Source organism: Medicago truncatula, chromosome 3, assembly GCF_003473485.1.
Source record: "Medicago truncatula cultivar Jemalong A17 chromosome 3, MtrunA17r5.0-ANR, whole genome shotgun sequence".
Lineage (NCBI taxonomy): Eukaryota > Viridiplantae > Streptophyta > Magnoliopsida > Fabales > Fabaceae > Medicago > Medicago truncatula.
This window is the reverse complement of record NC_053044.1, coordinates 8,365,497-8,494,064: the sequence shown is the minus strand read 5'-3', so window position 1 is coordinate 8,494,064 and position 128,568 is coordinate 8,365,497. Positions and strand designations below refer to the sequence as shown.

At 33.0% G+C, this 128,568-nt stretch overlaps 10 protein-coding genes across 11 annotated transcripts; 4 read left to right on the top strand and 6 right to left on the bottom strand.

Moving 5' to 3' along the window:
* The first annotated feature begins 17,911 nt into the window (after positions 1-17,911).
* LOC11428327 (uncharacterized) lies at positions 17,912-28,240 on the top strand. The gene is made up of 3 exons (XM_024778518.2): positions 17,912-18,042; positions 18,135-18,238; positions 28,122-28,240. Exons 1-3 carry the CDS (start codon positions 17,958-17,960, stop codon positions 28,179-28,181), a joined length of 249 nt encoding a protein of 82 aa, XP_024634286.1. The 5' UTR covers positions 17,912-17,957; the 3' UTR covers positions 28,182-28,240.
* A 2,897-nt stretch (positions 28,241-31,137) lies between these two features.
* LOC11424662 (transcription factor TCP17) lies at positions 31,138-32,977 on the bottom strand. The gene is made up of 2 exons (XM_039831873.1): positions 32,809-32,977; positions 31,138-32,373 (listed from the first exon to the last, which is right to left on the bottom strand). Exon 2 carries the CDS (start codon positions 32,293-32,295, stop codon positions 31,138-31,140), a length of 1,158 nt encoding a protein of 385 aa, XP_039687807.1. The 5' UTR covers positions 32,296-32,373; positions 32,809-32,977.
* A 19,504-nt stretch (positions 32,978-52,481) lies between these two features.
* On the bottom strand, positions 52,482-54,405 carry LOC11445773 (uncharacterized). The gene is made up of 2 exons (XM_003598958.4): positions 54,158-54,405; positions 52,482-53,093 (listed from the first exon to the last, which is right to left on the bottom strand). The coding sequence occupies exons 1-2, from the start codon at positions 54,305-54,307 to the stop codon at positions 52,674-52,676; spliced, it is 570 nt and encodes a 189-aa protein (XP_003599006.2). The 5' UTR covers positions 54,308-54,405; the 3' UTR covers positions 52,482-52,673.
* A 3,504-nt stretch (positions 54,406-57,909) lies between these two features.
* On the bottom strand, positions 57,910-59,156 carry LOC112420056 (uncharacterized). Its single transcript, XM_024778663.1, has 2 exons — positions 58,769-59,156; positions 57,910-58,139 (listed from the first exon to the last, which is right to left on the bottom strand). The coding sequence occupies exons 1-2, from the start codon at positions 59,154-59,156 to the stop codon at positions 57,910-57,912; spliced, it is 618 nt and encodes a 205-aa protein (XP_024634431.1).
* A 10,168-nt stretch (positions 59,157-69,324) lies between these two features.
* On the top strand, positions 69,325-72,442 carry LOC11440732 (ninja-family protein AFP3). Of its 2 annotated transcripts, XM_003598955.4 has the most exons (4): positions 69,325-69,526; positions 69,884-69,946; positions 70,067-70,304; positions 71,873-72,442. In XM_003598955.4, the coding sequence occupies exons 2-4, from the start codon at positions 69,941-69,943 to the stop codon at positions 72,286-72,288; spliced, it is 660 nt and encodes a 219-aa protein (XP_003599003.2). In that variant the 5' UTR covers positions 69,325-69,526; positions 69,884-69,940; the 3' UTR covers positions 72,289-72,442. The 2 variants fall into 2 exon arrangements, with proteins under 2 accessions (XP_003599003.2, XP_039688354.1); XM_039832420.1 differs by lacking the exon at positions 69,884-69,946.
* A 547-nt stretch (positions 72,443-72,989) lies between these two features.
* LOC11418604 (uncharacterized) lies at positions 72,990-74,628 on the bottom strand. Its single transcript, XM_003598954.4, has 2 exons — positions 73,686-74,628; positions 72,990-73,434 (listed from the first exon to the last, which is right to left on the bottom strand). Exons 1-2 carry the CDS (start codon positions 74,312-74,314, stop codon positions 73,260-73,262), a joined length of 804 nt encoding a protein of 267 aa, XP_003599002.4. The 5' UTR covers positions 74,315-74,628; the 3' UTR covers positions 72,990-73,259.
* Positions 74,629-94,322: 19,694 nt separating this feature from the next.
* Positions 94,323-96,612, top strand: LOC11421909 (exocyst complex component EXO70E2). The gene has a single exon (XM_003598949.4). It carries the CDS (start codon positions 94,580-94,582, stop codon positions 96,440-96,442), a length of 1,863 nt encoding a protein of 620 aa, XP_003598997.1. The 5' UTR covers positions 94,323-94,579; the 3' UTR covers positions 96,443-96,612.
* A 6,054-nt stretch (positions 96,613-102,666) lies between these two features.
* On the top strand, positions 102,667-107,178 carry LOC11428326 (glycine-rich RNA-binding protein 3, mitochondrial). Its single transcript, XM_024779983.2, has 5 exons — positions 102,667-102,814; positions 103,729-103,885; positions 104,289-104,357; positions 104,487-104,593; positions 105,864-107,178. Exons 2-5 carry the CDS (start codon positions 103,738-103,740, stop codon positions 106,881-106,883), a joined length of 1,344 nt encoding a protein of 447 aa, XP_024635751.1. The 5' UTR covers positions 102,667-102,814; positions 103,729-103,737; the 3' UTR covers positions 106,884-107,178.
* A 756-nt stretch (positions 107,179-107,934) lies between these two features.
* LOC11443749 (uncharacterized) lies at positions 107,935-113,167 on the bottom strand. The gene is made up of 4 exons (XM_003598946.4): positions 113,011-113,167; positions 111,119-112,463; positions 109,509-109,930; positions 107,935-108,761 (listed from the first exon to the last, which is right to left on the bottom strand). The coding sequence occupies exons 2-4, from the start codon at positions 112,008-112,010 to the stop codon at positions 108,078-108,080; spliced, it is 1,998 nt and encodes a 665-aa protein (XP_003598994.1). The 5' UTR covers positions 112,011-112,463; positions 113,011-113,167; the 3' UTR covers positions 107,935-108,077.
* A 7,571-nt stretch (positions 113,168-120,738) lies between these two features.
* On the bottom strand, positions 120,739-127,181 carry LOC11444501 (phosphoserine phosphatase, chloroplastic). Its single transcript, XM_003598943.4, has 7 exons — positions 126,845-127,181; positions 125,673-125,805; positions 125,460-125,567; positions 123,810-123,903; positions 122,862-123,011; positions 122,733-122,786; positions 120,739-121,220 (listed from the first exon to the last, which is right to left on the bottom strand). The coding sequence occupies exons 1-7, from the start codon at positions 127,071-127,073 to the stop codon at positions 121,095-121,097; spliced, it is 894 nt and encodes a 297-aa protein (XP_003598991.1). The 5' UTR covers positions 127,074-127,181; the 3' UTR covers positions 120,739-121,094.
* Positions 127,182-128,568: the final 1,387 nt, after the last annotated feature.

The following is a 128,568-nucleotide window of genomic DNA, read 5'->3' as shown; positions in this document are numbered from 1 at the left end:
GATGACATAACATTGAGAGCGTGCGGAGGCACATGAATCTTATCAGCATAGATTTGACATTTGTGACATTTTCTGGCGTACTGGTAGCAATCATGCTCCATAGTCATCCAGTAGTAACCTGCCCGTAGCAACTTTCTTGACATAGTATGCCCTGTAGCATGGGTCCCGAAGGTACCGTCATGTACATCATGCATTAACTGCTCTGCTTCATGTTCATCAACACATCTTAACAATACCATGTCGTAGTTTCTCTTGTACAGAATATCTCCATCTAACAGGAATCTACTGGCCAATCTTCTCAAGGTCTTCTTGTCTTGTTTGGAAGCACCTGGCGGATACTCACGGCTCAGCAAGAACTGCTTGATGTCATAGTACCAGGGTCTATAGTCAACCACATTCTCACCAGCCTGATCGATCACATCCCCAATAGCAAACACATGCGAAGGTCTTTCAAGGCGTTGCACTTTGATTATTGGCACATCATTCCAATGGTTCACTCGAAACATGGAAGATAGAGTAGCAAGAGCATCAGCCATTTGGTTCTCATCACGAGGAATATGGTGCAGCTCAACCTTTGTAAAATATGTCAGCAAACGTCTCGCATAATCACGATAAGGAATCAAATTAGCATGGTGGGTCTCCCATTCACCCTTTATCTGATTGATGACGAGCGCAGAATCTCCATAGATGTCGAGGTGTTTGATTCTCATGTCAATTGCTTCCTCGATCCCGAAGATACATGCTTCATACTCAGCCATATTGTTGGTACATTCGAACAAGATTCTGGCGGTAAAAGGAATGTGATGCCCCTGCGGGGATACAATGACTGCCCCAATTCCCTTACCATAAGCATTGACAGCACCGTCAAAGACTAAACCCCACTTGCTATTGGGATCTGGACCTTCATCAATCAACGGTTCTTTGCAGTCTTTGGATTTCAAATACATGATCTCTTCATCAGGGAAATCGAATTCAATTGGTTGATAATCATCGAGAGGCTGGTAAGCCAGGTGATCGGCAAGAATGCTGCCTTTGATTGCCTTTTGAGTTTTGAACACAATATCATATTCAGACAAAAGCATCTGCCAGCGTGCGATCTTCCCAGTAACGGCCGCTTTCTCAAAGATATACTTTATTGGATCCATTCTGGATATCAACCAAGTTGTATGATTCACCAAATAATGGCGCAGGCGTTTAGCAGCCCAAGCTAGAGCACAACAAGTCTTCTCAAGCATTGTATACCGAGTTTCACAATCGGTGAACTTCTTGCTTAGATAGTAGATAGCATGCTCTTTCTTTCCGGTTTCATCTTGTTGACCAAGTACACATCCCATGGATTCGTCAAATACTGCCAAATACATAATCAAAGGCCTTCCTTCCACGGGAGGGACAAGGATAGGTGGTTCCAGCAGGTAATTCTTGATGCTATCAAAAGCTTCTTGGCATTCATCATTCCATACAACAGGCTGGTTCTTTCTAAGTAGCTTGAAGATCGGCCCGCAGGTTGCAGTCATATGAGATATGAATCGGGAGATGTAATTCAAACGTCCCAAGAAACCTCTGACTTGCTTCTCTGTCTGTGGAGCTGGCATTTCTCGGATGGCCCGGACTTTATCAGGATCGACTTCAATGCCCTTTTGGCTGACAACGAAGCCTAACAACTTGCCGGATCTGACGCCGAATGTACATTTGTTGGGATTCAATCGCAGCTTGTATTTTCTCAACCTTTCAAACATCTTTGTTAAATATTCAACATGCTGCTCCTCATCTGCTGACTTCACAATCATGTCATCCACATATACCTCGACTTCTTTGTGAATCATGTCATGAAACAGAGTGGTCATTCCCCTTTGGTAGGTAGCACCAGCATTGATTAGGCCGAACGGCATCACTTTGTAGCAGAAGGTACCCCATGGAGTGATAAAAGATGTCTTTTCTCTATCTTCAGGAGACATTTTGATTTGATTATAACCGGAAAAACCGTCCATGAAGGAGAACACCTTAGATTGAGCAGTATTATCAACAAGCACATCAATATGAGGTAATGGAAAGTTGTCTTTTGGACTGGCCTTGTTCAGGTCTCTGAAGTCAACACACATCCGGACTTTACCATCCTTCTTTGGCACAGGTACAATATTGGCAACCCATTCAGGGTACTCAACTGTCATGAGGAAACCCGCATCAATCTGCTTTTGAACCTCGCTCTTAATCTTGAGGGCCATGTCAGGATGAGTCCTTCTCAATTTCTGCCTGACGGGAGGACATTCCGGCTTGGTAGGGATCCGATGCTCCACGATCATAGGGTCTAAACCTGGCATATCTTCATAGGACCATGCAAAAATATCCGGATATTCCCGGAGGAGTTGGATGATCTTCTGTTTAACCCCTTCCTCTAGAGTAGCACCAATCTTGATTTCTCGCTTGTTTTCCTCGGTACCTATGTTGATAAGCTCAATTTCTTCCTGGTGAGGCTGAATGGCTTTCTTTTCTTGCTCAAGTAACCGAGTGATATCATATGGTACGTCATCACCTTCCTCATCTTCGGCTTCATACACAGGGAATTCAAAATTCGGAGGAACCGCAGGATTACTGTGTTCAACGGGTTTATTATGGTTCAACCTGCATATAATGATTGGATGATTTTAGAAAGAGTTTTTTTTTTCATGCAGATTTTTGAAATTAATAAGAAAATACAGACGTTTTGGTTTTTTCTGGCATTACCATTGTTTCCAAGGGAAAAAGCACTAAAAAAAGTAGTCGTGGAAGAAACGACAAAATTTTATTAATCAACGGCAATGCCGAAACAAACATGCCCTTACAGAAAACATCACTCTCGCTTTGGGCAGAGCGAGAGGATTGTTATTTTGAAAACAAAGCATTAAAGCAACAAGACACATTACTCAGAAACATGCATGATTGAAGGAATGTCAATGGCATCCCAATTTGTCGCAATGCCTCCTGGTGTAACAAATGCAGGCCTGAGACCAGATCCAGTGGCTTCTTCAGAGATAGCATTAACAAACCCTGCACTGTGGAAGACTCCCGAGGAAACCCTTGATGACGGGGAGAACCCGAGACCTTCTTTACGCTTGTTCTCACAGAGCTGTATCACCTTGCCCCAGCCGGCAGTCTGACCTTCTTGGATGGCTCTCTGAGCATCCTTCAATGAAGCCATAGCGGCCCCAGCTTCCTTAGACTCTGCACCTTCAATGGTCAAACCTTGGAACGCAGTCCCTTCAGCAGACCCTGCTTCAATACAAGAAAAAGAAGACAACTGGCTGACTAAGTACGCTTCTTCACCATGGATTGTAACGAGTTTTCCATTCTTCACAAATTTCAACTTCTGATGTAAGGTGGAAGTAACCGCACCTGCATCGTGTATCCACGGTCTTCCCAGCAGGCAACTGTAGGATGCGTTAATGTCCATCACCTGGAAAGTAACCAAGAAATTCTCAGGGCCAATGGTTATCGGCAAGTCTATCTCTCCCAGCACATTCTTTCGAGATCCATCAAAAGCTTTGACCAAGAAAGTACTTCTCCTCAACGGGGTCCCACGGTAGCTCAACTGATCTAGAGTCGTCTTGGGCATTACATTGAGAGAGGAACCGGTATCCACCAACACATTTGATATCATGTCTGATTTACAATTTACCGAGATGTGCAAAGCCAGATTGTGACTCTTTCCCGCTTCCGGCAACTCTTCTTCACTGAACCAGAGGTTGTTACAAGCAGTAATGTTTCCCACTATGCCACCGAAACGATCTACCGTAACTTCGTGGTCAACATAAGCCTGCTCCAGCACTTTCAACAAGGTATTCCTGTGAGCCTCAGAGCTCAAGAGTAATGACAAGACAGATATCTTCGAAGGAGTCTGCAGCAACTGATCAACGATCTTGTAGTCGCTCCTCTTTATTATTCTCAGAATCTCATCTAAATTCGAATCCTCTATAGATTTGCCAGGCTGGTTCACATCTGTAGCAATGGGTGAAACAACGGTTGGAGTTGCTTCTTCAACTGGTGGAATGGTCGGTGTAGCTACCTTTTTCTGAAATAACGGCGGACGAACCTTCCCGCTTCTTAGTGCTGCAGAAGTCCCTTCGGCAATATTGCTTACTGTGGCAAAGGAGGCTAGAGGCACCTCTACTCCATTTTCTATCATAGTAGCATTGTACTTGTATGGAACAGCCTTATCCGAAACATAAGGAATTGGTCCTGGCAACCTTATCACCAAAGGCTCAGCATTCTTCTTCAAAGTTACACTCTTGACAGGCGGATCGTGAAAAACCGGCACAATCACGCAAACATCACTGACAGTCAGAAGATTATCATTCATCAGGCTTTGGATGTCTTCTTGAACAGTATAACAACCCAAAGGATCACGGAGACATCCCAGACACTTGGCATGATCATGACTGAACAGAGAAGCTTTGCACAGCTTGATGTGCAGAGGCACCAGAGGAGTTGCGACATTGCGGACATCAAGCCTCGGAGCTTCTTCACACACTTCGATCATATTCACAGCGGCATGATTTGGTAGCGGATTGTCAAGGACATGTGGAACATTATTCTCAAAAGTCAGCTTCCCTTGATCGATGAGCTTCTTCACGATATATTTCAAAGCATAACACCCCTCGACATCATGACCTAGGGCACCTTGATGAAAGTCGCATTTGAGATCAGACCTGAACCTTGGAGGCAACGGATCAGGTGGGGGCTTACCCTGTCTAGTTGTACAATGCCCTCTCTGGAGTAAAGTTGGAAGCAACTCAGCATATAACATCGGTATCGGAGGGAAAGTAGGCCTAGCTTGCTGATTTTGTTGTTGTTGTTGAACCGGCATCTGTTGTTTCATCTGTTGAGCAATTGCATTGACGGGCACTTGAGGTTGACCCGGTGGCAGAGGGTACTGATGATAAAATGGCGGGAAGAAAGGATGCTGAGAATACGGCATATATGGGTATGGCGGAGGCATTTGAGCTGCATTGATGGGAGCAACAGTAGCCATTGATTGACCGGCTCCAGCTGACACCATCCCCACTTCCGTTTCTTTCTTCTTGTGGTGTCCATTACCATACCTCTTCGAGGCACTCGCAGAAGATTCAGCTTTCTCAAACACAATAATTCCATCCCTGACGGCTTCCTCAAGACGGGTTCCCATAGTGACCATCTCCGAAAAGTTGTTCGGGGCAGCGATGATCATCCTCTCAACATAATCTTTCTTCAAGGTCTTTAAGAATGTCTGGGTCATTTCTTCCTCATCTAAAGCAGGAGTGATACGGGCAGCCGCCCCTCTCCACCTTTGCGCATATTCACGGAAACTTTCCTCCTTCTTCTGAGATAGGGACCTGAGAAACTCCCTATTTGGCCTCAGTCGAGTGTTAAACCCATAATGGCTCTTGAAAGCGGTGGCTAACTCATCAAAGGTATGGATGTCATTCTTACTCAAACTAGTATACCACTCTGCGGCATCCTCCATCAGACTATCCTGAAAACAGTGGATCATAAGGGAATCATTGTCTTTGTAATTGCCCATCTTCCGGACGTATTTGATGATGTGATTTTGAGGGCAAGTTAGCCCGTTGTACCGGTCGAAGTCCGGAATCTTGAACTTTTTAGGGACATCCACTTTTGACACTAAGCAAAGGTCTTGAGTTTTGACAGAGTCGGTATTCCCTCGATTGGCCTGGATCTCGTGACGGAGTTCTTTAGCAAGTTCCTCCATCATCTCTTCCATAGTCTTGGTTACGGGGATGCTTCTGTGCTGTGTGTTGATGTTAATACCTTGAGGCAGAGTGTGTACCAGAGGCTCAGTGACAGCTGCTGTTGTTTGTGGCAAAGTAGCAATGATGGAGGCGGCATTTGTTGCAGGGATCAGAACATTGTTAGCAGTGCCCGAGGTGCTTGCTGTAGCAACGGGAGTGAAGAACGGTGGAAGCCCATACGGAAACCCCACTGGCATAGTAAAGCGATTGTCTGCAGAAGTGGTAGGGAGCACGCTTGTAGTTACTGGTGCAGCTGTGGTTGTAGGGATAGCTGTAGCTGATTGCTCTTGAGCAGCTAGTAGAGCAGTCATGACGTCATTAGCTTTAGCCAATTCCTCTTTTAGAGAGGCTAACTCGGTGCGAAGCTGAGCGTTCTCTTCTTCCATAGCCCTTTTCTTTCTTCTGTATTCTCTGGTTCGATCAGTTCTATCTGGTTCGTAAACTCTCTGAGCACGAGCCACTTTTCACACTGCGGCAGAGGAACCAGGAGATAGTGAGCACTTGGAAGCCTTTGTGACCAATGTATGATGCACATGATGCATGATATGCAAATGCGAATGCAAAAGACTTATTTTTTTCATCGAAGGATTTTAAAACAAATTAGAAATCTTGCAAATAATCAAAATTACACAACATTTTCAACAAAGTAAACAAATAAAGCTCTCAAGCATAGGAAGTAGTCGGAAGATCATCGGACTCGGAATCTGAATCACAGTATCTGTCAAAGAAATCTCGTCGTCCTCGAGCTCTCTTGGAATCCCTCATAAGCAGCTCGTCTTTCTCTTCCAATTCCCTCCGGGCCTTAGCTAGCTCTTTCTTCAACATTAGATTCTCATGAGTCTTCTGCTCATCTCTACCATCCAAAGTCATGATTAGATTCTCGGCTTGATTGTACCGAGCTTTCCACACTTGCTTCTCACGACTCTCCATAGCTAGATGCTCCTGATACATATCCTGAGTCGCGGGGAGTAGAGGTAGAGGCATAGATGGAGTAGACGAAGACACGTATCTCATAGCTGGATAAGGCATACCAATCTCCTCAGCTCGATCTATCACCCACTGGGTATAGGCCTCATGAGTGACACCGGATCTCACACCTAGATGCCTCACGCTTTTCCTTCGAACCTTGGACCAAGCATCCATGAAAGCTTTCCTTTGTCCGGTAGGAGCATTCGTGTAGAAGAAGAACTCTGGAGATGTGGCAAGATTGATGGGCTTCGACTTCATAGGGAAACCAAACTGTCTCATAGCAAGCTCGGGATTGTAGTTGATTCCTCCACGAGTACCAAGAAGAGGTACATTGAGAAAGTCTCCACAACCCATAATGATTTCCTTCACTTGAGCGGCAGGAGTGAGCCAGACGACCTCATTAGGAGTGAGAGCCATAATCCGCTGAGAGTAGGACCAATTTTCCGAGTTATCATGGAAGGAACTCGGAAGGTGCGAAATAAACCACCTATACAAAAGAGATGTGCAGCAAAGAATATACCCACGGCCCTTGAGAGTCCTGTCATGGATGGCGTGGTAGGTATCCGCTAGCAAAGTAGGAACCGGGTTCTTGGAATGAAAGATCTCGATAGCATTCATGTCCACGAAGTTGTCGAGGTTCGGGAAGAGAATGAGCCCGTAGATAAGCAAAGCAAGAATAGCCTCGAGTGTATCCTGACGAGTAGTACTGAGATTAGCCTGATCAAGAAGATACTTTGAAGTGAACCCCCGGATGTGAGACTTGGTAATAAGATGGTTGGAGACGTCGGAAGTCTTGAGGTGGAGATCCTTAGCAATAACCAGAGGAGTAAGAGGAGCCCCGGGACCGGTGAAAGGTGTCTTCTCGGCTATAGGCAGACCCACTAGATTGGAGTAAGCCTCGAGAGTAGGAACCAACTGGAAGTCCGGGAAAGTGAAGCAACGGAAGCTCGGATCATAAAATTGCACTAGAGTGTGCACTAGCTTCTCATCCACATCGGTTCGGAGCAAAGTAAGCAATCCCCCATACCGGAGTCGGAACCCTGTTTGACTCTTGACCTTGAGTGCCAACTCTCTCAAACCAACCAGATCCACTTCCTTGAACTTGTAGCACTTAGTCTTCTTCATACCTGTGATTATTTACAAAAAATTCTCATTTGTTTAAACCCTTCGATGAATGCATGAAAAATGTTTATGCATGAATGCATGTATGCATGATTGTTTTGTTTAGTTACAAAGAACAAGGTGGGTTGAGTTTCAAAGTAACAGGGCCATGGATGGACACGGCGTCCGGTGAACTAAGGCTTTGGATAGTAGTAACCAAGGTTCTAACACCGTTCCCAAACTGCAACCTCTCTCACATATATCATGGTGGTACAGGACGACACCCGTTCCCTGATTATTTGTGAGAAGGTCTAGTTTGAGTGTAGTATCGCGTGACGACTAAAGTTTGAGACAACACTCAATTTAGCCACCGCACTACGTCCTAAAAAAGGCTAGGATGGGTTTGGTAACTACGGTTCATAGCTTCGTCGAACAATTGAAAGTGAAGTGCCTAAGCATGACAACACACGCCGACAATATCACCTTCAAAATGCCTCAGCTATGTGAGATTGATCGCATAATCCAATACACGAGGCAACCCCCGGATCGAATTGTCGATTATATCTCTACCTAAACATAAGTTCACTCAGCCCGGGTTAGGACTTTTGATATTCTCACCCCACACGTTGAATGAAAGTAAACAAATATTCACATATGTAAGCAATAAAACAAGCGTAAATATAAACTAAAGAAAACTAGGCGCGACCCGCTAAAATGAGTCCCCAGTGAAGTCGCCATTTCTGTTATCATGGTTTTTGGGTGCCAAGCCATTAATTGGACTTGTACCTTTCGACCGTTGATATCTCTCTTTTTTCTTGGGAAGGGAAAAATTGAGAAAAACCCTTAGATTCTAAGTTCGGGGGTCGGTTTTACTACGGGAAGGTGTTAGGCACCCGGAGTAACTATAGTCCTCTATAGGAGCCGTTTTCCTAAGTCTATATTCACGCTTATTTTTACTTACTTTTGAAAATGGGAGGTTTATTTAGCTAAGAATGTGGGGAGAGAAGTTGTAGAATTTAATTTTATTTCGGCTTGGATGAGTTTTGACTCATTGCCTACGTACCCTTTTTAAGGGATCAAAACCGTTCGTAGTTCTTGCTAAAAAACTTGTTTTTGTTTTAATTGTTTGATTTTAAGTTTTGAAAATGGTTTTGAAGAAGGAGATTGGGAGGCTTCATGAGCATTAGATTTAGCAAAAAAGTGAGGTTTGATTAGTGATTAGAAAGAAAGTCTAAATGGTTAAGATGAATTGAATTTTCCTTAAGAAAAAGAAAAGAAAAAAAATGAAGTGTTGACTTCATATTTACTATGAAATTTTTTGAAGTGAAGTTCAATTGTTTTTTGGAAAAAGATGGATTTTCTCTAAGTGTTTAAAACCTAAACGCTTATTTAACCATACAATCCTATGCATACATCTAAGGTGAGTGTGTGCGTGTCGGTGCGTCATAGTGTCCATAGTCCATATTACAACAATTGCCTAAATACATTCTATGGCCCCTTTGCCAAGCTACAAACCAATGATAACAAATTACATCACCAAATGAGTTAAAACTTGCAAAGAGAATAAATGCTAAGCTAAAGAAAGTGGAGGAGATAGTGGGATGCTATGAAATGTATGTCACATGAGATGAAATGGTTAGTAATCATAAAGCATGAAATAGTACGAGATAAATAAAAAGAGATTGTATAAGAATAGCAAAAAGGAAGTAATAAAATGGTAAAAACCTATAAAAAATTTGATATGATACCTAAATGTGCTTGTGACCCATAATCATCACATCATGGCGATTTTGAAAGAGATTTAGTTTCAAGCCATGATGTGGAATTAATAGAGACACATGCAAGCAAAGTATCACACCAAACTCCTAGAGGAATTTGACACTTTATTCCTTAAAACACACACTTGTTGCTTGCAAAATAAGAAATTTACAAAATCATATCCAAAAACCAGCAAGAAAGCACATGACCAGGGGCGTATTCATCACAAGATTGGGTATCATTTGTTCATGTCACACATCAAAGTGTCAAGAACAAAAACATAACCAAAATAATACCCAAAAATGTAAACACACATGGAAATTAATTCATGCCATTTTACCATTTTTTTTAATGCAAAAACACCATAGAAATACCAAAAATATATCAAGAAACAACTAGGATTTTTTAGGAATTTTTTTGTAAAAAAGTGAGCAAGCAACAGGTGCTGATAGCAAAGACATATGGTGCAGATAGCAGGGAAATAACAAAAAAACGTAAAAAACCTAAGCCCAAACCAAAGCCCAATACACAAAACTCAGATTGCACAGGAGACGTTGGATTGATCTAGAGGCTGAGAAAGAAAAGGAAAAAACCGAAAATAAACCGGACCGGTTCAAAGCTCTATATATATGCTTCAAGTCCGGTTTTTTTTCATTTGTTACTCCTCTTTCTCTTTCTTCTCTCTTTTAGAGAGAGAAGCTCCTCCTTCTCTCTAACTTTCCGGTCATCTTCTCCGGCCAGCTCCTCCGTTCCGGCGCGGCGGATGGCGGCGGCGCCACCGTGCCGGAAAATCAAAATGCTCCGATTCGAGAAATTTTCACATTTTTAGATATCCTTTTTTATATACTTCTCGAATCCGAACTTAGATTTTTCGAAAAAAGCTTGAATCGGAGTAGATCTGAGTTTGAATCTTGATGAAATTTTTGTAAAAGAACGGTGGAAAAAGGAAGAGATGCGAACGAAGAGGATGCTTACCTCTTCTTGTTTTCTGTTACGGCTCTTGCTGCTTGTGCTTCGCGTGCTTGCTCGCTTGCCTGCTGGCTTGCGTGCGTGCTTGCTTGCGTGCGCGTTTTGCTTGCTTGCTTGCTGGCTTGCGCGTGTGCTTGCTTGCGTGCGCGTTTTGCTTGCTGTTTCTTTGATTCTGTCTTCTTCTCCTTCCTCTGTGCAGATTCGGTTTTCCCTCTTTTTCCCTACCGTGATCGGTGCTTGAGTTCTTCACTTCCGGTGAGGAATTCGCACCTTGTATTGCGGTGGAATCGATTCGATGATGAAGATTCGTACACGAATCTCTGAGAATTTGATGATGAATTTCGGTTAGGGTTCTGTTTTGTTCTTGAGAAATTTCTGTTTTTGATCTAACAGAAAAGAGAGAGAAAATGGGAATTTGTTTTTGGTGATGTGTATTGTAATGAATGGATCCCTGAAAAAATCTGACACTGTTCCCCTTTTATATGCTGCCATGTGTACCTGAACCAATAAAAAAGTGACATCTGGACTGGACTAAAATGTGCGAAAATTCTGGACAAAAATGCCCCTGGGACCTTTTCTGCAAAAAAAATAATAAAAAAGGACTGAAATGCAATTTTTAGAAACTTTTGGACTGAAATGCAATTTTGGGACCTTAATTGAGGGACCAAAATGCAATAAAAAATAAAATTTGAATAAAAAACGCAATTTGATCAAACGTAAAGTGAAACCAAAATAAAATTGACAAAACGGACTAAAACGAACCAATGGCCTAAATGAGGTACTTCAAAGTAACCTCCCCATGCCAAAATTTTATGTGAAATGACCAAAATGCCCCTAGGGCTAAAAATGACCTAAACAGAATCAAATTGACTCGACACTGACTCAGATGCAAGTTTGAAATGAATTTTAACAAGGTCTACTGATGAAATGTTTAAAAATAATCTGAAAAGACTCAGAGACAGTCACAAGGATGAAAATAGGTCCCACTACAGGAAATGACCAAAATACCCTTCTGTATGACTTTTTGCAAATTTTGAAATAAACTGTAGAAAAAGCAATGTAATGATTCAGAGACACTTTTGAATGACTCACAAGACAAGTAAAGACATTTTGAAAGGTTTTATGCAAGAAAAACATAGGTAAAATTGTGATTGAAAATACTGCGAGGCAGAGACAATTTGAACTGTGCAGTTGAAATTTGATAATCGACAAAGTTTGAAATGAAATTGGGCCCAGTATTTTTAGGTCCAAAAACAGGGTATAACAAGGACCACCAGCACATATGGTACTTTACCTAAGTTTTCTCCTTTTTTAAATAAAAAGTCACATTTCACACCGCTTTAATACTAATATAGATATTGAATTTGTTCATTTTTACACATATTTTTGTGCAAAACAAGTGTGATAAATACAAATATTACACTTACAAAACAGATACAATAAGTTATTTTTATACCAGATGAAAAACAGGCATCATATGTCAAACTTACAACACTTGCTGATATAACCCCGGTTGAAAACAGGTCTTAAAACTTTAAAAATCATGTCTTGTACCCCCTGATTTGCAGTAGTGGGAATTCCTCTTCATGTGTGGGAGGAAAGCTTCTTCATAAAGGTGGGATCTTTGTTCGGAGATTTTCTTGACTATGATGAGGAGACTGCATCAATGGAAAGGCTTGATAGGGCAAGAATTCAAATTTCCACTCATAGGTGGGAAGGATTGGTGTGATGGGTGCTAATTTTAAGGTGTGGGTTGTAGAGGAGCAGGATGAAGGTGAAGTTTTGATGCAGGAGAAGGATGGTTGTTTGGTGGAGGGCTCGTTGCTTGAGTGTGGTGGTGTACGATGGCTGGTGGAAGTGGAAGAGTCTGATGCATTCTCGGTGGAAAGTGGTTGTTCAAAATGTTCAAGGGATACTGATCACGAGGAGGCCCACATTGCATATGAACTGGCAAAGGTTGACTAGGGGGTGACTTGTGATGGGATTCAAAAGGTACTTTTGGGGGGTGCAGAGTCATTTTGGAACTTTTGAGGAATAAAATTCAAATCAAACATTACCAGGCTGCCACGCGGATGATAGTGGTCTAAAAAAATGTGTAATTGAGACAAGTGAGGATGAGGGATAGTATCTAGTTGGCACGTCTGAATAGGTGGGACAAGAGGATCACGTATCTTGTGATGGGAAGGGTGTTGATAATGTGGGAGCGAAGGAGGAAAATTGTTGTTCACACTTCTTAAAAGACTGAAAAAACACCAGTAAAAGACGTAAATGATACCACGGTAGTTAACTACCGAGGCAAAGAACTAGCGGTAGCTACCTACCAAGGTTCCATCGGTAGTTAACTACCGATGCTTTTTTATAAGAACAAAACATACACATAGGAATTTCTAAAACTCCCTTGTTGTGGTTTTGACTTCCATATGTGCGATTTTCACCAAGCTTAAACCATTCCAAGCCAATTACAAACACAAATTAACTAAGTGCTTTGAATCCTATTGCATTGGTTCACAGTCCTATTTGTAATCTCTAACCATATATCATTTTCATACCTAACCATGTAATCTCTAAACTTCACAATCCTATTTGTCATGTAAAATTTCAGTCACTCAACTTGTGAAATAATTGGTTTGTCCATATACTCTAAAATTGCACTGTTGAATTCATCACACATGTTGTTCACTTGAAAATCACAACATGTGTGAGTTCTATAACCTACCCTAGACCACATACCAGGCAGATACTTAGATAAATCCTCCCATCAATGTTCACTTATCTTCTTCAATTTGTCCATTGCCTTAGTGAACTCAGTCACGGTATTTGCCTTAGCTGCACACCAAAATGCTTCATTCAAGTCATCATCTGGGAACCTCTTTCTCAAGATTGTTACAAACTTTGTAGCAACCAATTTTGTCTTGCACTGTCTATTTTTTCCAATAGTATAACATTTATGTGCAACATTGTAACCCACCACTCACCAATAGTTTTCACTGAATACTTACTAGCCCTCAAATGGAAAGGACAATCTTTCATACACTTCACCACAATTCTTTTACTTTCATTCTTCTTGAAATGTAGATTTTTTCTGTAGTGCAAAGCATACTTCTTAACATCAGCCTTAAATAAATCAGTAGTGCTAAAATTTTGGCTGAACTTAAACCTAACACTAGTATCATCTAACTTAAACTTTGGGTAAATCTTCTTACCCCATTCCTCTTCACTTGAGACCTGGTTATCTAGATATGAAGAATCACCATCTTCAACTTCAAATTCAGATATTGTTGTGGGATTATGATTCTTTGAGCTTTGATGAGCATCCACAGTACCTTCAACTTCAGTAGTATTGTTAATATTCTCAACAATAGGATTCATAGTTTCATCAGGCAAAACAGTAGTCCAATGCCATTCCTCATCATAATCACCGTCATCAATTGAAACATTATCAGATGCAGCTTCTTCATCTATCCCTCCAACATGTCCTTCATCTCCAACCGGTCCTTCATCAATCCCTCCAGCAGATCCTTCATTAGAACATTCATAATCAACATCAAAGACAACTTCTTCATCTAACTCAACATCAACCTCACCATTCACTTCTAGATCTTCAATATGTATATGATAATCTGGTGATGTATTCTCTATGTATATATCATCATACTCTAATCTGTGAATTCGTTAATGAACCTAATGACATCCTTATTAGTCTTGAGAAACTTAAGACCATCCACCAACTCTTTCTCAGGAAATGTATACCAATGTTTATAGTTGTAACGCCCACTTTCGTTAATTGTTTATTTAATCGAGTATAGGCGGTTATATTATATTTATATAATATATGCATGATTTTGGTATGTTTTGAATGATTTACGACTATCTTGATGGTTTGGTTGATATTGTGATAAGTTATGAGTTTTGGAAGATTTGATAAGATTAAGGGATTTATTTTATTGTTAAATAAAATAAAGATTTGAAAAGAAAATAAAAATATTTAGTTGAGGGCTGTTTTGATATTTTAGATAGTTTTGGGGGAGGAAGTGAGATAAGATAAGTATTTAAGAGGAGATATAAAAGAGATAGACCTAATTGTTAGAAAAACTATTGTACGTGAAAACTTTTGGAAAAGGGAGAAAAAGCTTAGAAGAGAGAAGATCAAAGAGAGAGCTGCGATTTCTTCATAACCAGGTAAGGGTGAGACTAATAACTCAGTAATGTTAATTGATTGTAATTTTGATGATTAGTTAGCAAGAATTAGGATTGAATTGGAGAAAACGAAAACTAGGTCAAACCCCTAGAATTGATAATCTAACGGTAAGAATTGATTTAATTGGTGTAGAAAGTGTTCCTAGACCTTAGATAATGTTTAGGACGAACTTTGGAATCAATGATAGGCTTAGAACCATGAGAATCGTCGAATTTTTGTGAAAATAGAAAGTCCGGCCGTAGCGACATTCATCGCTCGCCATGGCGAGCTATGAGTCTCGCCTCGCGAGTGATGAACATTCATCGCTCGCCTCGCGAACCCTTTTCCCTCGCCTCGCGAGTTGTGCAATGCAGCTCGCCACAGCGAGCAACCTTACTCGCCATAGCGAGCTAAGGCAGAGAGCGTGTAAGATTTTACAATTTCGACTTTTTAGTTGGACCTTGAGTGCCTTTGAGTGCCTGAACATACTTAGTAATGATTAGGAAGGAATGTAAGACAAGATTGAACCTAGAACAACATTAGTTTGGGAGTTGGCTTGAACTCGCCATGGCGAGTAGGTACTCTCGCCTCGCGAGCATTTTCAGATTGGAGTGCATTGAGTGTTTGTGCGATCTGTGTCGCACGTTTTGATCAAGAGTGAACCCCTTATGGTAATGAGACCTAATGATGACGTTTAATGCAATCTGTAAGGCCGTTTAAAATATGTTGATATTAATTGAGCATGAATTAATGTATTATACATTATGTAAGATATGAATGAAATATTATGATGCTATTGAATTGCAATTGATATAATGATATCATCCTGTTGTTGTGTGACTTGACTATGCTGCTGCTGTTATTTAACTAAGTGCATAATGTCTATATATGATGAATAAGATGACGTTTAGCTCCAAATTATTGGGTGCATGTTGATATGATGATTACGGTGAATTGTTGATAAGAGTCCATGCATTAGCATTCATTGAGCTTAGTCCTCACCACGATTATTAGGAGCTTTGTCCTCCGCACGATTTATTAGGAGCTTTGTCCTCCGCACGTTTAAAGTATATTAATACTTTTGATGACGATTGGTACCACATGCATATAAGGAGTCTAAGAGCATTGTCGCATTGTCATGTCTAATATGCTATGTTGTTGATGACGTTTGAATATGTGATTACGTGATAAATGTTTACCTGATATGCAAAGTTATTTAAGACTGATTATGATGTTAATGTTAATTTATGATTCGAATTACATTGATTAATATTATTTTGTTATGAAATCTCACCCCTTCTGCTTGAAAATGTTGCCCTTCGTATGGGTAACTTGCAGGTGATCGTGCTTAGTGTGCAGTTTCCGTCGTGAGTGGTCTTACCTTCACTGAGTCGTCTAGGTCGCTCTGATACGTAACGGGATGGGGTTGTCTGTTATGCATGCTTCATTCTCTTACGTGAAACATTTATGTTATTTTTATGATGTTGATTAACTTCTGAAATATTTTGATGGGGCCTGCGTGCCAAAATGTTTTATGGATTATGATATAATTTCCGCTGCAATGTTTAAGTTATTTGGTTAAATTATTATTTAACTGTTTTGGATTATGTCATATGTGATATCCCGTTGTTTATGATGCTTACTCTGAGAAATGTTTTAAGAAATTTTTATATTGGGAAAACAGGGTGTTACAATAGTCAGTTGAGTACCCTAGTCTATATTAGACAAGTTTATCAAAATCAATTGGTGTAATCTCATATATGTCCCAACCATCTTCCAACTGATACACTTCACCTCTTTTATACTCAATTATAGGGTCACATGTGAAGTAACCTTTGTGGTGGAATCTAATTTGTAGCATTTGGTCCACAAATACCCTAAAAGACAAAGCAAAAAATAATAAAGAAATAACCCTAAACCATAAATACAACATTTAACAGTGCCAACGACTATATTTATTTCAAAACCCTAAAAACAACTTACTTTGAGACAAATTTTTCAGGCATCTTCACTGTACCCACGTTCTCTCCTTCATTTTGCCTTGTTCCATCACCCATTATGCTCTTCCCTCCATTACTTTCCTGCATCGCGTCACTCATCAACTTCTTCGAATCATAACTCTTCATGAGCTTCACCTTCGCATCCGCCTTCTTCTTTCCTGCATCTGTCTTCTTCGCAAGCCCCACCTTCGATTTTCCCTTTAGAGAACATTTCATCATTTTCAATTAGCTTTGGGTTCAACATCGATTGAGATGAGAGTGAGTTTTTGTGTAAGGTGTTAACCTTAATCCCAATTCGATTTGGGTTTCTATTCTCGAATGGAATGGGTCACGTGAGATAACACACCATTTATGTATTTTTCTTTTAATTTTAATTCCAATAATAAGTGATGGCAACATTTTAATTTTAATGATATCCACCGTGGCAAAAAAAAAAACGTCATGTCATCTTTGACCGAGTCAAAAATCAAAGGGGGCCATGGTTTGGCAAAGGGGCTGAAACTTGGGGGCCGAATGTGCTATTTTGAAAATAGGGGGCCTAAAATTGCAATTTTGTGAAACTTAGGTGGGCCAAAATTGCATTTAAGCCTAAATATTTTATGTGGTTACTTCTCACCGATTGCAATTGCCACCAAATTGACCATTGTTTACGGACATGTATATGTTTCAGTTATTATTTAGTGATGTCATTTTAACGAAAATAGATGAATGATTCATTTTCCATGTCCTGGTGGATCTATAAACTCAAATTGCACATTATGGAATAACACAATAAAAGGAAAGCTAGTATTAATTTTGATTATCAAAATAGATGAATGATTCATTTTCCATGTCTTTGTGGATCAATAAACACAATACTTTGATGCTAGAAATTGCACTTATCACATACCAACATAATATAATGTTGGTTTTCTTCTCACAATTATGAAAAAATAGATAAGAAATAAATATTAATAACGAAAGGTTGGTGAATAAAAATGAACTCTAATTATTTAAGAAAATTATTGTGTGAGGTATATTATAGGAGTTAAAGGGTCAAATATGACTCAATTGTATACTTTTGAGACATTTAATATTTTTTTTTTCTAATATTAAAGACAAGTTCCTTCCAACAACATATTTATTAAAAATTATACAATTGATGTAAACATAAATAGAGGGATTTTACTATATAATGTGATCAAACCATTTTATATATGTTTCATGAAAAGGTGAAAATAAATGGCTGAAACTTTCAAATTTGTTTATATTGTGATCCTTCTGGTTTCCCTATGTCTTGTTGTCGTTGACGGCATAAGGACTTATAGTTATGCCATCATTCTCATTTATTTTGTTTATTTTATATACAATCTTTTACCCTTTTTTCTAATATTTCTTTATTTTTATTTAACATTACAGGGGAATGTGAAAATGCTAGTGATTGTTATTCAATATATTGGCGTGCTCCTTATGGAACTATGAGGTGTGTTAAAGGTCATTGTAAACAAATCAAAGATGTTAAGGTAATGAAATTTCTCTATTGTGTATAAATCTTTTACTTTATTTACTCATACTAATGGTGTTACTCTTAGAATTTCTCTTACAAATTCATATATTTTTCTAAACTTTCAATTTCTTTGATAGCCTTAAATATTTTTCGAAGACATACATACATACGAATATCTATACTATATAGAAAGTAGGGGGTTTTTGGAAGATTTTGGGCTGACATTTTTGTTATTCCAATTATACCTTTAAACAAATTTTCATAAATAATATTATATTGTTGGTGTTATTAAAAAAGATAAACTTTGTTTCTTATACTTGTGATATTATTGTTGTCATTGAAAAATATAAATATGGTTTGTTTAGTTTGTTACATTTGAAAGTCACAAATATCTATGCTTATAATTTTTTATCTATATAAAAAAAATTATATCAAATATCGTTGATAATCTACAAGCGTTAGCGAAATAAAAAGAGTGGAAAGACTGACACAAAAAATAGCGCAATAGAGAGAGAGAGTTTACTACTCTAAAATATCTGATATTTTTCCTTCGGAACAGTTCTCATTCCAACGCTTTATTAATATTGCAAAATTCTCAAAGACACTGTCTTAACAAAAAATAAATTTTATAAATAAATTTTGACGATTCCTAATGTCCATTCAATTTTCATTTGCGTGCAAATCAATATTTGGTTCTATCGAAATCCCTAAATGCAAAGAATCAGACAAAATTTAAAATCATGTTGTAAGACTTTTCACATATCTCAAGACATCAAACATATTCAACTATATTTTTTTGTTAATAAAAAATTCATACAATTTTTTTTTAGGGAATACAAATATTCTCAATCACCTGAGAAATAAACTACATATATACATCAATATTAAACCCCACATAGTTAACTTGTTCAACAAGTTTCCTATTTAAAATAATGATTTTAAAATCAAAATAATTTTCTGACACAGAAATCTCATTTACGTAATTTGGAGAAATATAAAAGGGTCGTCTTTCTATTATAACAACATATAAAATTCTTGTTTAAATTTTTAAGACGCTCACATTCTGTTGAAAATTTAATAGAAAACTAGTTTTGAAATCCCGATAGTGCCATGACATTTCATAAAATCAATTGTCAACAAAGAAAACATGAAAACAAATGTGAACCCTATATTCAATCATAGCTAAATTACGAGTCTTACAACAATAGCATTCAAAACAAACTAAAACTTAGGGCTTAGCAGATTTCATATTAGTTAAATAGATAATTTATCAATTCGTCGATTAGTTAAATTATATACGTTTGAACTGTCACTATCATAAAAAAAAAAATTAACAACGAAAATTAGTGACGAAAAAAGTGAAATGGCCCTCAACAATTTTGTGCTCGCAAAATTTTGTGAGAAAATTAAGAGGAATTTTATGTCTGCACTCTCTAAATTTCACTACTATTTTTTAATTTTTAAGTTGTGTGTAACTGAATTGACTTGTAAAAATAAAAATTGTAATACAATTGAACCAATCAAATCATCACCAAATTCAACTACATTGAGCGGATATATTTCTTCATGAAAAATGCTAATAAATATCGGATAGACGCTTGCTAAAGAATCAAATATAATAATATTGTAGTCAATTCTTTAAAAATTTTAAAAAAGTAATTTTTAATCTAACTAAGTGATTGAGTTCAAGTAAACAATATGTGAATCTTTATATGTGAAACAACATCATCGGTGTTTGCAACTTTCACCAATTCCCATAAATCAAATTCAATTTCTTCTTCTTCCAAGAGATAGTCATATTATTCACTTTTTCATCACCATGTACATCCTCCGGTCACAAATATAAGCAAAAATTTATATTTTAGATTTATTCAATAAATGATATATGTTGTCTACAATAAAGACCACATGCATCATTTATTGAATGAACCTAAAATATGAATTTTTGCTTATATTTGTGACCAGAGAGTGTAGGTTGGAACTATATTTATTATAATAAGGAACCGTTAAATTTTTATCAATTAATTAAGCCTTCAATATTATATGCCTACTACTTTTCTAATCTTTTTATCAAAAACTAAAAGAGAAAAGAAGATAAAAAGTGGTCCCTTTTCTAATATGTAAAATATAAATAGGACCACAAAGCCAATAAATCTTTCTTTTGTAGGCCATGACGTAGCACGCCTACAAAGGGCATGCAACTCAACTATATGTAAAAGCTTTATTGTGATCGAATTTTTCATTCTTGGGTACAAACCGGTGGTTTTATTCGCTATATTCTTCTTGATTTGGTGCAATTATTTTAGGTTTTTATTTTATCAAGTTCAGAGTTCGAATCCTAACTCCTGAAAAGATATTATTATACAATATCCTTATAAAAAGTTAAGTTCAAACAAACATTATTTTCTCTATTCTATCGGACCATATTAATGTCCATAAGTACAACTGTTAGATATTAGGATTACTATTTATAGTGATCATACATTCATTTGTAATCAACTTCTTCATATTAAAAATTTCAAAATTTCTTGGACTTTGCTATGCTTTCTCAACAAAGATATATGAGCTACCATCCACCTTGAGCAGATAAATCATCTTCATTATATTCCTAGAAAATTCAGTTTTATGTGTTTGTTTGAAAAGATTTGAGAGTTTCTTGTTTTCTTTGGTACTTCCAAGCATTTGCATTTTCTTGTCAGGCAACACTGAATTGTTGCAGGAATGTGTCCATGTTGTGGAATTGGGTGGTATCTGTTCCACAAATAAAAGATGTTAATATAGATTTTCTACAGACTTATTTTTAGAAGGATGCATATGAGATATATTGGTAGGTACATGGCTTTCAATTTTGTACTATTATATAGGGGTGGCAATTGAATCAATTTATCCACTTAAAAATTCATCCACCACACACTAGATTTGTTAATGGATTGGATTTAATCCATCCATTTAATAACATGGATCAATCCAATTCATCCATTTTTTAAAATCCCATGGTTTTTTTATTTTTTTATTATCTTAGATGAAATCCAATGAATCACTTTATTCATATTTTTTAAAACTTTTATTAAATTAAAATAGATATAATTTTTTTAATAATAAAAAATGGAATAATGTAATATTTCTATTCGTTTTCATATTATTCTATGATAAAAATAAAAAAGATATATTTTTTATGTTAAAGACAATCTTTTTTTATTGAATTGCACAATTTATTTTACTAAAAAAATAGTATTATTTTTTAAAAAAGAGAGTTAAAAACACATTTATCTAGAAAAGAAAAATGTATAACAATTTCCTAAAATAGTATATAATTATTTAAAATAATTTGAAATATAACATAAAAAGGAAGCAAACACCATCGTTCGGGGATCTGCATGCCGCCTCTTATACCACAAGAACTCCATGGATCGTTGGAAAACCACAACTTTTTGCCTGAGAGTCGTTGTGCTCCGTTGTGGAGGTTATCGGAGCTCCTGCGTTGATCTGATGGTGACCTCCATGGCAGCCGCCACCACCTTTGAAATAATTAAAATATTTATTTATTAAACTATTCATATAAATTAAAAAAAAAAAAAGTATAGTGATTATGGGCTAAACCTTAAGGCCCATTTTCTAGAAAAAAAATCATAGGCTATCAAGTTTTTCTTTATCCAAAAAAATGAAAAATAGTACATAAATAATTATTTTAGTTTGAGAAATAATTCAATATTATAATTTTAATTATTAGTTATACTAATAAAAATAATATGTCAAAAAAGAGTTTCACAATAAAAATTTACAGATGCATCGGATGAATATCCACCCGTTGGAAATATGATAATGAATTTATGGTCTTTATGGTTGGTGGATGGTTTCGATTGGATTTTGTTAAAGAAATTTTTATTGGATTATTATTAGATTGATGGATTGTTTTTATCAATCAATCACAATCCAAATTTATCTATTTCGTCATCCCCTACTATTATTACGACCCTTTTCAATTGTTGTAACTAATGGTGAGAATAAGTTAAGCATTCAAAAGGGACCTATGATCTCACCTAATTCGGTCTAACATGTTTAAAAGAAAAGCAAAATTGGAGTTCTTTAATATTGAGATTGTATAATGGTTGTGTTACTGAGGCATATAAGAACGAACGGATCGTGAAACCTAAAACTACTTATACCAGTCATATGATTAGAGGCAGCAGAGTCAAGTACCCAAAGACCAAGGGATGACGATGTCGAGATAAAGGCTACATGATTACTAGATTGAGCAGATGATGGCTGATGGGCTGCTTTGAACTGAAGGAACTCATTGTAATCACCAGCCAAAATAGTAACATCTCCAACGGTAGTAGGTTGAGCAACGACAACAACTCTAGGATGTTGTTGTTGTTCTCTTGCTTTTGTATGACAATCAGCTTCAATATGGCCGTAGCGGTTGCAATAGTTGCAACGAACACTATTGCAACTACCGCGTCCACTCCATCTCCTAATGATTCACATGCTCTTGCCTCCCACTATAATGGTCGTGGTGGACGATTTTTGTTTTTTGTAACAAAAAAAAGAAGAGAAATGCTAACATCTAAGACACTTTTTGAGACCGTTAAATGGCAACTTTAAGGCGGCGATATTTACTCATTATTGACATTGTTGTATGTTTCTTCCCTATGATGGTTAAACATTATTATTTTCTTGGAACTTATACCCTATGGTGGTTAACAATTTTTTATTCTCTATATGGTTTTATCCTAATGTAGTTAACCATTTTTCATTTTCGGTAAACTTCTACCATGTGGCAGTTTAGCATTTTTTATTCTTTATAAGCTTCTATCATGAGTCAAGATCCTCTCTATTTCTTCTATTTTTTGTATTTATCTCTCTAAATGGATGAAGAAGAGTTTAAATGAAGAGGATCCTAACTTCCCTTCTATGTTATGTTTAGTCGCCCATTTCAAAGAGTCTGTTAATGGATACACAAACTAATCCTTTTTATTCGAATATCGCAAATGATAAGTTAACCATTAATGAAGATCAACTTAAAATACAAGATACCAAATGAGAGAAAACCAATTGAAGTAATCAAATTAAATTATAGAGAAAATCACTTAATTTGAAGATATTGATGATAAGCTAAAAATATATAATCACTTATTTGAAAAAGCACTTAACTTGTTAAAACTATTTTAAGCCGAAATGAAGTAATGAAAAGTAAATGAAAACAACACAAGATTGATTCAATTGGTTAACAAATATGATGGATTATAAGCTCGTTCTCGATGCTATGATTCTTAACAAACTAACAACACTCAATTAGATTTCTTTAGAATCAATCAAAATTAGTTTTTTTTTTTTCAAAACCACAACTGAATCAATACAAAAACAAAAATTTAAAGAGTTAAGTGATAAAGAGAAAGAACACGGAAATTTCTAAAGGTTCACTCACATTGTCCTCGATAATGGGCTAATCCTCTCACAAATGGGTAGCGCTTGGGTGACATAGAATTTGATGACATTGATGATATTGGCCAACCACAATGTCACAAATGACCTCTTTCTCTCTCTCTCTCTCTCTCTCTCTCTCTCTCACAAGGATTGTGATTGGTCAATGTCGCAAATTCTATGTCATCCAAGACGTAAGTCAATGAAGTTTTGTTGAATGTTGAATATCAATTGTTTATGAAATTGTTTAAATCAATATTGTTTCTTGAGACTTGAGATATTCCACGAACTCCGATCTCTCAATAATTCTTGTTGTACCCCCTTGAACCTTGACACCCAAGATTCAAACCCCAAATCTTCTCGATAACCACTCATGTGCAATCAATTCGATACGCCAATCAATCCGAGAATCTCCTCAGGCTTCACATGAGCTACTCCCAATATCCCTCTATGTCTCCTAATTAGATCTAGATCACTCAACCTTTGATTCTCCTTTGATTGTTGACAAGCCATCACTTAATCTTGGGATGTTTGATGATAAATACCCCCAATTTTCCAAATGGAGGGAAAAATCTTCTCTTTCCTTTAGAGTGTGTTTGGATGAGGTAATTGGGAAATTTTAAAGAATTTCGAATCCTAGGCAATTTAAATGATTCAATTCAATTACTTTCATTTCTCAATATTTTTGTTTGGATGGAGAAATAAAAAAATTTCATTGCCATCATTTTTGGGCAACTTTTATAAATTTTGATTTTTTTGGGCCAAATTTGAAAATTGAAATTAGGGATCAATTTGTAAATTTCAAAAATTTTGAGGGGCCAAATTATAATTTTTTAAAAATTTGAGGGGTCAATTTTCAATTTTTTAAAAATTTATTGTGGTCAAATTGAAAAATTTGGAAAATTTGAGGACCAAAATGCAAAATTTGAAAAAATATAACAATGAAGAATTTTGAAATTCTTAACTTTTAGGTGTCATTTGAAATTCTCTAAATTTAACTTGAACAAAATACTTCATAAATTTCCATCATTTTAAAAATTCTTTAAATTATTATCCAAACAATAGAATTCACCTCAATGTATTTAAATTCCTTCAAAACATTACATTCCTTCAAAACATTCTCTCATCTAAAACACACTCTTAGGATTTAATTTTCCCCAATTGCAAAACCTAGAATATCACATTATGACGTACAAAGAATTCCAATCTAATCTAAGTAAATCACAATTTCTCAACTACACAGTCAATATCTTAGAGTTTTCATAAAATGACACATGATAACATAACTATATTTTTCACATATTCATTTATACGGTCTACTTCAAGGCACTCATGAATGTTATATAACACAAGAACACATAACAAAATTGTACATCATAATATAGAAGTTAAAGACTTTATATACACATACATATAGTTAATTGGAGTTTTACCACAAAAAATGACTTTTCACCTTAATACTTGAATCTTTGCAAAGTACCACATGCAGACCCGCCCGACCCATAGCCTGTACAACTGGGTTACCACATAGGGCTCAAAATTTTGTCATGGTTAAAACGTTGCTAAATACAGTTCCCTTACTCATTAATTTCTCGTAGTTCAACTGTGGCTAAATTGGAACCCCTAGATCGGACCTCCAAAATGTTTAAGACGGCCTGAACATACGTATTATGATATTGACGAGGATGAACACTATAAGCTTGAGTTAAGGGTAGCATTTGAGTGACATAGAATTGGTGACATTGGTCAACCACAATGTTAGTCATCAAATTCCAAGCACTATATATATAATCATTGTTTCATATGATCTATTGTTAGAAGATAAATAGATCATACATTGTTGTCATCATCAAAATATGCATGGTCATTATTCGTAACTAATTTGCTTCCAACAACAACAGTACCAATAATGTATATGTGATTTTACGCAAGTTTTCTTCTAATAGATGAAACTAACCTAATAAAAAGGTTATACAAAATATATCAAATTAAAAGTTTTATGAGTGTTGTTTAGATTTATAAAATAAAATTATACAAATATCTAATTTAAAAAACTTTTATGAGTGTCGTTAAAATTATTCGAGACATGTCGGTTATTGGATGTAGATACCTCTCGCATTTAGGGTTTGAATCTTTTTTTTTTTTTGAAGAAGGTAAACTAACCCCCTCAAATTGGCACCAGAGAGAAACTAAGTTAAAACCTAAGACCTTGAGGAGGAGCACACTCCCAGATCCCAAGCCTATACCACTAGGCCAACCTAAATGGGTTTTTAGGGTTTGAATCTTGATTCATCATATTATAAAGATCTAACCTTTCCACTAGACCCAACATCAGTTGATTTGTTTCAGGTAAAATTTAATTGCATACTTCTAAATAAATAATTATATAGAAACATTGATTTGTTTTAGTTTAACAAAACTGTTACTCTATCAATTATTTTGTTTCTTCCATCTATTTTTTTTAAACTAAAGCTAGGCATTATATATTCTCTTGCTGTATAAAACATGTAGTATTTAATAAAGTAAAATCTTCTTAAGAATTAATTAAAAAAAACTTCAAGTTATTCATTATTTAAAAAAATGAATAAAATTAAAGTTCGTACTGCTGCATGGTATAAGAATCTGACCCTTATTGTACTTAGAACGATGTTACAAGGGATATGAGTATTTTCCAGTCAAAAGAAAGTGTGTACTCCATGATTCATGATTGAGTATACAAAATTTATAGTAACCACTACCGATTTATTCTCATGTGCACTATTTTTCTCACTTCACTACGTCAACACTCAAAGTAAATAATGATGATGATAGTGAACCGTTGGTCAAAATTTTCACCACTGCCACATCATAAATTCTTATGCATAATTTTCTGATTTTTCAGTTAGGTCAGTAACTACATTTCAGTTGAACTATAATTTATGCATGTTAATATAGCACACTCTATAACTAATGTACTATATAAGTGTCTTGTAAGTGCTTTATAGAAATTTTAAAAAAAAATTGAAGTTAAGAAACAATTTATTAAAAAGGTTATATATTTCAATTTTCAATAAATTAAATATAGTTTTAAAAACAACTTACTGTTTTATCAAGTGGATGGTACATATGTCGTCGTGAGCTTAGCTCAGTTGGTATGGATAATGCATAATATATGCAAGTCTTGTGTTCAAACTCCGGCCAAAAAAAATTGGATGGTACATATGGTATGATCATATCTTATATTGACTATGATTTGGGGTCCAATTATGAATTCTTTTGTTGATATATTAAACACCAACTGTACTAACTGTGATTGAATATAATTGATTTTACTTTATAGGTATAATTTAGAGTTTGTGTCTTTACAATAATTTCTGGACTTTATTTTTCAACAAACTTTCATATAATTTATTCAAACATAAATCATTTATATATTACCCACTTTTAACAAAAATCATTTTTACAAAACAATTATAAATCATTTTCTCAAAAAAAAAAAACAATTATAAATCAACTTTGATCACCTAACTAAAATAGTTACTAAACTATTTGAGGTTAATACTTTTGTTTACTATGGTTCTCATAGATTTTCTCCAGCTGATAATCAAATATTAGATCTAATACATTATACTAGATAAATCCAACCACTTACTAATTGATACATATTCTTTAACTTTGGCTGGATAGTCTAAAGTTTAATATTGAAAAGTCTCTATCTCTTATGCTCCTTATTTTCATTATGTTGGTGGTTGTATTTTGGATTCTTTATGCAATAATATGAATTAATCTAGTTTGAGTAAAAAACAAATTAATAATATGGTGAATGCTAACTAGTGTTTCAGGGGCATTAGTTAAACAATCAAAACAAATAAATTTTTATAAAAATAAAAAGTGCAATTATTACATCATCAACTTATATTTTTAAGGAAAATTTTCTAATTAATGATTCCTTTACTCGTAAGGAGATCGGTTAAGAAGACCCTAATAGTATTAGTGTAACTGCTGAAATAAAATGTGAATAGTTTTTTTTTTTTTTGAAGAAGCTAAATTAGTCCACCCAAATTGACATCAGAGAGAATCGAACCTAAAACCTTAAGAAGGAACACACTTCTAAATCCCAAGCGGGTATCACTAGACCAACTCAAGTGGATTTAAAATGTGAATAGCTTAAAAAACAAAACCACAGAATTTGTGATAGTTGGAGAGAATTAGTTGGGGACTTAGTTGGGACCACAAGAAAATGAAAGTTTTGATCATATTGAACATGCTGCCATCTCAAAAGGACAGTTTGAAAACCTATTTTGCTGCAACCCCTGAGTCTCCCTAATTTAATTTGATCTTGGATCTTGTGCTATATTATTGTGTACAGAGAATTCAGAGTACTGCTTTCAAATTCAGTCCTCTTCTTGTGAATTTATGTCTTCTCATTTTCATTGTCAGAATAACCGTAAGATTTTGGTAACATTTCTTCACTTTTTCACCTTTTTTTTGGATAGATGCTTCCCCTTCCACTTCTTCCCTTCACAAAGATGCTATCAAATAGGGTACAAAGTTGAAGATAAACTACACAATTGTTCTCTACTCTCTCTTTCACTGATTTTTTATTTTATTTTACACATATTTTCTATATAGAGACACATATCTTTAATTGAACTGTAGCAACTAAAACAACTTCAATTTTAAAAATTGGTTTTAAATAATTTGAAAGGGTTTTCATATGTACATGTTTATATACTAGTAAATTGATTTTATATAAGAGTTGTCCAACTTCGAGCCGAGTTGATCTAAGTTTGACGCTGCTCGACTTATTTCAGCCCTAATTGGTAGTAAAAATCGATTTTAATAAAAATAGCTTGGGAAAGACAAATCGCTGCAAGTGTTATTTTACAATCGTATACGAGTGATTTGAATTTCATTCGTTGAAGTTATAAGATAAAACTTCTACGTTGAACTAACATTTCAATAACTACATTTTTTTCTTGTATGTTCTTACTGGTTTTATGGTACAGCTAGGGTTGGAAATGAGTCTAGCTGAGTGAGAATTTGATTCAGCTCGGCTTAACTCGATAAAATTAAATTGATTCAGGTTCGTCGTGAACTGTCTTTTCAATTGGAAATCGGCTCGATTCAAAGTCGCAAACAATTCGGTTCGGTTCGATAGTTCGAATCAATGTTGATTATTAGTTGCATTACCAACTATTAATTTCCGTTATTCATTATCTTGAATTCCTATTTCCTAATAGGTCATGTGTAGAGCTTCACATGCAGAAGTATAGTAGTAGGTAGGCATGCAATACTGCTGCATGCATGAGAAAGACTAACTCAAAAAATTCATTAACAAAAGGCATCCCCATATTTTCCTTCAAAAAAAAAAAAAGGCATCCCCATATTTCTTGATCGTAAGTTTTTTTATATATCTCATGTTAATCAACTATATTCTAAACAAATTTTTAATGTTTTGTAATATGAATTTTAATATTCAGATTTTGCACATCTATAACCGGTCAAAAACACAATTTTAAATTGCGGTCTGCACTCAAAATTGCGTTTTCAATAGAATGGGTTTTGATATCACCGCAATTTCAACCTCATCGTTAAAATTTTCCTACAATTTACCGCAATATAAAGGATTGCAAAGTAACCTAAACTACTATTTAAAACCATGCATTTGAGTATGCCTGAAATATTTTTTTTTTTTACTGCATAGAATATAATTTAGAACTGTTTAATACCTTATCACCAACAAGGTACATCTTATGAAACAACAAAATTGAAAAGAATCTTGCATTTGAGTACTAAAACATGTCTATGAGAAAACATGCAACAAACCATAAGACACATGCATATGTAAAGTACTCATGTTAAATTGTCTTTCCATAACAGTTTTCCAAAGTAATGTCTTAGTAATCAAAATCGTAACTGGAGTTAGCTCTAGAAATGTGTCAGTGGTTACAGTTCTAGTCCAATAAAAATTATTAGGAAAAAAACTTTTGGCATGTGATTCTCTATTTAAAGCTGCATTATATAAAACTGAGAAACAATAATGAAATCGTACAACAGACAAACATACACACAAAGGTTAACATATATATAATTACTTCTGTATATAAATTTCCCTTACTTATCATTCTATTTATTCAGGTATAAATAGTACATTCCCTTGATCTACTCAAATATGTGACAAACAAGTTAAAGTAACAGTAACATAACACTTATAAAATCTTGTGCATGGTTCATGGTGAGCTTAGCAAGATCACAATGGCATCGTGGTTTTGTTGAAATTTCAAAGTGTAGTTTTTATCAGAATCACGATGATCCACTGTGATTTTGTTAATCTTACGGATGATAAATTTTATAAATATTCACATACGTAACAGTTGCATAGCTGCAACTTCTGCATCGGTGCAACTGTTGTGGAGAATTAAAATCTAATCATTAATAAAAGGGTAATTTCTAGGTCAAGTTTTTGTTTTCCTGGCATATCATGTTCAATTCAAAGTATTATTACAAACAATTAAGAAAAAAATTAATAAAAGATTATTATATAACTAAATGCTAGTAGGAAAAAAAAGCATAGTTTTTAGGGTGGACAATTATTTGTTAAACAATATTAATGACTATAAGAGCTGCACTTCTCCTAGCTATTAACCACTCAAGTTGAACAATATGACCATTCATTGACCTTATAGCTAGCATGTGCATTTATAGAAGTGTAATTAAGCTATTTGAATAATCAAAATTAAAACTCAAACAACTCTTCCAAGTTGTGTACGTTTTTTGAATTGTTGCTTTGACTAGCTTGGATAATGGAATTACGTACTATACATACCTTGCTATAGAGTATATACAGAATCAACAACATAATATTTTTTTGTGCAAGAAATTTAAATAATTTATGGCATAATTCATATATGACTACAATAAATAAAATGTGAAGGCAGTAAAAACTTATTCAAAGTTTTACAACAATGGTTTGTCATATCGAGGTACAAATATAAATAAAATCACAAAGATTTGTCTCCAATAGGTCAGATCGTTGAGTCGGGACACATGAAGGAGTCTCAGAAAGAGGTTTAGGGTTCAAACCCTGAATCTTTAACTACTTAAGATAACATACTATCGTTAACATTTGCGTATAAAAAATCACAACTATTCAAACACAAAATATAGCATTACCATACTTACTAATCATGTATCGTGTTCTAAATTGCAGTCTAACTGCATTTATGGTCGGAATGTAAATGATTTTGAAGGCACCGCAACAACAATTATGACCGCATCAGTCACATTTTGCCGTAATATTAAAAATCACAACGCGGCCATAACCACAATTTAGAACCATACATGAATGTACTCGCTCACCTTGGCTAGCAGAGTATAAAATACAATGAGCTTTGGCATATTGATATTTGATATGATAATTGCTATGCAGAATATATATCCTTGGACCTCTCCAAGTAGTTGTTGCTTGCTCACTTCACATCCTTTGTTGTATAGAATCAACAATGAGCTTCAAGAACGAGGAGCACTATTATCATCCAGTTGGTTACTATTGTTATTGTTATTAGAATCAAGAAGCTTGGAGCTAAATGGTATCGGAAAAGGTCTAACCGGAGGTGAATTGAATGAGTGATGAAAAGATGGAATGAGAGGATGAGGCATAGTTTGTGAAGAGCTTGAGTTTATGAACTGAAAATGGTTGAATTGTATTCTTGGATCATTTTCAACTGGATTGTTCATAAAAGGAGTACTACTCAAATGTGATGATGATGGTGTAGTAGAAGAAGAAGAAGGACCAAACAATAATTGTGAATTTGCAAAAGGAAATGGGAAGTGTAAACCATTTCCATTACTTTGATTTGGATCTACTTGTTGATGATGAGATTGGAACAATCCATTACTACTTCCAAATTGAGATAAAGACAAACTAGAAGCTTCTGAATGGTAGTTGTTATATGACATAGCATTGTTAAGAAAATTAGAATGAGTCTCCATAGGGAAAAGCTTTTGAGTTGAAACTTGATGAAAATTATTGTAACTAGCTTCTCCAACTTGATTTTCTTCCTCATTTGTTTTGATCCACTTATCCTTTTCACTAAAGTACTCTCTTTCAACTTCTTTACCTTTAGTCCTTGAATCTATGTCCCAAAATTTTGACCTTGCCATAAGATTTTGAATTCCAACAAATGTGGAATTAGGATCATATAAAGGACCAAGAGAAAGTTCATGAGAAGCAATATTACTTGATTGATCATGAAAAGGAAGTAGGGTTTGTGAATGAAGAGGATGAAATTGTGAAAAGCTTTGAGGAAATTGAAGTGGAGGGAGTTTATCAATGTCTAATTTTGTTGCTTCAAGTAACCAATCAATTACTTTACTTGGTTGTCCTAAACCAAGTTTATCTTGAAGATCATATAATTGAATTGCTGTTGGAACTGAAAGCCTTATCCTTCTATCTCTTAACCCTCTTATTGTACAAACTTTGCTATGCCTATCTTTGCCTCCAAATGTTCTTGATACTCTCACAATTCTTGGATTTCTTAAACTTGATGTTGACCATTGTCTTGATGTACTTGAAGGTGCCTTTGAAATTTTTTCAATATTTTCCATACTAGTATCACCTCCTTCTTGCTTTGCTTGATAATTTCCTTCTCTTGAACTTGCCATCATCTAGTTTTTATGAAATCCTTTTCACCTTCAATTATACTTTACATATAAATATTGTGCTAACTTCAAGCATATATATCCCTATGACAAACAATGAAAAAATTAATTGAATTATTTCTAGGTGTATAGAAATTTGTATTCATTGTGATCAACTAAAAATTAGTTAAAAAATTATTGCACCCTTGACTATGAATATTATTAATTCACATTTTTCATAGTTAATTTTTAATAAAAGAAAGATATTAAAAAGTTAGAGAGAAAAAAGTAAGGCTCTTATATCTTCATCAAATATAATATAATTATATTTTGTTGCTAAAACAAAACTGATCTCCAAGATATGGAAGTACTCTACACAGAAATCAGTGTTTTTTCCCTCCAAAGTTGAAATAAATATATAAAAATGATTTAAATTACTTGATATTTTCTGAAACCAAATTGAAGCAAATTAAAAGCAAGATTTGAGTGAAAACATGAGAAGATTGAGAAGCATGAGGATTAATTACAAGAGAAACTTACTTGTAAGAGAAAATTGAGGAAGCTATTTGGTTATTGTGTTCCAACAAAGCTTAGCTAGAAAGAGAAGAAATGAATATTGGAGCTGCAGCAAGTAGGAGAAGTAGAAATATATACCCTAAAATGAAAGTATTTCCCAAATGAGGACAAAAATGTTAATTATTTGAGAAGATGCTTTTTAAGTCTTAGATTTCAACCTATTCCTTTAATGGAATAATAAATTATTTAACACTAGATGAATTGAGACTTTTGGTAAAGAAGTGATGTGGAATTTTACAGTATGTAAATGTAAAATATAAATAAATTAATTTAAAAAATTGTATTTCTCGACAAAAAAAAAAAAAAAATTATATTGCTATCGTATCTTGTTTGCATCTTTGTAAAGTGACACATCAACTAAACTGCTAGTGGTATAAGTTACTTCCTCGATTTGTTCATTCTATATTTATGCTGAACAATCAGAAGCTTAATGATTAACTTTTATCAATTTTGTAATTATTCAACTGTGTTGAAAGGCACAGCAAGCTAGTTTCATTATATTGCTGGCTCAAATGGAGAAAGATAAAAAAAAAAAAATAGAGTAAAGTGAAGTGAAAATAGTTTACCTTGAGTCCATATGATACTTGATTTAAATTAATATTATAAATTAGATTTTTTTTTTTTTTAACAAGCATAAATTAGATTTTATTATGTATGGGTGTAATGTTTTTTATACAAATATGTAATCAGATATCAACATTTAGATATATATAATATGATTAAAAAAATATATATCATGATATTATAGCCTAAAAACTTGCTAAATTTAATAGTGAGATAGATTAAATGCCCCTTTCAAAATTATTTTACACCTTCAATTTATATAGTTTTTGACAAACTATCAGTTTATAAATAAAAATTGAATTACTGTATTTGACCAAAAACTAAATTAAGTTTTTTTCTTTAAAAAAATCTTAATATGATAACTATGATTAGCAGTGTTATTTTTTTTTTTTGAACAATTAGCAGTGTTATTATTACTAGGGATTTCATAACTATACACCGAAAATATATTATCATATTGTTTTTTAAAGTATCTATATAAATATATATATTAAGTTATAACTAGATATCTCTGTGTCCTCTCATCAAACCAAAGAATACATATATAGGAAAATCTTTCTGATGTGTTATATATATACTTTTAGAATTATACCCTCCATATATCAAGTACATATTTTTATTTTTTTTGAAAGGATATATCAAGTACGTATATTGATTATGTTTACAAATACAATACTAGTTAGATTTGTACCAAGTAACAAGGGACTAAAATGGTGATGTTGTGGAAGAAACTGGACTTGATCTTAAGTCATAATAATTTTCAAAATATGTGGTGTACGCTATTTGGGTGAGATCAGTTGGATTAACTAGATATGGTAGAGCATAGCTAGCTGCGCTGTAGATGAGGGACCAATTTACTTAGGTTCTTAAAAGCATCACTCAAATTATAGAAAATTTGGACCACATGCTGATGGCAGTAAGATTTTTGCACAGCACAAGTTGAACATTTTTGTCACAAATAACTTTGGTTAATTAATTAAATTAGTAATTACTTAATCAATGAAAACATGTTTCTCCACTAAGATGCATATGCTAATTGATCAAGGTGTTATAATAGGGGTGATGTTTATTTTGATGGGAGTTGTCTTTATGGGTGTGGATCGCAAAGGTGTCTTTGTTTGTGTTTGTTTTCGGGTGTTCCGTCTATATACGGCATCTTAATTGTACTTTCTGTAACACGGATCTCTGTTCGTATTGTGGAGACCTGATTTTTAATAAAATTTTGCTGATAAAATAAAAATCAAGGTGTTATAATGCTCCAATAATGTTGGCAAACTTGAATAGTTTGGTATATATTAACTAGTTTCATTCCTTTCTAAGTATATATTGTCTTGCATATAGGTATATAAATATATGTTTTTAGGGTACTTTGCCATGGAAAACAAGCAAAACCCTATTTATAGACAATTACGGCTAGTTTGTGTTCTTGAGGGTTATTTGGTCCAACAATTCTGACCAATCAAGTGGAACTCTCAACACCTTAATTTTTCTTAATATCTATATGAAACTTATTGATTTTCAACAATTATTACTAGACTAGACTAGATTTGGAGAGGTTCAAGATTATTTGTACTTCACAAATAATTAGCGTTTTTATTGAAAAAAAAACAATGCATTTTCCTTTAACATATTCCTTAAGGGTATGTTTGAACAGTAAGTATGTATTTGATTTTTTTTTTTAAACAGAGTGCATGATAAATGATTATATAATATTTTAATTATTTTTAATAATATTTTATATTATCTTAGCTCAATGACAATGTGAATATGAATTACTCCCTAAAAAACAATTTCAATATTATTAGGTTATACATCTTCAGTGATCGGTTTCGAACTTGAGACCCGTAACTATATGAAGTTTATATTGTCTTTAATTTTTATTATTTTAAAAAAGCAAGCACTCCCTTTCAGTCACCTTCATCCCTAGACTCACCATAGTTAACCTTGTTAATTTCAAGGTTATTAACTCTAAACATATATTAAAAAGCAAATTCAACAAAATTTAAATACCATCCAAAATAGGAAAATTTTAAAGGACAAGAAATTAACATTGGAAACGTTGGGTAGTAAAAGGGTAATAAGGAACTGCAAAGTTTCCCTTCAAAACTAAGCAATGGTAAGTAACTAGGAAAATAATTGAGAAAAGTTCATCAGTACACACTACAACTGCAGTTGTTCTGGTCAAAAGCTGAACCTACTTTATATGTTTTTTTGAATTTCTAAATGCAATGGATTAAAACCCTATGAAACCACACCTACCAGCAATAACCTGTCAAAAAAGTTAAACAATAAATAGCATCAAAATGAAAATCCATTAATTTCTGCAGCCACCTATATAAGAAATATATACAAATCATAGTTTTACTTTTAAGTAACTGATTAAGAAATATAAATTAATTTATCATTTAGACTAATAATAATTTGTAAAAAAAAAAAAAAAAAAAACACTAAACTTCAGTTTTTATCCTGCAGAAATATAAAGAACTGAAATTGTGTTTTAAAAAAGGTGGTCAAATAAAAATATTCACTTCACTTTAAAAGAACAAAATGATTATGAATTGGACGTGGGATTGTTTGTCTGTTGCTTATTTTTGTGTCTGCGAGTTGTTACTTAAAAAGTGATGAACTTAATCAGAAGGGAAGGTTTGGTTAGGTTTTGTTTTAGAGTTAGGAGGGAAGGGTAAGAGAGGGTAAATGGAAAATACAGAGGGAATGGAAAACCTTTAAAATTGTTCTAAAAGAGTTTTTTGTTTAGAGAATAATAAATTAATGTTTATGATTAATATATTTTTTATTTTTGGAATATTATAACGACATAGATTAAATTTTAAAAATTTATCTAAACCCTTGGAAACCACATAAACCTTACTTCAATATAATTTTTTAGCTCCTCCAAAAGAGAAAGATTTTGTATTATGAAGAAAATTGAAGCCCCCAGAAAGCTCTTCCCTCGCATGTCCTCCTCCAATTGCTTCTTCCGTTTTCTTATATTTGCTTCCAAACTCGTAAACAAAACTTTCATGGAATAAATAGAAATAAAAGAAGGGGTATTACTAACTCGTGCCTTCATAGCAAATGTTAAGGATCTCAAAAGTAGAAGTTTTGCATTCATAATACATTGTTTTGACATAAAAAATTGAATGCATGACTTTTAAAATGAATATTTATACGTTAAGTTTTTTAATATGGGTCCTTGGAGTAGTTACTAATAGCACTCAGAAAAACTATGAATATTTTCACTTTAAAGAAAGAGAAGAAAAATTATGAATTTGAATGTGTTCTGGATTGAGCTCAAGCCCAATCGAGATTAGAAACCTAACCCTAATCAAAAGTCAAAGCTTCTTAGAGAAGCAAGCAATGACTAGAAGAGACAAAGTGGTCAAAGTAAAGTTTGGGACAAGGGTGGATGTCAAGGCTACTTTACTACCTTATGATTTCAATCATTAAACGTTCATCTTCTCTAAGGCTCGTTATTCCCACTAAAACTCATACTTTTGCTTTGCGTACTTACTTGGACGACATAGTATTTTTAGGTACCAATCTCCATCAACTTACGCAAAGCATTGCTCGATCGTCTCTCAGAGACATCCTCTTAATCTGATAAAAACAAGCTTGAGTTTAAGAAAACACATAAAGATCAAAATAAGAACTTGTTCATTACAAAATTCCCGCCTTGGGTCCATAAAAAAGTGTCCAAAATAAAGCCAGGTATAGATAGGTTAGAAAACTTCCTCTTCCCCTTCTTATTCTTCTTCTTCTTCCTCAAAGCTATTAGAATATGTAATTATCTTTATTGAAAGAATATGAACAACGATATGAATGTCATTTAGATGAGTTGATCTCATACCCAAGGATACACCATCATAAATACACGACACGTCGGCCTTGTGAACCTTTATCTTCATTTATGTCGAGAAGAGAGCGTGTTAGAGACCAACAAACGTGAAGCTTCAACACCTTACTCATGGGAAGGGTGTCATCATCACACATGATCTCAGCATCCGACTACACTTCTTTCTCTTAAGTCTATGTATAAAAAGTTCCAGTACTTATTTATTTCTTTCTCTTTTCCAGAATTATGTTCTTGTATCCATCAAATTAGTAAGTTTCTCGGTGGCTAAAATAGTATTGACATGTAAGGTCGTTATGGATGATTCCCTTGCATCTCAAGACTTCTAAAGACACTTTTTTCAACCCATGTGAATAAAGTAAGATATGGTATATAGAAAATTCATATGCACTTGAGTGTTAAAAAGGGGTTGGAAAACATGTTGCATGTAATATTCAAACACGAGGTCCTTTCATGTCATGCCCGAGAAGTATCTCGGGTACCTCCACATATGGGGAATCATAATAGCCTTACCCATGCATATCCCCTCATCAAGATTATTATCCTATGATATCCCACTTCAACAAACAAATCTCGAGAACAGTTATTCTGATCAGTAATTTCAACCACAAGTTATAATTTTACAAACGATGCAATTCCTCGACAATCACGAAGGCGTACTCGAAGTATTTTGAGAAATCACATCCGTCAAAGGAATCATACTCACAAGATACCCTCTATGAGGACCATGTTCATAAGAACCATCGCTAAAACATAGGAATGGATGTGGTCCTCTCGAATCACGCGAGGTGTAATTCAAAAGGAAAACTAACAAGATTGTTATCACGCCCCATCAGACGATATGTTCAACGATCAACTCCTCATCAGCTGAAATCATATTCAGATTATCATCGACAACTAAACAAAGCCACCACTCCATTGCTCTATCGTTTCAAACCAACAACTAACTGAAGCATGCTTGCACGTCCTCGAGAAAGTAATAGACAAAATATTCTTCCCAAATAAAACCTTCCTTTGATTGTCCTCGCACTATTCAACAAAGTAGTGCAATAATATAAAATTTTGTAAGATAAAATCCTCCTCAGATTGTCTTCAAATTTTTCAACAAAATAGTGCAATGAAGCTAACTTCTTGACTAATATCCTCTTCAAGTTTAACCCAAATTACACAAAGTCATCACTCTTTCATCACAAACTATTGACTTGGAGGAGAATTGTTCTAGACTGGACCTAAGCCCAACCCAGGGCACATAACCCAGTTTAAGATCAAAGCTTCTTCACAAACTTATAATTATCTGATCAAGCCAACGTTACAACCATTATAATTTTTTACCATTAAACGCTCATCACCTCATAGGCTTCACAGTCCCACTATAAATACCTCTAGAAACGGAGAGAAATGTACACAACCTTTAGTCTAATTATACTTCTACTTCACTTACTTATTTTACTGTCGGAGTATTTGCAGATACCACCTCTCTCCGTTAACTTATATGAAACATGCTCAATATTCTCTCATAGCCATGCTCTTGATGTAGTTCGGATCCACTATATGTAGGGTTTTTCTTTTTTTAGGCACTATATGTAGGTAGGTAGTATTTATAACAATTAATATAATATTAGTGTATGCAGGTACTACGTACATAAGTAACTCCCACACTAGCCCCACCAAATATTTAAAGAACAAAAAAAACAATTTTAGATTTTTCCATATTTATGTACAACTCTAAGATAATTTTTTTTTTTGAGGGAAAGATATAACTTGTTAATATAAAAAATTTGTTGTATAAATACAGCACATGTATGTATATATGTCAAAAACTGGCAGCAACGTTGAGTCATAGTTGATAAAGAAAAAAATAAAGATACACACAATCACTCTCATAGCCTCCAAAGTAATGGTATGCTATATATAAATGTTTCAAGAGTGGAAAAAACGAGAGACAAATTCTGTTTGATGTACTACATTTTTGTTACTTTTTTCATGAACGATGCAAACTGAAAACGCCATTTCATGTATCATCATCACCACTGTCTTCTGAGTAGTGAGTAACTCTCTAATGAATGAATATATATTCTATCAACATCACTACTGTAAGATATCGACCATATTTCACAACATTATGACCCATTTAATAAATGTCTGTGCTGTCATGATCAGATAATTATAAGAGAGGTTGTATGTTGAGCAATTAACAAATTCAAATTGTCGGCTGGATATATATATATATATATATATATATATATTTTGACACACACTACTAGACACGTACTTTAAAACTATGAGCTTAATTCAGTTGGTAAGGACAATGTATAATATATGCAGGGTCCAGGATTCGAACTCCGGACACCACAAAAAAAAATCCGTAGTAAAAGGGTGCGGATGATAATCATGTTGGATTTTCAGTAACCACAAGTGAGTTGGATTTCAAGTCTTAAATAAAACAGAAGACATTAGATTTATGAGTTCTCTAATTTATATGTTGTTCAACTTTCACTTTTACAAACAATATGAAGAGGGAGCTAGAGAGGGGATCAGTAGAGGCTACGGTCCCCAAGTTTTTAATTTCTTTTATAGTAGTATGCTATATTTTTTAGTCTACATTTTTTTTTTTTAACTTTATAAGATGTATACTCAGCCTTTTTTATTCGATATATTGAGTCTTGAATACTTAATTTTCTACTATATTGTGAACAAAAGGAGACAAATTTTCAAAACAAATCAGAAACCTTTAGAAAAAGACAAACGAGCTTAATTTCCCAACATGGCCTATAATTCAATAACTAAAATAAATATATTAAAGGGAACATATTGATCAACTAAAACCATATTTAATAGGGTCAATCATTTAATTAAATTAACGACAAACATGTTGACAATGAAAGTCAGACGGCAGAGGATTTAATGCCTTAATATGAGATAACAAATGATAAAAAACACATAAAACATTTGCACCATCTTCAATCATTTAACGGGGAGAGAATCCCTTTGTACAATGACCTAACTAAATCCATATTATTTGTCTATCAAAAGATCATGGTAAATGTCCCACAAAAGCCTTTTAATTAAGCAAATATAAAATAAGTATGACGATTAATTTATTAGAAGAAAATGTTAGTTATTTTTATATTTGTTTGACAATATTAACTTTGGATATATCATATAATTTTTTAATTTATTCTATTAATTATGCATTTGAAAAATTATTTTTTCTTCTCTACACTTTTAAGTTTGGTCTCCTGATCTAAACTTAACATCTGACTCCATCCCTAAGTACTTCTGTCTCGCACTTACTACACAATAGTTTTCTTTTATATAATTAAATGTTATTTGTTATTGATTATTCATTATGATTTAGCTGAAGTGATTTTCTCCAAAGTTTGTATATGTTTTTTAAGTCTATATATTAATCGATTAAATGAGTAAATAATGGAGAAAAAACATATACTAATTTATTAGAGAGGTTTTTTTCTTTTTAAATTAATCCATTAGAAAGGTTAGTTAACCGATTATAAGGTTAGCTAAAAAAATGAACTAATGATGGTTAATCAATTAGGTTTGTTAGGTTATTTATAACGTTGAACAGATTATCAATTAGGTAAGGATATTTTGTTTGAGAGAGTGTATGGTATATTTTGTAAGGATTACTTTTCCCACCCTACTTGTTTCTCGTGCGTCCTATTTTTTTTTTCTTTCAAAAATGCCGCTGATCTGGATTATACAATTCGAACATCTTTTGGATTATATAATCCAAAAAATTTCGACCCTTTTGGAGTTTAAAGCACCCTGAATGATCTTGATGCTAAAGTGCATTGGATGGGTTCGCATTATATAATCTGGAATGGTTTTAGACAGTTTAGGATTATATAACCCGTAATGTGTCAAACACCCCATAAAAAGTCAACATTTGGGATGAAAAATGAGGTTTCAGAAGAGAAATTCTTGTATGCAAACGCACCTAACACATAAGGTTTTACAAACAACCACTAATAACTTGACACCTCATTTATTTATTTTAAAAAAATAAAATAAAAAAATTTGAAAATATTGAAGCTGTCGTGCAGCATTTCTCTCTCGTGTAGTGGCACTTCCAAACCATTTTTTTCTTCTTTTGTTTTCTCTTCTGTATAACTATTTCCATAATTTTTTCCTCCCTCATAGCACCTAAAAATGAATTGGGGTTCTTGCTCTCATCTTTAAAAGAATCCATTTCTCTGTTTCTTTCTTGTGGATACAAGACTTTGTTTTATTCTACAAATACTTTCAACAAAAAATATTCTTTTGATTACAACTTAGTATAAGACTAATCAATACAATATGGGAGTACAAGACTAAGACTCTTTTGATTACAATTTGGAATTTCTTCCATTAATTCAATACATTTGACTTGAATGCTTCCTCTTCATAATCAATGTTGTCCTTTTGTCATTGACCTGTATAGGACATAATATCAGTGTCGTGATTATTAACTAAGTAAGGCCTTCTTTGCATTTTGAATCCACTTGCTAATAATGTTTCTAAGTTGTTGTTCCACTAGTACATATATTTCCTTTGAGGAATATTGAGACAGTTGTCAGGACATAATCTTTGCAACATACAAGAAACAACTAATAATTCCTTTAAAAAAAAAACAACTAATTATAAAGTCTCGTTTGTTGACATGTAGAAAAAGTTCATAGAGAAAACAAAAGAAGAAGAAACGGTTTGGAAGTGCCACTACACGAGAGAGAAATGCTGCACGACAGCTTCAATATTTCCAAAATTTTTTTTTCTATTTTTTTAACAAAAATAAATGAGGTGTCAAGTTATTAGTAGTTGTTTGTAAAACCGTATGTGTTAGGTGCGTTTGCATGCACAGAGACATACATGATTGTTTTGGCTGAAACATGCATTTGTCGCATTAGATTGCTTCTAAACGACATAACCATGCATTGACCATACATTCAAACAAAAAATTTAATTCCAAACAACAATTAACAACGCAATGGAGAGAGAGAAAGTGAAAATGTAAAATGTAACTTTAGAGATGGGTGATTTTTCTTATATATATCGAAAATGTCAGGATTTTATAATCCGAACTAGCTTTCGTATTATTTCAGATTTCATAATCCGAAGGGCATTTTCATCTATTTTGCAGGACTCATGAGAAGACATAGGGTGGAAAAAATTTTGATCCTTGTAATATTGAATCGATCAAATTTTTATCCTTGTATAATAAAAAGTTTATATTTCATTATTGTAACATTAGATTCTCCACTTTTACTCTCTTATTTAACTTTGTCCACCTGAATGTGATGGCATGGCATGCTCGGTTGGACTATTTCATTGTTTTATATATTTTTTAATTTCGTCTACAATGTAATATTTTTTTTTTTTGGTATTAGATGAAGTGGTAATCCACTAAAAATAAACTTACACATAACTGTGAGGTCCCGGGTTCGAACCCGGATCACGGCATCCTGCTTTACAATTTTGACATTTGTCAGTTGAGGTAGGACTTCTAGACGCCTATAATGTAAATTTAACTAAATTAGCTTTACTAGTTAACAAATAAATTATAAAAAATAAAAAATAAAAAACTAATTAAAAAAAAAACCCCAAATTGATATACTCATAACACAATCATCTCAAGCATGAAATGTTGAAAGAACAAAAAAGAAGGAGAATTGGGATCAGAGCCAATTAGACATGATTCTATTCTACAAAAAGAATATTATCTTGTAAATTTAGAAAGAACAAAATGGGTGTGGTCCTATCTAATGGCATGCAATGCAATTGGAAAAAGAATAAGCAAAGCTAATGTACAGTATGGATGAAGTTATTTAACTTTATAGGCTCTCCACACTTTCGAATGACAATCAGTCAATCACATTTTTCATTCGTTCAATATGCTTCTTGAAAAGTATATGAATGTATAAAGCATATCCAACACCTATTATTAATTTTTTTTAAAGATCAAAATAAAATATATTACTATCAACAACAAATCAACCCAGCACAAGATGTACCCGGAGAAGATAGTCTAACAAATATAACAGTTCAACAATTTGAAGCATTAATTAGGCGATACCCACGCACACAAATGGGTTTTGGCACCAATTATAAAAACTATGATGAAAAACAACAAATTTAGTTGTAATCCATCGGAAAGAAAGAAGTTTAATATTCTCCACCAGCTGAAGGGGATACCTTTCTCTACCATTAAATAACATGCCATTTATTTCCTTCTAAATATTTCAAACACTAGCAAACCAGATCAGATGCATGAAAGAACACCATGATTTAGCATAACCTGAAGATATACCAAACTGATAAAAATGATCCAATATATTAGATGGATCCGGTGAGTAAACACAAAGCCAATTCGTAACAAGCTGCCAAATCTGACCATGAGACTACAAGTTAGAAATAAATGATTCCCTGATTCCTGTAAACCGCAACCACTAAAACACACTTGTGCTTCATGAGAAATAATCCCTCTCCGACATAGATTGGCTCTAGTGGGCAATCTATCTCGGAAAAGCCGCCAAGCAAACACCAAGACCTTCACAAGAATATCCTTCCACCATAAGAGAGTCGCGGGAACAACAACACTAGGGTGCAGCCTATCTGTGAGGATCAGATAAGCTCCTCTCACTGTATACCCTCCATCTGGATTCGGGACCCACCTCCACTTATCATCGATATCAACATGTAGCATGACAGTCAACAATAAATTCCTACACTCCTCTACCACCCCTAGCTCACACGCCCAATGTCTCCTTCTCCACTTCCAAGCCTCCCCTCCCTCACCCCATCCCTAACTGGTAATGTGAATATTATTAGGTTAGACTTCCTTATTTAAATTTGGCTAAAATATGATTTTGGTCCCTGCAAATATGCGTCGTTTTGGTTTTAGTCCCTGTAATTTTTTTTGTTGTTTTTGGTCCCTGCAAATATGTCTCGTTTTGGTTTTGGTCCCTGACCCCACTTTTGTGATGATTTGCACACGTGGCACATGATGACTGAACCAATTTATTAGAAAAATGGTTCTTGCAAAATCTTTTGATTTTTAAAAAGGTCCCTGCAAAATATTTTACTTTTGAAAATAATCCCTCCAGGGACTATTACAAAATATTTTGTAGGGACCAAAAACAATAAAAAAAATTTACAGGAATTAAAACCAAAATGAAGCATATTTACAAAGACCAAAACCATATTTTAGCTTTTAAATTTGAAATCTCATAGTCATGTGAGTAAGTTTCACTTGATTTACCACTTCATTTACGTATGCACACAAAAAATATACAAGTACCTCATATTTTTCCAAATGACAATATTTCATTACATTTCTTTGCATCTTTTTAGGGGAACATTTATTTGCATGTTGTTAATGCCCAATTTTTCCCATTTATTTAGATTTTATACATGTAATAGATAAATAAAAGTTTTGAAAACAATGATGAGAACTTCTTTCCTCACACCATATATTTATGAAAATCCACACGTGTTAGGAAGTATACATTCAAACGACATAAAAATTATGTTTTTTCTCGAAGTATACTCCCATCTGACTCTAAAGGTGGGAAAAGAAGCTTCCAACAATTATGTTTGCATTTTTTCGAAGTAATTATTGATTTCTGCTCTTCCCCCAACACATTTTGCTCCCACCCAGTAGCTTTGCCTAAACTACCCCTGCGCTAGTTAAGTCACGCAGCATGACTTAACTAGCGCACCTTATATGGTGTGCGTGAGTTAAGACACACACCACTGACATGTGCGCGAGTTAACTCATGCAGGTTGTTCGGGGGTCAAAATTGAAGAACACACGTTTTTTGGACGGTGTTCAATGCATTTTAATTGGTTTTGCACGTTTTTGTTAAGTTTTTCACGTTTTTTTACTATATTTATAGTAGATATAACCTATGTTTAGAGCTGTCAAAAACGGGGCGGCCCATTGGCCCAATTTTTTGGGTCGGGCCTCAAAAAGTAGGCCCAAAAGCACCACGGGCCTTTTTGGCCCAGCCCATTCAGCCCAATGTTAAAAATAGGTCGGGCCGGGCTTCAGGCCGGCCCATTTAAAATAAATAAAAATCAAATTGTAATTTATTTTTTTTGGGCTGAGTTATTTTTTTCTCTTTCTTTTTTTATAAAGCCCATTTCTAACTTGTAGGCCCACATACACAACCCAAGTACCCAAGTCCAACCCACTCCAACCAACAAAAACCCTAAATCTAATCTCAAATTTCTCCCAGCTCTCTGTCTTCTAACTAGCAACCAGCGGCGCGCTTCTTCTTCGGACAAACGAAGAACAACGACGGCAAATTCCGGCCAAAATCTTGCTCATCTACGGCGAGTTTCGTCATTGTACTGTTAATTCCGGCCAATCTTCGTTGCTTTAATAGATAATTTTACAGGTTTTACAGCCCATGCATCAACCGGGCTGGCCCAGCCCAGTTATATGCATTGGCTCATCGGGCCTGGGCCAGGCCGGCCCATTTGACACCTCTACCTATGTTACAATCTCCCCTTATAAATACACCTCTAAACTTCTCCATTTCCTCACACCATCTCACATTCTCACCCTCCTCACTCCCTCCCTCTATGAATCTCCATTTCAGCGTGAATTAGAATAAAAACTGTGTATTGAATAAATTCGAATAAAGTTACGGATTAAAAAAAATCGAAAAAGGGCCTAATTAAACTTAGCATGAATATGAATAAAGTTGCGTATTGAATAAATTCGAATAAAAGTTATGTTTTTTTTGAAGAAGCTCGAATAAAAGTTATATTATTTTACATAAACAACATGTATACCAACTATATATGTTATCACATCAAATTCCTTCATATAAGACGAGTCATCACATAATACATGTTTATAAATATGTCCTATCATTACATTACATTCCATTCGGGTTGCACCTTCAAACTGGCTAAAGACCAGGACTCCAACATTCGCCCGGAAGTACTATTGTTTTATTCAAAAGATTAAATTAGTGTTAGGCTTGGTTTAAATAATAGTATTCAAGTGTCAAAAGAATGAGGTACATTCCTTGACACTTCAATACCTTTATTTAAACCAGCGTAACATGAATTTAATATTTTGAATGGAACAATAGAACTTCCGGACCGAATGCTAGAAACCTGGCGTTTAACAAGTTTGAATTTCCATTTCAAGGTAATACAATTGTTGTAGTTGGAAGGTGCATTCCCTACCTGATCACGATCCCTACTTAATCACGATCTTCTGGCGAAATAAGACTGTTGATAAAATCTTTAGTTGATCTCATCAAAGTTACACGTATATCGATCAACTGGACATTTATACCGAACGTTTGTACAACAATTTTCTTACCCCTGAATAGGGTAAATTCAAACTTGCCAAACAGCAAGACTCCAACATTCGATCCGCGTTTCTATTGTTCCATTCAAAAGTTTAAATTCTTGTTAGGCTGAGATTAAATGATGGTATTCAAGTGTCAAAAGAATGAGGTGCATTCCTTGACACTTGATTACCATCATTTAAACCGGCCTAACAAGAATTTAATCTTTTGAAAGGAACAATAGAAATGTCGATCGAATGTTGGAGTCTTGCCGTTTGGCAAGTTTGAATTACCTCATTCAAAGGAAGACAATTGTTGTAGTTAGAAGGTGCATTCATTCCGTACCTAATGACGATCTTCTAGCGGAATCAGATTGTTGATAATATCTTCAGTTGATCTTAGCAACTTTACCCGCATATCGATCCACTGGAACATGTTGTGCTCCCAAAACATGCTCGTCACATTTTCGTCGTTTGTTAATTCCACCCAACTAAATGATACCCTCCCCCTCATCGAGTGTTGGACGTTTATGCCGAACGTATTCCACCCTCCTTGTGTCTCCGGGGTTGACTACCTAGTTGAATTCATTCAGTTCTTCCTTGAGACCTCTTAACGTTACACCAAGGCAACGGACCTTCAACCTCTGAGGTTCTCCGCCGTTGAATTGTGCATGAACGTCGATCCACCCGGCCATTGCTTCAAATCTACACCATAAGAAATTAAAAACAATCAATGAAAAACTCATTCAAACATTTCATCAAACACTTGGAGTAAACATTATACATAAACCCTAAAAGTCATAACAACAACATTAACATGCAAACATCCAAACACAATTAAGCAACATAAGTCATTTACATGTAACATTGTATCATTTCTTGCAAGCAAAATCAAAATTTAAACAAACCCTAAATCTAAAAAAATTCTCGAAAACTCAAAACTACAACATAAACATGCAAAAATCTAAACTTTTAAGCAACACAAGTCATTTTCATGAAAACATTGTATGATTTCTTGCCAAAAAAACCAAAATTTAAACAAACCCTAAATCTAAAAAATTTATAATTTAAGAGAAAAAAAACTAATGTATAAACATAAAAGGTTAATGGTGTTTGATTATGAAAACTTACTTGTTATTGGAGTGTTGTTTGATTTGAACTTGAACGAATTTTGGATTTGGGTGATTTGAGAGAGATTTTTTGAGATTTTAGATGAGAAATGAGGAAATGAGGTGTTCTGCCTTGTTTAAAACATGTAGTGTGAGTTAATTAACACAGTGTTAGTTAACTCACACAACGTTAGTTAATTAGTAGCGCAAAAATTAACACTTGTCCTAGTTAACTAGCGCATGGGCATTTTCGGAATGGCTGCACGGCGCGAGTGTTTTGTGCAAGAGCAAAAATCGTAATTATTTTATACATGGTGAGGCCCAATAAACAAAAATTGTGTAAATGGGCAAGTTAAGCCCAATAAAATTGGATCATATTATTGTCACATCCCACACTTCATTTTGCTACTTTCCACTTAAGTGCAAAAAGACTAAAACACTATTATTCCTTATAAACTCTTATCTCATCCCCTTCTCCAATCCATCTATCATGTCCCTTTTCCACACATCATTCCTTGCCCTACCTTAGCATCTTCAACCATCATTTATCACTTTATAAACATCAAGACTCTTATTAATTTTAGAATTTTTATATTTGTTGCATGAAGTCTTAATTAAGTGTTGCATCTTATGATCATTTAGTGGTCATGTTAGAAAGTTTGTTATCATTCCAAGAGTAGTTTTCAAAAATATTTTCTTCAAAGTAAAAATACACAATTGATTTTGCCCAGAGAATGTTATAATTTCTTCTAACATTTTATGGGCTACAAGCAATTTTAGGTTTTGGTCTTAGTAAAAACGGGTTGATTTTGTGATCTATTTGATATTTGATGATGCTTATGCCATAATAAAAGTGATCAATTAATAATTAGTTTTTGAACACCTAATATGATTTGTGTAAAAACATAGTGTATGCTCAAACATTAGGGTCCATGATGGGTGGTAGATACCTAGGGTTGTAAGTTTATAAACATAAATGCTAGGTCTCCTTTGCGATCACTCTAATAATTCTTCTTTTTAGTGGTTTTCCAGGACCAGAAGTCTGAAGCACGTGAAATGTAAAGGAAGACTCTTGTCCTAAATCTCGGTGAGTCTGGGTAATCATGAATATGGCTTATTCAAATACGTGTGTTTTAATTTCATATAATAACTCGATCTTGATGATTTAATTCTTACATGAGTTCTAGATTTTCGTACATAATACATCAGCTCCAAAATAGTGTCAACAACTAGCATAATGATTCTGTCAACATTAAACTTTAATTTTTGATACGTAATGCATCAACTCCTAATTAGCGTTGATCAAGGACATCCCATCAACACTGAACTTTAATTTTCATCAATCAATAATTATAAGGGTTTAGAACTACTAGGTGTACCCTTTATGTTTATTTTAATAAATTTGCTTCTAATGCATCTAAGTTCTACACAAAAAGCAATAGAAAAAACAACAAAAAGCATCACATAAAAATATATATCATAATTTACGTTGGGTTACGTTGTAATAGATACGAAGTTTTCACCATCATTTAACAGTGATTATTTTTTATCAAAATATTTGAGGAGCAAATAAAGTGGATTCTTCCCTTTCATTTGATTTTTTTTTTTTTTATGCACAAAATCAAATATACATTACATTAAATTAAGTAGTACTTTAAAAAAATGTAGCAACATAAATACCTAAATTAAAGTTGTGACTTTCCTTAGTCATTATGGCAAACATATCTCTAGTGACTCATGTGATGAGAATGCATGAACTCATCATCAGCTCTTATGCCAATAAAACGTGTATGGAACCAACCATAAAAAATTATTGTAGGGACAAAAATATAATACGTGACAAGAAAAATCAACAATTCAATTTCTGAATAATTCCCATTTTAGTGTATAGTACATTTAATTAGGACTAGTTCATTGAGTACTTTTGACCAAGCTATTTTTATATTACCAAACTTAATGCCCAACTTATTTTGGTTTATTTGAAACTTAGAAAATTGAAAGGAAATAATTGTTAGAGCACTTGCTAAATGACAGAAATTATTTCACTGAATTATGAAGATTATAAAGAGAAGTTAATATTTGAAGATGTCTCAAATTTGACTGGAATTCTATATAAGATGACCATGTGATAAAGCCTATTATTTTTAAAACGATTCTTAAATAATGCCATCAATGAAAATGTTTAGGTAGTAGGATATGCCAGAAATTTATTTTGTGACTTTTCTTCACATAAATATGTACTATTGTGATTTAATTTTCTTCAAACTTCTCTTTGACTGGTTAATTTTGTTCAAACATAAAAGTTTGTGATTGCTTCGTGCATATTTCTATACATACTACATAGGCTCCTAGATATCTTGTGCAAACTTATGTTAAAAAGGGTTTTTGACCTAATTGGATAAGGCCTCTAATTATAATTAAAGATTTTTTTTTGAAGGACTAATTAAAGATTGCGAGTTCGATTTGTATAGTCTTCATATTATTTTAATTGTTATTCTTCTTATTTTGTATAGTAAGGTTAAATTGTATTAAATTTTATTTAAAGCCTTTACTTTAGGCTAACAAGTTTGTTGCACGATTTGTCAATCTTTTTTTTTTTTTTTTTTTTTAGTTTCAATAGCCTAGTGCGATCACACACTTTTCAAATTGTAGAGAAGAGGAAAATCTGAGGATCGAACCTCAGCCCCTGTAAATATTATCCCTGGTAGCTACCAACTGAGCTACACTTACGGGTTACGGTTTGTCAATCTCTTATGATTTAAATTCATGAAGAAGTCTTACACAGTCACTAGTATTTAGACACATTATTTAGATGTAACACATAAAGATAAAAATATATAATATTTTATTATTTTTCCATTTTATCTTTTGTCAAATAAAGTGTCTAAATAGTTGTGACCAACTAAGCATTTTCTGAAGTCCATTATTATGAATAATGAGTCAATTCCTGCAACTAAGGATGATGCACCAATGAAATCATATGTATCCGCTATGATTAAATCCTTGTATAATTTAGTGTCTTATGATACTCTTTCAGTCTTTCATTTTCATAAACTTTGATGTGTTTCGTTTACATAAGCCAATAGGCATTGAAAATTTATTCCAAATTTGGTCATGTCAATGTTCCAAGTCATACTATTCAGCAACATAGTCATACTATTGAACAACATTAACATGTGTTTAATCTCCATCCACCTTCAACAACAAGAATTTCAGAAAAATTTCAGAAGAAAATGAAGAAAACCTAACGTTTTTGAATTAAAACTAACGGAAAGAACCAAAATGTGTAACAGAGAAAAGTTAAAGGACCAAAATAAATCGAATTTTAATTAAGAGACCAAAACAATACTACATAAATAGTTAAGGGACTAAAAATGCAATTTAGCCTTTTTTTTTCCCAAAAAATTCTATGTATGGAGTATGATTTTGGTCAGAGATTGATTTCCTTATGAAGGACTGTATAATGGTGTTTTTTCACATAGATGCTACATCTATTATGACTACCTACTACCATTAACTGTGACTTGATAAAGCCACACAATTATTAGCAACCTCTTCATCCATTAAATGGTTAGCTTACTTATGAGTTATGATTTGTAATTATGTGAAACAAGATTGGGCTAAAGAACGTGTAGTCTCAATCTAAAATTATTGGCTTGTTTGTCTTTGACCATGTATGAAAAACTTTGTATAATTAGAACATAGCAATGATATGTGTACATCCATTTAATGACAACTTTATTTTTCTCTCTTTTGATTGGTTAAAAAAAATGGAGAGAGAAAAAGGAAGAGTGAGGATAACATCATGTGAGTATGAGAAAGAAAGTTGTCAAAAAGTTGTAGCAAAATGGTTGTACAAATATCATTTCTCATTAGAATAATAGGAGTTATTGCGATTTTTTTTTTAATAAATGCAAATTTAAATAGGTTATTTTTAGTCTCTGATGTCAGCTTAATAAATCACGTAACTGTGATTTTATTAGGTCATGTATGATGTCAGAAACTAAAAAAAAAAAAGCTTACATTGACTAAAACCAAAAAACATAACAATTGCAGTAACTAAAATCATTTTTAATTTAGTTTATATTTTCTATCATGTTAAATAGAAAAGCAAAAGACCAGTATAACCTGAAATATAGTAACAATTACTTCTGAGTTTTAATTATACTATTTTTAAGCATCTCAGTGATATCTCTGAGTTATAATATAACTGCATTTTATGATCTACTTAAGGTCTAAATGAATATTGTTAAAATTAATTTCATTTATCATTGTTGTTTAGGATAAAATAACTGCTATAAGCTAAAAGAGTTTGGCAGAAATGAAATCAGACACCAAGGAGAGCTCTCAAGGGCTTCAACCTAAAAGAGTTCAAGTCTAACCGATGTTTTAGAATCGAACCGGACATAGAACTGGCGAAACCTCAGGGTTATGGTTCAACCGCTTCAAACCACCACCAAACTTCTCGAATAACTGAACCATATATAGTGCCGGCTAATGGTTCAACCGTCGGGTTCAGTTAGATTTTTAAAACATTGATTCTAACATCTTTCCAAGATGACATGGTATGGTTATAATCTCTGAAGCACAAATACTCATCGTATTAGGTGTGTCCTGGTGTTGGATACAAATCATGTCCGACACGACTCTGACACATACAATTACATTGAATTATGTCATTTTTCTCAAACTATTATCGGTGTTGATATGTCTGTCCGTTTCATGTCCATATCCGAGTCATTGTTTCATAGGTTGTAATTCATAACAACACCACACAAGTGAAACAATTCTTATAGAGAACATAAAAATGTTAAATCTAATAACAGAATCAGTTAATTCTGTTTATTTAGTTACATTTTCTGTTTGTTCCATTTCCATATATAAATCTTTGAATCATTCACAAATCAATCAATGAATTCATTCATTATTTCTTCACTTTTCACATCATAATACAATAAGATAACAAAGGACTAATATAAAAACCATAAGAGAGAAATCAAATTTATTTTATTTTCTGCAAGTTGGATACAAAACTTGAACCAGCAAAACCAGCAGAACCACCAACAACACAGATCAAAGCAACCACAGCCTGCAATCCAACCTCGACAACATTATCTTCGGGAACAAGATAAACAAACAAAGGACCTAAAAGAAGCAAAACAAAGCTGAGTGTGAAGAGTGATCCTGGAGTTGATGGATCAGTAGCAGCTGATAAAACACCAAGTTCTTCTGCTTTTGAAAGGAGACCAAGTTTCTCTATTGTTGAGAGAGATAATCCTGCTTTCTCGGCTGCCGATAATAAACCTGCTTTCTCTGCCTTGGTTAACAGTCTCAGTTGCTCCATTCTTGTGAGGAGTTTAACGGATTGTGTCGATGTTACAGCACTCCTAGGTTTTTCCCCAAGTGGGAATACAGTTGAATTCTGCAATTGTGCTAGTGACTTAGTTACTGTAAGAAATAAAACTTTTCTCCCCAAAAAACAGGCTGGTTCTACGGTAGACCACTTGAAAATTATCGTAGAGATACCAATGACAACCGATGTTGATCTTGGAAGTAGAAAATCACAGTCATCGTTGCTGTCATAGGTGATATGGTGACTTGATTGGTGCGTGTTCTACCAAAACATAGAAAAACGAATATGAGTTGAGTTTTGTTGGCTCATTCGTTTTCCCATATGTTTTTTTCGAACTAGTATCAATCAAGTCACCGTCTCACTCATGAAGACAAAGAGGATCATGAGTTTCTACTTCCGACAAGTACCATGAGTCATAGTTTCGGGTTATTTTCAAGTGTTAATCCACCTTGGACACCTATCTAACTGGACCACCATAGAATTTTCTCAAAAAACATGTTTTACATAATGCCATATTTAGAAATGCTTTGTTTAAATATGCCTGGTCTGTTAAAAAATTTAAATTCTAAACGTGATAAATTCACTATCATACACCATTTTTAGTACTTGTCTGACCTTTTCGAAGGCCTGGCGTGTTAGCCTACTTAAAAGCCTGACAAAGTAAAATTTCTACGTAGGCTAATGGTTAAATTATTGAAATTTTTTGACAGTATAGTTCCTTTATTTTCCCTAAATAGTCCAGCAAGCGACAAAACTCACACACACACGAAGTGTTGATAAGTAGGGAATTGGAAGTTCAAACCCGCCTCTGAGAAAATCAAATGTCTCCTCAGTCTTTTACCATATGAGTTGTACTTACGCGACAAAAGTTTTATACAAGTTTGTTTCTTAAAGATCAATTAACTCCCATAACAACCGATGTCACATATTGTTAAATTTCACATACGTTTTATAATATTATAAGAGCTAGTTTTTCAACCTTTCTCATAATTAAAGTGGTAAATAATATAATATTATAGACATGTTCCAGTTCCACACAGCATAATATTTTGCATAAAAGGAATAAAAGCAATTATGTAAATCATCAAAAATCATAATAACAAGTAATAATATAGTTATTGTTTTACACTGACCTTTTTAGAAGTGACAGTAACTGGTTTGGGAGTAGCCATGGATTTGACCAGAAAAGGTGAGAAAGTGTGAGAGTTTTGTGTTGAGGGAGGAGAAGAGAAGATCAAGCTGTTACTACAAATGGATGCTGAGGCCTTCATTGTCATCATCATCAAGTTTCTTTCTTTCTTTTCTTTTTTTTTCTTATCACTTAGTAGTTGTGATGAAGAAGAGTATCATAAGCAATGATAATGAGTGGATGATATAATTGATGATGAGGTACAATAGAGACCATGGATTGGTTTTCCATTATGTCATTTATTTTTTGAAGTTTTTTTTTTTTTTAATAAATTTTTAAATGTGTGTTTGTTTTAAGTTTACCAAAGAGAAAGTAAGGATGATAATTTAACATTCTTATGTTTGATACATGTATGTAAATAGGGAGCTTTTACTAGTACGTTCGTAAATTGAAGTGTATTGATACATCATACATCGGTTTTTTTTTAGATCAATAAATTAATGTTTATTTTTATAAAATAAAGAATTATTTGTGGACTTTTATGTTTTAGAAAATATCATTTCATAATAAAAATAATAATTTCATACTAAATTTTTTACATTTTATTCTAAAAAATAATTTGTATTTACTATTACGAATAATAAAATTAAAAAAATAAAAATTTACTTTCGCAGACACTTTTTAGTAAATAAGATTTAGTTTCAAGAATTGCCTATGAGCCAACATCTGGGGCATATACAACAAATCCAACCTTGCCCAAGATGTTGTTGTGGTTACTTCACGATTTCTCTCAAAACTTTATCTTAGAGGCACAAAACAATGACACTTCTCGCCTTGTGCACCATCTTAGTTTTGTCTGCTTTTGACATGGCAGCAGACAATGCAGCCTCAACAGTCGGTGCCTGCACACTTTTGTTGGAACATGAAGACTGCTTGCATCTTCATCTTCGTCCGATGAATTTTTCGATATTCCACTTGGTAACCATGGTGCTCGTTTAATGATTTGTTGTTATTGCCCCACAGTAGGCGTCAATTGTTGTGAATTCAATCAAAACTCACATCGATACTTTAATGTGTGAAGCAAAATTAGCATCAATCAAACAAGCACAAACAATAAAAAAAAAAAAAAATGTTCACAAATAATTTTTTGCAAAAAGCACAACGATATTTGTTTACCAAGTTCAGTCCAAATTTGACATATGTCTATTGGAGAGAGAGCTCTTCAATCCACTATCAAAGAATCTCTTACAAAAAAATAGAAGAGTTACAAGAAATTAGTCTTAAAGTATAAACTCGAAGTTCTACCATTTTCTTGATTCTCTTCACGTTATCAAGAAACTCAATGATTTCACTCACGAAGGTGTTTGGATTGTTTCCGAATTATAGAGTATAACTTAAAAGTACTCAATTCTTAGCCTTTGATCTCCGAATAATTTCTATTCTTGAAAATGAACTCACAAAACATACATATTCATAAACATCTGGAGAAGCATAAAAAAATAAAATAAAGATCCCCAAATGCATTGGAATAATGAAGAAATCATTGAACACGAAGTAGTCAAATTTACTGTCAAAAAATTATGAAAATCTCTCACTCTCCTATCCTTTACGTGAATCACTCCTCGAAAATCTATTGTTGTATTGTTGGAATGGGGAAGAAAAACACGACACACATGTAAACACAAATTACTATCAGTCATAACTATAGTTAGGATAAAAAAGAGTTGTAATCTTTTTTCCAAGTAACATGCTAGAATCATTCAAAATGAAGTTGAGATTGAGCAGAATCCCTTCGATAGAATCAAGACGTCAAAGTAATATTGAAGAGATATCAATGCCAACGTGGATCCATATGGAGACAAATATGGCATATATAATTCAGCTCACAAATATTTTGATACAATCTTAACTTTAAAAGCTATTTTGTGGGATGAGACAGACAAAGGATAGAAATCATACATTATTAGTTCTGAACCGAAACAAGACTATGATCATGAAACTTTGTGTAAAAGGATACAAAAACAGGTTTAAGTTTATGTACAGGGCGCCATTTAGCTTGGATCAATGAAATTTTGGGTTAAGATGGACCAATTTTTTTTTAACCTTTAGATTGAATCAACTACCAATTTTTATTATAGTCCATCCACATCAAATACAACCCATCAATACATAATAAAATATAAATGACATAAAAGAACATTCGTAATTCTTAATAAAATGTAAATCAATTAATATTTAAGATATTTAATAACTTAAATTAATCAATTTAATATATATTTTACATATTAATAATTAATTTTTTAATTTTTTTGGTCAAAATACTTAATTAATTTATTTTGATTAAATTATATTTTCAGTTTAATTCATTTCAATTTTTATATTTTATTTCAATTAAATAAATTATTCTCAGTTTTTTTTTTATAATATTTCAGTTTTAAGATTTATTTTACGTGTATCAGATTTTTTTTATTAATATTTAAGTATACAATTTTATTTTAAAAACAAAACAAAATATAAGAAACCCATAAGATTAAAAACAAAAATATTAAAGAAAGAACAACAACAACAACAACAAAAATTCAAAAAGAAGTTATTTAATAACATAAGAAACAACAACTAGATTTTTTTTCGTAAAGAAAACCAATTGAATACTTATTTAATTCATGTTATACTTTTTTTTTAAGAAATTTAATTCTTATCCCTTCAAAATAAATTAATTCATATATTACATAAAAACTCGGTCAATATCAAGTGCCGTAAGAAAAAGACTACTTGTATTGCTAAATAAAAATAATATGTGACGAAAAAAAAGTAGAGAGTAAATGAGAGTTATAGAGTAGATGGGTGAGATTTGATGTTTATAGACCATGATAAAATTTGGTGGATTCATATGATCTAATGGTACAAAAAATTGGTCCATCATGAACCAATATTTTTATAGGTTCATTTTATACTTCACCTTATGTACAGTTCAATTTGAGCAAAGGGACCAATGTGAAAATGGACATACAGACCTGCAATTGAGGCAAGATAAGGTCTAAGTTTACCCATACACTCCATTAAAATTGTTTACTTATCAAAAGAGAGAGAAGCAAACTTCTCTCCCACAGCCAAAGATCGAACTCACAAGGCAAGATAGAAATTTTGAGATATATATGAGACCTCGCATCTAAGAGATAGTATAAAAAATAGATACAATTATTTTTAATAAAATCTTATAACAAAGATATCTGGAATATAGTATAGCATACCTTACCTTACCCCAGTTTAATGGAATGGTGATGGTTACATCTAAAATCCAAACATATCCAAATCCTCCCTCCAGCCAAACTCCATCTTCAGCCCCTCTGATTCTAGCACTAGAGATGGCCTTTTTCTAGGTTTCGCATTAAAACACTCATTTGATTCACTGCTTTCAAGTTCTACATTAGTAATGGATGCTTCAAAGAATTCTTCAAAGTATGCAGTCATAAACTTCACTAGTGATGAGACCACATTTGAAGAGAATTCGACATGAAGTGAATCAACTCTTCAACACATTACTTCCAATTAACCTTCTGTCTACACGGTGGTTTTCTATTTTCCAACACGCATTTTTTTTTTTAATGCAGGAGACGCTTGAACCTTTATACAAATCGGTTCATAGTAATTCTATTAAAAGGTAAACCTAAACTGTCTCTAAAAAGCAGATGCAAAACAAAAGAGGGTGGAGCAGTCCACCACTGGGAGGAGTGAATTGCTAGCCCTTGATTATTCTTAGCAAAGTGCATCAGCCACCATATTACTCTCCCTAAGAACATGAGAAACTTTGCCCCTGAGATGGCCCCAAAGCTTCATGCAGTTATGCCATCTAGAATGCATTCTCCAAGGTACACCTTCAGACTTGTGGAAAGCTTTGACAACCAATATTGAATAAGTCTCAATCCATAGAGCAGTGACTTGCAAATCAATAGCCTTTTCTATGGCAAGCATACAAGCACTAAATTCTGCTTCCAACACACACTTAATCAAACTAAATAACCATTGAAAAAAAAAGGCAACCCAGTGCACTAAAGCTCCCGCATACGCATGGTCTGGAAAGGGATCCCACCATTTGATGTATTGTACGCAGTCTTACCCTGTTTTTTAGACAAGATGCTGTTTCCAGGACTTGAATCCGTGACCTTCCAGTCACATGACAACAACTCTTTCATCAAGCATTAATTAACAATGATCGAAACATGCATAAAATAAATAACAACAGCAACAAAAGTTAAGCCTTATCCCACTAAGTGGTATCGACTACATGGATCGAACAACACCATAATGTTCTATCTAGCTCATAAAATAAATAACAAACATAAATTAACCATATATATGTCGTGGTTGAGTCTCATGCTAAAGTGACATAGCATAGCATCCAAACCCTAACATTAAGAGCAAGGTGATATCAAACTCTTAATGTAGACTTCAGGATTCATCCATCTATTGATGTTTTGAATCTCATGAATCTTCAAAGTATCGTTTTTGGAATCGTAAACAACCAACTTCAATATGTTACTTCCTACCTCATAAAAATCCATTAGCAGTTTCTCATCATCAGAAATATATAAAGCTTTTGTATAGGCACACAAACCTCGATCTTCCATGTAAGGAACATTGTACAATTTAATCCAAGACTCTTTATTACCATACTCCTTCATAATCCAAACATCCAATAACATCTTACTACGTGCAAAGGTACACAAACAATCCCTCACCACCCCCAAGGTCCATAAATCCTTCTCCAAATCAGGAGGTGTAATATTTTGATACGTCTCCTTCTTCAAATCAAGCGAAACAATAGCATACTCATCCAAATCACCAAATGCAAACCAATTGATTGTGCCACTAACAAATGTTCCTACACAATTGACATAACCAGAATATGGAAAGTCCTCTATCCTTCTCCAATAATCCGTACCCAAAACAAGGAGTTGTTGAGACAGCGAAGTTGAAGGAGATGCTTTACGGATAGTCTGCATATATAGAATTTCAGCAATGAGATCGAAGGTGAGAGTGGGTAGTGGTGATGAAGTTAGGGTTTCGGTGGAGGTGAGTAAATTACTCAAATACTCCTCGGCAGTTAACTGCCGAAATTTTAAAGAATGGTTGTAGTTAACTGCCGAGCAAAATTTCGGCAGTTAAATGCCGAGGAATTTCAAACCTGAAATTAAATAAGAAAATACACCTAAATTTTCCTTAATTAAATTTAATTCTTTAATCCTTTTAAGGAATTAAACATAATTATTTTTATAATTTCATTCATATGATTTTGTTGCCATAAATGAAAAAATATGAGAGATGAATAATATCTCCAATCGGTAGTTAATTGACCTAAAATGACGATTCAATAAAAAAAATGCAACAACAAAAACGTTACAAATGATATAATAATTATATTTGTAATTATTAGTAATTAATTTCATTGATGTCTGTCATTATTCATAGGTTTGACTAACCTATCATTACTTTATACTAATATTTCATATATTATTACTTTAATTAACATGAAAAAACGCAACAACAAAAAATAAAAATGTTTGCCATCGATAATTAATGGACCTAAAATGGTGATTCAATAAAAAAAATGCAACAACAAAAAACATTATAAATGATAGAATAATTATATTTATAATTAATTTCATTGATGTCTGTCATTATTTATAGGTTTGACTAACTTATTATTACTTTATAATATTTTAGATATTATCCATCTCTCTTTCAAATAATTATATTTGTAATTATCCTATTAATAAAACCTCTTTTTTTTGTAGAAATAAAACTTATTTTCTATTACTAGTAAGAAACGTGATCGAATATGTAATTCTAGGATCTCATATTTCTTCATTTATGACAACAAAATTATATGAATGAAATCAACAACGTTATAAAAAGAATCATGTAGTAAAGAATTAAATTTAATTAAGGGAAAATTTAGGTGTATTTCCTTATTTAATTTCAGGTTTGAAATTCCTCGGCAGTTAACTGCCGAAGTTTTCCTCAGCAGTTAACTGCAGCCGGTTCTTTAAAATTTCGGCAGTTAACTGCCGAAGGGTATTTAGGTAAATTACTCGTGTTTCTCAGCCAAACCAAATGTGTGAACAACAATACTCTTAAAATGTTCATCCTATGTGCAGGGGCGGATCCAAACATTTAGCATAGGTGGGACTAAAATTTTGAAGAATTGTTTTTTCTATCATATGCAAATTTACATGCGTTAAGAAATTTAAAATGGTAAATTTGTCTTGTAACTTCTGTATTTTATATTAAATATATAACTTTTTAATAAATAATTAGTGTTTTTTCAATGAAAAGTTACTTTATTTGTGCATGCGGTGCATCCATATTAAGCACAATTTGTCTTGCTTATGTTCATACAAGTATTGTTCATTGTTGGATCATAAGGTGGCAATGGCCATCCGTACAATTTGTCTTGCTACTTCAATACAAGTGAACCATGCCCCCTCCTCCCTTCACAAAGAAAATTCAGGCCATACATTCGCCCTCCCTCTATAAATACTATTTCATTTTCCTTTGTTTTTGCAAAAACACTTAATGAACACGTTTGAAACCATTCTAATTTCAATAACTCAGGGACAAGCTTCTGATAAAACGCATGGGGATGCGGGATTTTTTTTTTGCAATTTTTTTTCTTAAAAAAACACTTGAAATATTTTTGAATGAAAGTTATGTTATTTATTTTTTTTTTAACAATCAAAATTGAGATATTTCAATTGTGATGTTTTTACTATCTTTTCATAGCTAAAGTGCGGGTAATGGATGCGGGTATGGGCACTTAGGTATTCATAGGGTATGGGGAAAGGGCAATGTAGTATCCTACCCATAAGGTACCCATTATCATTCTTCCTACCCACAACTCATAAACTAGCTTATGATAAAACGCACGAGGATGCGGACTTTTTTTGGCAAAAGTTTTTTTAAAAAGACACTTAAAATATTTTTGAATGAAAGTTACGGTGATTTTCTTCTTCACACCTTTCCACTTGGTTGAAAATATAAGTGTTTCTAGGTGAAAAACTTTTATTCCTTTAACCCATTTACCACATTCAAGCATTGTTTCAATGATGTTTTTGTTTTTGTCCAAGTTACATATCAGTCATATGTATGCATATTTTGAGTATTTTATTATTCAAGTATTCGATTTCTAGTTTGTTGTGATTCAAGCAATTTATTTTAACTTCTTTATCACTTAAGCATATTATTTCTCGTTGTATTGTTCGATCATTTTATCTCAATTTCTTTATGATTCACACGTTTTATTTCAACCTCTTATTTGTGATTCAATTACTACTTCATTAATTTCAAGATTTATTTATGATTCAATAAATTTATCTATGTTTTACTATATCTTGATATGTCTTAGACATAGCAAGAGGCTTGAAACTTCACATATGTTCACATGAATAAAGTTTTTGAATCATAAATAAGTCATTAAATAAAATAGATACATGATATAGAATAAGAAGTTTAGATAAAATGGTTGAATTACATGGGACTTGGAATAAAATGTTTGAATCATTAAAGACTTGAAAATATTTCAATTATTCTAAATAACTTAAAATAAAGTGTTTGAATCATAAAGAATTGGAAGTTATAGAATACTTGAATAGTAAAGAGATTGAAATATAATGCATTAATCATAAAGAACCGGAACAACACAATAAAACCAATTAAAACACTACTTGATAAAAAGATAAATTGGATAGAAGGAACTAAATTTTTTCATTGCACACACATTTTCAACCAAGTGGAAAGCAAAAGTAGGGAACATGAAACTCGCCACAATTTTCCCCAGAAAAATTCTGTGTTTTTGCAAGAACAAGGGAGAAATGAACTTAGTATTTATAGAAGGGAGGGGGAGTTTATGGCCTTAGATTGCATTTAAGAATGGAGGGGTCTAATTGGTTCATTTGCAATTAAATTCAGAGACAAGGGTTATGTTCGTCATTCACAATATTTTCCATACTAGTAACTAAACGTCTCTTTCTCCTCTTCCTTGCGTAAATATAGTTTGTTTCTTTTTCCTCTTTTGTTGAAAATGAAATGTGTCATGAGACTTATGTATGGCAAAGTAAGTTTGGAGAAATATATTTACCCAATATAAATAAATATATAAATGGGTTAAATATACTTTTATTTTCAACCAACAATAACAAATTTAGCATAACAGAAGGACAATATAATTTTCAAGGGGGGTAATTGTTAGTTTACTAAATAAAGGGAAATTGCAGTGGTTAAGATTAGATAGAATAGTTGGTTAATTAAAATAATGTATAAATAGGATGATATAGAAGGATTGGGGGAATGATTCAATATCCTAAATATTTATTTAATAATTTTTTTTTTAGCTGAGATTCGAACCCCAGACCTTGTATATATTATGCATTGTTCATACCAACTGAACTAAGCTCACGATGACATTTATTTAATAATGATGTTATTAGGACAAATCCAAGAATGAAACGGCTGAAATGATAGCTTTATCCTCACTAGGAAAAACATTTTCTCTTGTCAAAAAAAAAAAAGGAAAAACATTTTCTATTAGATTTTATAAAGCAAAAATGATAATCAAGAATGAATACAAGCCAATCAAAATCAGCTTTGAGCGGATATCGGGGGAGGTTGGGAGAAAAATATGGAAAATCCTAAAATAGTGGATGAGTGGCATACATGCCACATGTATCGTAAAACAGTCGAGAAGCCTTTTTTTTCTTCTTTAAATAGCATTTATTTTTATTAAAATACACTATTAAAATGGGTGAACCTAATTCGAGTGAGCTTAACTCAGTTGGTAGGGATATTACATTTTATATGTAGGGGTCGGGGTTCGAACCCCAGACACTCCACTTCTCCACAATTAAAATTGTGTGAACTCTAGTCATTAGGCTACTTGACCAAAAAAAAAAAAGGGGTGAACCTACATTACCCTTGATGAATTGCGTGTAATTTACCCTTAATGATAAATAAGATTCGATTCTAGAGCAAAGAAAACGGAGATCGCATGTTGAATGAAGGAGATAAAAAATTTGATGTTTTTGAGATGAAAAAATAGCAACGGATCGTAAGAATAAAGATGAAGAAAATATAATTTTTCTTTGATAGAGGTAAGTTACCACTCAATTCATCGAAGAATAATGTAGTAAAAATCATTAAAATGACCCTTTCGATAGCTAATGGGATTGAGAATGGCTAAATTTCATTTTTGGTCCTTTAACTATTTAGGTAGTATCACTTTGGTCCCTTAATTAAAATTCGAATTATTTTGGTCTCTTAACTTCTCTCCGTTACACATTTTGGTCCTTTTCGTTAGTTTTAATTCAAAAACGTTAAGTTTTCTTCATCTTCTTCTCCTCTTTTTCATCTTCATATCATCTCCATCAACCTTCAACAACAAGAATCCCATAAAAATTCCAGAAGAAAATGAATCGAATTTTAATTAAGGGACCAAAGCGATACTACCTAAATAGTTAAGCAACCAAAAATGCAATTTAGTCAATTGAGAAACTATCACCCAAAATATGACATACATGTTTGCAAAAGCGCCGAACTTTCTCAAAGTTTGTTTTAAGCCTCAATTATTATTAACCATAATTTCTTTTTGAACAAATCAAAATGGAATCTATTGCTCAAAGGCAGAGTGATTCCCCCTGCACAAGGTGTGCTAAAGTGATGAATCACCCAAAGTCTGTTACAAACCACAGGCACCTAACAAGAATGCCGCCACCAAAAATATATAAAAAAATTACATGACACCCATACAAAGAAGTGAGTATCTCCATCCAATCATGAAAACCAAACGCAATAGGAACTGGATGCGAAGAAAGCCATAAAAAGGAAGTTACTTCACTTTATCAACAATACTAAAAGGATCAAGAACCACATTTTTGAAGATGCAGTTGTTTCTTTCCTTCCAAATTGCCCAACTACAAGCCAACCAAATGACCTTAAGATAAGAATGAGTACATTGTGGTCAGCCTGCCAAATGAATAAACTGAAAATAATGATCTGTAAGCGATCCAGGAAAAATAGAAGGGACACCAAGCCATTGACAAACCAAATACCATGCACTTCCAAATAAGTCACAACCCCTGAATAGATGATCCGTCGTTTCTGCTGACCCACAACCGCTCACACATACATTGTCAATAGATTGTAGGACATGTTGACGCACCAAATTCGATCGAGTTGGTATTCTATCCTGAAGTAGGCGCAAGCAAACAACGACACTTTGGTAGGAACTTGTTTATGCCAAACATCATGAACAACTCCAATAGGTAGATGTGTATCTGAAGTGGTTAGGAAGCGATAGCTCCACTAACCGGCTCAAGTAACCACCTCCAACGGACCTGAATATTATCCTGCAAAACTACATTATATAACAGAGCAGCACACTCCCTCAAACTTTCCTCCTCCCACGTCAATAAACGACGCCTCATTTTACTAAGCATCCTTATTTATTATAGAAGAGGGAAACTCTAGAATGAGAGGTTTCTCTACTATTATTTTTCTTCTTTTTAATAAATTTTTTTTCTCTTTTTTTATTTCTATTTCATTCCATTTTGCAGCATATATGTTTGAATGGATCCTCAATATTCACCCTAAAATATTTTGTTTACCTTAGAGCTCCTTGTCGATGTTTTTCATTTTTTTTTTATCGCATTTGATATTTCCATTTTTTAAGTCATAAACAAATCTTGGCCCATATAACAAGCCTCTTGTAAAACTAACTTGAATTGTTAATTAATCTAGTGTCCAATTTTATCTGGTCACTTTGAAAAATTTCCCAAAAAAATAGATAATAATGTACAATTTTATCGTTTGCCATCATTTTAAATTTCCTGTAAAAATCTAAAAAAGACCAAAGAATATGAGATATTAATTCATTTAGTCCATTAATATTGAGCTCATATTGGGTGTGGGAGAAGGAGATGGTAGAAGAGTGTAGGATCTTATTGACTAATGTTGCGGTACAGTTAAATGTTTCAGACAGGTGGCAATGGGAGCTGGAAAAACATGCTGGATACACAGTCAGAGACGCCTATCATGCACTGGCATACATGGCAGCCCCCACTCTTGACAAGACAGCGAACCTTGTCTGGCATCAGCAGGTTCCCTTGAAAGTTTCCATTGTTGCGTGGCGGTTGCTAAAAGACAGGTTACCAACTAAAATCAACCTCCAAAGGCGCGACATTGCTCAGGTAACAAACACTTTGTGCGTTTCGGGGTGCGGCGGTATAGAGGAGTCGGCATCACATTTGTTCTTACATTGTCCTGTTTTTGGTTCTCTCTGGCAGCTTATCAGATCTTGGATTGGCGTGATTGGTGTTGATACTGACAATGTCAGTGCCCATTTTTACCAATTTATTCATTATTCAGGTTATACAAAGGCGGCTCGACGTTCATTTTTACTATTATTATGGCTTTTGTGCGTTTGGTTGCTGTGGAATGAACGAAACAACAGGCTGTTCAAAAACACTGAAACACCTATTGAACAGCTGTTAGATAAAGTAAAATTTCATTCTTTGTGGTGGCTTAAAGCCAACAAAACCACTTTTGTGTACGGTTCTCAAAGTTGGTAGTCGAACCCTTTTTATTGTCTGGGTATCGACTGACTTTTATTTGTAATTATACTTTGTGACAATTTGTTTGCCGGGTTGGAACCTTTAGTACACCTTGTACTGAGGAGTTTCCATCGCCGTTGCTAATATATTTCATTTTGATTTCTTAAAAAAAAAAATATTGAGCTCATATTTTCATAAACGTCTAATTAAATCTATAGAATAAATTAAAAAATAACAAAAAAAAGGGATTTTTTTTTTGTTAAAAAAAAATAAAAAAAAAGGGATTTTTGATGCAACATAAACTAGCCTTGTTTTCTACCCTTATTTAGCTTGCTTGTTCTTCTATCCTTTTTTCCAAATAAGACCACAATTTTCACCAATTTATACTCAATCCAAAAGGTTGGTCACTTCATTCCATCTTCCATATATCTGTCAACCAATTTTTCTTCTTAACATTGGGAGTACACGAAAATAAAATTCTTTTTATTCACAAGCTATGTTTAAGTGGGAGTACACGAAAATAAAATTCTTTTTAACATTTTTTAAAATCAATTAATGTAATTACAATAATATATCGCGAGCTTAACTTAGTTGATATAAATAATGCATAATATATGTTAGACCTTATATGTTTATTTTTCATGTTTTTCTTTGAATTTTTTTTAAAGTATTAAATATACTTTGAAATATAGATTTAGTCCGCGCTCCAAAATCCTTCAAAAGGTACCCCTCCCAAAAACACCATAGTCGGTTTTTACTTTTAAGCCTATTCTCCTGTTCTCGTTTTTTTCTTCTTCCATATAGTCGGTTATCATTTTTACTTTCACATATAATCTTCAAAGTATATTTAATATAGTGGTGATCTAAGCATCAAACAATTTTATTTGCGTGATAATCTTTTTTTTTTAGGGACTTGTGTGATAATTTTGAAAGCCTTTTTCAAAGGAAATTCTAAAAAAAAAATTGATCAACTAATACAAAAGATTGATATTCATCGTCTCAAAGATTGTTTGGTTGAACTAGTGTCTTTTTTCTTTCACCATAATTTTATCCTACTAAATTTTCCTTCACTAAGATTTTTTCCTACAAAATTTATTCTTTGTAATATTTAACCGAAACATATCATCAATAGACATCCAATAAAAAATGTTATGAATTTATTGTTCATCAATTAATCTTTCACATACTTATAACTCGCATAAATGACGGAGCCACGCTAGATTCTAGGGATGCACCTAAACCCCTAACCTTTTTTAAATTTAAACGTGTAATGCAATGCCATTTTTATGTTGAACCCCCTCATATGTTTAGCATTAATGCACCACTTTGCATCAGTTCTCTCTGTCTCACTTGATAGTTGACACATGAAACGAAACACTGTCAGAGTCAAGTAATTACATATGACATATTTTGATTTGAGTTGTGTTATTTGAACATCCATATATGTGACAATTTTTGTGACAACTAAAATTTTACAAAGGATATGAGATAGTGACAAAAAACCAAAGCAATAAAAAGAGAAAGTAAGAAGATAATGTGAGTATGAGAGAGAAAATTATCACAAAAGTTGTAAAAAAAAGAGAAAGTAAAATGATAATGTAAGTATGAGAGAGAAAATTATCACAAAAGTTGTAAAAAATAGTTGTTTAAATATTTCTGTTCCGAGGCATGCAACTAAGCTTTAATTATATTCTGCTATCTTATTTGTAACGTAAAGTAATTCTCTCTCCTAAAGTGTGAATTGGTAGAGCATACATATTTGTCAATCAATTTTCATAATTTTTTTAGTATGTTATTTTTGTAAATATAATTATAATTATTAATTAAATTTAATATTTTGAACCTCGGAGTCCGGGTCCGAACAATGCCACCATCTATCATTAATGAGTGGATTCTAATGTGATTATTCGGTTACTCTCTCCGTTTCAAAATATAAGCAAATTTTACTTTTTAGGTTCATTCAATTATTGATGTATGTGATCCATATTATAAATGACATACATCATTAATTGAATAAACCTAAAAAATAAAATTTACTTATATTTTAAAACGGAGGAAGTATCTATTTGAAATCTTATAAATAGGATAAGTATGCAATATAGAGTATAGATGACATATTTAAAGAGAATAAAGTCTCAAAAAAAAAAAAAGAATAAATAAAAGTTTTCATCTTCTCTATCTTTGAGTCACATGGTCTTAATGGAGATCTCAAATTTTAAGTGAGAACCATATTTTTTAATATCATAATATTGAAATGTAATAATATAAAATTATTGATAAATAATTAATAGGTTTCACTTAAGATATTTGTATAAGGTGCTCGGTTGAAGGAATTGAATGCCTATTATATATTACTATTAGTTTTTATTAAGATACTATTAAAACATTATTAATGAATGATATATACACGTGAAATCCACTTAAATATTCAAACTAGATGTCTCCATTTTGTAAACCGTTAAACCTTTAAAAAATGTTATAGAGGAGAAATTAGCCCACCTATTTTATTATCAAGATAATAGTCATTTTGTTCTTTAAATATGCAACTAATAGGGATAATATTTGGGTGACATAGTTTTTTGGTGACATTGGTGCATTTTAGATGAGGGAGAATGATGGATGAGAATGATTCATTAAGAGAGAGATGGGAACAATGTCATTAATATTACCAAAGACTATATCACTCAAATACTATCCAACTAATAATCACCGTAGTCTTTTAATTTATCAAAATTTCTTTTGATTGTGCAATTTATTTGTCAAAATAATTCATAATCTTAAAATATTTCGTTATCATTACCATATTAATCTTTTAATATATTTAATTTTTATCATACCAATACTTATAAATATTTATTTACCGTCAAAACAATCTTCATAGAAAAATAATTATATCATCATTAAATAACTATTTTAACATTAAAATTATTTTAAAACTTTGACCTATTCCTTAGAGCATCTACAATAGTGAGGTCTTCACCATTTAAGACCTAGTACCTAATAGGTACTCCTATTATGGGGGAAAATTTTGGAGGTCTTCTAAGATCCCGGGTCTAATTTAAGACTTCGGGTCTAATTTAAGACCCCCATCTTTTAGTGGTTTCCACACACTTTTTTTATTAAAATAATATATTAGTGGTGGAATGTAAATAAGGAAGAGTTAGTTGTGGAACCCATTTAGACTTTTTGCCATAAGGTCTCCATTGAAGTGAATAAGTATATATTAGATACTCTTATTAAAAAATAATAAAAAAAATGATGTATACAAGTGGGATCCATTTAAAACCTTTTAATTGAGGATCTCCATTATCGATGACATCCCGATTAAAATCACTATTGCATCTTTTATTATCTCTTACTTTCTTTTGACAGAACACCGACATGACATTATTACCCTTTAAGATTACGTGGCATAGTGAAGTGTGTCCGACAGAAGTTGATGTAACATGCAAAAGAAATAGACAGACGAAACACAAATGTGACCGTAGATGTTACACACAATCTTCTCCATTCATCACCACGTGTAACTTTTCTTATGCCTTTTGTCATAATAATTCACAAACAGCACAACACATACACAACCATCAACATTGAATTTGTACACATGATACACCAACACATCACCCTCTCTTCTTTCTTCTAACTTCTTAACACCTTCTTCAATTTTCTATATTTTTCTTCTACTTCTTTCTTTCATCAAACTCTTTTTTTTTTTTCTTCTTCTACTTCACTAAATTCTTAGCTTACCACCCTGCAACATTTTTATTCAGGTTTGTATATATTTTTTGCTCAATAAATTTGTATTTGTATTATCATATCCTGTGTATATGTAAATTCAACCTATTTTAACTTGTGTTTGTATTTTTCTTTAATTTTTTTTCATAATCTATGAAACACAGACACGACACAGTAACACTGACATAGATAGTAATTTGAGAGAATAACGTAATTCAGTGTAATTATAGGTGTCGTGTCTGTGTCAGTGTCGAATACCGACGCGTATCCAACACTAGAGACACCTCTAATATGAGAAGTGTTCGTGTTTTATAGAAATGACCATGTAAATTTTAATTTGTGTGCCTAACTTGTACTTGCATTACTTTTTTTTGGTATTTCTTTCCTCTTAGAAAATTTCAAGGGAGTTCTTCAGTTGAAAGATTTTCCTCATTTTCTCTTAGGTTTCAATGGAGGTAATAATAAAGAAAATGCAATTAATCAACTTCATTATTATTATTTTTGGTTTCCACTTCTTATTATGTGATAAACTAAGACAAGTGTAAATGTTTGTATTTTTTTTTGTTTTTCTTCAGAGGTTTTATGGTGAGAAAGAGCAACACTCCAAAGAAATAGACCTTACTCTTAAGCTTTCTACTTGTGGTGAAAATTTGGAAGAAAAGAGGTTGATAAGGTCATCATCAATGGCTGGAGAGATGGAAAATTGGTGTTCCTTTGTGCCATCTTTAGAGAGATCTTGCTCTCTTCCAATTGATAGTGGAAAGATAATGTTGCTAGAGAGACAGAGAAGTGTGGCAGATTCAGAGCTACATGGTAACTTTTGTTTATTCAGCAATATTATATACTCCTTAACTCATTCTAAGTTTTACAGTTTTAACTTTTAATTTTTGATTTGGAGTAAATACCAAATTTGATCTCGAATTTGTTGGACAATGTTGATTTAGTCTTTGTCATGATTTTAAATTGTGGTTGCGGTTATTTTGTGAACCGTTGTATTACGGAAAAACATAGAAAATGTGGTTGCGGAGACCTCAAAATTCATTATATTTTGGCTACACAATTGTGTTATTTAGAGCATCTACAATTGTAGTAAAACGAAATAGTCCTTAAATGAGTCACATCATGCATTAAGCACTCGATGACTCCAATGCAACACCTTTATATTAAAAAATCACTAAATAGTGCTACCAGTAACTTTATATCATTACATGAAGAGAATATTTGTATAAGTGATGATGTGACCAACTTTTACCTATTTTCCTTAATTTAATTGTGGGACTAGTTTGTTATTGAAAAGATAGTCTTTGTAAATGTGATGATAACAAATAGGTATTCATTTTTTTCTTCCTCCAACGAGATCCTTAATAGGTTGGTGTCTTTATTAGGTAAAAGACTCTTCATTAGAGATGCTATTACATTGTCAATATTTATATATATTTATATTTCAAAATGATCTTATCGTCCCTTAGTTGGTATTTACAAATAATATGACGACATTATCAATATTAGGTAAAAAAGATACTCTGAAGGGTTTTTACATAGGTTTGGAGACTATCCGACAGCATTACATCTGCAATTGCGGCAGCATTTGTTTGTGTTTTGCCGCAATATCACATTTTGCAGCATGACCAAAATTGCAGCCGTAATTTAGAACTATCTAGCCCTGCTTTTGATTTTTCAAATTGTTACCCTACATATTTGGTATCATGTTGGAAAACCGTTGAACGCGCTTCAAAATGACACTTGTAGTTGACACAACGTGCGATACTATTGTTTAGTTGTTCGTGTCTTGATGTTATTGGTGACTAATGCTAAAGAGATACCGAAATTTCTAAATCATTAGCATATCTAAGAACATAGATTATATATGGTTGGGGGGAACTATATTTTGTGTACTTGTGCAGTTTTGTTAGATACGAGTAATGGCAAATTGGCAATTCTCCGGTCATTTCAGATGAGAAAAATAATTACGCCGAGTCATCAAAAGACATATGGCTACGAGTTTAGTAGCAATGGGAAAAAACAGAACAAATTTTGAGGTTTCCTTGTTATGCGTGTTAACCAATGTTGTAAAAACTGGACCGAACCGGTCGGTACTGTCTGTTTGATGGTTGGTTTGATCCCAATTGTACCGGAATACTGTCTTTTTTTTTTCTTCATATGGCTCAACCGTGGTTGAACTAATTGAAATTATTGAATCACCTGGAGGTTCTACTCTATCAATATCCGGTAACATTTTTCTTTGATTAAGCTTAATTGTTTTTGTATCCGATTTTGAGACGCCATTCAAATTTCTTAGCTGTTTTTTCATATGATTTGTCTTGTCTGAACCTTACTTCTTTTCATCCTAATTGATGCATTCACATGTGACTCATATATAGGTCCAAGACATTCAGCTGAAGTAGTAGTTGATTCCAAATTTCAGATATCAACCAAGCGTGAAAATGTTTCAATGATTTTCAAGAAACCAATAGGCAAGGAAATTCCCCTTCCACCTAAGTCTGCTGATACTAAACATGAGAATCGAGCAAAAAAGACTACTCTCCCTGACTACTGCAGTCTTAAAGGTGATGTGATGGAGATATTGAGACAAATGCCGACCGTTACAACGACTGGAGATGGCCCAAATGGGAAGCGAATAGAAGGATTTCTGTACAAGTATAGGTCTGGTGAAGTTTGTATTGTATGTGTCTGCCATGGTAGTTTCCTCACTCCAAAGGAGTTTGTGATGCATGCTGGTGGAAAGGAAGTGGCTAATCCAATGAAGCATATCACTGTTTATCCTGTCTCATTTTAGAGATCAATGGTGGTAATGTCTTTTAGATTTCGTCTTTGTTAGAATGTAAAGGTAAGTGGAAACAATGAAACTATCTTTGACTTAGTTTAGTTTTCAATGATAATCCTATGCATTGTTCAAGTGGTTTGTGTAGAATAAAATTTCCATCGAAAAATCGACTCATGAAAAACTACGCGGTATTACTACATTTCTGAAATGCCTCTAAGTGGCTAACACATTTTACTCTGTCAACAGATCCCACTCAATCATATGTGTGACTTTAGAAGTAGTTATGATGCTAATACCATTGGAAGGTTTAAGGAATGTTTAATCCATTGAGGGTGGGCCTTGGTTATGATAGTAGAATTTCATTTCCCTATTTAGAAAACCTATGATTTCCTTGACATCAGATAGCAATTCCAATGGTTGCACAGGTGCAATCAGACTAAACCTATTAATATACAATATCAATGAAAAACTATACTTATCTACGAGTTCCTAACTATGATGTACTGAATTAGGCCTAAACGGACACTCCTCAGATTAGGCGTGTCCGACACCGACACATATAATTACACTGAATTATGTGATTTTTTCAAATTATTAGCGGTGTCGGTGTCTTGTCATGTCCGTGTCCGTATCGGTGCTTCATAGGGTCTAAAAAGATAGACCGTATAAGCTATTTTTAAAACAAAAGATAAAATCAAATCAAATCGTTTTCACAAACTGTCTTATTATGCATGTCGAAGTAAGTTGAAAACAGCTTATGAAAATGTCAAACTATTTTCATAATTTCGATCAAACAGTCTCATGAGTGTTTATGTCAATAAGTTTAGTCGATCCGAAACAGTCCCTAAGATGGTAAATGAAGAATATCACTAACCGGTTAGAACTGTCTATCATGCAATGCATGTGCGTGATATTAAACTGTCATCAAGGTGACAGACATAGTAAAAATGGTTTTGTTCAAAGTCAAGAGGCTCTAATGTGTTCTAATGGCAACATGTGAAGCAAGATAACCATTTGTTCTGAGAAGCATTTGGGGTTGATTTAGGGTTTTGAGCTGCAGCTGGTGTTCCTTTAACATTCTGTTGCACTGGCTGCTTCACTTGATTTCTCACGTCTTCGTTTCGTTTCGCTGAAGGTGTTTTGTCTCCATCTGTCATTCTTCACATTACAAAAAAAAAAAGTCAAACCACTTTCTCAAGAAACCTAGAATCAAATAAAGATCAGCATTCTAGTAGTTTAGAAAAATGTCTTCAATTGTAATCTCAATAGGGACATCAAGGTATTTGATGTCTCTGCGACCACAATAGAAGCCAAGTCAGTTATGTTTAACTGTGACTCTTGGCGAATTAAAGATCACAACATTACCGCGATTGCATGCGGAATTGTAAAGATTAGTAGACATAACTTACACTTTAAACGCATAAGATCTGGTGCTCCCATCTGAATGAGGAGAATGATCATTATTCGAACTAGAAAGAAGTTTGGAACGTGCTGCCGCAGTAGCAGATGCCGTATCTCCTTTACTTTTACTCTCTTGTTTGACACTAGATTCCATTATAACCTGTCTCATTGTCTCAGCAGCTTTTTCCTCAGTTACTCTCGAACCACCATCTTGTTCACCAAAATTTTGACTAATAGCATTGAACTTAGTACCTTGTGGTTGAGGTAAAATTGGATGATGATTGGTTTGAAAACCATCAGAAATGTTGTGATTGTGATTGTGATCAATAGGCTTATCCAACTCACTGGATTTACTCAAGTGATTGTGATCAATAGGGTTATCCAACTCACCAGATTTACTCAAAAAAGCAATATCATTAGAGAAACTCATAGTTCCCATATGAATACTAAACAAAGATTCATTAGAAGCAGTGCTCCATTGATTGTTTGATTTGGTTCTATTGAAAACATGTGATGGAATTCTGTCTGTGGGAGATGTAGCAGCAGGATCCTCTTGTCTTTCCATCATCTGTATTGGAAGGTTTTGTATTGTCTTAGGAACATCTACATCACTAGATTGTTTTTCATGCTTTGGCATTGAGCTTATTTGAATATCATCATCACTAGATTCGGAAGTTAACACGATATCCGTTTGCGATTTTGGATGTACAATGGTATCTTCTTTGGTGTTACTTGAAGCATTCAGAGAATCCTGCACGCGTTGTTGAGTTGAAGTTTCAGAAGGAGCTGTGGAAAATGATGAAACTGATGAGTTTAACTTGTTAGCAACAATATCTGTTCTGAAATGAGAAATGATTTAGCACAACTTTTTAAATGGTTAACACGATTTAAATATGTGGTTATTACGTTCAGTAAATGGTTAATGAATATAAAAGGTGTCGAAACTCTTTAACCACCAACATAATTTCACTAAAAACGAATTTGAACGTGATTGACCACAATTTTCAGGTATTCAACTCTAAATGTAGTTGAACACCTGAAAATTATGTTTTGTCGTCAATGAGTTCCGACATCTGCTATATCCATTAGCCATCTACTATACGTAAATAACCACATATTTGAATTGTGTTAACCACTTACGTTAATGGAAAACTTGTCAAATTTTAGTTGTTCAAATAACACAACTGTTCCGAAATTTCTACTAGATATGCCGGGTTGTCCTTATCCTCTAACTGAAAATGTATTTATGAGGATAATAGTACCTTCATGTTTCTTATCAGTTGCACTATCAAGTTCTTGCTTTTGTGTTAATTCAAGTGTGAACAAAGAGTCTAATTCTTGACTTGAAGAGGAAGCATGAAGAGGTTGCGTTGTTTCATCATGACTAGGTAAGGTCCAATGATCTTGATGAAGCCATTCATTACCATGATCATGATGTTCAACAATCTTATTCGAGTCGATGATAGTACTTGTTGTTGGTACTTGGAAGGGATTTCCGAGCGATGATTCATTTGTAGATGGTTGGTGCAAACTTGACTCAAAAGGTACTTGATCATGCAAATTTTCAGATTGAGTTGTATTCACATGTTTGATGTTAGTAGTGGTGTCATGATCATCAAGTAATAAGAAGGGATTTTGTGATGTTGATGATGATAATGAAGAAGTTTCTGAGTTATTTGGAAAAGAAGGATGAAAATCACCAAAAGGGTTAGCATTATTTGCTTCCAAATGACTATTAACACCTTTTTGCATCATTGAAGAGTTTGTTTGGTCATTGGTAGGAAGAAAAGTTGAACTTTCAGTATGAGGTGTTGTAGAATTAGTAGTGGTTGCATTTGAAATAAAGTGAATGTGATCATATGAAAGTTCTGCTTTCTCTTCTGAGATGAATGGTTCACTTTGAGTCAAATTTGTTGAAGGATTAGTTCTTGGATTAATACTAGATCCATTGCCACTTTCATGTTCCATCAGCCAACAATGTCAAGTGATTTTTAGGATCTTGATATGCTGTAAAACAAGAATTTCACATATAAGTAACCATATTCCTATGAACTACAAGGGTTAGATGGCTGCTATAAAGCACATATACGGACATACGACGCGAATACTGATATGTCTAGCCAATGGTTGGGTTAAATTGCAAAAGTTGGGTTGACATTCCATCCTATAAGTTTCTCGCGCGCCCTATGCGGTTCGGAATATAGAATTCGAATGGTATAAACACCCTATAAAACCTTAAAAAATACGTTGAAATATTTCAGATTTTAGAATCTAAATAGGACACGTGAGAAATTCATAGGGTGGAAAAAGTAATGGCCAAAGAGTAAACCATAAATCATCAAATTACATGAAATATTTTACTATTCATCTGCTGATTATAAGAAAGAACAAACTTTTGTTGACAAAAAATTTATTTATAGTTCATCAAATTAGAAGAAAATCCCTACTATACATCAACTCATACTTCTATTAAGCCATATACTTTGTAGCCAAACCTTCCCTAATGCATATTGGATTAGGAAAAGTTTGGTCACACTTGCATTTTCTCAAGAATGGCGGGATAAATTGTGGGATCCATTTAAAAACATAAATTGAATCATTTGTATAAGAGTGAGCATGTGTTTGGAAGCTTATAATATCACGGTGAATAGTCACGTTGGATAAGAAGCTACAACTAGCAGCTTTTCTAAATCACTGTGGAAATAGATCAAAACGTGCAGTAGCGGTAGGTCACTGGATAAACAAACAAGCACTGAAAAGATAGGAAGATTATAAAATCTTACGTGACAATTTTTAAAAGGAAAAAAAGAGTTTAGAACAAAAGGTGGATTTTTTGTGATTCCAATTATAATTGCACCCTGCATGTGTTACATAAATTAGGTTTAGCCTGTTAGGTACTTTCTTTCATCCATAAACCCCAATTTTTCTTTTTATTTGCTATGTGTACAATTTCAATTCCAACAATATCATATATCATTATATTGTTAATTTTTTGACTGAACCAAGAGAAGGACATGCATCTGGAAAAACCTTATACATCCCAACTAAGTTGGCATATCTGAAGAACCCCTGTCCTCTTCTGTCAACCTCACTATTAATTCATATCAAGAGGAATCTTAAACGTTACATAACGAAATAAAACACGATTAGCACTTACCTAGTCTGATTTCCGTCAAAGACAGATGTTTCTCGCCTCTACTCCTTCGTACGATATCGCATTACTCTTATTTTGAATGATAAATGCAATTCTCAATTCTTCAATTTCTGTCTCTAGGTCATACCTATCATAAAATCATAAAAAATAAAAAAACATTACACAAACGGAAATGCAAGATGCTTATTTCTAACAATTTCAACAAAGGATTTGGTCAACAAAACAATGAAATATGATGGATATTATGGCAAAGCAAAAAATAAAAGAAAACCTATTTTTAAATGAAAACAGAAACAAAACCATAATTTGTAAACCTTGATGTAATGTTATGTTACCTCAATCTCAATGTAAGAACAAAAAATTCAGGAATTAGATTAATTGAACAAAGTAAACCTCGAGAGAGAGAGAGAAAGAGATTGCAACAAGAAAAGGTTAAATAAAGGAGGCAGGGCGTTGCACAAGATTAGGCGTTTTCCTTGACTAACAAACATCAGATCTCAGGTGCCTCGTTGGCAGAATAACCTAAAAATTCAATAGTCCCTTAAAAATGTGATAGCCCAATTTAATGATCTTGGATTCAAATTCCGTGAGCATAATCCAGTTAGCGCGGGAAGAATCTATTGTTATATGTACCAGTCAGAGTTCGAATCTCGCACACCTCATTTATTCACCTTAAAAAGGTGAATTCTAACTATTAAACTCCTTGGCAATATTTTTTTTTTTATTCAATTGATTTATTGTGCATAGAAATTAATTTTGTATACGAGTTTAATTTATATATATCGTGTTACATATAATTTTTTTATAAATACATTCAATAATGTGTTATTACAATATTTAATGAGTTAAAAACACATGATTTATCATACCTCATTAACTAATGTATCAATATATCATTGAATGCATGTATAAAAAAATTTTACATTGAAAATATGATAACTTAAAATTTATTTTAATATTATCAATCAATTAGTTTATGAGATTAATTTTCTTACATCGATGAAGCAAACTTGTTTCCACGCGCATTCAATCAAATCATGTTAAATAGATATTTGTAAAAATGTTTTAGGAAGTAACCCAAAAATAGGTGGAATTATGGTGTGATTTGTTGGATGCATATGAAAGAAAAATGTTATATACACTTTGTATAAAAATTGAATCCTTAGTTTATGATTTATACTTGTTTTATTATTATTAAAAATTAGAATTTAGGGTTAAATATGTTTTTGATCCTTATAAATATATCAATTTTTCATTTTAGTCCCTCTATAATTTTTATTGAACTTTTAGTCCTTATAAAATTTTCAATCATTATTTTTGGTCCTTCCTTTAAAGTAAACGCATATGTTGAATTCATATTTTTTTTTAAAAAAATTTGCTGGACAATGTATAATATTATAAGGATCCCTCCCCAAAAAATTATAATTTTTTTTTACCAAAACATGAATTAAATATGAATTTTTATATTTTTTGTGGTAAAAAATTCATATTTTTTTTGGAGTGATTTTTACAATATTATATACATTTCTGCACAATTTCATTGAAAAATACAAAAAATTACTTTAAAATAGGGACCAAAAGTAGTGATTGAAAATTTTATAGGGACTAAAAGTTAAAGGAAAATTTTAGAGGGATTAAAACGAAAAGTTGATATATTTATAGGGACAAAAAACATATTTAACCCTAGAATTTAACTTATAGATTGAAGTTGCATAATTAAGCTGTTTTTAGCTAAGAGATAAGAAGTTTAAGGTTTGAGCTTAAATCCGAACAAATGAGAAAAACTAATCCAACAAATAATTATTAACATTTGTCAATTAAAAAATACAGTAAAACTGTTTTACAGATTCATCTAATTAAATCACTTGATGATACTTATCTTTTTTTTTTTAACAAGGCAAAATGAAATATATATATTAACAACCAAAAGTTTTGCTCCCTAACATAAGGAGTGTATAAAGAGGCAAAACAAAGTTGCACAAGGTACAACACACTGTCCCAATTCAAAAGATTAGAAATGGAAAAAACAAATCAGCCAATCCCCAAACAGACAAGGGGATGTTGCCACCATAAATGATAACCAAAAGGAAAGCACACATTTTTAGTTTTTAACCAGTCGAGAGAATACATCTTAACTTTTTCCAATAGCTGCACCATTGTATTAGTTTTGTTAGCAAAATTTTTTTGGTTTCTTTCATTCCAAATAACCCAAATGCAATAAAGCCAAATCAAATGAAGATACTTATCTTTTTTAAGGTTGGTTACTAAAATCCTCTAATACACACACTCAATATTCACTATAAAAAGTAAAAACAGGTGCCTTCTTTACGGATTATAACTCTAAGCATCCATTATTATTAACCAGTGAAAAGACGGACACTTGTGTGCTTATCTTTCCGCTTTTTTTATTGTGCTAACATTTGAAAATTATTAACGGTGTTTTTTTTTATGCAATTTTGTTTTGGATTAAAACTAAAAATATAAATGTTGGTTGGTTTCAAGTTATAACAAGTCAAACTAATCATGACTATTTATTTCAATGACACCAACAATATAACAAACAAATATAATCTAAATTCTCTTTTTTACTGACACCAACAAGGCATAATTGGAATAATGAAAAAGTAAGTGTAAATATACTCATCTAGTTTGTTACACTTTTTAAATGATAAATAAAAAAACCAAACATATATATATATATATATATATATATATATATATATATATATATATGGCTTAATACATCCTCCGGTCCCTTAACTTATTTTGTTTTCTCAGTTTGATCACTTAACTATTAAGTGTCTCAAATTGGTCCCTTATGTATTGTGTCGTTACCTATTTTGATCCTCTCCGTTAGTTTTTTAATGTCTAATATTTTTGATATGATTTCAACCATTCGATTGTCGGTCTACTGTATACAACAGTGAATCAGAAACTATGATTTTAGTAACCATATGATTTCAAAATAACCAAGTCCAAAGTTTAGCTATTGGTAGAGTTTAGAACCTGAAACTATGTTCAAAGTTAAATACAGCGGATATAAAAGAGATAGAGAGAAGAGAAAGACACAAACAATTTATCGTGGTTCCTTGTACAATCCGGAAGTAGTCCAGTCCCCTTGTCACTTACAAGAGATTTTTCACTATAATCAATCAGATTATAAATGCTCAAGCACACAAGCAAGAGACTTCATATGCTCAAGCACACATGAAAGAGACTTATAACAATAAAAGATTACAATGAATATTGTTTGGATTAAACACTTGATATACAATCAAATGTGTTCACAAAATACAACACAGTTCAGACTCTTAGCTTATGAATTTCTAAGATATGAAAGTTTATAAGAAATTCTAAGTATTTGATGCGTAGTAATTTTGGCAGAGTAATGGAAATTATAAAATTATAGGGTTCTGTTTAATCTTCAAGTCTTCAATCCTTTATATAGAGGTTGAAAAGAGACGTTGAAGAGTGTCAGTGCATCATAGAGTCATTTGAGAAGCTTGATTTGGTTAATGTATTATGAAGGAATAATTTTGAATCATTTCCTTGATAAGGAATTAACTGTTCTTTTCAAATGAAGACACATATGTAGCTTCGTACAATGCACATGGGAATGTTGGAGATAGTGGTCGTACACTTTGTCCTTCAGTGTACTTCAATGAAAGTGACACACATTGGCCTTCTGACATCTTCAGAACCATTGTGCTTGACCTTCGGAAATACCAAAGCTTAACATCCAATGCTTCTACTCCTTTGTTCTTCAGCTTGTTCAGAGTCTGACTTTCAAAGTCTAAGAGAACTTCAAAGTCTAGGTGACCATCAGAGTCGGACTCCTACTGATTCTGACTTGAAACATAGCTTCTCATGAAAATCTTTGCTCTTCAATTTGTTCTTTCATAACCAATATTTTGATTAAGACATAATAAATTTTAGACTAAGGTCATGCACACTTGAACAAGTATTAGTATATCCAATTGAACTTTTAATACCTTGTTATCATCAAAACTTACGAGGCGTTGTTTAAAACTCTTTTTTTTTTTTTTTTTTTTTTGTTAAGTAGCCTAGTGGCTAGAGCTCACACAATTTAATTGTGGAGAAGTTGAGTGTCCGGGGTTCGAACCCCGGCTCTTGCATATAATATGCAATATCCCTACCAACTGAGCTAAGCTCACGGGGATTCATTTTTTCACGTATATTAATAATAATTTACTCTTTCATTTTTACTAAACAATTTACTCTTGCACATATTATTTTAATATTTACATATTAAGATATTATATCTTTTTGACCAAATTTTAAGATATTATTTTATGGTTGTTTAATATTTTAAAACTAAAAATGCTTTAATGGATTTGACTGATTTATATGATATTTTTTCCCTACTAATAAAGATGATATCCGTTATATAAAAAAATATATATAAAAAATCATTTTACTATAGAAAGAAGGTTGATAAAGGACAAAGGAGGCACATAGTGACAAAATATTAGTCAACAGTCTATTAAGTGCATATACTATGCACTTGACTTTCTATAAAACATTCAAACATGAATTAAATATATTGTTTTTTCGATAAAAATATGAATTAAATATTATATCTAAGCCTAGATAGAGGCTCTGAAATTTTCCCTATAAATTGATGCTCTCTATAGTGTCACTTATGCCTTTCATGCTATACAGAATCCATCGGTGAGTTATTGAGCCTTAGTGATCATATCTTTTGGTTTTGAGCATCCATCAATTCTCGTATCTACTCCTCTATTTAGGTATATATTTTTTAACTATATATCATTTTCATGTTGAAATAATCATTGGTTATGATCTACTAATATTGCAATGGTGTATATGTATATATGTGTCACACGGCCACATGATTATGTTCACTTATGTGATTCAAGGTTGGGTTTGGTTTGTGAATGTTTTTTTGTTGTTAATTTTTTTAATCATGTTTATATGTGGAAGTGTTTTGTCATGCCCCTTCTTGTTTGATTTCTTGATCATCTAATTGATTGACCAATCAACCTTGTTTTTAAAACCTTAATCTCTTGTCTATGAATTTATTGTGTGTTTGATTTTTTTTTTCTTTTGACTGATTGTGTGTAAAATTTTCATGTTTTAGAATTTGAGCTTTTACTTTGTGAAAATAATTTAATATTCTTATATTATATTTTTATAACTCAAAATTTTATGCACACATACTCTTGTACATTTTCAGATCTATTATGTTTTTTTTAAGGGATATCTATTATATGTTATCCAATAGCCTTTTGAATTTCCTTAAAAAAAGGCCTTTTGAACATAGACCGTTTGAAAAAGTAAATATATTAATATCGGATATAAGTATAGAAAGCGTTACATTTTTTATCGATGGCAACTAAGTCAAAAAAATTATAATAAAAAACTATTTGTTTATTCGAACTTTATAAAATGGTATTTTAATATTATTATCTTGGTGGCTAGCGAATAGACACACATGTTAATATCATATTTTTATACAACATCCATACTCAAAATAAAAATATTTTTTACTTCATATTGATTAGTGTTCAACACACACCGTCCATATGAATAATAAACCATAATTATTGGTACAAGTAACACATTTTAACCATATTTACCTTTAACAATACAAAAAATCATGATCTACATTTAATTACTTTTATTTTATCAAATTATTATCGATGCTACATGTTAGCATTAGTATCATATGTCTATAGTTATGTTGATATATAGTTGTTCTTTTGGTGTGCATGCAGGAAGGAAGAAAGAATGGCCAATCAACATCGGTTAGGTAATTGGTCTACTGAAGACAACAATCCTGTCCATGATGCTAGATCCCTGAGGTATATGTTGGGTATTAACGTTGCTGGTAATCGTGCTTCTTCTGTTTCCTCTTCTCCACCAAGAAGACTTAATGGATTAACTCTCAACATGATTCCTACTTCTGAAAACGGTGGATGGACACACCTGTCATCCGTCCGAGAGAGAGATAACAACCCATTCTCCTCCTCATATCCAACTATTGGAGGACAAAATGGAGTTGGACCTGTTTCACCTGTTGCAGGTAATAATATTAGTGATGTCATGTCAATGTTGCCTTTTGGTGGTGGAGTTAACACCACCATAACCAGCACTAATGTTGCTGCTACTACTGGTAGAATATGGTGGAACCAACGTGGTGGTGGAGTTAACACCACCACCACTGATGGTGCTGTTGTTGCTACTACTGGTAGAAGATGGTGGAATCAACGAATATTAAATGAAGTTGTTGATGTTGGTGGCGGTGGAGTTAACACCACCACCACTACTGTTGCTGCTCCTATTGGTAGAAGATGGTTGAGCCAACCCATATTAAATGATGTTATTGATGTTGGTGGTGGTGGTGTTAACACCACCACCACCATTGCTGCTGCTACTACTGGTAGAAGATGGTGGAACCAAGCTATATTAAATGAAGTTGAAGATGGTGGTCCAACAAGTTTTCTTGCTTCAACTAATGTTCCTGGGAGGTCTGGTAGTTTTGTACCACCGCCACCACCTTCAAGTCCATTACTGAGTGACTACCTGATAAACCCTCATCCACCTCAAAGTGAGCAATACATGCAAACTGATTCAACATTGGCAAGTTCAGAGAATCCAGCTCGTGCTGGCGGTAATAACGATATTTTCATTTCTGCTTCTGAAATTAGGACTGAAACGGATAGACTCATGGATGAGGTATATATACTTTTTAATTAACTATGAGTTTTTTTTTTTTTTTAAAAAAAAGGCAATTTTTTTTTCATTAAACATAAATAATGCCTAATGTATAAATACTACAAGATACAATTTAATTACTTGTGAATATTTTTTATTGATGATTGTTGAAAATTAATTTTGTGTTAATATTGTGCATCACTTTCAAATATTCTAGGTTTATTTCCCATTGATGATAATTGTTTTTATAGAATGTAGCTATATCTATGCATGTGGAAATTTAATATTTCAATAAATTGGAAATGATGATAAATGTATTCTATGGATATAATTTTGTTGTTAGAAATCTATCTTAATTATGTTTCTTTAAATAAAACTTGTTACCTGATTTAATTAAGAGTCCAACAATAGGTGAGATATAGCTTAGCTTGACAAAATGTTTATAAATGGTGGGTACGTAATACTTACCTTAGAAATTAATTTTTGAGTGAAATTCTATAATGAGATCATAGTTCATTTTAAGATTAATTGTGTTGTGTGCTATTCAGTCACCACTATTGGACTACGGAGATTACGTTTCAGATGTCTAATAATTAGCGTAATGGTTAATGCTAAGAGTTAGACATTGAATAAAATATGCATGACAATTAATTTATAAGTAATAGATATTGAATTATGTCCAACTCAAATTTTAAGATTAGTTATTTAGGTTATAGATTGGATATACTTTGTAGTGATCTAGAGTTACTATATTGTAAGAATGTGGAAATGTAATACTACAATGAATTGGAAATGATGAAAAGTGTGTGTTAGGAGTATTCATATAGTTAAGTTGTTAGAAATCTATCCTAAAAATCTATATATCTTAATTGATTTGACTATTAATTTATCATTATTCATGAGTTAAATATGGCTTTAACACTTTGACATGACTTTAATATTTGGACATGTAATGTAACAGATTGAAAGCACCCTACAACATCTTCGCAACGGTGGTTCTATTAGGAGTGAGGTAAATTAATTACAGTCAAATTTGGCATTTTCTTATAACGAAATTCTTTTTATGATATCATTACTTTTTCCAAGTACTTTTGAACACACGTATTTCTATTATATCAGATTTTAAAAAAATTCATGTACTTTTACTTTTCTGTATTTTGCAAATATATATGTTACACAGGATATGATGATACTTGATTTTTTGGTCACCATAAATCCGCTAATTGATTCAGATGATTGGTTGAACGAGGTAAACGTTATGTAATTTATAATGTATAGTTAATATTATTTTTTCTTCACATTGTGTGCTAAATGTTATAAAAAAAAAAGTAGCTAGAGTAGAGTTTAATTATCATTACAAGATTATAATCAGCTGATTAAATAATGAATTCAACTATAGATAATGACGGCCCTTGAGGGTCACATTGGTAGGGTTGAGAGGGGGCTGACAGAGGAGGAAATTCTCAGGAGCATCCATGAAGAGACTTACCAGTTTAACCCTGATGAAACCAGCACTCAAAATCAAACATGCACCATATGTCAGGTGAGGCCAATTATTTGTTTCAAATATTCATATATATCAACACATGAAGTTCACAATTTAGCTTTAACAAAACTAACTTTCGTTTTTTTATATATATTTCTTATTTGTGTATGTGATACAAATTTTTAAAATAGTAATTATAAGAGATTATGTTTTATTTTCAGTCGTAGATTGGAAAAAATAATTTACTTGTTTCTTTCTTTTTGAAAACTCATTCATTACCTCAAAATTTGATATCACATTTATTGGATTTATTGTTATTTTTTTTTTTAATTTAGCTTGTCATTCAAATTTTGCTAAAAGCACATTAAACTCTCTAGTGAACATGATACTGAGAAGATCAAAACTCACATTACAAAAAATGATTGCTTTTATAAAAGTAACACATTTATGTACAATCAATTTTTGTAAGAATAAGTTGAACTAAATATTAAAATCGTCATATATGAGCATCTTCAAGTCTCATAATATACCCCTTATTTTCTTTTCATGTTTATTAGGAAGACTTTGTGGATGGGGAGAGTATTGGTAGACTTAACTGCATACATGTTTATCATCTTCACTGCATCAAACAATGGTTGGAGATGAGGAATGCTTGTCCTATTTGTAAGAAAAGAGGTTTGGAAATTAATGAAGATGAGGATGGAAATTGATAACAAATGAAGTTGGTCTCTTCAGCTAATACTTTTAATCCTACCAATATTGCTTTATCTCCCCCCAAAAAAACTATTGATTTATATTTTTACAATTATTGAGGATTTTCGTATTATCTATTTTTGGTTTTCATGGTTTACATTGTGAAAAGTCTTTCCAAAAAATATAGTTTACTGTTTCATTTTAATCAGTTGCATGATAAGTAAGTTGAAGAACTTATTTAGACAATAATATCGTTGACCTCTTTGATATATTGTTATCTTATGTGATCACCTCTTCTTATTTTTTATGTGATCACTTTTGATACAAAAGATTTGCTATCATTTTCTACTTTGCCTTGTTGAACTTGAAATATATTCTCGTTATATCAAGTATGTGGAAGAGTTTCACTTTCTCATGAGAAATATAAGTTGCTCAAGATATAAGTGAGACGATATTGTAGATTCAATATCTTCATATTTTAGATTAAGATGTGGTGACAAATCTTTCAAAGTTGTTTGTAATTTGGATTCCTACATTACTCAGGTTTCTGGTTGTTGGGTGTTTGTGTGTTTGACCACCCTCACCCCCTGAGTTAACTTTTTCAATTATAAAAACATTTAACATGGAATCAAAGTAGAGTTAAGGACTACAATGTGAAATTTGGACCCAAGACCATGCTAAACGTGAGGGTAGGTATTAAAGTTGTTTGTACTTGGTTTGAAGTTTCACATTGTTCGGATTCTTGGTTTGTTGGTGTAAAAATGTGTTTGACCAAACAATGTATAAAGAAGAAATGTGTTTTTGCGATAGATGTTGGAGTACTTCGAAGAGCTGTAACATAACAGTTTTGGAGAACATAGTAATGAGTCAAAGAAATGAAAATGATAATATAGGAATAGTAATGTGGACCATTATAGAAAAGAGAAGGTTAAGGAAATAAAGCATGAAATATGTGTGATGTAACTTCTCTTTCTTTCTCTGATTCTAGTACCTCTGTTCTATTCTTCTTCTTATTGTTCCTTCATCTTCATATTCACCTATTGTTATCTATCAAAAACTATTGTAATTACCAAATTGTAATGTTTCTTTGGATGACTTAATAGAATATTGTTTGCATTTCCATTCAAATTGAGTAGAACCATTACATTGGTGCTTTCATTATCACCATGGCAGAGTATAGACGGGATCCATCAAGAGAAGATCGATGGGCACAAATGGAAGTTTGGCGTAATGCTTGATGGACGCAGATGGCGTATTTGGTCGAACCAGATTACATATCATGGATTTGAATTGAAGCTAAAATGGATCTACGACACCAATACTTCTCTAGAAGCTATTCCTATGGTGTTTAGAACTCAATTGAAAAAACTCCAAAACAGTCACACTCGTCTCAGTCCATATCTTCCATGGCTAAACCCAAATCGAACCAACAACCCAATTCATATATGGCTGAATATGCACAAGAAATTTGAGAGTCCTGTGCCAGAATTTCCAAATTGTCGCAAGAGGACATCGACGCCATCAAATCCACAACCGATGCATTTCCTACTAACGACATTATTTCATCCGTTGAACCAATCAAGGAACATTCAGTCACCAACGATTTTATCCAAGTGAAGAATTCAATCGTGACATCAGAGTTCAACTCCTTCAGATTCTGACTTGCAACATAGCTTCTAATGAAAAAATTTCTCTTCAATTTGTTCTTTCAAAACCAATATTTTGATTAAGACATAGTAAACTTTAGTAAGGTCCTACATATTTGAATATTAGCATATCCAATTGAAATTTTAATATTTTGTTATTATCAAAACTTAAGAGCCATTGTTTAAAACTCATTTTGTTCCAACGAATGTCACGTATATTAATGATAATTTACCCTTCCACGATTATTATTTTAATATTTACATATTAAGATATTATATATTTTTGAGCAAATTTTAAGATATTATTTTATGCTTGTTTAGTATTTTAAAACTCAAAATGCTTTAATACATTTGACTGATTTATATGATATGATTCTTTTTTTCCTAGTATTAAAGATGATATCCATTATATAAAATAAATAAATATAAAAAATGATTTTACTATAGAAAGAAGGTTCGTAAAGGACATAGGGGGCACATTGTGACAAAATATTAGTCAGGAATCTATTAAATGCATATACTATGAACTTGACTTTCTATAAAATATTCAAACATGAATTAAATATATTGTTTTTATTTTTGATAAAAATATGAATTAAATATTATATCTAAGCCTAGATAGAGACCCAGAAATTTTCCCTATAAATTGACGCTCTCTATAGTGTCACTTATGTCTTTCATGCTATATGGAAATCATCAGTGAGATATTGAGCATTAGTGATCATAGCTTTTGGTTTTGACATCCATCAATTCTCGTATCTACTCCTCTATTTAGGTATATATTTTTGAACTATATATCATTTTCATGTTGAAATAACCATTGGTTACGATCTACTAATATTGCAATGTTGTATATGTATATATGTGTCACACGACCACCTGATTATGTTCACTTATGTGATTTAAGGTTGGGTTTGGTTTGTGAATGATTTTTTTTTTTTGTTAATTTTTTTAATCTTGTTTATACGTGCAAGGGTTTTGTTATGCCCTTTCTTGTTTGATTTCTTGATCAACTAATTGATTGACCAATCAACCTTGTTTTTAAAACTTTAATCTCTTGTCTATGAAATTATTGTGTGTATGATTTTTTTTTTTCTTTTAATTGATTGTGTGTAAAATTTTCATGTTTTAGAATTTGAGCTATTACATTATGAAAATAATTTAATATTCATATATTATATATTTATACCTTCAAAATTTTATGCACACATACTCTTGTACATATTTAGATGTATTATGTTTTTTTAGGGGATATCAATTATATGTTATCCAATAGCCTTTTGAGTTTCCTTAAAAAAAAGGCCTTTTGAACTTAGACAGTTTGAAAAAGTATATATATATATATATATATTATGGGGAAAAGAAATTAAAAATTAATTTATTGGTTCTAAAAAAAAAACTCCATTTATGCCTAAATTAAGATGTGGTGACAAATCTATCAAAGTTGTTTGTAATTTGGAGTCCTGCATTACTCAGGTTTCTGGTTGTTGGGTGTTTGTGTGTTTGACCACCCTCACCCCCTAAATTAACTTTTGTAATTAGAAACACATTTAACCTGGAATCAAAGTAGAGTCAAGGACTATAATGTGAAATTTGGACCCAAGACCATGCTAAACGTGAGGGTAGGTATTAAAGTTGTTTGTACTTGGTTTGAAGTTTCACATTGTTCAGATTCTTAGTTTGTTGGTGTATAAATGTGTTTGACCAAACGATTAATCCTTTATTGCTGCATGACTCAATCATTAATCATATAGTTTTTGAACGCTTGGAAACAATGTATAAAGAAAAAACGTGCTTTTGTGATAGCATGTTGGAGTACTTGGAAGAGCCGTAACATAACAGTTTTGGAGAACACAGTAATGAGTCAAAGAAATAATGGTAATATAGGAAATAGGAATGTGGACCATTATAAAAAAGAGAAGGTTAAGGAAATAAGGCATGAAATACGTGTGATGTAACTTCTGTTTCTCTCTCTGATTCTAGTTCCTGTGTTCTATTCTTCTTCTTATTGTCACTTCATCTTCATATTTACCTATTGTTATCTATCAAAAACTATTGTAATTACCAAGTTGTAATGTTTCTTTGGATGACTCAATAGAATATTGTTTTCATTTCCATTCAAATTGAGTAGAACCATTACATTGGTGCTTTCATTGTCACCATGGTAGAGTATAGACGGGATCCAGCAAGGGAAGATCGATTGGCACAAATGGAAGTTGGGCATAATGCTCGATGGACGCAGATGGTGTATTTGGACGGACCAGGTTACAAATCATGGATCAAATTGAAGCTAAAATGAATCTACGACACAAATACTTCTCTAGAAGCTATTCCCATGGTGTTTAGAAATAAATTGAAAAAACTCCAAAACAGTCAACCTCGTCTCAGTCCATATCTTCCATGGCTAAACCCAAATCGAACCAACAACCCAATTCACATATGGTTGAATATGCACAAGAAATTTGAGAGTCCTGTGCCAGAATTCTAAAATTGTTGGAAGAGGAGATCGACGCCACCAAATCGACAAGCGATGGAATTTCTACTCACGAAATTATTTCATCCGTTGAACCAATGGAGGAACATTCAGTCACCAACATTCTACCCAAGTGAAGAATTCAAACGTGATATCAGTTGCTCCTTCAATTTATTTCGGGACGGAACTATAGATCTACTTGACGTTGATAAGAAGAAGGAAGCAATCCATCCAGATGTCACGACAAAGAAGCTGATATTGTTTTCTTGCAACATCACATCACCAGATTGCGATTTTCAGAAAGCAATTGCAAAGATCGCAGCTACAAAAAAATGCAGCATGCCTCCACCGCCACCTCAACCACGAGAATTGTGTTGCGACACACTTTCCCCACCAACGACGTTGTCACCTTCTTCCAAAATCGCGACGAGATCATTGTTGGAACAACACAAGGCAGCACCATTTCCAATCAGGCAAGATACACAAATCCAACTTGGTCTAAATCTACATGGACAAGCTTGATAAACACACACATATCTCATTCTCGATTATATACTTTGTCGTCGCCACCGCCAACACCACCAAATCGGAGTTTTCAAAATATTCCTGTGGAATTTCAAATGACAGGGAGCCTCACCATGGAACCACCTCCTCCATAACCTCCTAACATTGATCATAAAGTGGTGAATTAAAACGCTGTGTGTCATGATTGGAGTTTTGTGGTGTGTAGTGTGTTGTAATTTTTTATTAGTAATTTATTTTAAAATTAATTACTATATTAATTAATAATTATAACATAAACTTATGACCAAGTCTTGTAACTAATTACCAACACATATTGTTGCCTAGTCAATATGTGCGTTTACAATTAATTTACTTGGTCTCTTTATTAATTGGAAAAATGTTTTGGTCACATAGGCTTGATGAAAAAATTATGGAATGGTTAACCATGATATTTTAGGTTATGATGGGTTATATATTTTTGATAAAAGGGGATACAAGAGGGAGAGAAATATACAAACATCACGATAACATCTTCATTCTTTTATATTACTTTGATCTCTAATAACAAAAATTAAGTTTCTTTGAGCATTCAAAAAGTTCCCGAGACCTTACTATTTCACATGCGGTGTTAGCAAGAAGTGACTGTTGTATCCTGAAGAGTACTAGCCATGAGATCTACCACATCTAGAGCTGTCAAAACGGGCCGGCCCGTATGGGCCGGCCCGTTTAGCCCGAATAAATATAGGGCTTGGGCCTAAAATATTGAGCCCGAATTTTAATAGGGCTTTTTAGCCCGGCCCTTAAAAGCCCGGTACCCGTTAGGGCTAGCCCGAATGGGCCGCGGGTAGCCCGTTAGCCCGCATAACAAAAAAAATTCTATAAATTATATATATTTTTCAAATAATTATTTACTTAGTTGATTATCAAAGTAAAAAATAAAAGTGAAAATTCAATGAATTAACACAAATATAAATGTAATATAAAGTTATATTTATTCATTTCGTTATTTATAATTTTAAAGATCGAATATATAAATATCTATAACCATAACATATCTAATTTATTTAAAATCATTTTTCTCGTCGTTTTAGTTTACGACGTTTGTACGAAAATGTTTACAATTTACTTTTGTGCCAGACATTATTTAAACATATTAAAAATATTATTTATAAAAAAATTATAGTAGTGTTTTATAGTATTTTTTAAAATAAAAAAAATATATAATTTTTAATACGGGCCGGCCCGTTTAGCCCGCGGCCCGTGTAGGGCCGGGCTCGGGTAGTATATTTCAAGCCCGTTTTGTCAACCGGGCTTTTTGGCCCGGCCCGCTAAAGCCTGAAGCCCGCAAGGGCCGGCCCGTTTAGGGCCGGGCCGCCCGTTTTGACAGCTCTAACCACATCGGTAATCGACCGAAGTGGCAAAATACTCTTAAGCCCAATGCATTGCACGCCTCAGTCAATAATCAATAAGTTTTCTTTTCTCTACTTAAGTTTATTCAAATTCAATTTATTTGTGTTAATAATTCTCCTTGATTTATTACTTTATACTACTTCTATGTCTAATTTTTCCAACGCAATGAAGTTGGCTTCTTCAGGTTTAATCTCTCATCCATTGCTAGTGTAGCTCTGATCTCATTTTGAAAAGGTTTTCCTCATATCTTAGAAGCACATGATTCAATTACAAATTTAATTACAAATTCAAACCCCTTTGTCTCCCAAGAAAAGGTGTCATTTCCATTACCTTATACTCAACAAATTATCATGTGGGGACTGCACAACAACTGATATATATATGAAATGCCTGAGATGATTGTGCAATGTTCTCGTTCTCTATTTGTGGGATTTAAAATTGTTGGTATATGGAATATGAAAGACTTACCGTCATATGAGTTTGTCTCTAGGTGTTTTGTTGTTACCTTGGATATTCATTTTATATATGAGGTTTATGATCATACGAGATGGATCACTGATGGTGGCTATGTTTACCGTGTTTTGCTGTCTAAGAAAAGAAGATTAGTCCCTTAGAATCTTTGAAGAACGAAACTTTATTTGTCTCAAGGCTTGCGAGACTATTCTCATATTTCATAATCCTTGTCTAATTTCACTTGTTCCAATATCAAAACTTCTTCTTTCGATGCTTCGCTTTAATATTTGTGATGATGAATTAACAAATACTAACCTTCCGCTGTCGCTTTATGAGTTTGGTATTTGTTAATTCATTAAAAAAAGGTGAAACTAGATTAGAAAGTAGATTTATATAAAATTAGGGTTTGAGGCTTGGTTTGATTAGGAATAGGCCATTAGACTCATCCAATTATCGCAAGACAAGAAGAGTCTACTCACTCATGTTCATCATAGACATAGAAGAGAAGAAGAAGAACATAAATAAAATAACAAGAAAGTAAATGAAAAACTTTTATTAAGAAAGACAATTGTCACTATTGAATTCCAAGAACAAAAGATGATTTGTTATGATAGCTAGCTACTCTATTTATAGTTTACAATGACTTAAGCCCTAAGAAATATAACACTAGAATGTTCCACAAGAAACCACGGACTTTTAGGTCAGAAATAAACTAATAGGTAGCTTGTTCTTGAAGCAGAAGCAGCAAAAGAGCATCCTGAAGGTTGGAACGGCCGTGTGGCTGGTGGCACGGGCCGTGCCAAGTCTCTGACTTGGGGGAGACGTATTTTTGTTCTCAATCTTCGTATTTTAAGCATGAATCAGCTCCAAATCCTCTTTCTTTTACTCGAAGACTCAATCTTTAGAATATTTGTTCCTGAAATTAAATAACTTGCAATTGAAGTAAAAGAGTTCTAAAAAGGAAATAAAATTAAATAAAACAAATTCAAATATAAATAAAACGGACTCAAATATTATATTAAAAACACTAATTATTGACTCATCAGATAGCATCTAAATAAGCCCAGTTGACATAATCATAGGCCTTTTCAAAGTCCACTTTAAAAAAAACTAACTCTTTTTTCAATTGACGAGCATCGTCCACCAACTCATTAGCAATCAAAATATCATCAAGAATCTGACGGCCCTTAACAAAATTTGATTGGGCCTCAGAAATAACAGAACTCAAAACATGTTGCAGATGGTTAGCATGAACCTTAGACAATATTTTGTATACGCTATTCACCAGAGAAATAGGACGAAAGTCTGCCAAACACTGAGGACTATCAACTTTAGAAATCAGGTACTATTAATTCCTTTAGTCAATTTTCCATGCACACAGAATTCATGAAAGAAACACATTAAATCACCTTTCATATCCTCCTAAAAATCCTTAAAGAATCCAAGATTGACTCCATTAGGACCTTGGCTCTTGAAACTATCACACTATCAAATAGCGCAAGGTCCTTGAAACTGTCACACTCTCAAATAGCGCATTTAACTTCCTCTTCAGAAAAAGAATTTGTCAAACTTGACCCCTCCTCAGTTGGGGAGTGAGGTCGTAACAAGATAAGCGTACTGGAAGGTGTGACTGGATCACCTCCTTTTCAGAGAGAACTAATGCTTTTCTACGTTGTTTCGTTTTACACTGCCTCACATGCCAATGAACAATAGCCATATGAAAGAGACCTACATTTAACAAGAGTCTTTGGATAAGATAGCAAAGACTCTATTCCAATTTAAATAAAAGTCTTTGATTTAAATCCAATCATTTAAATGCAACAATATTAAAACTTTTGAAAGAGAATTTTACCATTCATTGCAGTTTTATTTACCTCAAGATTAATATTTGTGGTTGCGTGAAGATGTTGCACACCCAAAAAAACAAATAAAGAAGTACAAGTAAGAATAGACAAATAAATTTTGGTAGGTTAGATTAATTTTTAAGAAAAAGAAAAGTATAAAGGTGGAACAAAAACCTTGTGCTTTATTTTTTTCTTTCCTTTGTTGGTGAAGTGTTGGATCGTAGGACTTTGACACCTGTATTGAGTATTGACTTGTGCTAACTTTCAAGTCAATTTCCTAATTTCGTTAAATATTGGTTTCAGAAAGATATCTTACATACAAAGATTCTCCACCACAATTTTCTATTTCCTCTCCCACAAAGAAACATCCCTTTGATTTTTTTACTTCCCAAATTTCAATTGTCAAAAGTTCATTTATCTCTTAATTATTACTCTTTTCCAAAAAAATCCACTTTCTCAATTTGTTTAGTACTTCTTCTGCTTTGTTGCATCTTTGTCTCAAATATCTTTGGCAAAAATCTTTGTTCAGTTTTTGCTGGTATGGAAGAAGCTCAAGACATGGTTGCTGCAGCTCAACACATTATAAAAGCATTATCTTCAAGCAAAACTGTCTCTAATGAGTTGAGAAAAACTCTCTTGGATCTTGAGTTCCAATTGTGTTCAATCAATGAAAGAAAGGAAAGTTGCATCAAACAATTAGAGAGAAAGCTTAAATGTGTTGAAGATAAGGTAATGAGTTTGGAGACTAATCATGGAATCATATCTTCTTCTGAGTATTTAAAACTTGTTGGTGAAATTCAAACTTTGCAACAAAACTTTGATTCTATGAATGAAAATTGGAAGCAGAAGGAACTTGTTCAAAGGGCTAATGGAATTTTGCAAGTTGTTATGTCAAGGCTTGAGGATGAGTTGGTTCAAATTCTTCTTAATCATATGCAATATTTTGAGCCTGATTACATGTCTTTCAATTCCAACAGAGTTGATATTGTGTATGATGGATCATTTGGTTCAGTTGAGGATGAAAATATCAACGAGGCGTCGCAGAGCAGTGATGGTGGTCGATTCGAAGAAAGCAGTACTATAGATTTGGTGCATCCTTCTGTACTTGAAGATCTCAAAAGCATTGCTAAAGCTATGTTTGCTTCAAATTACCATCAGGAGTTTTGTCATGTCTTCATTGCTTCTAGAAGAGAAGCCTTGGCTGAGTACTTTGTCATTCTAGAAATCGAAAAACTAAGCATCGAAAGTGTGCTTAAAATGGAGTGGCATTGTTTGAATAGCCGGATAAAGAAATGGATTCGGGCGATGAAGGTCATTGTTCAGACGTATCTTGTTAGCGAGAAACGATTGTGTAAGCAGATTCTTGGTGACTTTGGATCCATTTATCAGCTTTGTTTCTCCGAAATATCTCGGAGTTCGGTCTTGTGCCTTTTAAATTTTGGTGAGGCCATAACAATGGGAACACACACACCCGAAAAACTGTTTTGTTTGCTTGACATGTATGAGGTTTTGGAACTTCTAGCAGTGGATATAGATATTCTGTTCATTGAAGAAGTTGATTCTTTTGTCAGAGGAGAATTTCACAAACTTCTAAGAAGCTTTGGTGATACTATAAAATCTACATTTCTTGCATTTAGAAATGCTATTGCAACAAATCCATCAAATAAATGTTTTCCTGGTGGAGGTGTTCATCATCTTACAAGATATGTCATGAATTACATCAAGGCACTTGTTGAATATGGTGATAGCCTTAATCTTCTTATTGAGGATGAAACTTCGACCGATCTTGCGGCTAGTGATGACAACGGTGAAAATTCTACTCTCTCATGTTGTCCAATTGCTTGTAACTTAAGGCAAATCACTGCCACTCTAGAATCCAACTTATGCAACAAATCAAAGTTATACACTGATGTTGCTTTGCAACATATTTTCATGATGAATAACATTCATTACATGGTTCAAAAGGTTAAGTGTTCTAAAAACCTATGCAATTTCTTTGGAGATTTCTGGCTTCGCCGACATGTTGGCATGTTTCAGCATTATGCTAGAAGCTATGAGAAGGTGACTTGGAGTGCAGTACTTTCTGTGTTCAGTGAGGAAAGTTTATCGAATTGCAGAGTGAAGAGAAAACTAAAGAAAAAATGCAAAGATTTTAGTACTGCTTTTGGTGAAGTATACAAAACACAGACGGGGTGGAGTGTACCTGATAAAGAACTTCGCGAAGACCTACAAATATCGGTTTCTCAGAAATTGATTCCTGCTTACCGAAGTTATACAGGTAGAAACTCGTCTAACATTGATGAGAAGTGGATCAAGTATACGGTCGATGATCTACAATGTTATATTTTGGATCTTTTTCATGGTTCACAAAAATCTTTGCACCATTCTCAGCATAGAAAGTGAAGTGTATGAGTTACTTTCTCATTTAGGATTCATCTCTAGAGTGAAATTTGTGTATATTTCTAGTCATTAGGAAATGACCCTAGGATCTTGGTTTACTTAGCTTAGCTGTATTTCATACTTTGTTCTCCATTAGCATCATCAAATAAATGTACCTATTGAAAATTTGGATAAAAATGGTGATTTTTTTTAAGCAATTCAGTTTTGTTATGTATTTGTTATTGCAAGAGAGCTGCTCTCATGCGCGAGGCGCATGGGTTATGTGTTTCTAGGGGTTTTTGCTTCTGCCATGTACGCGAGGCACACCCCGTGCGAGGACCATGACTTGTATAATGACCTACTCGCTCAAAAGAAAGGTAGTTGTTATTCTCATTGTCTCATACTCGCTTCAATCTCCCACTAACTTAAGCGTATGAGTGGTTGCAAATACACCCCTACCAAAGAGCTCATGTCGCCGCCCTCCATCGAGCTTCAATAACATCGACTGTTTCTCTAGATCCACCTCGAATCAAATTTTAATTTTAAAATGATTATTATTTCAAAATAAAACATATATATTATGTTCAATGGAGAAATTTTTTACTTCATAAGTTCATTTATTATGTCCTCTCAAAACAAAATAAAAAACATTAATTATGTGAATAGGGTTTCCTAATTTCCAACTAGTCAAAAAAGGGGTATTTTGTCTTGTTCAAAAAAGTTTATTTTGTCGTGTAGATTGAAAAGTCGTGCTTTTTTCTTCTCTGTAGTACTAGTATTCTAAAACATGATGATATGCATTGAATATTTATTTTGCTACTTCATTCATGGTCATGATCCATTGAATGTGATCAACTAGCTCATTGAATATTTCTTCTCTGTAGTTGAGTAGCTATAACAGTCAATAAAAGATTTTTCCAACAAAAACATGGACTTCAATATGGTTTTTTTATCTTCTTTTGACAACATTGGTTACTCTTCTTAATTAACTTGGAGTGTAAGAAAAATTATAAGCTTTTAATTTAGGATTAAATTTATTTATTTATTATTTAGCTACTCAACTTATAAAAAATTTATCTCATTAATAAAATTATAGAAACTAAAAGTTTGATAATAGCAATAATGTATTTTTTTTTATAGTCAAAAAGGAAGATTATATTAAATAAAAAGAAAGAGATACTAAGATTGGAAGATATTAGACCTGACACAGATACAACCTAAACGACGATACAAGGATATAAATCAGACCTAGAAGATCAGCTCTAATCTATTCTAACAAAAATTCAATCATTACATGCGCAACTTAGGCAGACAAGACGACTTGAAACTTGCAGATCTCAACAGATCGGGAAACACCAGTGAGTCGGAAACACAATAGGTTTCAAACATATGCGTAAGAACTCAAATCGAGGAATGACCCCAATACGTTAGTAATCAAACCCTTTCGGGTTAACAGAACCATATCTTTTCAAGTTTTTGAAACCAAACCACATCATAAAGAGGCCAAAAGTCTTCAACCATCCAATGTTATATCACGAACATTAGGAACATAAACGAAAAACATACTAGACGCGGGTGACAAACATCCGGTTACAGACAAACACCGCCAATGACCCAAACAAACACAAACCACTAGCCTCGGCAGCGGCTCCACCTACTAACCAATTCTTCCACGCGAACTAGAACCAACACCAAAAAGCAGACGCACGAACCTAGAATCGAAAACACAATACCAAAATGCAGGAGACCCTACGAAAGAAAACAGTCCATCGATGGCGGAGGACCAGCAAACAGAAAGAGCCGGTGAAACCAAAAACACAAAAATACAAAGAAACAATGTATGAATTTACATTTCGAACAATAGTATGAATTTAATTGTAACAAAAAATAAATAATATGAATTTAATTTGTTTTTCAATTTTTGTGTTAACATTCCGGTTTTCAGACGAATAGACTTTGATAATCACAGTTCTTACGAGATATAAGTAAAGTATAGTTAAAAATTGTTCCATCAATTGTAATTTACTTCGTTCATCATAATATTTGAATTCTTTTTTTTGTTTCCAGAATCTTAATCTTTAATTTGTAGCTTAAAAAAAGATATTTATTTTTTACATATTAAGTAATATCTATATGTAACTCTTTCTTACTTTGCAAGTGTAGCATGTTCCTTCTCAAGGTCTCATGTTTGATTCTCTCAGGTGTCAATTTGAATGAGTAAATTTAGCTTCTTAAAAGAAAAACCAATCTAGTTGATTTATAGTTTAGAAATTGCTTAAAAAAAATGCAATTAATTAGCATTCTAAAATTATAAATAATACTATAAGACAAACAAATGTTTTATATTAAATTAAATGTGAAACATGAGAAGAGTACAATTTAGAAGAAGAAATCAAACACAATTTAGAAGAAAAAATCAAAGAAGAAGCAAGAACCACATAAAAAACAAATGAACACAACTACATAAAAGGGTGTTGGTAGTTGGGGGAAATTAAGGGTGTTAGTAGTTGGTTGGATGATTAAGACAATTTCTATGAGACTGCAGTTACTATCCTAGCTAAACAAATGCTCTGTCTCTAGTCTTTTTCTATGGTTCTCAATATCATGACCTTATTGTGTGATGTAATGCCTTAGCTAACCTTTTGTTTTGCCGAGTAAATACTGAATCATTCAAAATTTATAGATATTTTCCTTTCAAAATTTTACTATTGATTAATGAATTAAAATATTATCTCATGTTTTATGTGTTCTATTTATTACATATAAAAAATTAACTCAACACACACATTTCAACAAAAAAAAATACTTTATTTGATTTATTAACTTGTGCATTAAGGCATAAGTTAGCTTTTCCTTTAAAAATTATAGGTCTTAACATATGCTCTTAAGTCATTTTTAAAATAAATAAGTGGTAGTATTTATCTATTTTTTCAAGAAATTAAACTAGTCCATCCAAAATAGTCGTTGTCTGTTTGTTACGCATCTTTATTGTAATTAACCCTACAATTTTTCTTGAAAAAATAAAAGTTTTCTTTCTATTTTCATCCAAAATAATAAAGCTCATGTTTTAAAAAATAAAAATTTAAGGATTTGAACGAATTTCAAATATATCCGTCCACAATTTTGTCAAAAAAAATATGTTTACGGTCACCTATCAAAATCAATATGTGTCTAATGATATAACTACTAGTCTTCCAATATTACTCATAAGTTCATTTAACCTGTGGCTACAATTTCTTCAATTTTGAACTAGTCAAAAAGGTTTTTTTTGTCGTGTTGAGTGAAAGTCGTTTTTTGTTTATATTGTGACTTAAAGATGATATACATTGAATATTTCTTTTGAAAGATACATTGAATATTCTTTTGATTACTTCATGATCACGATAGATTGAATGTGTGATCACTGTCTTGTTGACCCCACTGGCTGATAGGAGTAAGTAAAAGTCTTTTTTAACAAAAACTTAAGACTCTAAATTTATTTATTTTTTGTGAAAATTTGACTGTAATATGGTTTTCATCTCCTTATGACAACATGTTTTTTCTTCTTTTTGACTTCGGAAAAAGAATACAGTGATACAAGTAAAACTCCGAGCTTCAAATTATGATTCCACCATTTTCTATTGATGAGGTATCATCTGTTCGTCGTAAAATGTATCTTATTAAACTACATTGTAACGAGCTTTTCGGCTTTAAGTACAAGCATGACCTTGTTAGATGTACTTTTTGATATATTTAGGCGGGCGGAAGTATCGATGAAGAAGGAGACGCCTGTGAACTTTCTGACTGACTCACTAGATAGAAGATCAACACCCGTATATGTTATGGTGTATAGATGTGTAGGAGGAAAACATGCATGTGTGGACTTGACTGGGGTTTCACCACTTGTGGGATTAGGGGTTGGGTCTTTTACGGTAGGACGGATATCCCTAAAAACTGCGTCAAGCAAAATAGCCGAACATGAGAAAGCGTTTTCTGACAATCAACATGCTTTTATACCATTTGTTTTTGACACTTTCGGCTTCCTAGCATCAGAGGTTGTTGACCTTCTACATAGAGTTTGAAGGATTATACATAGCAATGTTATGTTTCCTAGGTCCATCAATATTTTGTTTACAATGATTAGTTTTACCATCCAAAAAATCTAACAGCGCAGCATGTTATATGTTTGCCTTCTATTCATATGCCTTCTATGCATAGCTAAAAATTAAATGAAGAAAAATCTAGAAGACTTGAGAAGTATGATGCAGCGCCTATGTTTTCATTATCACCATCTTTTTGAGAATTTACTTAATGCATAAGGACATTTACTTAGCTGTTAACATGCTTTACGCATAAAGTTTTGTCAGTACAGTTTGTTGAGTCTGAGCCAACCAACATCGTAAGCAATATTTGTAATAAATATTGATAAAATAATTTTTAAGCATTTCATCAAACACCTATATCCCAAAATAAATATATAATTTTCAGTGTTATTTCAATTCTTAAATTACCACATTGCAGTAATACTAATTTAAACTATATTCATAGTAAAAACATCATTCTAATTGATTGACAATTGCCTAAACAACCTTCCAATTCACAATCATATTATACAACTTCAAAAAACGCTAACATAATAACCAATTTAACAAATCCTAACATATAAATTTCACATTGTATTATTTTAAAATTTTGAACACTTGTTGCTTGAGTTTGAAGATTTTTGATGGGGTTTGATTTATTGGAGTAGGGAGGGAAAATGTATGTTTGAAGTGAAAGCAATGGTGATTTGTATTTTTTTAATTCAGCATATAAGCACAAGATAACATTTTGTAACTACTATTCACGGTTGAACAGTTCATAACTCTAGGTGGAGATATTTTCAGAAGTTTGAGGTGCATGTTAGCAATCCTGTATGTCTAAAGAGCAATTTTCTTAAGTTAGATACTTGATCATTCCTAAGCCCGTTATCATACTAGTGACCTAATAGTCAGAGACACTAGACGAAAGACTTATTACATCACAACCTAAACTCAAAGCCAATATAGATAGGTGACTCAAAGCCAATATAGATAGGTGATTGATCATTCCATATGAAGCCTCGATACTTCAAAATGGATGACGAAATGTATCTCTTACGTATCCTGCACCTATATCTGCTTGATATTTCCCGATACGTATCAGAAGAGTATCCGAAGATTAAATTTTATTTTTTTACAAAAATAATTATCCGATACTTCCCGATACGTATCGGGAGAGTATCTGATCATTATCCTATACTGATATCTGCCCCGATACTTCCCAATTAATGTTAACTAAAATAACTTAACTCTTGAGTACTGATGTGTTCTTTTTTAATATAGTGCTTCTCGTTTGGATCGATATAGTATAGCACTAGCAATGTTTCTTTTGGATGTAGTATAACACTGATGGTGCTCTTTTTGGGATATATTGTGTATGTAATTGGCTAATAATCACTCTCTTAATCGTCAATATTATTTATATTTATGTTGATGTGCTACAAGCCTATGACTGGTTTATGTTGTTTTTTAATATATTTTCATATTAAAAAAATGGTATAAGTATATTGTACATTTATATATATAATTTTTATATTAACGTATCCTAGCCGTATCGTATCTTGATTTTTGAAATTTTTCCGTATCGGTGCAGTATCGTATCTTATATAAAGGGATGATCAATCACCTATCCAAAATAGCTAAAAAATCAATTCTCGATATACGTATCCAAACATAAATCGTTTTACATTCAACTATCTTTTAACTAAAATCAATTCATTCCAAATCAATTCAGTCAGAATCAATTTTGATTACCATATAACTGAATATGTACTTAAACAAAAAAAATATAAACACTATATAATTCTATATTTATATTTACATCGATCTATCTCTCACCTTCACCTTTTTCTTATCTTATATCGGTTACACATATTACAAAATGAAAAGTTTGCTCTTTGTTAGGATGATTTCCACAAGTATTTTGACATAAAAAATATTTTCTTTGCGTTAAGTAGTCTACAACAACTTAACATACATTGAAAACCACATCAACATAGAAACTAAATTTTGTTGCTTCTAATTATCACAGTGAAATATGCATTGAGATGCAAGGGAGGGGTGCTAAACGTGCATCCAAACACATACTAAATCGACAATACAAATTCTCACAAAAATAATTAATCTTTTTAATTTTAATTTGACAAATATACCCTCCACGTACACTCATTTGTGCAAGAACCTCATCCAAGGGCTATAATTTGCTACCCCTATTACGAATCAAAGGTTGTTATCAATTTCACGCTTCCTTAAACCCTTTTGCAAAATCTCGCTAGGGTTTATAGACAGTGGAGAAAACAAGCGAAAATTCTCTTCGACTAAGAACAACAAATTCAAGGTGATTTCTCTTCCACCAACCTTTTCCTCATTCTTCTCTTTCATTATAGCTTCCATTTCGTTATGTATGATGATTTTTTTTCTCTTTCATTTCGTTATATATGTTGAATTTTTTGTTCATGTTTCTTGTTCCTAAATCAAAATCATAAGAAAACGTGGATGAAAAATGTTTCAATTTTTTTATTTATTTAGATTTTACATTATTTTCTTGATAATTTTCTGGGTTGTGTGGAAATTTTGGTTTTATTTGATGTTTTGGGGGTATATATTATCTGTTTAAATTGTTTGTGTGTATATGAAGCACTGACTATTGATCTTGACCATTGATCTCCACATTATCAATGGTCAAGATCGTCCGTTCCCATTTTCGTTATATTTGTTCTCCATTACTTTAATTTTGTCTTTGATCATAATTATTACTCTTTCTGGTTCCCCAAACAAAACCAGAAAGAGTGGATAAAAAATGTTTCAACTTTTTCTTTATTTAGACTTTTAGTATTTTGTTGATATTTCTCTCAGGGTTGTGTGGAAAGGTTTGGTTTCATTGAGTTTTGTGGTATAGATTACATTTGTGTGTGTGGGTATATTGTGTTCTGAATGTGATGAATGAACTGAATGTAGCTTAAGTGTTTATTATAGCTTCCATTTCTTTATACGCTGAACATGTTTCGTTGTCCATTACTTTAATTTTGCCTCTGATAATAATAACTTTTGCCTTCAGAGATGAAATGTTCGATCTTTTTATTTTATTAAGATTTTATATTATTTTGTTGGTATTTCCTTCTGGATTGTGTGAAAATTTTGCTTTTATTGATGTTTGGGCGGATATAGACTATCTGTTTTTATTTTTGTGTGTATATATTTTATTCTGAATGTGATTAATAAAATATAGCTTATTTTTATAATTTCCATCAGGTTACAGGAATGGCTTTCTTTGGTAGAGTTGGGAGTTTATTAAGGAATGCAGCAAATACGAAGATCACTTCTGAGTTGAAGTTACGTTCTTCCCCATCTGTTTTCCAAGCCATACGGTGCTTCTCGAGTACTCCCAATACCAAGCTGTTTGTAGGAGGTGAGTTTTAATTACAATCTACTCTAATTTGCAAACACATGATGTCTATTTTTCATATATATTGAAAAGGACCTTTGTTGGGGGTTCTCACAGTTCAAGTTATGAAGCTATGAAGAACCGACGCAACACATTCACCAGACATTGGCACTAACCCGTAGACACTGATAAATAATTTTAGACAATAGAAGTGATTGAACGTAACAATATGTGTTGGTATTGAACACTTACACGGTGCTGCATAGCTGTGTAGTCAATTTCTTGTAAAACCACGATAGGTCTGCTATGATAAATCCATATTGGGTTTGCCCCTGTTTTAAACCCTGCCATGCCAAGATAGAATCTTTATGGTTGAAAATGCTAATAATTATTAAAAATGAATTCATGCAAATTCATTTGTTTGCAGGTATTTCGTATAATACTGATGAACAAAGTTTGAGCGATGCTTTTTCAAAATATGGCCAAGTTCTTGACGGTGAGTTGTCAGATTATCTGTTTTCTTTTTCCCTTCTAGGGGGGATTCAGTTGAGAGGCTGTTTAAACTAAAGTCACTTGTGTTAATTGAATTCAAAATTAATTGCTGTTTAATCTCGTTGTTTTATAGCAAGGATAATTATGGATCGCGAATCTGGTAGGTCCAAAGGATTTGGCTTTGTTACTTACAATACTGTTGAGGAGGCATCAAGTGCCATTCAGGCCTTGGATGGACAGGTAACGCAGATTATTATTTTTAGTATTATTAGTAATGAACTGCAGAATGATTGCATACACGTACACGATTATCAGTATATTACTATACGTACGAGTTGTATCTCGGTTCGATACAAAATTGAACTCAATCATATGAATCTCTGGTGTGTATTTATTTTGGACATGTCATTGAATCATGATTCATTATGTTGAATCCCGATTAACTATAATGAATCCCAATTGATTCCATTGAACATTGTGTAAGCTTAGCGTAGTCAGCTACTTCTTTTTTTGTCAACTTTGTATAGTTAGTCACTTTTCTTTTGTTATTTGATTTCAACTAGAATTTAGCTATATCACATGTTTTTACTTAAAATTATCATTTTTATTAGTAATATATCTTAAGATTCATAATAAGATTCGATTCACAATTTGGAAAATAGTTTTTCCGATTCACGATATGTTTCTCAATTCGATAACCATGTACACATATACAAATGCTGAAACTACATAGGTAAGCCATTGAATGAAGCTTGTGAGCTGTACTTAAGTGCAAATTTCGTGTGCTTTTACAGTTGGTGCTTGTGTCTGAATTTGTTGTGTTATTGCTTTTTTGTCCCTTGTCCTTATAATTGTCGAGCTTTTACGTATGTGTCTAATCATCCAGGTTACTGCTACTGTCAATATTAGTTTGGGTTTGATTGTGATAATTTTCATGAATTAGCATTGTCTAATTATTTTGAACTGTAAGATTAATATTATTATTATTTAAATAATTAATCATTGTATCCAAATTTGGTGTATGATAGAACACTATGGCGTCATTTGATCCATGTAGCCGACCCCACTTAATGGGATAAGGCTTGGTTGTTGTTGTTGTTGTTGTATGGTAAACATGTGTGATATAGAATTTCCCAGTACTGGCTATATAATTAATCGTAGTGGATACCATAATAGATAGATAGAATATAATGCCATCATCCTTGTCGTTGCATGCTGTTGTTGTTCCTTCATTTGATAGGCTCATCAGTGAGATGATATCCATGTGGTCTCCAGTTAAAATTGTCATTATCAGGAACTTTTAACACGTCTACATGTTGTGTTTTATTTGCAAACCTTCAGTAACTTAACTGTAATGATATAAACTAGTTTACAACTTCACAAGTGATACCTGTCATCTTACAAACTTTTTTTTGATACTTCATGTTAATTTAATTGGCGTATGTAACAACAGACAATATTACTTTTACCTTTCTTATTATTTATTTATGAATGTAATTTTTTTTTTCAGGATCTGTATGGTCGCCGAGTTGGTGTAAATTTTGCAAATGAAAGACCCCGTGATGGTTTTGATGGACCTTATGGTGGTGGAGGTGGATATTCAGGTGGTTATGGTAACTCTTCATACGGTGGTGGGTATGCTAGTAATGCTGCTGGAGGTTATGGCGGAGGTGGTTATGGAAACACTTACAATGATGGAACTACTAGCGGAGGTTATGGTGGCAACAATGCGAATTATGGTGCTGCTGTGGGCGGTGGTGATAGCAATGCTGTTAACTATGGTAGTCCTCCCGGTGTTGGTGGTTATGGAAACAATGCAAATTATGGTGCTGCTGTAGGTGGTGGTGAAAGCAATGCTGTTAACTATGGTAGTCCTCCCGGTGTTGGTGGTTATGGAAACAATGCAAATTATGGTGCTGCTGTTAACTATGGTAGTGCTCCCGCTGTTGGTGGTTATGGTGGTAACAATGTGAGTTATGGTGCTGCTGGTACTGCTAACTACGGTAGTGCTCCGGATGTTGGTGGTTATGGTGGTGGTAACAGTGCAAATTATGGTGCGGATGTAGGTGGTGGAGAAAGCAATTCTGTTAACTACGGTAGTGCTCCTGTTGATGGTGGTTATGGCGGTGCTAACAATGCAAATTATGGTGCGGCTGTAGGTGCTAGAGAAAGCAATTCTGTTAACTATGGTAGTGCTCCTGGTGGTTATGGTGGTGGTAACAGTGCCAATTACAGTGATAGAGAAAGCAATTCTGTTAACTATGGTAGTGCTCCTGGTGTTGGTGGTTATGGCAGTGGTAACAATGCGAATTATGGTGCTGCTGTAGGAGGCGGAGAAAGCAATTCCGTTAACTATGGTACTGCTCCTGTTGATGGTGGTTATGGTGCTGCTGCTGGATTTGGCAACAGCGATAATCATTATAGTACCGGTGGTGTTGGTGGTGGTCCCAGCAATGGTTTCTCCGGTAATCAATACCCTGGAAGTGCAACGGGGTATGGCAGTGGCGGTTCAGCTCCCGGGAGCAGCTAGCTTTGCTGGTGGGTATGATAGAACGGGAGGACTTGGATACGGTGAAAGTGGTCAAGAAAATCTCAGGAATGATGATCAAGAAGTTGATGCTTTCGCTAAACGGGCTTGACCAAATTTCGGAAAATAAATATTAGCTTTTTACCAAAATTAGGTGGACTTGTTTCTGATATAATCTTCAAGCATGTATAATCTATCAGCAATATAGAGCTGGAAAGAAACATTATTCCTCTTAGCCACGTTCTTTCCTTTGTCATGAATCGGGAATATAATTTTTGTTTTACATGCTTTGAGTTGATCTGTGTTTCTGTCACGAAAATGTTTCTGTCTGAAAACTTCCACTGAAGGTTTTCAGTAATTTGATAATCTATCATTAATTGATTTTAACTTGAAGCTATGATTTCCTTTTTAAAAGAACTTGAAGCTATTATTTGTAGTGCTTGTCTTTATACATGTTTTTTGTACTTAAATTTATTATTTAACTAAAAAGAAATAATTTTACTGTAAATACACTTTAATTATTATTTCTTGTTCAAAAAATAATAATCAAAATCTGTTTGTGTTGTCGTAGAGTATACAAACTTGGTTGATTATTTACATTTTAAATTTTATACAGTTGTCCTTAATTTTTCAATTTTTTTTTCATTCAGTTTTTAAATGGTGGTAATTATAATCATGTATATAGTCAATCATGTTAAGAGTATTCCTCAAGCAATTTAGAAATTCTGTTGCTTTGAAAAACCAAATGGAATCGAACAGTTCAGCCGATTGAACATTGAACCAGTTTTTACTACGGTTCAGTTTGATTGCAGTTTCGTCTGGCTTGAGCGGTTTAAGATGGCTGAACCATGGTCCAGACGTCTCTCTGCTTCAATGTATGTTTTCTTTTTAAAAACATCGGATTTAAGGACAAGGGTAGTAGAAGGCTAGAAGCAACTTCCAAGAATACATTTCCAATCAAACATGGATAATGTTGCTCATTCATTCCAGTTTCCTTTTGTTTGTACAAAATTCATTCTAGTTTCTTGATGAAATAATAATAAAACAAAGTAAATCAGTAGAAAAGAAGTTACTATAATCAAGACAAGATAACCTTGCAAGCATGATTAAATTTTGAAACAAGGCTAGAACAAAGGTATCTGTATTTAATAAGTATTACTAATTTTCTATTCCTACATTCCTAAAAACTAGATGATATCAATGTTGTTGTTCATCTTCATCCATAGAATACAATATCTTTTTTGCATTTTGAAAAAGAGGAGAACCTTTCTTTGTCCTTTCAACAATTTGCCTTATCAATAGCCTCTCCACCTCCTCGTTATCACAATCACAACTTTCATCTCCACTGACATTCAATTCACTAGAGCTTTGCCCTTCCAACATTGTCGCGAAATCGTATTCAAAAACTGTTGCATTCCAATCATGTGAAAGCGGACCTTCTTTGTCGTCACCATCATGAATGATGGCTGACGGTGAATTGTCTTCGGAATCATTCATCTTTATTAATTCTTCATAGGTTTCATTGTATGCTTCAAGAGCTTCACCTGATAGATTGAGAATTAAGGGCTGGGACATAGTGTCGCAATCTTCATGAGTCATCAATAAGTTTCCTCTGGTGGGAGAAGATTCCTTTTGGAAACTAACATCCTGTTCAGTTTCCAAAGACCTCACTTTCATCTGGCTATTTTCAAGGGCTATCTCAAGCTCTTTCACTCGTGTTTCGAGTTGGTTTTGTATGACTTCGTGCAAACGTAAACTCAGTTCATGCGGTGAAACTGCATAGTTAGCAGGAAGAGGTGTGGTGACATTGGCATCTGCTCCATTGACCGTGTCAGCTCGAAACTCACCTTGTGCAAAATCTGCTACGAACTCCGGGTCAATCTGCAAAAATTTGCACCATTAACACCCATTGTCACATTTAAGAATTGTTAACTTGAACCAAAAGAAGCAATGGAACAAAATATGAGATGTAACTTCACACCGGAAAAAGAAATATTTTACGGCTTTCAAAGTAAACATATGCGCTAGAACTTCAAAGCAAAATAAGGCATGATACAATGGATAAAGAAAACTAACATTAGTATCTATAGCAGTGAAACTTTCAGTTACTGCCACAATTCCAATTTCTACTAGAAGTGGAACAAATAAGTATATGTATGGATTGATAGTGAGTTTGGCAGAATCACAGTGTCACAGTGATTTTGACAAAAGCGACACATTTGAACTGCAACAATATCACGGTTCCACAGTGATTTCACCAAATTCACCATCAATCCAAACATGCACTAAATGATATGAATGCTGCAACTAGAATCAGAAAGAATGGATGGCCAACAATCAAATTTTTCATATCACATAACTAGGTTATCCTTTGCAGTTGCACTCTCTGTTAAGGCGAAATCTTGATTAATATAATATGAACTCTATATATAAGGCATATAAATCAGAAAGGGCCATTTTCATTCCTTTCTATGAAATTTCCATCATTGTCAAGACAGAAAATGTGAAATTTCCCTAAACCTTAAACAAGGAAAAACTAAGAAATAAACTAAAAAAACATATATAGACAGTGTTTTGTGCCGAAGACTTGTGTGTGTAGTCACCGGAAAATGTGACAGTTATGCTTACCTCAACAAGCTCGGATAATTTCCTATCCAGGCTTGATGCATTCATGTCCAACCCTAATCTCTCAAGTTCGGCTTCAAGCTCAGCTTCAATTTTACTCATAGACTCTGAACTCTGTTCTTCCTTTTTATCATATGATTCTTTGCGTTCTACTCTGGGAGAGCTATCAATATGCTTTTCAGGGGAAAATTCATGCAGCTCCTTGCCATTGAAAGAATGATCGCATGTATCTTGTGAACCATAATTTTCATTTTGTAACTCCTTCACAGTCATTGAATCTTTCATATCAAGTTCGTCTTGTAGATCTTGAACCAAGTTCTCATTCTGCTTCAACAGTTCCCTTATCTTGACTATTTCTCTTTTATTTGTCATGTTGGAAGTTATTATCCCAAGGGAAATCCCAAGACTGAAGAGAAATGTCGGATCTGATGATTACGGACGTGTTAATAAGCCATACTATCAGAGTAAAACATATTATATAACAGAAATTAAGTATAAATTCTCATCGAGTCATTGAGTACAGTCATTTTGGTGCCTAAATGTTTGAAGCGGTATCAAATGTATCAAAATTACAAAAGAATTCTTGAATGTATATTTTGTAAGTAATTTGATAGACAAAACTGATTAATGAAAGACATATTCAAGGACCAAAATAACTAACAAAAAAACACATCGGCGACCAAACTGACTATCGAAAACACATGCGAGGATGTTTTTGTAATTTTGATTAATTCAAGGACTATGGCAATTTCGCTTGACACATTCACGGCATCTATAGAGAAACCAAGAGCTATAATATCTTAAAAATATTGAAAGACCTAAGCCGGTTAAAAAACAAAACGCTTTTTTCATAACTCATAATGAGTCTCATTATCTGAGATCAGTAAATTGTATAGAAATAACAAATATCTACATTATTATAACATACCTGTGAGCAAAATTAACCAAGATTTCATTACAATTTTTCTTCTCATAATACAAGAAAAGACTAACTAAATATAGAACGAAAAGAAGTCTATGGCATTGGAAGACTAATAATTTCCTCAAAAAATAACAAGTGTTTGTTAGATGTATGCTAGAATTGCTTACAGTTACAATTAGAGTATGCATAGCAACTAGTCTAGTCTTGTAATAGAAACTCATAACTAACTCTTAAGAGTTAGTTATAACTAAGAATTAGTTATAACTAACTCTATCTCTATGAGTTATTTATGTCAGCTGTATGCCACCTGTATAATAGCTGTTCAGCTACTGGCAGTTGCCAGTCAGAATTAGTTTTGCACCTGCTATTGCAGGTCACCACCCTGCTACTAGAAATGCAGGTGGTTTAACTGATTGTAACAGAAGTCACGTTTATGAAATCAAATATCGGAGTTCTCTCTCAATTCTAACAGTGTTACTCTCAACACAAAAGAAAGAGTTCTAAAAAAGGTTTTGAATTGCAGTCCGGAACGGCAATTGCGGCTGCAATATAACGGAATTTTAGGTCACCACAACGGCATCGCAGCAGCATTAGCCGCATTTTCCAGCAATGTAAAGGTTAACACATATGTAAACAAGCATTTCAAACACAACATAGGCTAAAGAGGCTTTGGTTAAATCAGAAACTATACCATATTGTGTGAGTTTTCCACTAAACAAGTCATCAGAAAAGCTTGACCTTCGACTTCGTCCATCAACTGCATCAAGTTTCATCTTCTTGGTATCGTTTAAAGATCCAATTTTGGGCAAGCAAGGAATCCCTCCAACTACATTTTTGTCTTTTTCTCGACCAGCTTTATTACGTCCAGTCAATGCACTGATCAAAATATCACTTTCTCTATTGAGTATTCGGCTACCATTGCTAACCCGAAATAACCTTGTGGTCGTAGATGGTGATGAAAGAGGACTAAAGACATATTCTTCCATTTTGGCATGCTCTTTATATAGCTGAGCCATGAAACAACTTTCTAAGGAATTTAATGGTCTACTAACATGCTCGGGAAAACGTTTCGTCGAGAGAAAGGTTTTGTGTCCGAAAGAGTTGTGGATAGGAATCCCTTTGGCAGAAAACTCAGGACGAAAGAACCCATGATTGCCAAAACTACTCGTATTTTGCTCATTTCCATCTTCACCATCCTTAAAGTTATCATCATATGGTGATAATGGCACTGCTAAGTTTGATATCGATAGAAAATCACTCTCATTATAATTCTGAAAATGTCTTATTTTTTCACAATTGAACCCTCTATAAGAAGCCACATCTCCTGTTGAAGGACCATCAAAGGAACTCACGTCTGAGAACATCTCATCCGAACCCCTTCTATCTAAAAAAACATCTTTTCCCCTTTCACGTCTCCGGCGTTGTTTGAGGGAGGTTAAGGGACTGCTAAAGGACTCAGCTTTCTCAAAATTTGAATCCTCTGAAGACAAATGATAAGAGGTATCACCATTTTCCAAACTCTTTTTCCAATATTTAGCTAAATAACCAGCTCCAGTAAAAGCAGCTGCAACCCACAAATCCATTTTTACCGTCACTCTCACATCCACTAACTCTCTGTTGTCAATCGTGGATCGAGGAAAATAGAAGTTTGTTCAAATTCCCCTAATAATACAGTGTTACAGCGCTGCTATAGCCGGTAATTGACAACACTTTGTACTAACACATATCACGGAACAATAGCAGTTTGTTGAAATTCCGCTATGCTATTGCTCCTATAAAGCCGCTATATAACAACACTGCACCAACCAAACTCTAGACTACAAGTTACCCTCTTTCTTTCAATTATCAACACCAAACAACCAAGAGAAGAACTTTCCATGAATCAGTAAAAAACCTTCAATCGTCCTCACAATAACAAAACCACAATCACTGATTAACTATACATATATATTGCCAATTAAATCAAACCCCTTCAACTCACCACTCTAACCATCAAAATCTACTCTTCAAGTGGCAGCAAAAAGAACCAACAAAACCTGAAAAAAAGAATATAAAAAAATAATCAAACAACTAAGAATAACCTCCATAAATAAGAAACAGGAAGAAATCAAAAACATAAATTCTTTCCATCGGGAGAACCCGAGTTCGATCCTCAATTAGAATAATTTGTGGTCGGACTTCACTTACCTTCCGATGGAACTCTGGATTAAAAAAAAAAAAAAAAAAAACAAATTCTTGCCAATTTCAGAAGATGAAATCAACAATGCCAGACACAAACATTCCAAGAACAACAAACAATCAACTTAATGAATTAAGAACTAAAAACAAAAACACCCCAAAAAACTAAAACTACTCAAAGGAACCAAATTTCACTATGAAAGTAGAAACCTCACTACAAAACCCTTTTCTGAGAAAAACCCATTTGCCAAAAACAATCAAAACTAATAACCCAACATTTTCTTCTTACAATAACACATAAAAAAATGATCTTTCTTCCTACTAATTTTCTGACATTGAAGAAAAAAAGGGGGAAAAAAACTAAAAAAAAATTGAAAATAATAGAAAAGAAAAGAAAAAGCTTACTTTTTGAGAATTCCTTAGTATCCGTGAAATGAAATCTAGGATACACGAAGTATTGTCGAATCTCGGAGGTTGTTGTTTACACCGTTATCTTCAATGTTTGTCTGCAACAACGTGTTTTCACGGATGAACAAAAATTAACGTTTGTTATATCGAAAAAATAATAAATGTTTATTTTTTGTTTTTTAGCGAAGAAATTCAAATGTTTTATTTTTATTTTTTTTATTTTTCTCTCTCCTGTTTTATAGGGTTCACTGTATCACTGAAATCTCATCCACTTTTTTGGTTTGTGTCTGTCATGTCATAAAAATCTTTCTTTTTTTTTTTATAAAAAATCTTTGATACTTAGAAAAAAATATTATTTAAATTGACAAAGGGAAATCTAATTTTGTTGGTTTGATGCCGTTGATTTATCTCCTTTTAAAGATCTCATGTTTAATTAATACTGCTGCGTAGTTTCAATGGGCTAATCTATTCAGAGTTTTACTCTTACTTTAAATGATGTTTTTATAAGTGTATGACGAGATTGAACAATTTTAAATTAATTGGAACATGACAAAAAATATTTAGTTTTAAAGAATACAATGAACTAATAGTCGCTAGAAAAGTCGGCCCTAGTTTTTTAGTAAGAGATCCTTCACCTTCTAAGTTTGTTTTTTCTTTCACTATTCGATGATGGTCTATGGGTGGTTTTCATTTTTGACTCATGCATCTCTTTTCCCTTTCTTTCAATCTAAATAAGTGATTTCCATGTATATAAGTTTTTCCTTTTTTGTTTTTTTGACTTGTGCGCCGCTGTTTGATTTCGCATCTTGTTGTGCGGTGTTCGTTTAGTTCCTATTGAAAGATCAACTTCAGACAATCACATATTCGATTAATGATTTGGGCGTCAACGTCGAAAACATGTGTATTTTGGTGATTTAGTTTTAGTCATATCATTTGTAGCATTTTGTCATTATATGTTATTTACTTGAATGTTGTGAGTTTGTTCGCAGATTCAATTTGACGGAATGAATATCGTTTTGTTTTTGCAAAAAAAATATAATGAATAGAAGGAAAGGAAAATCTTGACCAAAAAAAAATGAAGGAAAGGAAAATATTAGTAATTAATTAATATTAATGAAAGTGACTTTTGAGTGCTTTTATTTAAAAGATTTGAATGGATATGTGAGAAATAAATAAAAAAGAAAAAACAATTATGAAAATAAAAAGAAAAGAAATATTATCTCAATTCTTAATTATAAGATCTTTTTGAGAATTTTTTTTGTCCTTTTTTATAAGACTCATTTGCTATTTCCAACTATATTAATTATTTCTTTACATACATGTCTCTATTTATTATACATCTTTTTCTTCAATGAGCAATAAATAGCATATGAAAAACATAAGTCAACTCTTTCTCTTAAGAATAAAATTGTAAAAATAATAGTGAACCACTTTCTTAATTCCTGTTATTTTAGTACAAGGGTTTTTCATATGTTATTTATTGCTGATTGAAAAAAAATATGTACTCCAAATTATAAGCAAAAAAATACCAACTTTTATCATATTTAATTATGTTGTTTTAAAAAATCATCTTTTCCAAAGAAAAATCAAATGCAAAGTGCATTCAATTTGCTCTCTCTTTCATTTTCTCAATAACTAATAACCAATGAAAATTGTTTTTACATCTTTCTATAAAATTTATTTCAAGAATAACACAAGAAACTATGTCACAAACTACTATGTTTTAGTTTTCTTAATAAGTTTGATTTTATTTTTTTTGCTTATAATATTGGACGGAGGGAGTATAATAAATATGAGCATGTATGTAAAGAAATAATTAATGTAGTTGGAAATAACAAAGGAATCTTATAAAAATGGACAAAAAATTATCAAAAGGGTCTTATCATTAAGGACGGGGGTAGTATATAAATTTACCATTCGACTGTCAAATTTAAAAAATATGTAACGAGTAAAATAGTGTTAAGCGTTGGTGTAACATTACAATGGTGTAATTTGATATCTCCTCAATATGTTTTTGTGTATATGTGGAGCGAGGTAATAACAATACTCCCTCCGTCCCATTATAAGTGAGTTTTTTTGTTCATTTTACACAAATTAAGAAAAAGTGAATAAGTGAAAGAGAGAAAAATGTTTTGAGTGTCTTCTCACTTATTGGTGAGCATCTACAATGGAGATTTTTAATCTTGAGGTCTTAAACGGGTCTCACATAGACACATCACTTTTTTTTTATAATTTTTCAATAATAGTACCAAATAGGTACTCAGCCATTCCAATAGAGACTCTCTAACAAAATGTTTAAATGGTCTCACCAATAACTCTTTATCATTTATATTTCAACAAAAGCAACTCAACAATTATTATTTTATTAAAAAGTTGTGTGGGATCCACTTAAGAATGGAGGTCTTAAGTGAGACCCTGAGTCTTAAGAGTCACTTGAAATTATTCGCCAATGGAGGTACCTATTAGGTATCGGGTCTTAAATGGTGAAGACCTCACCATTGGGGATGGTCTAAATGCAAAGTATAATACATTGAATTGAGAGTGATGAAAGTTGTATTAATTAGAGTTTTTTTTTTTTTTGAGGGATTGTATTAATTAGAATTATAATTGGAAAAAAGTAATTAATATATATTGAAAAGTGAAATGGGTCAATTTTTTTGGAATAGACTCGCCTATTATGGGACGAAGGGCGTAATAATTTATCTGAACTTAATTCAATTGGTAGAGAGACTGTTTTCGAACCCGAACATCCAACTTATTCAGTTTAAAAAAAAGGAATTTATAACCGCTAAATTACTTTAAAAAAATACTAATATATGTATTTGTTCATTTTAATGGGTAATTACTTGTGCTTTGTATTAGGACAACTTTTACTTGTGGTTGTATTCATAAATAATAAGGATTGTTGTCCAACCTATTATGGATATTTTTTCTATGAACCAAACGAATGAGTTTAATTGTTATCCCTATTTAGAATGACTTTAGCTATACATACAAGTAAGGTCTACCAAATTGGGGTTTCTTCATCTACTCCTTATATTCATTCTAACAATATTTTATATTGGCACGCCATACCGATTTGTTAATCAAGCTTATCACTCCAAAATAAAACATTTGGCCATAAACTATCACTTTGTATGTGCCTTAGTCTCTCAAACCAAACTCAATGTCTCTCATTTTCCTTCGAATTACCAACTAGCTAACATAATCATAAGCTATTCTCTATTTTCACACCACAATTTTCGAAAGTTCAAGATATTTTTCTCCTTTATTATCAAGTTGAAATTCAAATATAAATCTCATTCATATATATATATATATATGCGACTAATACCTCAAATTCGTCCTTGAATTTTAAAAAATCGGCCAAATACGTCCCTGAATTTTACAGACGTCCATCAAAATGGTCCCTCCGTCCAAAAGTTCCGTTAGTGGTGATGACATGTCCCTTGCATGTTGTGTTGTCTTGTACACGTGTCAACAAGGCAGCCACATGTATAAGGACTAAATTGATGGAAATGGTAAAAATTCGAGACTTAACTTTTCAGTATAATTTTTCCTGTGTTTCCAATTATACCCCTCTAAAATATAGATCGATTTGAGACTTACTAGCATAATTTGAGGACTAATTTGATGGATTTTGTTATAATTTAAGGGCTGATATGATTGATTTTATTTGCATAGAATGAGTACAAGGAGATATGGCATGAGAGGACAAGTGATTTCAAATGACATGCATAAACAAACACCACTGAGGGGTCCTGCTCCACAAAATTCAACTGCTCCTGGAGTTATTAGAGTTCCAAATCCAAAATCCGCTTCTACTCAACGCCAATACATGGAGTTTATCCCAACTCGAGGATTTCCAAAGCATTGATACTTGTTTAAATTATGCTTTTGGACTAGTTTAATTAATGTTTTTTGGACTTGTTTAGTTTATGCTTTTTTGGATATGTAATCACTTAAGAACATCAAATGATTTGATGACTTGATGGCTATGTAATGTTATTTTTTTGGCTATGTGGTGACTTATGAACATTAAATATATGACTTATGATGGTAGGCAAATGTGTGTCTTTTTATAATCAAAGTGTCTATCTTTTACTTTTTACTTTGTTCAGCAAATGTATGCACCAAGGATCACAGTGATATCTGTTGTGAAAATTCAAGGACCTATTTGATGGTATTTTCACTAATTTGAGGATTGAAATGATGGATATGCAAGGTAAAAGGCAAAATAGTATAATTTAAACAAAACATTCATACATCAAATAACCATTGTTAAACAAACCTTATGCAGAGGGCAAGCATAGAAAGACCTTCCTGAGTTATTGACAGTGTTTGCTTTTCTTGCAACACAAATTCTAGGACACCAACATTGAAGCTCTCTCACATCAACATTGTACATAGAGCTTGAAGATGAATACCGGTTGTTGTAGTTGTTTTTGCCCATTCGCGCACCCATCAATTCTGAACACCGAATCTACAAGGCAGACCACTTGATTTATGAATTTCGAATTTAATCAAAAAAATTAGGGTTCTAAGTTTTTTGAATTGGGGAAGAAATTTGACATCAATTCATGGAAGAAATTTTGGGGATTTTGAACTCTATGTAAGGAATTATAACATTAGGGTTCCAAATTTATATATTTGGGGAAGAAATAGCCCTTAATGAAGAAGAGGAGAAAGAGTCGTTACTCACAAAGAAGAGAAATAGCCGTTGCCAATTTTTTGAAAATCCATCAATTTGGTCCTTGGAAATTTTGTGTAAATCAATCAGTTTGGTCCCTGCTTGCGTGGCATCTGACGTGGTAAGCTTTGTCAGAGGTTAACGTTACACGTCACCTCCGTTAACAGACCAACTTAACGGAGGGACTGATTTGATTGAAATTTTGTAAATTCAGGAACTAATTTGATATTTCACAAAATTTAGGGACGAAATTGGCCGATTTTTCAAAATTCAAAGACGAAATTGAGGTATTAGTCGATATATATGCATAGTAACAAACTCTTGGATCACAAAAATGCTACCTATAATTTAAGAGACGGCTAAATTGTTTGTGAATTGTGACAGTTATATCAGCCCAAGATCGTTTTTTTTTTTTCTTTCTTTCGAGATTATCTTTGTCAATTTAAAGCTTTTGTGATCAGTATTTTCTTTATGATTTTCATATATCTATCTAAGAGTTATTCCGTTATCATTACTCGTTTGTTTCTTTACAAACTTTAAGAAAAGGTTAGATTATTGATCGTAACAACCAAAGAAAGGTAGAGAGTGACAGACCACCGTTCATGCATGTGCCTTAATTCTTGCCGCAATCAATTTCTTTCGATATATGCACATATGTCACACCTAAGAAAATATCATTCTGTACTTAAATTTATTTAAAGGTCAATTTTATAAGCAATGAAATAGATATTATTATTAGATCAATAAATTTTATTATTAAATTAAATGAGAAATGATATAACTTTTGGATCTAATAGTAAAAACGACACTTGTTTATAATAAATATATAAGACTATTTTACTCATAGATGTTACACAAAACCAAACCTCTTTTGCAAAAGTAGCTAAATTGATATTTCGAGTTAATACCAAAAGGTCCCTAAACTCTTAAATAATTAGTATTTAGGTCTCTAAATTCAAGGATTTCATTACAGATTATTTAAAAGTTTAAGGAAAAAAAGGAAGAAGACATTCAATCGGAATTCTGCACAACCCGTTAAAGAAAGGCTCTGGCTATGGTAGGCGACCTTAATGGGTCTCCTACCATAAAAGACTACAATTTTTTATTTTTTTTAGTTTGTAAATTGGTTGTGAGCCATTGGATTTAGAAAGAACATTTTGAATGGCACAGATTTCTTGACAGGTTGACCCACTATGATAGTATATTTTAATCTTTAAAGTTAATCTTTAATAACTTAAATGATTTTGCAAACAATTTACGTAAAGGGTGTTATTGTCAACTATATACATCATTTAATTAATGAATCTAAAATGTTAATTTTTGCTTATAATAGTGACCGGAGGGTGTACTCCAAATATAACCCTAATTAATATTACTAATTAATACTAGATGCATTTATTATTATTTTTTCAAATTATTATTTTTTCAAACATAACCCTAATTAATACTACTAATTTACCTTTTTTTCTTTTTTTTTTTACGTTTATTTACCTTGGAATATGAAAAAGTCAAATTTGAATATACTACTAATTTACCTTATATCAACGTTTATTATTATTTTTTCAAACATAACTCCAATGCCACAGCAGGACACAAAATCACTTATTTGGATACATCACGATGAAAGAATGTTCAATGACTAATCAATCTAAAATATATTCTAAACAGTTAATAACGTATGAGAGCTACCAATAATCAAATCATGTGTATAGCAATTTTTAATTACTAATATTAAGGTTAATTAAGTTTTTGGTCCCTATAAATATCTGCAGTTTTGTTTTTAGTCCTTATAAAAATAAATCACACTTTTTAGTCCCTACTAAATTTTCCGTTAGTGTTTTTAGTCCCTGTTAAATTAAAATTTGTTTAGTTATGAAGAAATTGTGAAGGAAGATGTTCTTCTCGTATCAGTAAAGGCAAGGAAAAGAGGAAAGGTATTACTTTTGAACTACCAAAAATAACCTCAGCACTCAATTTGTATATGTGATTAATATAATATTGATTACCTGCAACAACAGGTAACTAATACTGGATTGATCTACACATGTAAGTTATAAGACCAACATACAAAAAAAAAAAAAACTTGTAAAAGCATGTCACGCACCATGCAAGACCCATAAGGGTTGCGTGCCTTAAACGGCGCCGTTGAAGAAATTGTTCTAGGGGCATGCCTGGAAGCAAAACAGATCATTGAATTCCATGAAGAGAGCCTCAAAGAACGTGTCATTCACAACTAAATGAAATTCCTTAACGGGTAGTCTGGTGCACTAATCATCCCGCATACGCAGGGCCCGGGAAGGTAAATTAAGTTCCTTGTTTACAAGAAAAGTTTAAGGACTCAGTTTTGTTGTTTTAACTAGAAGTTTAGGGATTCTGTTAAAAACTTTTTATGTATAGAAACAAGGCAGAATAGATGAAATTCTTAGATCAGATTAACCAAGACATGCATAAAGAAGTTGTAAGATCGTTATTTACTGCTCTAGATTAACTGCATATTAGTATGCATATATTAGTATGCTAAAGGGTTTAAATCCCAAATGATGGTTTAGGCAAAAGCTACTGATGTGGTAACTAATCTTATCTGATAGCATTGGCATGAACATAGTTTCTCACTGGATGTATTAACGACATGCCTTGAGCTTATAAACCGTATAGGCGTATACAATAAACTCCGAGCTAGTGCTTTTTGTAATCATCATCACCCGAGGAGAGAAAATAATAATAAAAATCAAAATTGTATGTGTATATGGTGCCCGATGTCGGAATTTGTATAAAAAATGCAAAACATTTGTGATCCAATTACATCCATATTGGAGAATGGAAACATGTATATTGTATATGATGCATTGAGCATTGGCTAACAACATTGAAGTAAACAGTCTTAACCCTTGCAAAAGGCAGTGAATAAATTCTAGAAACATAAAAGTAATTCATAAAATCAACTTAGTGTATGTTTGGAAAAATGGCTAATCACGGGCCGCACATTGAAGCAAAAGCTGCAACTCTAAGCTTCTAAAAATCAAGGTTAAATTTCATTGTGATGCGGGAAAATGGCATTGAACGCACATTCAAACATATTATTAAAACCGTGTTACACATCGGTAATGTATTATTGAAGCACACTGAAACATACAAACACAGTGCAAGGGCATCTGCGCGAATAAAATTACACCCCCAACAATAAAAAAAAGGAAATAAAAACAATGGAAGAAGAATAAATCTGATCTACTAAAGAGAAAAAATGAATGACATCTATCTATCTTAAGAAAAATCATTCCCTAATAACACGTGGAGGAATTTCACATTTATGTTTCCTGCCTTTTTTTTTCCGAATCCATCTGCTTCCTCACTTCTATGATTCAAAAAATAGGAAACCAAAAAAAGGAAAAAGTTACCCCAATGAATTAATAAGGTCTTGAAAATTGAAAACTAGCCAATCAGCTTTTGCAGCAACGGCTTCTCTAAGTTGAACACCAGCATAGCAAATGAACATATCGGCACCACCTGGTCTACGAGCCTAAATGTGCAGAAAAAAGCATACAAATTATCACACGTTTACGTTATTCAAGAAAACCTACAAATGACACAGCAAATTTGGCTAAAATATCAACAAAAACAGAAAGTTCATTCATCTATCAACAATTTAAGATCACTGTTGGTCTTTTTGAGTCTAATCAAAAATTTGTTTGGTTAGTTGGTGAATGCACAAATATGAAAACAGGTTATCATACATCATAGGTGAAATTGCACTAACCTCCCCTAAGATAAGTCAAAATGACATACGGCCATGGTTGTCAGAATCGAGATCTTGCCTCAAACCGAAAGGAGATAGCAAGATCATAAAACATAAGATCGCAACCAAGGTCGAAGCATTCTACATTTCTACTCAATTAATTTTGTAGGATCGAAAGTAGTTAGCAAGATCGTAAAACATAAAATCGAAACCAAGATAGAAGGATCCTACTAACAAAACAAAAACAATACTAAATATATATTATATAGTGCATAAAGTACTCAAAGTTTCAAATCTTAAACAAACATAAAACAACTAAGTCTCAAATCTTAAACATGAACGACGCAAAGTCTCAAATGTTACATAAACAACCTAGTCACAAAGCTTAAACATGAAAGACTCAAAGCCAGGATGGTTAGAATCATATGGAATCGCAAGATTTCATGCAATTTTGCAGGGATTTTACTCAACTCAGGGTTCTATTCACAATTTGGATCGGTATGCGTGAGTCAAATCGCAAAATCATGGTTTTTCACGAGTCTGATCGGGATTCTGACAACAAAGCATACGACGCCTTGATTTTGTTAAAGAGACCTCCCCTGAATTACACTTGAATACTTTTAATTTCAAAAAAATAGATGGGGTGACATTTAAATGAACTTGAGGAAAAATGAGAGCAACTTTTCTACCAAATAAGGGTGATCGGTATTTGTTTAGAAATTAGAAACGATGTTCACATCATTTAAACATATATCAGGAAATATGAGTGTAAATTCCTGAACCAGTATGGACTTTGGGCCATGACTCGGCTCTTGATACATGTGTGTTAAAACTTAAAAGCCCCGAAACCTAACCACCTGACCCGCATCCGAGCATAACATGCACGCCACTAAGTCCCAGCAGCCTTCCTAGTCATAAACAGCTCTGGTACGAGTCATCACTGTCTCGACCAGCGCAAGCAAGGCTCGAATACTGCGGGATCAATCTTGTGGGCAAATACCCAAGCATGGGATCTGGCCCACCTTCCTAAACCTAATGGAGCTAACCCGGCTTATATGACTATATAGGAGGTGACTCCGATATAACCGCTAATCCATCATCCACCTCTCTGCAGTCTGCACTTGAGAGCGGCTAGACCTAGAAAACTACCCCTGCAACTTCTAGCAGGAACACTTCCTCTATAACATTTGTATTAGTAGGCGCTTCAGTAAGCCTCGAAGTTTAATTTTCAAAACACGTGATTGAAAATCAGATATTTCATAAAATCACTACAAGATATCCGAGATATTTTCTTACCTCAAAATCAGTTGCGCCGTCTCCGATCATAGTTAATGCTTTGTACCCATGATCCTGAAATTTTTAATGGTCAGCTTTAAAGCAATGTAGTAACTAGAATAAAAAAACTTAAACAAGTACATGACTAACCTTCTTGATTTGTTCGACTGCAGTGGCTTTTCCTCCACTCCTTGAAGTATACTCATTTTCGTCAAATCCCAGAAACTGTCCAGAACTTCCAAAAAGTAGTTGATTGGCAAAAATGTTCTCTTGTGGAATCCCAAGTATTGACGCGACAGGCTTCATAAGAAGTGTGGTAGAAATTAGAAAGAAAAAGAAGTATCGAATTCATTACTGTCTGAATTACTCATAGGAAGTGTGCTAGCATGCTTATCAAATTCCAAAAAACTTTACCTAAAATTCTTAATGTCGTAGCAATGCAAACTTGTGAAAATTGTTTGAAAGGAAAAATAAACATTGGAAGATATAGACACGAGCTCCTAACTTATTTTCATTGTTTCGCAAATTAATTTCAAACTTGCATGGTGGCAAAAGAGAGGAATGAAAGAGATCTTTATTTGAAATTTCAACATAGATTTTCACCTTCTAAGTAAGCAATGTACAATCCTATGTTCATCAAGTCACTCACATTGATTCCACATTCTAAATTGGAGTGAAGATTTAATCTTCTTTTGCAAGAAGTGTGTTGAAAGCAGTGTAATCAAAATTATGGTTTGTTCAAATTCCACTACACTACAGTGCTATAGCGTCCCAATAGCCTCTATTTGATAACAAACTGTACTAAATAGCGTATTGTGGAACAATAGTGATTTGTTCCAATTTTGTGTGCTATAGTGCTATCGCCGCTATTTGACAACATTGATTGAAAGTAACATTATTCTAATCAATAATCAATAATATTGCAACCTGTGTACTTGTTATGTTGACAGATTCTATATATGCAAGGACATCATGTAGACAAGAAAATTCATTTTCCCCCTGACTAACTTTTAATGATACTAGTGTATAAGTAACTACTGAAATACTCTTAGTCTAAAATAAATCCAAAAAAATAATCATTACAACTATTATCCATACATTGATCATTTGACGAAAGCCCCCTGAGATCAGATATACATGCTTGCCATTAGCCTTTAGTTTCTGGATTAACTCTTCAATGCCAGGGGAAAGCCTGCATATTAAGGAGAATCATAAGGATTGTTCCAAATATGTCTGAATTGACCAGTTCAGGATACAATTGGAGAAACAGTGATGAGAAAGCAGAGAAAATAAAGTAGGCAGTTAGGCTTTGGTGATACCGATATCAACTTTTTGTCTCGTCGGAGTTTTGGCTGGTCTAACAAAAAAATAACCTGGTTCAATAAAGCTACTGTTATAGTTGAATCTAGGGCAAAATCAACTTTTTGCAAGTCTATAGTACTAGTAGGCTGCCTTACAAGTTAGATTGCATTTACAAGGGACTGATTCCGCAACTCAAACTTATGTGACTTCTTAGTCATGCAGTAGCAACTCAACCGTTGAATCAAGACGCCCCTTTAAAGTTTTGGCTGGTTTTGAGAACGACTAAGTCAATAAATCTAAAATATCATTAGAAGTGTAGGGTATAATTTCTTTCAGTGTTGACAATCGTGGATCGCAGGAAATAGCAGTTTCTTCAAATTCCGTTATTCTGCAGTTTTATTGTGCTGTTATAGCCACTATTTAGCAATACTTTGTACCAAGTAGCATATCATGGAACATAGCGATTTGTTCGAATTCCACTGCGCTTGAGCGCTATAGTTATAGCCACTATTTGACAAAACACTAATTTCTCCACACTAGTATCAACTTACCAATTATAGTTTTTATATATTTCCACAGTTAAATTCTCTTTTTTAATAAAATAAGATATAACTTTTTTTTTGCTCGAAAAACAAGATATAACTTGAACATGAAGGAGTGTGATTTTTAACTCTGGACACAATGCATCATTTCTTCTTAGGAGTTCAAACCGAATATATCTTAAACCAAGTATCAAGTGACCAAATAAGCATTAGGAAGGGGAAAAACATATATAATTTCTAGTTGAAGGCATAAGGGTTGTTGGTTACGTTTGGAGAGACCGGGAGAGTGACTAAACTCTTTTGATTATATAATTCTAACCTTGCACTTTATCTGGATTCATCGCATCAGACATTGATGAGTGCATCATACAGGCATGGAAAACTCGGTTTGCTAGTTAATGATAAGACTACCTACAAATCTACAGCACTGCTGTCAATCACAGTTCGCAGAAAATAGTGGTTTGTTGAAATCCACTACACCTCTATATCTTCTATTTGACAACACTTTGTACAAAATCGCGTATGTCATAACAACAGCGTTTATAAAATTCCGCAATGCTATAGCACTATAGTGCTGCTATTTGACAATACTGCGACAGTAGAGATACAAGATCCAACCGTTTTTGCAATTGCAAGAGCTTTGTAGTACTAAGTTGCCCTTTCTTTTACACATAGCATTACTTCATAAAAATGTTAAAATAAAACCTTTCAGCTCTGCCAAGTTAAGGCAAGAGCAATGGGGGAGTAGGAACTGTCTGATCAACTTAATGTGATTACTAACCAAATCGAAAGCAAAATACTCCTAAGTCATGAAGCTACATTGATTATCATCAATATGTGAAAGCTGCTCAAGACAAAAAAAAACACTGAAAACACTCAACAATTTAGCCGGTCTCAATCATACCTTGGCGGCCTTTGCTGAAGAAAATTCTCAAGTTGAGACAAAGAGGGATTGAACAAAGATAACCTAGCAGCCAAGGCTTCTTCAAACGGAACGGAACCACCCATTGCTCTGTGAAAATTCAACACTTAAATCAAATAGAACAAAAGAGGTACCAAAGAAATTAAAAAATATAAACCCTTTTTCAAACAAGAATTTCCATTTGAACAATCTAACCTTGCAGTCCATTCTGCAACAGCTTTTCCTGCCCCACAAAATTCAGCAAGCTCATCAATTCCTTCATCAATGCACACAGTGCTATCCACATCAAAGCACACTGCATCACCATTCTTCCATAGCTCCAGAATTTCTATCCATCATCAAAACAACACAGAAAACATAGAAGTCAATAACATTGAGAATTACTCCAACACAAACACATAAAAATTATAGCAAATGCTAAAATAAATTGCTAAAACCTTAAGATGACAATATGTTCATTCTATTCGCTTAACAGTGTATTTTTATTATCAGAGAATGAATATTAACAAAAGCACAATTTTTTAAAAATTTAATAACTGCACAAACAGACTATATTTTACACAGAAATTCCATCATATTTCTCTATTTACCATGGTAAAATTCAATATATCAAAACGGTGAAATTCCATTATATTTATCTATCTACCATGGTAAAATTCAATATATCAAAACGGTGAAATATAATTAAATTAGAGACTATTTAATCATATTTCTCTATCTTGTCCCACTTCTCTAAACACCCCCATGATGAAATTCAACAAATCAAAATAAAAAATAATTAGATACAAGTATAAAACATGTCGACAACAGAATTTTAATTAAAAGTCCACGACCATCTAGACCTCAGCATAACAGTTTTTAATGTCACTGAAACCACAATGCTACGCAATTGAGGCTTCATAAACCACATTTAACTGTGATTCTCCGTAATATCAATGACCACGACATGACAGCAGACGTTACTGCTATTTAAAATCCTGGTCTACAATGTATCAACGACCAACCCATGATTAGTTTTGGTTTTCTATAGGTTCCTTCTACGGGAGGTAATCCTATTCAATCACTATCAGGCACTAAATAGGCACCTCTCTCAATCAGAATTCAAACAAAGTGGAAAACACCACCTAAACTCGGACACACAACCGCGAGGTCTGAATTCAAACCAGGGTGAACATGTTTAGTCTAACAATATTGACATTGTCGGTTGAGCTAAGTCTTACAGACAATTATATTCAGCTTTCTAGTGGACACTATATTCTTAAATTAAATTAAATTCATTTCAAATTAAATACATAGAGTAAGAATAAGACACTTCATAATTCCATAGATAATAAAAAAGATACAAAAATCAAAGAATTATGCAAAACCTTTGGAAGGAACCGTATTCTCAAAATGACCAACTTGTGAATTCCCAACAGTAGCAGCAGCCATAATCAAAGGAGAAAACTTGTTCTTCTTCTTATTCACCACTCCAATTTGAAATCCAAACGTACCCTTTTTCAGATTTGGTTTTGATTCAAACGGAAAACAAGATCGCTGCTTTGTAATGCCATTGACGCGAATTGGATTAATCCCATGATTGATCAAAGCTTCCATGTACAGTGAGAAGACAAAAAATATTCGATCTGAGGAATGTGAATGTTGTTGTGTTATAGTTGTGGAAGTTAAGAAATGAAGAAAAGAAACGTTGTTGTTGGTTGGTTGTTTAAGGTATTTTTTTGTCAAAAGATATTTCACTCATTTTAATTTTGGTTTAATTGTAGTTTTTCTCTTTTTAAGAATTTTAATTGTAGTTTTAACTACTCTTATTATGAATAATAATATTGGTGGATGTTAATTTTTGATCTTCTAAATTCTATAACTCCTAATAGTGGAATGAATTGTTAGTGCTCTTTGATTGTATGTGAACATTCACTTGCTTATTTGTATCTTATAAATAAGACTCATGTTTTAATGTAAAAACACATTTGTAAAGAGAATAATACAAAGGCTTTCATCATCGTCTTCTTCTTCTTCTTCTTTTGATCTTGTACTTTTAGTTTATTTCATAACACGTTATCATCACGAAGCGCTGATCAAATTCTAAAGTTTGGAACTTATTAGAGTTTAGACTTGTGAGATATTTACATTTTTTTTTTTAAAGAAGGATTGTCTCAAGTTTCAAGCACATTCAATTATTGTCTCAAGTTTGCTAAAATATATTTTAGAATGATTGTATTTAATGGTTTAAGTCTAACCTATTTTTTTTTATCTATGTCTACTTAACTATATGATTTGTTTTATGTTTGTCATTTGATCCTATAGTACGAAAAAATATATATTGAGACATGTTGTGGCTTTCTCTTCTTCTGTTGACATATTATAATTATTTATGGTTTTAATTCTTGGTTTGTATGAAATTTCGATATGCATGCCTTTCATGTTATATAAGTATTTTCTATTTTCATGTATATTATTTATCATATTTCTAAATTTTGATATGCATCATGTTCTTGACATTCTCTTTTTCTCTTCTCAATTAGATTTTATTTTGTACATGAACTTTGTTGAAAAGGTTCATTGTATCATCAAAGGTTCTTTGACTTATATAATTATCATTTGTTTCTTTATTATTCTTTTTAAATTTCGGAAGAATTTAACATTGAAGCGTCCTGAAGGATTGTTCAAATAATGAAGATATTTTATGATATAGTTCTCGAAGAACTATTTTTTTTTTTAATATCAAGCATTCGTGAAAGATTGTAAAATGAAAATATTGTGATTTTCCTTTGTTCTTCTCGATGGAGGTTTGTGGTGAGTTCTTGAAGAACCGGATCTTTGTTAAAATCTACTAAATTTATATTTTTAATAATTTTTTATTGAATTTTATTCAGTTAACAAATTATCATGTTTGATATTCTTGATAAATTTTTGAATAATTTAACATCGAGTATCCCTGAAGGATTGCGCAAAAGAATTGTTCTTGATCATTATGAAGGTTATGTGTAATATAATTCTTGAAGAACTAAATATTTAACATCAAACATCCTTGAAGGATGGAAAAAATCACGATCTTCCTTGGCGTTGATAGATTTATGGTTGAAAATAAGAT

What these genes read in the sequence shown, in the direction of transcription:
- LOC11443749 (XM_003598946.4), bottom strand. Translation starts at nt 112,010, where the DNA reads ATGGATTTGTGGGTTGCAGCTGCTTTTACTGGAGCTGGTTATTTAGCT. An exon ending in TGGAAAACTCACACAATATG is followed by an intron (nt 109,931 to 111,118) that starts GTATAGTTTCTG and finishes CGTAATCATCAG; the next exon opens with ATCCGACATTTCTCTTCAGT. An exon ending in AATTATCCGAGCTTGTTGAG is followed by an intron (nt 108,762 to 109,508) that starts GTAAGCATAACT and finishes AAATTTTTGCAG; the next exon opens with ATTGACCCGGAGTTCGTAGC.
- LOC11445773 (XM_003598958.4), bottom strand. Translation starts at nt 54,307, where the DNA reads ATGATGATGACAATGAAGGCCTCAGCATCCATTTGTAGTAACAGCTTG. An exon ending in TTACTGTCACTTCTAAAAAG is followed by an intron (nt 53,094 to 54,157) that starts GTCAGTGTAAAA and finishes GCACAATTGCAG; the next exon opens with AATTCAACTGTATTCCCACT.
- LOC11428326 (XM_024779983.2), top strand. Translation starts at nt 103,738, where the DNA reads ATGGCTTTCTTTGGTAGAGTTGGGAGTTTATTAAGGAATGCAGCAAAT. An exon ending in TACCAAGCTGTTTGTAGGAG is followed by an intron (nt 103,886 to 104,288) that starts GTGAGTTTTAAT and finishes ATTTGTTTGCAG; the next exon opens with GTATTTCGTATAATACTGAT. An exon ending in ATATGGCCAAGTTCTTGACG is followed by an intron (nt 104,358 to 104,486) that starts GTGAGTTGTCAG and finishes GTTGTTTTATAG; the next exon opens with CAAGGATAATTATGGATCGC.
- LOC11440732 (XM_003598955.4), top strand. An exon ending in GGCAGATTCAGAGCTACATG is followed by an intron (nt 70,305 to 71,872) that starts GTAACTTTTGTT and finishes ACTCATATATAG; the next exon opens with GTCCAAGACATTCAGCTGAA.
- LOC112420056 (XM_024778663.1), bottom strand. Translation starts at nt 59,156, where the DNA reads ATGCAGACTATCCGTAAAGCATCTCCTTCAACTTCGCTGTCTCAACAA. An exon ending in TCCTTACATGGAAGATCGAG is followed by an intron (nt 58,140 to 58,768) that starts GTTTGTGTGCCT and finishes TGTTGGAAGCAG; the next exon opens with AATTTAGTGCTTGTATGCTT.
- LOC11421909 (XM_003598949.4), top strand. Translation starts at nt 94,580, where the DNA reads ATGGAAGAAGCTCAAGACATGGTTGCTGCAGCTCAACACATTATAAAA.
- LOC11418604 (XM_003598954.4), bottom strand. Translation starts at nt 74,314, where the DNA reads ATGCCAAAGCATGAAAAACAATCTAGTGATGTAGATGTTCCTAAGACA. An exon ending in AGATCTTATGCGTTTAAAGT is followed by an intron (nt 73,435 to 73,685) that starts GTAAGTTATGTC and finishes TGTAATGTGAAG; the next exon opens with AATGACAGATGGAGACAAAA.
- LOC11444501 (XM_003598943.4), bottom strand. Translation starts at nt 127,073, where the DNA reads ATGGAAGCTTTGATCAATCATGGGATTAATCCAATTCGCGTCAATGGC. An exon ending in CTTCAGCAAAGGCCGCCAAG is followed by an intron (nt 123,904 to 125,459) that starts GTATGATTGAGA and finishes CTTAATATGCAG; the next exon opens with GCTTTCCCCTGGCATTGAAG. An exon ending in GCTTTCGTCAAATGATCAAT is followed by an intron (nt 123,012 to 123,809) that starts GTATGGATAATA and finishes CTTCTTATGAAG; the next exon opens with CCTGTCGCGTCAATACTTGG.
- LOC11424662 (XM_039831873.1), bottom strand. Translation starts at nt 32,295, where the DNA reads ATGATGGCAAGTTCAAGAGAAGGAAATTATCAAGCAAAGCAAGAAGGA.
- LOC11428327 (XM_024778518.2), top strand. Translation starts at nt 17,958, where the DNA reads ATGGCTGAAACTTTCAAATTTGTTTATATTGTGATCCTTCTGGTTTCC. An exon ending in TGACGGCATAAGGACTTATA is followed by an intron (nt 18,043 to 18,134) that starts GTTATGCCATCA and finishes TTAACATTACAG; the next exon opens with GGGAATGTGAAAATGCTAGT. An exon ending in AACAAATCAAAGATGTTAAG is followed by an intron (nt 18,239 to 28,121) that starts GTAATGAAATTT and finishes TTTTTTGGATAG; the next exon opens with ATGCTTCCCCTTCCACTTCT.